The 144,179-nt window shown below is 30.2% G+C and overlaps 11 protein-coding genes and 1 non-coding gene across 17 annotated transcripts in view; 4 read left to right on the forward strand and 8 right to left on the reverse strand.

The window, feature by feature from the left end:
* Positions 1-5,353: 5,353 nt before the first annotated feature.
* Positions 5,354-9,144, forward strand: LOC114371943 (sulfite exporter TauE/SafE family protein 4-like). The gene is made up of 12 exons (XM_028329277.1): positions 5,354-5,630; positions 5,949-6,108; positions 6,459-6,659; positions 6,786-6,847; positions 6,973-7,030; positions 7,193-7,248; positions 7,357-7,443; positions 7,534-7,584; positions 7,759-7,998; positions 8,108-8,201; positions 8,349-8,489; positions 8,650-9,144. Exons 1-12 carry the CDS (start codon positions 5,469-5,471, stop codon positions 8,730-8,732), a joined length of 1,395 nt encoding a protein of 464 aa, XP_028185078.1. The 5' UTR covers positions 5,354-5,468; the 3' UTR covers positions 8,733-9,144.
* Positions 9,145-11,834: 2,690 nt separating this feature from the next.
* On the reverse strand, positions 11,835-18,539 carry LOC114371942 (serine/threonine-protein kinase spk-1-like). Its single transcript, XM_028329276.1, has 4 exons — positions 18,158-18,539; positions 16,587-17,549; positions 12,770-12,817; positions 11,835-12,684 (listed from the first exon to the last, which is right to left on the reverse strand). Exons 1-4 carry the CDS (start codon positions 18,359-18,361, stop codon positions 12,256-12,258), a joined length of 1,644 nt encoding a protein of 547 aa, XP_028185077.1. The 5' UTR covers positions 18,362-18,539; the 3' UTR covers positions 11,835-12,255.
* A 3,723-nt stretch (positions 18,540-22,262) lies between these two features.
* LOC114369578 (putative homeobox-leucine zipper protein ATHB-51) lies at positions 22,263-24,792 on the reverse strand. Its single transcript, XM_028326814.1, has 3 exons — positions 24,581-24,792; positions 23,700-24,019; positions 22,263-22,820 (listed from the first exon to the last, which is right to left on the reverse strand). The coding sequence occupies exons 1-3, from the start codon at positions 24,672-24,674 to the stop codon at positions 22,557-22,559; spliced, it is 678 nt and encodes a 225-aa protein (XP_028182615.1). The 5' UTR covers positions 24,675-24,792; the 3' UTR covers positions 22,263-22,556.
* Positions 24,793-43,474: 18,682 nt separating this feature from the next.
* LOC114372152 (F-box protein PP2-A15-like) lies at positions 43,475-48,231 on the reverse strand. Of its 2 annotated transcripts, none has more exons than XM_028329580.1 (3): positions 47,774-48,231; positions 47,517-47,635; positions 43,475-44,331 (listed from the first exon to the last, which is right to left on the reverse strand). In XM_028329580.1, the coding sequence occupies exons 1-3, from the start codon at positions 48,074-48,076 to the stop codon at positions 43,869-43,871; spliced, it is 885 nt and encodes a 294-aa protein (XP_028185381.1). In that variant the 5' UTR covers positions 48,077-48,231; the 3' UTR covers positions 43,475-43,868. The 2 variants fall into 2 exon arrangements, with proteins under 2 accessions (XP_028185381.1, XP_028185380.1); XM_028329579.1 differs by having other exon boundaries at positions 47,756-48,231.
* Positions 48,232-69,937: 21,706 nt separating this feature from the next.
* LOC114369383 (stress response protein NST1-like) lies at positions 69,938-71,949 on the forward strand. Of its 2 annotated transcripts, XM_028326611.1 has the most exons (2): positions 69,938-70,183; positions 70,276-71,949. In XM_028326611.1, the coding sequence occupies exon 2, from the start codon at positions 70,284-70,286 to the stop codon at positions 71,700-71,702; it is 1,419 nt and encodes a 472-aa protein (XP_028182412.1). In that variant the 5' UTR covers positions 69,938-70,183; positions 70,276-70,283; the 3' UTR covers positions 71,703-71,949. The 2 variants fall into 2 exon arrangements, with proteins under 2 accessions (XP_028182412.1, XP_028182411.1); XM_028326610.1 differs by having other exon boundaries at positions 69,938-71,949.
* A 1,324-nt stretch (positions 71,950-73,273) lies between these two features.
* Positions 73,274-73,346, reverse strand: TRNAR-UCU. The gene has a single exon. It is a non-coding gene; the product is annotated as a tRNA-Arg (tRNA).
* Positions 73,347-75,296: 1,950 nt separating this feature from the next.
* Positions 75,297-81,404, reverse strand: LOC114371248 (pyruvate kinase 1, cytosolic-like). Its single transcript, XM_028328707.1, has 15 exons — positions 81,139-81,404; positions 80,943-81,039; positions 80,683-80,780; positions 80,033-80,188; positions 79,538-79,615; positions 79,107-79,238; positions 78,924-79,004; positions 78,723-78,794; positions 78,554-78,643; positions 77,974-78,207; positions 77,137-77,232; positions 76,891-76,958; positions 76,661-76,760; positions 76,189-76,248; positions 75,297-75,766 (listed from the first exon to the last, which is right to left on the reverse strand). The coding sequence occupies exons 1-15, from the start codon at positions 81,205-81,207 to the stop codon at positions 75,614-75,616; spliced, it is 1,584 nt and encodes a 527-aa protein (XP_028184508.1). The 5' UTR covers positions 81,208-81,404; the 3' UTR covers positions 75,297-75,613.
* A 3,908-nt stretch (positions 81,405-85,312) lies between these two features.
* LOC114372534 lies at positions 85,313-90,455 on the forward strand. The gene is made up of 7 exons (XM_028330140.1): positions 85,313-86,296; positions 87,660-87,804; positions 87,941-87,994; positions 88,078-88,169; positions 89,094-89,329; positions 89,484-89,654; positions 89,991-90,455. Exons 1-7 carry the CDS (start codon positions 85,599-85,601, stop codon positions 90,086-90,088), a joined length of 1,494 nt encoding a protein of 497 aa, XP_028185941.1. The 5' UTR covers positions 85,313-85,598; the 3' UTR covers positions 90,089-90,455.
* Positions 90,456-90,883: 428 nt separating this feature from the next.
* Positions 90,884-94,392, reverse strand: LOC114370100 (leucine-rich repeat receptor-like protein kinase PXC1). The gene is made up of 2 exons (XM_028327382.1): positions 92,780-94,392; positions 90,884-91,907 (listed from the first exon to the last, which is right to left on the reverse strand). Exons 1-2 carry the CDS (start codon positions 94,302-94,304, stop codon positions 91,225-91,227), a joined length of 2,208 nt encoding a protein of 735 aa, XP_028183183.1. The 5' UTR covers positions 94,305-94,392; the 3' UTR covers positions 90,884-91,224.
* A 7,386-nt stretch (positions 94,393-101,778) lies between these two features.
* On the reverse strand, positions 101,779-107,221 carry LOC114369506 (probable 3-deoxy-D-manno-octulosonic acid transferase, mitochondrial). 2 transcript variants are annotated; one of them, XM_028326737.1, is made up of 11 exons: positions 106,875-107,220; positions 106,721-106,763; positions 105,695-105,817; positions 105,296-105,415; positions 105,136-105,214; positions 104,730-104,846; positions 104,091-104,188; positions 103,146-103,236; positions 102,642-102,761; positions 102,500-102,570; positions 101,779-102,416 (listed from the first exon to the last, which is right to left on the reverse strand). In XM_028326737.1, the coding sequence occupies exons 1-11, from the start codon at positions 107,162-107,164 to the stop codon at positions 102,219-102,221; spliced, it is 1,350 nt and encodes a 449-aa protein (XP_028182538.1). In that variant the 5' UTR covers positions 107,165-107,220; the 3' UTR covers positions 101,779-102,218. The 2 variants fall into 2 exon arrangements, with proteins under 2 accessions (XP_028182538.1, XP_028182539.1); XM_028326738.1 differs by lacking the exon at positions 105,296-105,415 and having other exon boundaries at positions 106,875-107,221.
* Positions 107,222-108,108: 887 nt separating this feature from the next.
* Positions 108,109-111,250, reverse strand: LOC114370379. 3 transcript variants are annotated; one of them, XM_028327701.1, is made up of 3 exons: positions 110,760-111,250; positions 110,566-110,642; positions 108,109-110,002 (listed from the first exon to the last, which is right to left on the reverse strand). In XM_028327701.1, the coding sequence occupies exon 3, from the start codon at positions 109,948-109,950 to the stop codon at positions 108,250-108,252; it is 1,701 nt and encodes a 566-aa protein (XP_028183502.1). In that variant the 5' UTR covers positions 109,951-110,002; positions 110,566-110,642; positions 110,760-111,250; the 3' UTR covers positions 108,109-108,249. The 3 variants fall into 3 exon arrangements, with proteins under 3 accessions (XP_028183502.1, XP_028183501.1, XP_028183503.1); XM_028327700.1 differs by having other exon boundaries at positions 110,566-111,250; XM_028327702.1 differs by lacking the exons at positions 110,566-110,642; positions 110,760-111,250 and adding an exon at positions 110,427-110,536.
* Positions 111,251-141,365: 30,115 nt separating this feature from the next.
* Positions 141,366-144,179, forward strand: part of LOC114369963 (AT-hook motif nuclear-localized protein 1-like) — a 4,759-nt gene continuing 1,945 nt past the window's right edge. Inside the window, exons 1-3 of the mRNA XM_028327241.1 lie at positions 141,366-142,126; positions 142,856-142,923; positions 143,084-143,215. Of these exons, the coding sequence (XP_028183042.1) occupies positions 141,655-142,126; positions 142,856-142,923; positions 143,084-143,215 (672 nt within the window). The 5' untranslated portion in view covers positions 141,366-141,654. The remainder of the gene's footprint in view (positions 142,127-142,855; positions 142,924-143,083; positions 143,216-144,179) is intronic.

A 144,179-nucleotide genomic window follows, 5' to 3' on the forward strand; every position in this document is an offset into this window, starting at 1 on the left:
TCAACAAAAATTTAATATATCAGCGATTTAATATAATAAATTTTTTATTAGAAATTCAAAATAAAAATTGATAAGTTTGAATGTCAAACCTATTTAAACCTGCAATAAAATATAACAAACTTTGCTGCATGGATGAGGTACACGACAATTTATACCTACAAATGGAGATTTTGGAGCAGTGGCCATTTTGATAATCACAACATGGTAATAGCCAATTTATACCTACAAAACTCTCAAATCTCAGTTGCGGAATTAATGATACACCTGGAGTCTGAAAATTAATTATATGTGGATTTTTATGTAAGAACTATAAATTTGAGTATATTTTTAATATATAATTTGATTAAATTTCGAAATTATGTAAAAACTATAGTTTCAGATTTTTTTTTTAAAAAAATCATAATTTCAGGAATTAAAGTGGTAGCACTTACTAATTTCAGGGACTAATTTAGAAGTTCATTTGAATTTTATTATTTCTTGAACGAGTTCCAATATTTGTAAGAGGGAAGAGCTCTGCAATACTTTAGATAAGCAGTGGGAAAGTTTTTGAATATTGAATGATATCATAATAAAATAAAAAATGTTTTGGTTGGCCACACCTTGTGGCTATGCCAAGTTTTTGTGAAACTAATATTGTTTGGCCTCTTTAAAAATTAAAAAAAATAAGAAGAGTAAATAATTTATATACTGATAATATAAAGATTTTTTGTATTATCATTTAATCACATGCCGTTATTTAATAAATTAATTGACTTTTAAAATAATTATTATAATAATTATTATAATAATTTCTAATTGATTGTGTAATAAATTTTACCATAACAATCCATAAAACTTAAAATTCTAAGGAAAACAAAAATAGTCTTATATGACGGATTTATACAATGTTAGAGATGATTAATTATATCTTTAACATAAATATTTCTATCCTAATTGATATCCTAAATACTCAATTAATACTTGACTTTAATTTTTTCAAATGAGACTCCTAATTTCAGGATTGTAAATTTTTCTCTTCATTTGCGTGACTCAAAATTGCAAGTGAAAGGGAATTCATTTTGGTCCTAAAAATTAATATACCTAAATTTGGGTATCATAATTATTTTGAATGAAATTAATTAATATATCCGTTTAAAAATTTAATTAATCTGAGGATTATTTTTTCTTTACGTTTATAGCATCAAATTATATCATTTATGTACCAAAAAAATTATATCATTTAATTAATTAATTAATTTATATTAAATTTGAATTCAAATTATATTTTACATAATATAGTTATTGTAATTTTACATAATTTATATTATCCCATGCAATACATGCTTTTATATAATTTTAAATACTTGTTGATTTTTTATGTTGTTACATGTAGATTTTTTCATATTTTATATATTATAAATATTTAATATAACTTTTTTACCATAGTTACCCCAAGTATTAAAACAAACTTTATTACTATAACATTGAATACAATTATTTAATTTTGCTTCCCAGAATAATCAAATAACAAAAACTTTAAGTAATTAATGGCTATTATTTGCTAATTTATTTTAATTAAACTAATTAATTATTCATAATTACCTTAATTGTGTAAAAGTTAAACCATCATATTATTCTTATTAATGAAATCAAAATATTTGTTGCAAACAAACATATTTCATTTTTAAATTTTTAATTATTCTTTAATTAAAATATCTTATGTTTTTCTAATTACGTTGTTGCTAAATAAGGTATTAAGATTTTTGTATTGATAATTAATCCAATCAAAGATTTTTTTATTTTGGAATATTTTTCTTTTTACTCATATTTTAGATAGGAAAATGTTTTCTTTACGGCAAGGCAATGCAATGCTTTTCATTTTTCTCCAACTTTTAGCCAAATCAAATATAATTTACACAAATGATTAAAAACATTAAAACGAGAAACTAAAAAAAAAAATACACAAAGGAGAAACTTGCTCTAAAGACAAAAGAAATAATAAAGATAAATATTTCACTAAAAAAGTAGTATGCAGTTTCTAATATAGAAAAATAAAAAAACTATCAAATTCATTACCCACTGTAATAACATGGGTTTTGGTCTTCACGTGTTTCTTGTTATCTTTTTGGGATATTCCTCCATTTTCACAATTGCTAGCTTCTAGCCTTTTTCTAAAAAAAATTACACATTTATAACATTACAACCACTTAAAACCTCATAAAAATTCTGTGAATAATATATGTTAGTCATTATAAATATATATGTTATATAAATTAATTAATTATATAAATCATCATTGAAGTACTCTAGTCATCCTAACAATTAGTGATGCTAATTGGCATCAATTAGTTATTAAATTTGCTTTAAAACAATTAATTATTATTTAAAATAACAATCAATATAATTATCATATTAAATATTTTAGAATGAGATATTTCTTTTTTAATATTGGATTGATATGATTATTTTTTTTACATTAAATCTTAATATCATATTAAAATTTTTTAGATCAATTTGATTTCATTTTCTTTAATACATGATTCATTTGATTTTTTGTTTGCATCAAATCTTAAACTAAAACTTAAATTAGGATACAAATTTTTAGAGCAATTTGATTTCATTTTTTTAATATCTGATTGATTTAATTTTTATTTAAATTAAATCTTAATATATCTGATACAAAATTTTAGAAATTTAAAAACTCATTTGTTGTTAAGAAGGCAAATATGTTAGTTCATTTTTGAAAATTAAAATTAACAAACAATTAAATTGTTAAGAATTTTGGAGAGAATGACATTTGTAAATTCTCCCTTTAGAAATATTTTTGTGTGTAAATTTCCTTTTTAAAAAATCTCCTATGTATATACTATAGATAGATTAACTTATTCAATAAATTTAATAATTATTTTATTTTATAATCACACTAATTATAATGGTTAAATATATTTTTAGATAATTAATTAAATAAATTACCATTGATTTATAAATCTATTATTTGTGCCAAATTATTTAAAAAAATGAATTAATAAATGAGAAATTGAACCAATTTCCATATTCTCTATGCTCCCTTAGTTACGTTCCCATGCCAATTACTAATAATGTATTATATTTTGAAGCATATCATAATGTGTTAAAAAAACATAATGTATAAATTTATTTAGATCCTTTATTAAGTGAATATTTTAATCAAATTCTTTTCATTCTATTATTAAAATGTCATTTGCAATTCCTTTTAAATTTAAAATCAATTTATTGCTTAAAACTCTTGAAAATAACACGTGTAAATATTACTTTTAGAAAATATTTTCATATGTATTATTATAGATAGATAGACGAAGTTTTCGGTTGAAAATTAATCTTTTAATGTTATTAGTGTTTCTAGAAAATAATAAAAATTTATGATATTATTAATTAAAACTAATCAATTTATGATATTGATCAATATATGTAAATTTGAGTTGAAGCTTTTAGAATGTTGGATTGAAACTTTAGCTTGACAATAATTCTTTATTATATTTAATTAAATAACTTTTACTTCATTCTTGAGTCATCAAGATTAAAACTTTAATTTCACAGTAATTCTTGATATGATTTAATGTGCATAAAAATAATGGAAGATAATTATTTTTTAAAGACAATGGTTTACTATTATTATAATTATAATATTTTATATATTTGTTAAATAGAAATAGAGAAATAAAATAAAATAATAAATAATACAGTATCAATTTAAAAATAAAAATATTTTAAAACCATTAGATTCTTTTATTAATTTGACAATGACCATTGATTTAATTCAATGTAATTTATTTTTAAAACAGTTACATTTTTTTTTTATAATCTTACAACTCCTGTTGATTTCATCTTATATTTTTTAAATAATGATAATAACAGTAATAATAATAGATATTATTATTATTTATAATATATTATTAATTAAGATATGAATATAATTAATTTTAAATATGGATTATACAAATATATATATAGAAATTCATAATAATTTATTATTTAATTTCTATACTAAAATCTTAATGCAAAACACAATTATATAATAAATAAAATGTTACTACTTAATATTAAAATTTTTAAAATTTATATTTAATTTAACATTTGAGATTTGAATAGATTTAAATTAAAATGTTATTAAATTGTATCCTTTATCATTAATGTTTAATGAAATTAAATATGACTATGTTTCTTTATATATTTATTAAATAGAATAAGTAAAAACTAATAAAGTAAAAATATAATGTAGTCAAATAAATTTATAATATTTTAAAATAAAAAACATGTATCCCTGCATATAATCACTTTATATATATATATATATATATATATATATATATATATATATAGATTATTTTCAAAATTATGTTTTTAGTTATTATATAATGATAATTAAAAGCTTATTATAACTTACAGTCTTTTAGTTTTTTTTTCCATCACAGTTTTAAAATCTAGTATGATATGATAATTAGAGATACTAGTATTTATTATTTATTTTGTATTTTTTATATATTTTCTTCATTTAAAGATTTACGATGAATTTTGTATTTTTTAAGTTTAAGAATTTAAAATAAAGAATAATAATACAAAATATCCTTAAATTTTAAATACTTTACCAACATCTCATTTTTTTTATATCTCTCTTAATGTCACGTATCACATCACATACCCTATTCTCAGTTATTTTCATCTCTCTCTCTCATTATAGTGTCTACTAGCTAGCATTTGAGTATCAAATATATATATATATATATATATATATATTTTTCTCTTATTTTATCTCTCTTTTTAGATGCTGAATATATTAACGGATGTCCATTAAACTTTTTTTTTTAAAAAAATAAATGCTTATAAAGAGCAATCAAAATCCACCGTGAACGTTGTAGTCCAATTATTTCTACAATTGATCATTTTAAAGTACAAAGTATCAAGTCATACTCAATTTTAATTTGGTCGATATATATTCTCCCCACTCAATAAATAAGGTCCACCAACCTTCAGCCTCATGCTGATTGCTTAGATCCATTAGGATTCTTCTTACTCTATAGAATATTCTGGTCTATAAGAAATCTCCATCTATAAGTCTTTTAAGGATTATCTTAATCCGTAAGTTTTTTATAGATTAAATTCATCCAAAAAAAAGAAAAAAGGTAGAGATATTTTTGCCATTTTAAAAAAATATTGGATGTACCAACAATAATCCTGGGTGCACCTAGCAACACTCAAAATAAAACAAAGTAAAAAAAAAAAAAGATAAAATAATAATAAGCAATCAATCAACGCCAGAAACAAAAGTGATATTCATGAACCACCGTCCAGTGAAACAGTGCCACGTGACTATACAAATAGTAGTTGCAGTTACATACAATTTGATATGCACCCTGTGGAACACAACAAAACACACATAATAAACATATTACAACTTCTTCTTCTTCTTCCATTGACCATTGTTGTTGTTGTTGCTTTTGTTCGTTCTCGCCATGCCAATGTTGTCTTCGAGAGGCTTCATCGCTTATCTCGTATCTGCTTTCTCTTGTGCTGTTCTGTCTGCGCTTTTTCTCACCAACCACATCCATCATGATGATAACAAGCCAATTACTTTGTTAGCCTCTCGTGTGTCTGAAACTCTTAAAGTTTGGCCAGTAAGTACTTTGCTTCTTCTCAACCATTTTTTTCAGGTGTTATTGTGAGCAAAAAAGGTTAATGCACACCAACATGGCAACATGGTATGGTATAGTTAGTTAGCAAATAATCATGTCTTTTAAGTATGTGTTCAGGACTCAAGAGTTCGATCTCCCAGTTTTATGTATGAAAAAATACCTTTCGAAAGGAGTAAGTAAATCCTTAAATAGATCTCGTTGGTTTCGAGAAATTAGTCTTTGGCTCACGACAAAGAATATTTGGGATAACCAAAATAAATAATAAAAAAAAAGGTTAATGCATGGTTGTTTTGTGTGCAGGACTTGGAGCCAAGTTGGAGACTTGTGTTGGCAACGGTTATTGGGTTTCTTGGATCAGCATGTGGAACCGTTGGTGGGGTTGGAGGTGGAGGCATTTTCGTTCCCATGCTCAATCTGCTTCTTGGCTTTGATACTAAGTCTGCTGCTGCTCTTTCTAAATGTAATAAGCACTTTTCTCTTAAGACTACTTTTCTGGACATGGTGTTAATTTCTTGATTATGGTTTCTCAAAAATTGGTTGAAATCTGTGGTCACATCTGTGTCTTTTTATTTTTTGTCTGTGTGTGGCACTGTTCATCAATAATTGATTGTTGTGGTTGGTGTTTTGAGTTATGAAAAGTATTTTGTGTTATTGACTTGTTTTGTTGTCCAATATTTTTTTTAACCACAAATATGTTAGTGGTTAGTATTATTAATTTTTTGTTAATGGAATGATTTGAACCCGTGATTTCTTCTTCTTATCATTCTCCCTTCACCACTAGATCAATCTTATATCTTTTTTATCGTCCAGGTATGATAATGGGGGCATCAGCATCATCGGTTTGGTATAATGTGAGAGTGCCGCATCCAACGAAAGAGGTGCCCATATTAGACTATGATCTGGCTCTTCTGTTCCAGCCTATGCTCATGCTTGGAATCACTGTTGGTGTTGCTCTCAGTGTTGTCTTCCCTTACTGGCTTATCACTGTTCTCATCATCATTCTCTTCATAGGTCAGTGTAATAACTAAAAAAAATACTTCCAATTTTGAATAGTCAATTTTTAGGCCACAGTCATAGAACAATGTTTTACTCTCATTTTTTGAAAAAAAGAAATTGGTATTTTTTATTGTTGTTCAGGGACTTCTTCAAGGTCATTCTTTAAAGGAATTGAGATGTGGAGGGAAGAGACTATTTTCAAGGTCAGAATTTCATGATTTGAGACGGTGAACATTAATTCTTTCAAAGCCATGAACCCAAGTTTTTACTTTTTGGGACAAGTCACTTATAAACTTTTTGTCTTTAATCTTTGTTTGCTATTTTACAGAGAGAAAAGACCAAGCAACGGGCGACGTTGGTTGATTCTCATGGTGAAGATAAGACAGGCATGTACACTTTCACAATAGTATCTCTGCATCATCCCAAAGAAAAAAAAATTAATAGTATAGAAAATTTTCTATTCATGAAGGATTTCGATGTTTTAAGCATATGATTGTTTCTTTGACTGCATATTGAGGGTTAATGACTTTGTTTCCTGAAATTTTCAGTTAGAATCGACACAAAATATGAACCGCTGATTCCTAAAGAAGAGAAGTCAACTATAGTATGAAAATTTCTCTTATACATTTGACAATTTTTTCATTTTGCTCATTTGAAATGAGTGTGTAAATTTTGCTGACTTAAACCTGTTTCTCACCTCAAAACTTTTCAGCAAATTTTATGTCTCAACCTTAGGTGGAAGAGGATTCTGGTACTGATTGTGGTGTGGGTTGCTTTCCTTCTAGTTCAAGTCATCAAGGCAAGTTCCCTCACCCCTCTTCCTTCTCTCTGTCACTCACAAGTCCATTCAATTGTGATAATGTGTGTAACATTTGTTTTTGGTCTGCAGAATGATGTAGAGGCATGCGGTCCATGGTATTGGGTGCTTTTTGGCTTGCAGGTTTGATACTAAGACCACCTACATAACCTCAACATCTTACTGAACTTCTTTTTTATCGGCAATGTTAGTTTGCTAGAATGTTAGTAGAGGGGATCAAACCTGCGACGTGTTATTAAACTTATTATGCTGAGGGGTTGGACTAATTTGTTTGAACTTGTTCTCTTTCTGTTTCAGTTTCCAATTGCACTTTTGGTGTTTGGGTATGAAGCAGTGAAGTTGTACAAGGAGCACAAAAGGAGAATGAGCACAGGGAACCTAGAATGCATCTGTGAGGCTTCTATAGAATGGACTGCTATGAACCTTGCATTTTGTTCATTGTGTGGCATTGTAGGGGGAATTGTTGGAGGCCTACTTGGTTCTGGAGGTGGATTTGTTTTGGGACCTCTTCTTCTAGAGATTGGTGTCATTCCTCAGGTAAAGTATAAAGTATATATGCTCTCTCTCAATTGAGCTAACATAGTTAAATTTGGAGCACAATTCTAGAAACTTAACTTTAAAAAAATATTTGATCATAATATTGTAGGTTGCTAGTGCTACAGCAACATTTGTGATGATGTTTTCATCATCTCTGTCAGTGGTTGAATTCTACCTTCTCAAGAGGTTCCCCATTCCTTATGGTAATTTACATCAACTCCTCAAGCTTTAGTCCTTTTCTTCAATTTACTTGGCCATTAATACTATCATTCTAGAGTCTCTTGATTTTCATGTGATCTTATGAATATAAGTATAATAACTCTTGCATACTTCATTGTATTTCTTTGCAGCATTATACCTCACCTCAGTGTCTGTTTTGGCTGGCTTCTGGGGACAATTCTTTGTAAGAAGATTGATTGCATGCCTTGGGAGGGCATCAATCATTGTATTCATCCTCTCAGGTGTCATTTTTGCTAGCGCCCTCACCATGGGTAAGGAAACCAGCCTCAATTGATATATAACAGTTTTCTGCATAAGTATTAATAAAGTACCTAAAATACTACATTGTTTTGAAGTCCAAAAAAAAAAGTACCTATATAATACTACATTTTGCATTGAAGTGTCTAATTGTAACATTTTTTTGTCTTTCAGGTGTGGTTGGCATTGAGAACAGCATTCAAATGATAAACAACCATGAGTTCATGGGATTCTTAGGCTTCTGTTCCAGTCAGTGATATATTTTATTCTAGAGTGCATTGCATTGGGCATAGCAAACAAAAAGGATAATACAAAGTTGGTGTGAAGAAGACTTGTAAAATTAAGTGTGTAGGACAATGGCACTACCAAATGTTGGTCAATGCCTAGTTGACCAACAAGGAAGATCAGTGCCAAATTATAAGGTTTTCTTGCCTTCCTATCAGTGAGAATAAATTTGTGAATGTGTGTTAGCTCCTCGCTAACACATATCTTATAGTGGTTTAATTTATATGGATGAGTGTTAGCTCCTCACTAACACATCTTGTAGTGGTTTAATAAATCTGTGGATGAGTGTTAGCTCCTCGCTAACACATCTTATAGTGGTTTCAGATGTATTGAATTTGTGTCAGAAAAAAAAGAATAATGGAAATGATATCAGATTGTTTTATATGTTTGGATGTTCAAAAAGATCAAGATACCTCTGCCCCCAAAAAGTTCAGATATTCTCATATAAAATGAGTGGAGCTCAAGAAGCTTAGATCTGAAAAGATTGCCATATATTCAATATGCTTTAAGACTTATTAGACCTCGTAAATGAACTAAGACGAATATTAATATATAAATTATATCCGTACAACAAACATGTGCAATAATTCATGAAAAATGATTACTTCAACAAAAAATTTCTTTCACATTTCATAAAGAATAGAGAAAAGTGATAGATGTAATAAATATTTGATGTGATAAAGAATAGAAAAATGAGACAAATATGAAAGGTATCAAATTTTGGATGTTCAAGTATCATTATTAAAAAAATCGTCAAAAATTATTCTTAGTTGGAAAAAAGAGACAAAAAGAAATATTGATGGAATGTTTGTAAATTTAGGGTGTTCAAATATAAGCACTTGTAATAATTCATATACAATAGTATCATATAAATCATAACTCATAGAGTTATTATAGTAATGTAAGATTGTGTATTTATAATGAGGGAATCATCTATTTTGTGGAAAAATAAGTGGTTGATTTTCTTGTGTTGTAAAAAAATTTTAAATCAATAATACACATTATAAATTGAATTAGTTTCTAAATCGATAAGTTAAAAAACACATGTGATCTTTAGAAAAAAATAATCATATTTTAACGCACACGAATAAACTAATTTATCTAACGTGACATTATGTTTTCTTTAACACTATACTAGAAAGTTACAAAAATATTCAAACTTATCTATCCTTCAAGGGTTACAGTGGACGAAATTTTAGGGGTTCATCATTCATGCTATATGTATATTCTTGCAGCGTTACGGTCTTCAGCCAAAAGTGAAGCATGAAATTAAATAAATAAAAAAATATCGCAGTCCTAATCACGGAATTGGGTCATAAATGGGTGTTTGGATTGTTTCAACAAATTGAATGAACAGAAATTTTGGTATCCAGAAATCGTCTTCAGTGTGTGGAAATTGAGGTATTGTATGCATCGTTAGATTCTTGTCGTGTACTATGTACAGAGTGGTCATCATCAATGTGACCACGTTGCCGGATCAATAGTATCTCATCATGCAGCCTATCTTTTTTCCTACAATACTACGAAATTTAACTTTGTCGTTTTACGTGAATTATTTACTATAAGGTAGTATTAAAGAACAAATAAAAATGATGTTCTTTTTGTCGACTAACGAATTGCTTTATTTGTAAAACATTTTAAAATCAATTGTCTCGATTTCTCTTCTCAATGAGATCTGATCAAATGCTTTGCAACTTAATTGTAGTGATTCAGCCTCATTTAAACAACATAATTTATTTTTGTAAGAGATATAAAAAAATATTAGTAAAAATAAAAAAGAATTTTTAAGGGATTTATAGAAATCCATATAACTTACTCAATCAGCTGAACTATATTCCATTGATGAAATATTAATTTATTTTAAAAAAATATTCGTAAAAAATAAAGATGATATCGAGATTTTTATAACAAGTGGTGCATTCTATTCATTCAACTAAACTACACGGTCTCTGTCAATTTATTTTAATTTGTACACAATAATGAATTTTACTTACCAATATATATATATATATATATATATATATATATATATATATATATATATATATATATATATATATATATATAGCCATATATTTATAAAATATCTTTTATAGCTAAAATGTCACTTGTCAAAAGGTCACTCGAAGGGTATACTTTTGATTTCTAATAATATGTAGCCTACTTCCTCTTCGTAACTGATAAGAGCCAATTCCAAACCCCAGTGACCATCATTGTCTCCATTGAATAATGTGTTTAAATTTAGAAAGAAACCAGAGGCATAAACAAATCATATTGTTCCTGACAATAATTGAATGTTGACTGTTGACAAATCTGGTGTTTAGCCATAGATTTAAGAATAAAGGAACGTTAATTAATTAAGAAAATAATTTCGGAGGAAACAAATAAAATAAAATAAAAGACGACTCTCTCAGCTTGTCATTGAAGATCAACAATTAGCTACACTTGGTTAATAATTATTAGTATTTGAATAAATAATGGTATATTAAATAATGCCTATAAAATATTTTTATCATTTTCTACTTTATTTTATTTTCTCTCTTTGTGTTACGTTACGTTACATCATTTATTATATCTTTCAAGTTTTCTCCCCTTTTATTTTTCTTTCTATCTCTTCCTTCTTCCTGCACCTAAGAAATAAAGTGTACAATAATTATTTTCCATTTAGCAGTTTTTAAAAGATAGGTATCGGAAGGGATGTTTTTCACTACGTCAGCGTGAGAATCAGATGCTTCTCGTGGGCAAATTAAAACACGAAAAATGCTTGCGAACATATTGGACATCTAAAAAGTGTCTTTTAATCTTCAGATGTATTTTTTTAATGTTTACATGAAAAAGATAGAAATTAGATGGAAAATAAAGATAAATTACATATAACAAAATGTAGGGTTTTAATTTTTTATATTTAAATAATGAAATTGTTCAAACATCACTTCAGAGTACTAATTTTCCCTACATTTGCTCAATATAAAAACAAAAGAAACGAAATACAAGAAACAAATCCACCATTCATTTCAACATTCCTGTTACTATAAAATTAAAAATGAAATTACCAAGAGAAGAAACAGAAAACAGAACCCAAAGAACAAAAATCGAATGACTTGAAACATGTTTATAATGTTTTCATATCAAGAATATCATTCAGCATAAGAGTACATGATAATGAACACTGTTCACAAACAAGTCAACGGTACCAATTGACAAAGGCATCTTTGACCTATCGTAAGCATGAGAAACAAGGCACAGAGTATATCATAACGGTATTCTTAGTAGTGAGAGCTCTCGGAGTATCCCAACTTCTTTTTGAAGATGCAATGTGGAAGACTTGAAAGGATTTAGCGAGCACCCGGCTTCAAACAAGTCCTACCCAATCCAAGGCTAAATGAACATGCCCCCAAAACAATTCCCATGGACATCAATGAATGAGGGAAATGATGCAGGGGCACGCTAAGAACATGGAAACAGTCGCACGGGAAAGAGCCCTTGCCAGATGAACTACTTCTGGCTTCTGCCTTGGAAGACTTTCTTTGATGGAGAATGCATTAGTGGTTTAAAATCTGAATTGATAACAATATTCCCCATTCCTGTCTCCATGGCCTCCCTCTCATCTTTGTCCTTTCTCTTCTGATCCGAAACGGAAGTTTCAGCAGCAGGGTTGTGATTAGAAGGCACAGATGGCTCCAAAAGGCGTGGACCAGCATTCATCCATGGATGGAGAAGGCACTGACCAGCTGTTGGCCGCTTCTCAGGAACAAAGTCAAGGATAGGAACCAAAAAGTCTGTCATATCATTTGCATCTTTCTCACTCAAGTCATACTTCTCCAAGAGGACTTTATTCAAGGGCCAGAATCGCAACCGTCGAATGTGCCTTAAGTCACCATATCTATTAAAGAAATCACGGGAATAACGGCCACCTAGTGCTATCTGAGAATTATAATCCGCAGCCTCAAGTTAATCATGAACAAATGAACCATAAAGACCCAAGAAATGGAAAGAACAGTACTGTTACCTTACGTGGCATCATTCCAAGAAGTTCCATCATTAATGCTAAGTGGTCCTGAGATATATTAAAAATGAACACACTTACATCAGACATTTTTTTTATAAGCACTTACATCAGACATTAACATCAAAACTGAAGCGCAAATACAAGTAAAATTATTTCAAAATGTCAGCACTGAAAATAAAGCTAACATAACAAAAAGAATGAAGAAGTCACTCCCAAGCAAAGCAAATTATTATGCAGGCCTTGGAATGAATAAGCAAATCCAGTAAGTTGCATATGTAAACAGCACACAAACCAAACCATTTCACAGACAGGAACACGATCTGCCTGAATCAACCAATTTGCCTAATAATCTTTTCTTTTTATGGAATTTTTGTATAATAATCATTAGGCAGGCTAAAACTCAAAATGGAATAAACTTCAGTCTGTCTTGATATAGTAGAAAAGGGATGTTGGTGGTTTACTTTGGACTATGGTGCCACAACCCACAAAGCTAAGCTCTATTCCTTGCTGGTGGTACAAAAGCCTATATCACAAGTTAGAGATGTAATATAAAATCATTCGTGTCATTCACCTAACAACTTAAGTTATTTCAATAGTATGTTCACAACATCGTACTCATGGCCTATGACCATAAGATCTAAAGTTTAATCCTTCTAACCCTCATTCTTCCAATAAAATGTTGAATTTCAGCACAAGTGTTCTCATGTATTGTCCATGCTTCAGGAACAAAGAGCTCTTGTGTGTGGGACATGTTATGTTAGAGATGTAATATAAAACCAATCATGAGTCTTTAAATAACCACTTAAGTTTGTGGAATAGTATGTTCATGACATGGTGTCAAAATCTCTATGACCAATGTAGTCTATAGTTCAATAATCCCTGTTATCCTCATTCTTTCAATAAAAAGTTGAATTTCAGCACAAGATAAGTATGTTCATGAATTGCCCATGCTTTGAGCACAAATATCTTTTACATTTGGGGTATGTTAGAGATTTAACATAAAAAATAAAATAAAATAAAAGCATTTATGTGTCTTCACCTAACAGCTTAAGCTTTCAAAATAGTTGGTTCATGACAGATTTTTCCTTCATCTAAAACCAATCACTAGGGTATCTAAAAAGACTGGCTCCCTCCATGTCCCAGATGCAGTCCGTCTTCATATAATTGGGAAGGGGACATCGGTGGTTAGTGGTTTACTATGTACAGGTTAAGATCACACAATGCTCGGGCCAAGCTCTCTTCTTTGAAAGGAGCTGAGTTTTGTATATTGCTTGTGTGCTCATCTGCAGGGGATTATTTCAATGCTTTGAAATTTCATAATGAAAAATTAATAGGTGATGAGGTAACTCCTACTATGAGGGGCTTCAATGCTTTTATAAAGGAATCTGACCTCCTAGATTTAAATTTACCTAATGCCCAAGTTCACGAGGTCAACTAGCAGAGCACACAATTTCCTGGTTTGGACAGATTATGACCAAGCATGATTGTGAAAAACTCACAATACACATCTTGAGGTTGATTTTCAAACATGTGGATCATAAGGTTCACGACTCAATGTTATCCATCATAGATTGATTTCCAAAATGCACCATTTTCATTCACTCTCTCAAAGGGTGACTTGCAAATCCAATTGAATTATGAAATTAATGGTTACACTGTTCACAAGAACTTGGGAAGATACATTTCGGCATCTTGTCTGAGACACTTCAGCTTAACATGTTTCTTATCAGTTCTTTCCACTTTAAGAATGTGTGGATAAATAACCTTGACTTTCTCCCTAAGCAGAGATTTCAAAGCTATCCCACATTCCACACCAGTTGAAGGAATCAGATGACAGCATACAAAACAAATAGCCATAAGACTTTAACCTTCTTGCTTCTGCCAAACATTCGAACTCAATAAAGAACTGCTCCAAATTATCCAAGCAAACCTAACCCAAAATTCATTAAACACACCATAGGCCAACTCCATTTGCAATTGCCTGCTGGACTAAGTTGCTGCACAACTAAACCAGCAGCTGTCTCTGAATTTGAACAACACTTTAAACATCTATCAAGAATCAAGAAATAAAATCTTGTTAGGTCTAGAACCCACAAAAAATTATGAGCCTTAATACTATTTAGTGCTACATTACAAGTGAATGTCACTTTAGAGGGAGCTCTGAAATTTGGATTTTCAGAGGGCCTCTTGTAACACCCATATCTCTAATACCGTAATTATGCATTAATTATTCTATTTATTTGTTTTATACTGCATATTAATCTATATAATTTCAAAATATGAAACAAATAAATAGAATAACTAATGCATAATTACAGTATTAGAGATGTGTTACACCTCTCAATAAGAAATATCTTTTATTGGGAATTTAGGAAATGGAAGGACTTACAAGTTAACACAGCTGAAGAAAATTTAACTTTCTGCAACACCAATTCAACCCATAATGCTAGCTAGGGTCCGGCCACATTATGCTTAAGAAATTATAAGAAACTAGGCATTAACTCTTTATTTTTCAATTTCATATAAGAAATTATATTATATTGTTCTACAAAGTACTTTTTTCTTGCTAATGTATCACCCTAATCTTTTACCTGGATAATTCTCCATCCCCCTTTTTATTTTTCAATTTCTCTCACCTCTCTCTCCATGTGTTTAATTGCATTCTGTTATGCATATAGTCTATAGTCTATATTAGATTTTTCTACTTTATCCCACCTTCAATTAAGATTATCCCCTACATTTCATCATACAACTGTTCATTCCATGTCACTAGATATCCACTTTAAATTCAGTTCATGGAAATATTATTTCTTAATGCCCATCCTAGTAGTACTTTTTTCTACAGAACATTAGAACCATAATATCACTATCAAGTATCAATAAAGTAATAGTATATCACAGGTGCATCAGATCACAAAAATTCACATTCATTTTACCTATCAACTTTCATCACCCTAATTCTATGGGAAAACCATATGTAACCAGAGTCAGTGCTGTTAAAAAGTGGCCATGGCAGATTGTGGTGGTGGATTTTTAACTACAACAACTAGCTTTTTGTGGTGTGGGTCTCCTAAGGTTCTTATCAACATTGGTCATGTCTAGTCAATGTGCAATCTCAACCCACTAAGAGCCAATGTTCTGATGGCTGCACACTGCAATGCTTAACTTAACCTTTCCAGTTAGCACCTTCATAGGTAGTCCTTTCCAAAAAAACTGGCAACTTACTTCGCTAACATAGTATGACTAAATGCATGTCACATCGCCACTAATTGGTGAAGAGGACCATTTTCAAATTTATGAGGATCAAATACAATAAAAATAAATGGAGGGCCAAAAACAAATTTAACCATATTTACATAGACCAAAAACATACTTAAGCCAAAAATAGAGTAGCCATGAAAATCATCTACTTGGATAGTGCACATTGTTCCTGCAGCCCATTTCATGATCAATGCCAGAATTCAAAGATCTGATTCAGCCTTCACCAAATGTACCTTACCATATGGGCTACAACATATCTTTTATCGAGTCAGTAGTTTTCAAACACCCTAAGTTTGAGTCTAAACATCACAATAAATCCTTTTTCTTACTTTTTTTGGGGGAAAGGGGGGATATGCTAACCAAAAAAACATAGGTTCATTTCCCATAACTGGTAAGGATGGACTCAAATATACTATTGAATATGTCATCATTTATATATTTAATTAAATTCCAACCTTCTCTTTGCAAAATCAAGGACCACAGAACCTAAAATTTTCACTTCAGGAATTAGAATGATCAGGTAGAACATATAAATAATTAAACAACATACACATACCTCATCCCTATCAAAGTTGTCACCACTGTGAGGATCAAATAATACATCTCCAGTTGCAAGCTCAAAACAAATGCAAGCAAAGGACCAAAGATCTGCAGATGTAGAATATTTTGACCCAAGGATCACCTCCGGGCACCGATACTGTCTTGTCTGGATATCATTTGTAAACTGTTTATATGTCCAGCAGGCATTACCAAAGTCCACCAACTTGCACTTGAGATCAACCGATGCCAGCAGCTTCTGTCTCATAGAGCGGCTTCCTCTTTTGTTACCCTGCTCTTTCAACTTTGTTCCATCAGCATCCGATAACTGACTAGTTCCTGCAGAACTAGAAGTCTGTTCTCTCGCAGAACTCGCATTGGGAGATGACTCCACAGCCCCAGAGGTTTCAGCATTACCCTCAACTCCTTCAGAAGCTTCCTTCTCAACACATCCATGGGCTGCTTGCTTAGCTTTTCTCTTAATCTTTTTCTTATGATTCTTAACCAAATCCCCATTCAACATTTTCATATCTTTCATCCCTGCTGACTCCATCGCCATCTTATCTTTACTATTAGGAAGAATAAGTGGCGCCCCAGACTTCTTAGGATCCTTAGACGGATCAATTGTCGACAAGAGCAAGATGTTTTCGGGCTTCAAGTCAGTATGTATGATAGAAAGCTGCTGGTGCAAGTAATCCAATCCAGCCAGAATATGAAAGCAAATCTCCTTAACCATGGCAATAGGCAACCCCCGATAATCCGAGTACTTAATAAGAGTCAAAAGATTGTCCCCAAGGTACTCAAACACCATGCAAACATGCTGTCCATTGGGACCAGAATGCTTGAAATGGTCCAAAAGCTTCACCACACACTTCTTATCATCAGGATCTCCCTCTGCAATCTGCTGCAAAATTGTTATCTCATCCATAGCTGCCTCAGTGTAGTGCTGAGCACTCTTCTGAACTTTCAAAGCCACGTATCTCTGCAGATCTCCACACACACACACACACACACACAAAAAAAAACGCAAACAAAATAAGTCAACAAAAATCGAAAATCAAAAACTGCTCCTAGTTTAGTATCAAGCCATCGCTAAATGCCAATAATCTCTTGTATTGTCTCTAGATTAGAAATTAAACAAACTAAAACAAGTCAACAAAATCAGAAAGAAAAAAAAATGCTCCTAGTTTAGTGTCAAACCATTGCTAAATGCCAATAATCTCTTGAATTGTCTCTAGATTACAAACTAATCAAACTGAAACAAAATCAGAAAAACAAAAACTGCTCCTAGTTTGGTGTCAAACCATTGTTAAATGCCAATAATCTCTTGAATTATCTCTAGATTATAAATTAATCAGACTAAAAGAAACAAAACAAGTCAACAAAATTCGAAAAACAAAAATTGTTCCTAAATTAGCGTGAACCGTTGCTAAATGCCAATAGTTTCCCGTACTCTGTCTAGATATTATTCAGACTAACACGTAACTGAACTCAAAAAAACATTTCAAGAATAAACCTAAAACAACGAATTAGGGGGGGGGAGAGAGATCGAAACAAAAAGGCTTAAGAGAGAGAGAGAGAAGAAGAGACAGAATGTTTGGTGTCCCAAGCGAGCCAGACAGTGGAGAAATGGCCCCAGCCGAGTTTACTCTGAACGACGTAGCGACCGGCGCTGAAGGCGTCGCCGATTCGGACGGCGTGGTAGCCGCCGCGGCGGTAATCTTCGGTGCCTTCGTCCTCGGAGGTGAAATCGCTGCTGTCGTCTTGGTGGTGCTGCTGGTGCTTGTCCCCCATTTTATACAATTAGGAGAAAGAAAACACGCACGCACTGTGTTTGATAGAAAGAAAGAAAGAAATGGGAAATGAGTTAGTTTCAGTTGGCTTGGCTTCCCGGTTAATTTAATTCAGTGAGGTGTCATCTTCATCCATTCCACAACAACATGATAGTACACTCCTTCCCTTCTCATGTGCCTACCACTCTCTAGTATAAAGATATATTTCAAATAAATTATTACTTTCCTCTTCACTTTTATTTATTGTCATTGCTTGGATTTTTATGTAAAGTCTTTATTGGGTGCTTTTCTTTTAAGATATGATATGATGATATGGTGATATTGCATTTTTAGAAGAAAAATATTTAGAAATATTGTTTTCATGCATAAATAAGTTTGGTTGATCAGTAATTTTAGGGAAAATTTTCAAATTTATTTAAAGTAAAAAAATTAAAATAAATAATTAGGGATAGGTAGTTTATTCTAGAAAATAATTTTTATTTTTATGAGAATGAAAGATATTTATTTTTCATTATAAGAACATGAAGTGAGACAAATATAAATTCTTTGTATTTTTTAGAATTAATAATATTTGAGATTTTTTTTCCTAAGCTTGTAATAAATTTTATAAATGTAATATTTTTAAGTTTATGTTTTTTGTTAACTAAGTTTTGATACCTTTAAATAAACACAACTTTAAGATTATACTATAAGTAATTTTTTGTGTATTATCGTATTGACTAATCAACTAAATAGAAATCATTTTACCAGTAAAAAAACCTAGAAATCATTTTAAATATAATTTTTAATGTAATTATTACAAAAATTAAGAGTCTCATATGATCATTTATTATTAGATGATCATGTAAAAAAGTTTTAAATCATAAATATATTTTTTAATTAAATTAATATCTAATTGAATAGAATTTAATCAATATAGATTAACAGTATAAAAAATCATTCTTTCATCTAATTATTTATAATAAAATTGTTACTTTTATAGTAATTACTTACAAAATGTTTTTAAGTTAATTTCTAATTAAGTAATAATATTAACAATACACAAAAAATAAACTCTATAAATATTATTATCAACTTTGCAAGTTTTTTCCCTAAAGATTTATTTTAACACACTTCCTGTATAGTCTACTGTTGCATTCAAATCACAGCCCTCCGTTTTCTCAAGAAAACTGCAAGGCGTTTTACACACTGTCAAACAATGGAAGACTTAATTTTTCTAAGGATTAGTCCAAAGATTAAACTTGAGTATATATATATATATATATATATATATATATATATATATATATATATATATATATATATATCCCTTGAATTTGTTCCGGTATTTCATGCATACAAGTTTTTTATATGTAGAATTCTATAAATAATCACTCACATAATTTCAGACATGATAATGCTTAAATATCCTTATTAGTGGTGATTTGAAGATTCAAAGCAAGAAATTCATACTTTTTAATTAAGTTTAATGTAAAATGAATGTTGGTATTTCTCTTATGCTTAACCAAATTAAATCGGTTGATGTCAAATTTTATCATGTAAAGACGAAGTCAAAAGACGTTAACGTCCTCTAAAGTAAACTTTGGTGCTGAAGTTACAAGTAAACATCGTCCGGTAATGATGAGTGTTTAAGTGGAGTACGTATCATAAGGTGTATGATATGATTTAGTATTATATATATATAAGAGATAAGAGATAATGGCACCAATGTTTTTTAGAATGGCATGAGGGGGGTTATCATTCACATGGAAAACTGAAAAATACTTTTGTGGAGATTTAATTGGGTACAAAGTGATTGGGCTAATGTCATTTATGTCTTAGTGATTGGGCTAATGTCATTTATTTTATACTGAAAAATACTTTTAGTTAGAATTGGTCCAGCCAGAAAAAGCATGACATTTAACTAATCACCTTTTTCTTTTGTTTGTTGTGATTTGATGTTAATGGTCTAATGTGATTTATGACTTAGTTGATTCATTTATTTTGAACAGTAAAAAATGAATATCAAATATTCAATCATGAAGCTAATAGTCCTCAGCAAATCTAATCAATCATTGATCCTGATTTGGTTTGGTAAAACTAGATCACCGGCCATCTCTTTATTATTACTTCTAAACAATGTCTTTGTTAATTGTAATAATTTCAGAATCTTGTTAATGAGTATACTAAGGATATTTTTGGTTTAAGAATTAAAAAAAATATTATAAAAATCATTAAAAAAAACTTAAAAAATATTACAGACAGTAAGGTACTAATTAGTATTTATCATAATTTTAATAACTTGGAAATTTTATCTTTTTTTAACTTACCTTTTTTGTGAGTGTATTGATTCTTCTTAATTTGTATTTAGCGATTAGTATTACTGTAATTATGAGACTTATTAATTTTTAAATTAAAATCTACATACATTGATTTTTTTTATTTTTAATAAAATAAGATGCTGACATTAAATATTAATTATTAAAAATATTAATATTCATGCAAAGCATAGATACCAATTAAAGAACCTTTTATAATCTATTATGAAATGCCAAAAAAAAAAACTGGATAACATATATATTTGATCATTTATACCTAGCTTAGATTTGAAAGAAAGATACTAGAAAGAAATTTAAAAGAAAAATGTTAAGCAACATATTCTAATACTCTTTTATTATTGTGCTGGGTAGTATAAAATAAGCTACAAATTTAGCTGAGGAAACACTACAACAAAATTGACTTCTAGTTACCAAAAAATTATGTCACTATAAATTAATAATTCGTGGGTAGAAGTATAATTGACATTTATATACCAACATTTTTCCTTATCTCAACTTTGAGGAGTCCTATTATAACGGTTGTCAATTTGTATGTAAAAATAGGTAAAAATCATTAACTTTATCTACAACATCCAAATTGTAAGTAAAAGTTATATTATAATAAAAATTGTTCAATTAAATTTATTTATTTTCTTATTATTAAATTTTATGGAAAAGTAATATAACTGAAAGGAAGGATTATTGAACAATCATATGTAAAAGCAATTCATATACATGAAACTTAATAATCTTGATGTTTTTAACCAAGCCAAGTAAATTCATAATCCAGTCACGCAGGGGCATTCTATTTTTGGGCTTGTTCTTTTTTTGGTCCTTTGTCCTTTTGCTTTTGTTTATGGACTTGGTCAATCTTTACGGAATCATTTTCTTTTTCATTAGGACCCGTGGGAGATAGAGAAAAAAAGTTTCAAGAGTTTTTCTTTTCTTTTCTTCTTCTCCTTGCTAAATCTGTAGCAGAGTGGAAAAAAAAAAAAGATAACTGCAAAAAAAATTAAGAGAGAAATGGGATCAAGCCTCAAGGGTTTGGAAAAATAGATCAAAAAATGATTCTTTTTTGTTATTCTTTTTGCCGAATCCGAGTAATACAGTTGTTGTTTATCTCAGACATAGGAAGGGAAGAACCTAGGATGCTTTTATTGTATCTTGATCTGCATCCTTTGGTTAATTGTGAAATTGTTCTCTCTAGTGAATCACAGTAACGACCGATGCACGTAATTTTGTATTTCGTAATTTCTTCCTTATCGATTTTGAACCAACATTATAGCTAGGTTTAATATATCCTAAAAAAATCAAACACAATCCTAAAGATATCTTCATTATTCAAATCAATTCTCAACTGTTTTAAATTTTTAATCACTTAATGTATAGTCTGGATCCATTGCGTACCAAAAAAAAAAAAAAAACAATAATAGAGTCCTATTCTCAGCCCAAAAAGCAAAAGAATTTCCTTGAATATACCTAGACACTTCACGACGTAAGGTCCATTAATTAAAAACGTTAAAATTATTGTATATACGAAGAGGAGAAGTTTTACTAATAAAGAAGGATTATATTATATTATATATATAATAACAGTACGTAACATTTAAAGACTTCATGCAATTTGGAAGCAACTAATAAAGTGATGTGATCTTTCTGGGACACAGCTATATAATTTTTAGCAATAATTACACTACCAACCAACATGCAGAGGTCTGCTCGATCGCTTTGATCCTAATATCAGTTCCTATGGAAATATTTTCCATTCATCTACTACTCTTCAGTTCATACGTTACCAATATCAAAATTAAGTTAATTAATTAACTCACAAACTAAGCTCACTCACATTAATTATTATTGTTCAAACACACTAACACAATAATAATATCCATTAATTCATTAGGGATGATAATAAGGGACCCCAGGCCAATAGGGTACTGGCACTGTGTTGTAATGATCTTCCAAAGTGAAGGAACAGTTTCCTTCTCCAATATTATTATTATTCTGCTGCTGCTGGTGCAGTGTTCCGCGTTTGGAGCAACGCAGTGCCTCTGACGTGCTTTCCACTGTTTCTTGATCCCCAGAGATTTCTGTGTATCCTGTTGACACTTGTTGTTGGGTTCTAGAAGCTTGCTCTCTCAGCATAGTCTTCAACTTCATTACCTACACATATATAGTTTGCAAGAATGAATGTCTACTTCATATATAGTTCACCAAAGCATCAATCATTAAGTCTACACAAGGAAAAATAAAACAGTGTTGTGGATTTTTAAACCAAAAACATACATATAAAAAAATTAAGGCAAATTAAGTGTGTTTATGTGTGTAACTTGCAAGACCTGGAGAGAGATAAGTGTGTGTAAATATACATACAAAAGTCCCATTTTTGGACATCAAGTGAACTACTCATTCCACTCATCACGTTCATCATTTCTTTTTATATTTCTTTCTTCTTGTCATATTATATCATCTACCTAGTATGTTTGGATTAATTTCATGGTGAGAAATAATCAATTAATAAAACAATAAATAATTGTTTCAACTTTTTTATAATATCACCTTGATTTTATGGGAGTAAAATTAGTTGTTGTGTGTTATACAAATACGTACATGCACTAATCATCCGTCAAATCTATCACTTCCCTGTTTGTGTGTAGACACCCCAATAGGTATCAACAAAACATTAATTAGTGTCTATATTGAGCAAGAAAGTAAAAATATATATACATATATATATTGATATAATTGATAATATGATATGAAAAAAAGATAATCGACAAAAGTGACAAATAGTGTTATACTCATTCGCATGTTCAAAATTGAGGATTGATATACATCTTGCATAAGAAAATCATCCATGGACAACACCAAATGACACTTAGAACAAAAAGTAAAAAGGAAAGAGAAGACAAAGAAATATAAATATTAGCCATATGATGTGATAAAAGAAAGATGGAGGACAATAATAGGTAATGATAGACAGTATGAGATACATGAGTGTCTATATATATAGTATGACACTATCGTATATATTTAACCTACCTCTTCCCCGAGCTTCTGTTTTTCCTTGGATATGACATCAAATTCCTGTTTAAGCGAATCGTACAAGTGCTCAAGTTGCTTGTTCTTCCACCTTGCACGCCTATTTTGGAACCAAACAGCAATTTGGCGAGGTTGAAGCCCTAACTCCTTGGAAAGCTTCATCTTCCTATCAGGATCTAACTTGATCTCCTTCTGAAAACTATTCTCCAACGAATCTAACTGGTCACTTGTTAATCGCTTCTTCTTCTCCTGGTTCCCGCAGTTCATTTTTTCCATGGATGAACTTGTGCCAGCCAGTGTTTGTTGCTTCACTTCCATTCCTTAATTAACACGTAGAGAGGGTTCAGTGAAGAGTTTTAATTTTCTTAAATGGACTATGCATTAATTTTAAATGTTGACCAAGCTAAAATGTCAGATGGGGTTTCCAAATTTGCTTGCTTTAACAAGAAAACCTACTTTGTATCACTTCTTCAAGAAAAAGCAATAATTATGGTGGGGCAATAGCTTGGGATTTGCAAAAATTTACAAAAATGGACTCTGAAAGCAGTCCAAACGTGAAGGAATTACTAAATTGCATTCTAGAAGTTAAGTGCATTTCAAACGGGTTAGTTTTTAGTTTTTAGTTTTGTTAAATATATTAATAAAAGAAATTTGAATTCAGCAACCTCTCTTTCTTCCTTTTCTCCTTCACTTTTAAGTTCCCTTCACAACCATCATCAAGTCAACCTTATATTTTCGGATAAACAATAAACTAAGAGGAATAAAGAAAACGAAAAAGAATAAGAAAAAATGTAACTAGATGACATTCTAGGAAAAGGATCAATGCTTAAGAACAAGAGTAGATAGTGTTTTGATAAAAATAAAATAAATAATAAAAATACCTGGATAAGGGGTGTAGTTGTAGTTGTAAAGGAAGCTCAAGGAAGAATCTGCTCGGGGAACATAACGTCTTGTGCTCCCATAATTCCCCTCCATGTCTGGCTTTGTTTTCTTGTCTCTCTTCCCAAGCCTTCAACTTCAGCTCTCCAATCTTTATCTGTGTTTATATGGGTCTCACTCGGTTGGGAAAATGCATGGACCACAAAGGCAGTAAGTGAAGAGAAGAAAGATAGAGAGAGGTCATAGGTGTCTGCAGCAAGTTTAAATAGAGCTTAAGGGATTCGATTCCTCTAAAAAAAAAAAAAAAAACAGATATACATACACTTTAAAGAAGAAGAAAAAAAGCAAAATTATAAAAACATTATTGAAATATTTATTGTAATAAAATAAAGATATAGAGAGAGAAGAGGAATAAGTTACTTCAAAAATCCTTTAAAGGAGTTATATAAATAATGATTTATGATGAATGGATAGTGTAAAATATAGTGAGATTGAATATGTAATTTTTTTTGTTGGTTTAAATTAAATATGTTTGAAATCTTTCATAAATAATTAATTTTTGTTACATTAAATTCTGATATATCAAAATTTTTATTTTTAGTCTTTATCATTAATTAAATGATAATATAATATCATATAAACTATTAATTATATTGAAAAGATTTATTCATAAAATATCACTTCATCATTTAACTTGCGATAAAAGTTTTGATATATCAAGATTTAATATAAAAAAATATTAAAAAATCAAACAAAAAATATTCATTTATAAAGGAATTAAAACATGTTTTAACATTTTCCATAGAAAGTTTAGATTAGGAAAAGACAAATCTCCTTACAAGATCAAGCAAAAATCGCATTATAATTTAATTTATAGCAAAAGTTACATTTTATTTACCAATAAAAAAATTTAAAAATGAACTTAAATAACAACTAATATGAGCAGAAGACTCAATTAGATGTGTGAACGTTAGAGCATGTCTACTAAACTGATATAATACAAATTTTGAAGATATTTGAATAGTTATAACTTTATATGACTTTATATTTAAAGTGCACTACTAGCTACACTCCTTTTAGAAGATTTAAATAAGGTAGCTAGGGAGGGAGAGGGGAGGCACTACTAGAGTTGTGAGAGGGGAAAGGTTCTTCTATTCCTTCCTGTCTTTTTGGATGGAAGGATGGGTAAGTGTTGTGAATTTGGTGAGTCAGCTTTTCTTTCTTGCTATCCTTCCATCCTACTTCAATTTTGGGGCGCAACAAAGTCTTGTGTTTAATGCAGAGGCCGTACACACTATGAAAGAGAGAGAGAGAGAGAGGAAGCAGCAAAGCAAAGGAAAGGAAGGTCAGTTGGCCCCCTAGGCAGCCTTCAACGGGGACCATATTTGATCATAGACCTATGAATCTACTCTCACAGTTTTTGCCTTTTCCATTGTGTGCCACAATCACCCAAAACTGATGGTTTTCTTCTCTCTCTCTCTTTCTCTTGTGGGCACATTTGCAAAGTGGGGTAAAATGGTTCCAAAATGGCAAATTAATACCAACATAGGAGAACTTCCTTTGGCCTCAAAAGAGGGTATGTACTGTGAAGCCTGGCACCACTGCTGCCCTCACATGAGACAAATAAAGGAAGGTAAATAAAACAGAAAACACTTAGGCTCACTTCTGTTTCTTTCATCTCTCCTCCTCTCCCTTTCAACTTAATTATAACTTTGCAGTGTCACAGAGAAGAAAGCTGAGACAATCTCACTTTCACCTCTCCTTTCTCTAGATCTATCTGTTGCTTGCATGAAATCGGGATCTGGGTTTGCCTTTTACATTATTTCTTTTTATATTTGGTTGCATATATATAGTTTGTATATGCAAACAAACACCACCAACTTCGATCAATCGGTCTGAGATTATTTCAGCCAAAATTTTAAAAACAGTGAGACCGTGATTTGGGCTGTAATGTTAAGGTTTTTTAATTGCCTACTACTACAATTGGGATGGTATGGATTGCATTTGTTTGTGATTTGTCATGATATCAAAAAATGCGACTGCGACTGATATTTAAAACCTTGTTTCCACCTTAATCTGTGATAATTTTGGTTCACCTAGTCCTAAATATGTAATTGCATTAAATATTTGGAGGAAAAAAATTTATTTTTCATGATGATTTTATCTGGAACAAGATTTACTCCGGCAAAAGATACTATGGTGTAGACCAAAAAATATATGCAAAGAAACATACAAAATATTGCAATGGCATTCATTCATTTTGTTGGTAGGGCTATCTAAATTGACAGATTGGACTGCGTGTTTGGGGTGTATCTTTGCTTTGCTAGCAGAGAGGTTGGAACTACAAGGAAGGCCCCAAAATGGTGACAGAGATAGGTGAGACAAAGGTCACTGTAGAATCCAAGTTCCACTTATGCGTCTTTCCATGTTGTTTCTCATGTCCCATGATAACAACATAACATACTTACTAGCGTGATGTCGGAAGAAACACTCACCATATGTGCAAAATATAAATCTTCTTCCCATCCTATCAGCTTATGCCGTGGGAACCAAACTAACAAGTAACTCAGTAAATCAAAGAATTTAATGCATGCATGTTATATATATACATATATATTACAACTTGTATAAAACATATAAATAATATATTAAAGGCACCAAAATATGGTAACGTTTCACTTTCACCGTTTTGTTTTAACAAAAGAGTCTTTCTACTCTCATCTACTAAATGCACGTCTAATAAGTTTCTTCCTACAAAAAACACGTCTAAATTTTTTTACAAAGTCACGATCAAAATAATCTAGAATTGAAGAGATAAAGATGTCCTTACAAAAAAGAAAAGGAAAAAGCTAAAATAAATGGAAAAAGCTCACAGTTTCTTTAAACAAATATTGATTGAAAATTTAGGGAAAATATAAAACGTGATTTAACAGAAATCACCACGTGACTATAAATTTCTTGTAATTTTAAAAAATTTCAAGCCAACAAATCTTTTGTTTAAGTTGAGTTGAATAATCGTCAGCAATGCACACTTTTAATAATATAGACCTACATTGTCTATATTAATATTTCGATTTTTGTTAGATAAACTCTATATTCACAAAGACAAGTCTAGCAAATAACCAACATTTTTCCCTTAGTGTATATATGATATGTTTCTTTTTGGTATAATGGGTGTCAGCAATTTTTATACAGTTCTACATGATTTTTTAGTTTCCCTTGCTTATATATGCTTATGGAAAATAAATGACATAGTTAATGAAGTGTGGAATTTTGATCAATAAATTAAGTAGTATTCTAATAATCATCAAGAGATCATATCAATAAATAATCCAAATAAAAAAAAATGAACATGGACTCCATATAAATTAGAGCTCAATTCAAGCACTAGAATGTCAATCAATTAAAAGATTAATTAACCATTTGGCTAAAAAGATATCAATTAACTTTTGAAAATTCTGATAGGAAGACTGAGTACTGAGTCGAATGAAGATAATTTAGGAATGACTACTCCATCAATATTCGAGTTGTAAGTAATTCTTCTATAGCTCCATGCCATTTTTATAAATGCTCTTTTATTTATTTTTTATATTCAAATAAAGAAATAATAAAAGAGTGAAAGATTCCATCCCATATACAAAGGTCAAGATAAAGAAAAAAAACTAGTCACTCTTATTTTTTAATAATGCTTAATTAGGGAAAGAAAAATGAGATATATAGTATTGGTGTGTAAAAATTTGATCCAGGCCATATAGTAAAAGTTCAAGGGGTTGTAGAGCTTAGGGTTAATGTACTAAAAATCAAATGCTGTCACGTATATAAGCCACAAGTAGAGTCAGAGTTCTGATAAAAACAAACAAATGCTCTGTCCTTTTACCCTGATCGATGTTCAAACGTTTCATAAAGGTCAATAGTCTTAAATTAAAGAATTCTGAGTGTTTGAGTATGCTCGGTGTGAAAATAAACGACCTTCAATTCTCCAATATAATTGTAGTCAAAGCACGCCTTTTAAGTGTTGACTGTTGAGAATATCTTAAAGTAGGGTTAAATGGCAATTAACTTAGATACGAGTGAGAGAAAAAAAGTGTAGTTAGCCAATGAAAAAAGGTGGGTACGTAGCTTTTATATATGGTGCAGGCGGTCCTTTAATATATATTATCTGTTTTTAAATATTTACAAGTTATGCTGTCAAAAAAAATATTTACAAGTTATACCAAAATAAACATAGTATATATATATATATATAACAAAAGTTAAAATAATAGAATCGATAATTTTCTATGATAATAAAATTAATCATGATATATAATACGATACATATAGTACTATTAACATAAACTCATAATGTTTAATAATTTAATTTTTGTTAGATAAAACTTACTCTAACAAAGACAAATATTTCAGCAACCATTTGATATATATATATATATATATATATATATATATATATATATATATATATATATATATAATTTTTTTATTCTTTTAGTACTAATGTAGTGTTATTTAAAGTTATGTTTCTGAAACTTCTGAAAAACTCCATCAACCATCATCAAAGATCAACTCCATATTAGCAGAAAATGTTACTAACTGCATCAACAACTTGTGAGGCATCAGAAATCTTCAGAGGAGAGGCAGTGTTTCAGCACTAGCTGGTACCACATCCCTGAAAAAACACTAAGCCAAGCAGCAATGGGGTAAAAAAGCTAAAGCCTTCATTCTAGCTAGGTTGCCTATAGTCACTAAATGATTTTGAATCTTTGATCCTAGTGCTCCCCCACCAAAACTAAGATTTGTAGAAATCGAGCAGCCAAAGCCATTACTAGAGTGTTTTGGTGGAGAAATAATCATTTTTTTTTCATAACGATGCTAAAATAATAAATAATTTTTATATTTTTTTTATGGTATAATCACCATGATTTTATAGAATACAATTATTTATTATTTGTTATTATCAGATTTGATAAGCCCTGCTCCCGATGATGTTTATTTGTAAGTTTATCCATAAATAATGAGAAATAGCGAGAAATAGCTCTAAAGATACTTTGACACTCAAATGAGTTGGAATTTGAATAATTAATTTACCTAAATTGTGATAATTCTTTATATAAAAAGGAGATTGAACTATCTAATATCAATCTTTCTCTTTGATATAATGTAAATGAAGAAAATATATGATCTTTTTTTATCTATTCTTTAATAATAGATATTTTTTTATTTTCGGGTTTTATCTTTATCTTTTGGCAAGAAGATAAAGTTTCTCTTACCATATTTAAATCTGTTAAAGACGAAATCTCAGTAGACTATTCGATCAAACGTCGAAAACGATGGCTCCCTAATCCGAACAATACATTATCCAAACACACTATACGTTCTCAACACTGACTTTTAATTAGATATACCATTTTTTACACAAACAGAATGAAATAAAATAGAATGAATCGAATTGAATAAATGAAATGAGCTAGATATCATTGTTTTAAGTATTAATTGTGATTAAAGGATGATGTAAGAAAAAATGGCAAGTGTTTTTAACGTGACATTTCCCATGATGAGTCCTTTCTCAACGCGTGACGTGTTGTGCGTGCGTGCAGGAATGGTTGGTAGCAAGAACAAGAATCAGACGCAACGTTCATATAATGGCGTAGGAAATTAATCAAACTCATTTATGTCGTCCATGGCCAGCGTTGAAGAAACAAGAAGAAAACAGAGAGCAATTAAATGAGTAACTCATCATATAATCTGCATCATTGATTATTTTGCCAACTTGAAGAGAAGATATTAATTCTTATAATCAAAATACGATCGAGTACATTTATTCCTCAACATAGTAATACAATTGGGCGTTGTGAAAATCGGACTGAACCGGCTGAATCGGAAATACAATTAACCTCAATCAATTCCATTTGATCCCATTGAGCTTTTCTTATTTAATAATTCCTAAAACATATTAAATTATTGATAACATCTTCATAACAATAATAGTTAATTATTATTAGGGTTAATTAATTTTTTAGTCCTTCAATTTTTTTATATTATAACTTTTAATCTCTTAAAAAAATGACAATTTTTAATTTTTCATTAATTTTCTGTCATAATTTTTAGTTCTTTTAAAAAAATTATTTATTTTTAGTCCCTCATTTATTCTTGTTATACCAAATTCATCTCAAATATAAAATAAACAAGAGACTAAAAATTGATAAAATAAGAACTAATTTTAAACTAAAAATAATTGAGGGACTAAAAATGGACAAAAACTTTTAAAAGGAATAAAAATTCTAACAAAAAATTAATGAAATATTAAAAGTTGTCCAAAATAAATTGAAAGACTAAAAATTGAAATCTAAAAAATTTAAAGGACTAAAAACTTACTTACTTACTTAATTATTATTATTATTATTATTATTATTATTATTATTATTATTATTATTATTATTATTATTATGATCATCTTGACCTTCATACAATTTAACATTTATATGTTTTATATAACTTCATCATACTTATTCAAGATATCTGACAACTTTTATACTTATCCAAAAAAAATGACAAGAGTTTCTTTAATAATTTAATGGTAATTATGTAATATTTTATACTGCTTTTGTCCCTAAAGATTTGGTGTACACACATTTATCAACTTCCTTTGAAGGAAAACCATCATCAAATAATGAAGATCAAATTTTGATGCCATTATTTTGGTACTTGTTTTAATACACATAAGAATTTTAAAAGTTTACACATTTTATTTATTTGACGAATAACTATGCACCCTTCACGTCAAGCATATACATATCTTCTTCTAAATCATCATTTAATAAGGCAATTTGATGAATCACTAACTTATGTATGGACTTTAAATCTATTAACACTTAGATAGAAGAAATTTCAGTAACAAGAGCAAAGGTATAAAAATAATCTACATTTAGTTTGAGTAATCCCTTTTGCTACTAATGTAATCTTATGCTTATCAATTCATCCATCAAGGTTGTACTTCCTCTTAAAGACTCACTTGTTGTTATCTATGAAGGTTATGGAATAATTTTTACCGCTTTTGTTCATAATTTGTTTTATATCTACTAAGTCTAAATGAATTAAGCTAAAAGGTTTAGATAGGGGTGAGTGCGAGTTTAAATTTCTGAAATCATCGATACTCGACCTGCCCAAGTAGTATGATGATATAGTAATAAAATTATATTACATTGTTGTTGTGTTGTGGTATTTTAGAGAGTAAACACTCAAGCTCAGTCCTTAATTGGCCCATACCATTAAGTGAATACTAGAAGCTGCTCCAATCTCACTGAAACCCTAATCCATTTATCTTCACTTCATTCACATGTCGCTCTCTAAAAACCCTAGTAAGAACTAAGAAGATGTGTCACTCTCTAAAATCATAATCGAAGAACAAAGATGGTGCGGTGTCATCAATGTTTCACCTGAGTCGCCTCTCTTTGTCTAAGACTAAGTCTCATTCTATGTCCCACTATCAATATGCCTCTCTTCTTTTTCATTTTTCTGACTTTCTATGTTTCGTGCTTAGTTTTCTTTCTGGGATGACCACAACCTTTAATGCAAAGTTAACAAATAAATGCGTAGATACACCCCAAAACAATTTTTGGATTGGAATTAGGATGAAAAAATTATCCTTTGACAATGTCTCGTATTACATATATTTTACATTGCTTACCAATGTAATATTGCATTGAATTACACTAATGCTCTTTCAAGGCTGACTTAGTTTACTTACAAGAGGTATATTATGTTATAATTAGTGTTCAAATGTATGATGGATGTACTGGATTAATTATTAATTATTTGCATTGTCAACTTATACTTTCTTCACAGGTTTAGTCTTATAATATATGTCATTCTGATTAAGTTTATCATATTTTTCCTTAAATGCATCTATTTTCATTAAAATTGATAAGTATTATTATAGTCACATAACTTGTCAATTGTATATAATAATAATAATACTTGTCATTAGTTAATTTATTGTTTAAATGTAAAGCCTTCAAGGTTTAAAGTTAAATCCTAATTCAACTCAAAAGATTCTTCGTGGTTAAAATTGACAAGATATATATATATATATAGCCTTTGGGCTATTATTATTATTAAGTTTGTTGTTTGGGCCATTAGAATTGACAAGGAGTAAATATTATTATTACTACTTTTTTATGGTAACCCACCCAACCCAAATCGTAACCTACAAAACCCGAAGCCCCAAACAATCAGATATGGGTCATGAAATGCTTTGGTTGATTTCATCCAGATTTACGGGTTTGAACCCGAACCCACCCAAACCTAACTCATGATCAGATATGGGACATGATTGTTTTAATTATTTTTGTTCAACACACACATCAAATTTAACATACAAATTAATTATTCTCGAACATTGCAATTTAATAACATACTAAAAATTTATACGTCATAATCTAACACACTACATATGATATGAATCAATCAAGTAGAAAAATGATGCAATTTCATTAATAATTTTATTAATTTCAAAAATGTTCAATACAAAAAGTCTTTGATTACAGTACAAAAACATTTTTATTGTCATTACAATTTTATTTGATGCAAATGACACTTTCATATCAACCTCCTCCAATAGTTTTTTTTTTTAAAGGCAAAAGTATTATAGTATGTATATTAAGCAATTTTGTACAAGGGGTATAACCATGTGTAATACCTCCACAAAAAGAGATAGTGTATCCACTATACATAGGATTGGCTTAAAGATCCCAAAAAATAAGTCTCTAATCAAATTCTAACTATCTAAATTAAAGCAAACCAAGGGGTTGGTACACCAAGAAGAGAAAAATGTCACAAATTTGATTCTTCTCTTATATAAGAACCATTGCCATGAGATGATCTTACTATCTTCCAATAGTTTAAACCTGTCAAAATGTTGATCCCGAAAAACTGTTATTCCTAGAATTTCATATGCACCAGCAAGTAGCATGCCATATAAGGTGCTTCCATCTTCAAAATTTCCCACCACTAATAAGAGAGCCAAACTGAACATAAAGCTAATTGATCTCCTGAGGAAGCACTATGTCAACTCCCAACCATCTGAACACTTTATACCAATGTTCCCTCTGTTATGTAAAATTTGACTAAGTTATGAAACTCATGTTTCGATGAACTTACCTTGAGAGAAACACGAGTTTATTCGAAAGTGATCAAAATATGGACTAAAATTCAAAAAGTTGGATGCGTCATCAAAGGAATTCATTTTGATCAAAAGCGGAAGGTTCCGATAACATCAGTAAAACACATAAGGTTAGAAAACGCTAAGAAGTAGGGTCTCTTCAAAGATAGAAATGTCAATTGAAGCGGTTACGAAGACATTTGATAGCATTAGATCAATATATTTATAAATATCATTGTACACGTGTCAAAATCATATGATTCGACCGTTAGTATTAGAAATATATAAATAAGATCTCTATCTGCCAATTTTGAGGGAGTTGAAACACTATCACTTAATTCCTCAAACACCGACAATGCCTACCATCAAAATTGGCTATAGGTTCAACAGGTCATCGTGTATGTATTTAATTCTCATCTTTTATGAATTCATGTCTCTTTACTTTATTGCATCTTTCTAAACTCTTTACTTTTTTCAATCTCCATTTCTTCTTGAAACTTTTACTTTTTCAATTTCTACTTCTAGTTCCTTATAAAATCACAATCGAAATTGAAATAATTATAAAAATAACCTTTAAATTAATCGAAAACACTATTATAAAATTTACTTACAAATCATCTTATAGACCATTATATGGTATTACTATAATTAAAAATGGATGTTTTTATCAAAATTACTATTACTATATGCATTAAGTATTAGACAATTCTCTAATAAGTTGAAAACTATGAACTTGTTTGTTTTATTAAAAAAACTCACAATCAAAAATGGATTCCATGTCTCATTTTTAAACATTTATTTGTTAATAGAATTATTTAGTGAAAATTACTTGGTTGTTTTGAAATATATTCCTTTTGAGAAGTAAGTACAATTTTTATGATTAATAACCAGATTTGTGTAGACTTAGGACATGATAGGAATAAGTGCTTAGTAGTTTCTTTACTTGAGTTACAAAAATAGCATGGAACTTCCAGATTTGGAATCATGCATGAACTACCCAGTAATAATCTCCAAGAAAAAACTAAGACCTTGGAAGTTACTTTGCTTTCCCAAAATTTGCTATGAATTGGTGTTTCTAGAAATTGATTGTAGAGGGAAATAAGATAATTATATATAGTAGCCACAAAGAAACCTTTTCTTTCTTCTAAACTAGATATCGTGACACTAAGTTGAGACAATAATTCCTTCTCCTATACAAATAATGGTCTACGCCAATTCCAATGCCACCTTGAAATGTTATCTTGATGATTAATCATTTATGAAATAAATGCTCCCTTTATCCCTTATTGTTAGTTATCTGATACAGTCTAGCAAAGCTTTCTTTGAATGGTAAGTCCCCGCACCACCTTTGCTCCCAGAATAGAGTATTTTATCCATCTCTAACCTTTCTTTGGATACAATTTTCAAACCATCCATTACTGCCAACAGGGAAGTCGTTGTTGCAATGAATATCCCCCCACCATTGAGAAGAATTTACCCAATCACGAGATGATAGCTCAAGACTATGAAGAGAGTCATACCTGAATTTCAGCATAGGTAACCAAAGTGAATCTTGTTCAGCTATGAACACTACTATAAAAAGTGTTTTCTACGTCGGCGATACAACGACGGTTCTCCAAGAACCATTTTAGTATATTAGGCGGTGGCAAATTCGTAAATATGAGGTTTCTCAACGACGACGGTTTCGTGAAAACCACCTTAGAATGATTGTTATTCTAAGACGGTTTTCTAAAAACCTTCTTAAAAATAAGTGCCTTTTATATCTCCCTTCTCACTCTCCCTCTGTCTCTCACTCTCATTTAATTAAGGCTATGTACCACCTCCGCCAGTGGCTTTACGACACCTTCTTCTCCTTTGACCCCCACATCCCCACCTGGTAGTCCTTGCCATCATCTACCTCTCCAGCATCCACTCCTTGGAGCCACCGTCCCTCGCGGGGTTCGAAGCCCCTCCGCAAACCCCAAAGCCTAGCCCTAACCCTCATCACGCCATATTTTTATCTCTTCTCCTTCTTATTATCTTAATTGGGTTACAAATTGAAGGCCCAACGATGATGGATTGATGGGAGCCCTTCATTGAGTCTCCGAGGAACCCTAGACTCCAAATTGGTAAATCTCTCTTTGCAAAATCTCCTGCCTAATTTCTTTGCTGGAATTTAAGGGCAGGGTTGCTGGTAATGCATTTGTTAGTGGGGTTATCTTTAGCTTAGCTTCTTACCAAAGTCTTTTCCAGGTAATTCAAAATTTTTTACATGCTCTATTTGTTGATTAAATTCTATTATCCTTACACTGCATTATTGATCAATCATTAAGTTGATTTACTTCCAGTGTATTACGGTTCATAGAAAGTTCTAAAATATTACATACTCTTTGCTTTCGTCTTATGCAACATATTTGGATGTTGACGCTAGTCTCATACATGGCCAGATAATTGGTCTTATTCTTCTATTATCTCAAACAATGCTATGTTTTAAGTTGTTTTCTGCTTTTTATTTGTAGCTGCAGAAAAAAATGATAGATCTTTTAATCACAACAAAGTTGCAAACTTTTATCTCTTGATGTTGATGGCTGTAATTTAGATATTGTTCTTAGGAAGAAATAATCTCGATTCATTTGTTGGATAGGTTGATTAGGTTCTGTTTTTGGTCCATTATAGTTTGCGGTGTTCCTCCAAGGTTTTGATCTCAATCCATTACAAACTAGACAACGTAATATTCGTTGTTTAAAAGATAATTTTAATATAATCCAATACGTATCGCTAAAACATCAAGATTGACTCTTATGGTGGTTGTCATAGGAACTCTGATGGAAGTACATTATAATAATTTTTATAAATCTATCTAACTATAATATTTGTTTGGAATCTTTAATCCCTATTAATATTATTATAGATGTTTTCTTGTCGAAATTGCAATTGCAGTATCCCCTTTGTGCTTGACCTTGTTAAGTGTTTCTCTGTTTAAATCACATTTCTTCTACCTTTTAGATTATACTCTATTTACTATAAGCAATTGCACTTTATATATTAATGCTTGTTTATTTTGTTTGGAAAAAGAGGTAAGAAAGTAATTAAATTGCCAATTTTAGACATTGAAAGATTGTAACATGGTTCCAATGTGCTTGCAAAGGCTTCCGAGTTTCTAGGGATAACTTTTCTTTATATCAAATACTTTTCTAATTTTTATTGGACCTGATAGCATGGACTGAGCACAAATTGACCAATGACCTTGGGTTGAAATACTGTCATCTATCACTATATATTCTTATGGATGTTGCACAAATTGACCAATATTATTATAGATGTTGCACTTAAGTTTTTTTGTTTTGAATCAACTGCTCCAGTCTTATGAATGAAATTAGAGTATAGAAGTATCTTAAGAATAACTTTAGTCTACACTCATCATTATTAACTTCTTTAAAAATGTTAAATTTAAATTCTTTTGAATTAATTATGTGTATCTTCTTTATAATTATAAATTTTCCCCTCCAATATATTTAAATTCTACCTGAATTAGTTATGCAAAAATCCCTTATAATTTTAAATTTTTATTATTTCAAATATATATGTATTTTTTTTTAATTTTACCTAAGCTTGAAATACTTGTGCAATGCGCAGGATACCTACTAGATATAAAAATATAAGTCCCATACCTTGCCTTATTGGTCACTAGGTGAAAGGCTCTAATGCCTTTTTTATGTTCACAACTCAACATTACGAGTCTCAATTATAATTTTTTTGTGTAAAATCCGACAATGGTTTGACTAATGTATGATTAAATTGATTTTTAGGTTTTTGGAAATTATTTCCCTGCTTATGTCAATGACTTCCAAAGTTCCAATGATAATGTGATATTGTTGTTATTTTCTAATGAGTATAATTATGATTATTATTTTATTCTATTACAGTGGACAAAGTGGAAGCCTTGAAGCACTACAAATTTAGCTTAGCATTTGAAAATTCTAATGAGGATGATTATGTAATTGAAAAATTATTTCAATCCCTTGTTGCTGGTATGGATATATATTTTATCTCCATTCTCTTGCTTGCATTTACTCTATACACAACATTATTAATGTAACACTAGATGTTCGTGGGCTTCAAGAACACTTGCATCCCATCTGATTTTTTTTACATCTAATTCCATAAATTGCCAAGATTTTTTGTTGCAGAAAGGCCATTGCCAAAATTTAGTTGGATTTGAATGCTTAATTTGGAATAACTTGATCGATATTAATGATGATAAGTTCTTCACAAATAAATTTAGGAAAGTATTTCTTGAATTCATGGTATCAATGTTTTGATGTTCAAATAAAGAAATTCTTAAATTTATTGATAAACTAGTCCTTTTTTATAGTTCTAGGATAGAGTAGATGTTGTTTAATTATAATTAATCGTTACAAAATGCTTTGAATTTTGCACACTTGAATATGATCTACTCTCAGTGTCTTGAGTTCATTCCTTCAAAGTAATTGACAATATACTATGCATTTGTGAATGAGCTTTGAAACGATAAATCAAACTTAAAATAGTGTGCAAGGTACATTTGGTAATGGGGTTGACATAAATTCAAGAAATTATACTATGAATGATGTGAATAGTTACAATAATTCAAAATATTTTTATTTTTTTAAAAAAAACACATTTCAGAAAATCGTCTTAGAATCCTCTATATATTTTTTATTTTTAAAAAAAAATGCATTCTTAAACGGTTATCTTAAAAACTGTATCCTTCTAAGACAGTTGTTAACTAAGAATCATCTTTAAAATGTATCATTCTAAGACAATTTTTAGCTAAGAACCGTCTTAGAATGATATCTTTTTTTAAGACGGTTGTCTATTGAACCATCGTAAAAAATGCAAATTTTTTACGACATCTCTTACAACGATAATTAATAACCGACGTAAAATGCATATTTTAATCGATGTAGAAAGTCTTTTTTGTAGTAGTGATCCAACCTCCACTTTCATTTAGATAGCAAACTTATATTAAACAACTCTAGGTTCTTGATACCTAGGCAAGCACACTTTGTCCCATTTGAGCCAATTGATTTTATGATTTTCGATACCCCATTCCACATTAAACTTCTCTGGATACCCGCTAGGAAGACTTGACAATACTGAATTAATGAACACCAACCTACCTCCAATAGACAGAAATTTTCCTTTCCAATTGGCAAGCCTTTTTCGAAAGTTATTGATACTATAGAAATTAAATTAACTCTAATAAAGAGCACACATAGCATGTCACTTAAAATTAAGGTTTTCTCAAATGTGAGTTGCAAAAGAATCATTCCTTTTTTCGAGAACTCAAGTAATATCAGAGTCACCATAATGGGTTTTAAAACTCAAGTTGCAAAAGAATCAACCTACCTCCAATATCTAAGTTTTTCTTTAAAAAAAACTTAATATATAATTTTTTAAGTATATCTTTTGATAAAAGTTTTTTACTAGCCCTGACTTAATTAAAAATATGTCTTTTAAATCACAATTTTTCAATTAAAAAAAATCCAATGGGCCTAATTTATTATTGGATTAGATTCAATTTTTCATAATTAAATCCAAATCCATATTGAAAGCCGAAGTAAGAAATAATTGTTTCTATTTTTAAAAATTTTCACCATAATTTAGGAGCTAAAATTAATTACAGTAGCTATCTAAACACACTATTAGAGGTGTGTTGAATTAAAATTCTCCCATTAATTAGTCCCTTGACCTTCTTTTTTTTCATTTTGGATTTAGCAACTTGTTTCTTGATTAGGGTGATTTAAATTCCCTCCTCCATATTTACATTGGTGTCCAGGCTTTGTTTTAACTTGTCAACATCCACGGGCCTTTTGGGCAAGGACATGGCAAAAGGTTCAGATAGTAGACCTTTCGTCATAGCATGCATAGAGCTAACTTTTTACTAATGTTCTTCCTCTACAGTGCTTTCCAATTCAAGCGTGTGACGTTCTCATTCCTTTTCTTGATTCATGCTAATTAATGCATGCCGCGGTGTAGAGAAGTGTGTCAAGAACATCCTTTTGATCTTAGACTGAATTCGTTAATTGGTTAGTGAAGCCTTGTAAATGTTTCCTTCAAATTTTTACTGTAATGGAAAGTTTTGGTCTAGAACTTAACCACGATAGTATATAGCATGGATGAAATGCATGTTTGGATTCAGGTTGAATTATTCAAAATCATATTTTAGGTATTTACTAATTGCTTTCATGTTGAGAAATTTATTTTAAGTTTATAATTAATTTTGAGTTAAAGTAACTTTAAATAAATTTGAGTCCTTAATTTTTATCGTAATTGTTTTATAACAATGGTCACTAGAGGTTGGGAGTCCATGACAATATAAAAAAATTGAGTTAAAAGTAACTTTAAATAATTATCGGAAAAAAATTTAAAAATCATTTTTAATTAAAACAATTTCATCTAAAGTTAATTTTATAAACATTTACCCAAATATTATTTCCTTATATCTTTTAATGTTTTAGCTTTCTACTTTCTTCCCAAAACATTTGATGTTTTAGAATTTCAAAATATAACTAATATTTTTTTTAAATATATCCTTATTTAATATTTACTACTAATGGTACAAATATTAAAAATTAAGATATTAAATAAGGTTATTTTAGTCTAAATATAATATTTTTAATTCCATTAAATTTTTTTAATTTATATGTAATAACCATAAACATCAAAAGATATGTGAAAGAGATAATACACATAAATGCATCTAGATAGATATTTGTGTTACCGCCCTTCATTCTTCAACTCAAAATGTTGGACAGTAGATTGAAGTTGCTTAGCTGGAACTGGAGTAGTTAACAGTCATCAATTAAAAATTTATGAGAAAAAATGTGATTATATGTATAAACCAAATTATTATAAAGTTGTTAAAATCATGTGAATAATATCATGGGCGTAGAGGTTCTTATATTATTGGTTTTACATTTTTTTTTTATCAGCTGGTTTTACATTAATTCTTACAATTTAAGAGAGATAAAAGAACAGATTAACAAAAGTGTTGTGAAGAATTATTTGAAGTATATATGACATTACCTAGCTCTCAGATGTGTGATAAATGTGCCTTCGGATTCAATAAATACGGTGCTTTGAATGAACTAGTACCATTGTGTAACAAGTCTGGGACTGGGTCATTAGATGCTATGTTTAGGGTTGGTAAGTAATCCAAAGTTACTGCTCTAGGTCGATTCCATTGAAGTTTTCTGTCAATATTTGCTCTTGCACTGTGTTCTTCTAGCTAGGACTGCTTGTGCTCGATCGTACATTTGAGCCATAGAATTTGGTTTAGGTTTAGCTAGGTTGAAATGAAACAGTGAAGAGTCTAAGTTTTTGCCACTTTGGTCAAAGATTCTTGGGCTTTGAGGGAAGTTTGGTCTATTTTGGGGTGACCACTTTACCAACTGTGCCAAGTGTTAGGATAAGGGAAACTTAGGTAAAAAAAAAAGCATCTCCCAATTGACTGGAAAAGTAAACGGATTGACACCAATGTTGTGTCTAGCATGGAATGTGGTCTCAAGTCTCTTGTTCTTGTGTGGGGTACTTGCAATGATGAGATGGGTGAGGATTATCTAACCCCACTACATGGCCTAGAAAGCTCAGATTTGGATCCTCTATGAAAAGCAGAAAAGAAAATATGTATAAAAAAGTCATTAAAAATAACATTAACTATACACATTTATAACCTCAATTTAACATTTTAAATTGTATAGATATGGTAAATTATTATCAAAAAAATTTCTTTATTATACCATATCATGTATGATATTTACCATTTTATTCTCTCGTCATTTTTATGTCTTTGTATCACTCAAAATAGGGGTGAAGAATGATGTTTTTCTTTAGGTTGTGTATGATATAAAAGAAGGAAATAGAGAGTGGAAATAGTTAGATGAAAAAAATATATCAGAGAAATAAATAAGAAATAGAGTGGAAATAGTGATTGTTTAATTTAAGAAAAATAGAGTCAAAATAAAATAAAATAAAAATTTATTTAGTTTGAAGAAAAAGAGAAAAAAGAAAGACATTTGATAATTATTAGAAATACCATTTTACCTTTACAAAGAAAATATCTTTTGGTTTTAAAATATTTTTGTTTGTTGATAAATGATTAGATTTTATTTTTGGTCTCTTGTAAAAAAAAAAATCTTTGTTAATCGCTGGTAAATTTAAAATCTTGTTTTTTATTCCTAAATTTGTTTAGATAGAACTTTAAATAGTGAAATAAAGTGATTTAGATAGTGCCTTAAGGATAAAAATAAAATTTTAAATTTATCAACAATAAAAAAAATAATAAGGTATCAAAAATAAAATTTATTCATTTATCAATTATCAAAAATATATTTAAGTTATTCTTTTAACCATTTACTCATATAATCAATTATGCTGAATAAGAATCAATCAATTATGTTGAAAAAGAACACATCAGCCGCCCGAAATCAAAAGTCGGGATGAAAAAGGAAGAAGACACGAAGAACGAAGAGTCCATCCTAGTCATTCATTTTATTTTATTATATTTAATTAATCTTTAAAATTAAAATTAAATTAATCTTTGATAGTTGGACTTGGAGTAGAACTGCGCATGGTGCAGTTTATTTTAAATTGAATGATGTTATTTTATTTATTTACACAAAAAACTTCACGTATATTCAGACAAATAAAGTCATCTTTCATATTTGCATCTTTTTTCTCGTATGTGAATGACTCAATGTGTCATATATTATTAGAAAAAAAATATTTTTTAGACTGTTAAAAATATCTATTAAAAAAACTATTTTATAAATTAACCAAGGTGTAGAAATTTTTTGGATTAGTTTTTTTTTTCTTAACCAAGAAAAAGTTACTATTACTAAACTGGGTTTCGGGATTAGTTACATTAGTCATTAGCCATAGAAAAAATTCAAACAAATTAACAGTCTCTTTCGATAAATTGAAGATGCCTGCTTATTTTATAGAGTAGTAGTTCAATTTGTGGGACTCTATACAATACCATCACATACAGTTTTATTTTTTTTATTGTTGCAGTTTAATTTTATAGTGTTTCGTAATTAACTTGCAATCTATAATCTACCGATATGGAACTTCAATAAAAATCAACTCAACAAAGCAGGAAGAGTTAGCACATTGTGGGACCGCCAGATATAGCTTTACATCAGTCTGTGTTTTATGCCCAATGTAAGACACTACACATTGGTGAAGGCAATTTATTTTATTCCCTTGATCCTAACACATTTTGGTGTCTCATTTTCCAGCTATTCGAGGAGTCATGTGGTATGTAATCATAAACTAGCATCTTTTTGTCACCTTCAAAGCATAATCCGTGGAGCCCAACAAGATTAACACGTATTGTCCTTTTTGTGACAACTTGAAGATAATTTAGTTGGTCAAGTATTGATGATGACATATACTGTACTATGTAGTCTCTAGAAACTTGTGAGTTTTCATTTTTCATGTTTTGTTGAATGTAATGGCATATAGCAAAATTATTTTTTAAGACTTATGTAACTTGGTTGGGGAAATAAGTCCAAAATTTAATTATAACTATTTAATATATTATACTAAAAAAATTATTATTTAATTACTACCGATTTAACCGCGGTTAAACCATTAAACTTTGAACTAGTACCTTCACCCATTTAATAACCGATCTAGCTTTATAAACATTGAAAATGATCACCATATCTGATCCGGCCTTGTATTTACTGATCTTTACTAGTGCATCAAATAATGCCTTAAACAAAATAACTGCATTGTACTATATAACACGGTTTCAACATTTATGACCGACTCAACCAAGTTTCGGAAGGCATAAAGAACAACCGAGGCAGGCAAGGGCAAAGTTCTTTTTTCCTCGAAACAAATAAATTTAACAGCCTAATGTGGAAACAACTAAAATACATTGAATAGAAATTATAATTACAAAGCTATAGAGAATACACACCTACAGGCAAAAAAAATTAAAAAAATTAAAAAATTAAAAAAAAAAAACAGAAAATTATGACATTCTCCAAATTGTAAACTTTTTTCAGTGTATAAGCTGCTGTGTGATAGATCCCCAATAGAGTGAGTATTCTAGGATGTCTGACACCACTAAAAAAATAAGCTTCCTATTCTGCACATGGCTATTTCAAAATGCCTCTTCTCTTTCGCTCTCTCAAATCACTAGGTACAATAAATACAGCATCTACACAAAGCCCACCTTTGGAATGTGTACAATCGATCTGTTTCATGGAAAATCTAACTTGAGTTGTAGGCTCCGATCCACTGACAATAAACTCGCCCACCTTGTAATCTACCCAGTATCCACGCTTATGATTGCCATATGTATCATCAATCTCAGTTTCATCCAGACAGCATTCACATGATGCTTGCTGACCATCTGAAGTAGAAAACTCAAATTTCACAGGTTTTATATCCCAACCATGGGTGTGATCATAATTGCAAACACGCCGCCCTAGCCTTTTGGAAAACCGTCCAAGGTGAAGTCGAAAGGAGAGAGTATAAATATCAGCAGGAAATGGAAACGAAACCTCCCCATCCACTTCAAACCACCATATTTGCTGCAAATATGCCACAGTGTGAAACCTGAAAATCATCTAAGGTATAACAGAATGCTGACAAATTACAAGAACAAATGGAGAACAAAACAGTTTCAACATCAAGATTTGCAGCAGTGCAACAATTTGCAAAAGATCATTTAAATATTTGTCTAAATTGTCATTAATACTTGAAAACATCATTCCAAGTTAGAAATATTTAAATATTTGTCCTTATCCATATTAAGGCCTCTATATACAAGTAGAAAAGTGTACAGTTCAAATTGTTTTTAGATGTTAATGGAAAATGAATCTAAAACGCCATGAAACGTTTTCTTTTGAACATTGATGTAGCTTTTATATATGTAATGTTGGTTTTCTTTATGATGGAAAAGAATGTTAAAATTTAGCTGAGGAAGTAATTTGTTTGTGAGAGAACAAAGTATTACAGCTGCCAAGTTTTCTATATAATTCAAATGAGTTTACATTAGATTCGGGTCAAATAATAGAACCGAAATCAAAGAACTACATCATTTGGTTTAGCTCTGAGAAGGAGATCAGCTTGATCCCTTTAGTAGTTTTATGAATTGTTCATAGTCATTTTGGTACTTGTTTTTGTCTAAAATCAGAATTAAACCAAGCATTACCCAACAATTTAACACCCCCATTATAAACAAGGTTTTGCTACTTTTAAAGGGGCATTAAAGATTTAACAGCAAAGGCCAGGAAGTAAACAAAGTCATGATCCATGCCCAATTAACAAAACAATCTTGAACTTAATGCATTTGTCATCAAAGAAACATTTTCCTATTTATTCAAGTTAAATAATCACTAATCATGAACAAGATAAATAAGTCAGGATACAATATAAAAGTAAATGTATACAATTCCCACTTTCTCAAAAAGACATCCATAAAACAATTAAAGCATACAAGACAAGCCATGCTGCACAATATAAGCAAATATGTGCATTTGGATCTTAAACTGAGAGATTATGGAATTTTCAACAAATAGGTAGCTTTACAGGTTAAACCGTCAAATATCAATCACACTAAGTGCTTAATTTGGGGGGGAAATGATTTTATTCAGTCATATATACAAAAAATCTCATCCAGGATAAATGAGTATGTTACAACTTACAATACATGATCAGAGGGTGGAGCTTGGTTGAAATGGCTAGGGGTCAAATTTAAAATTTGCAGTGAAAAATAAGAAATATAAAAATTTGAGGATCTTCCCCAAGGAATACTAGGTGCCACCCCTGCGAATAATGACATTACTCCAACTTAAATTCAGAATTACAAATTAATACAAGACAAGTTATTGTCAGAATAGCATGATCTGTTATAACATGCTATTAAGCTCTAGTCTCGAGATGATAAAAAGTAACTTTAATATAAGAAACAAACTTTAAGTTTGGTAAAGCAACAATCAGCAGCATCTTTGATTGTTTTACTTGAATTTTTATGCTTACATATTGGCCTCTATGACAATGATCTAGGATAACCAATCAATGTATAGATAAGATAAAATGATAGTCAGTTTATATGGAGAGAATGCCAAGAAAGGTCTAACATCTTATGATTTATCTTTACAACATTCAACAGTACTATTTAAGGAGTATGGCAATCAAAAGCTCATATCCTTCTATTAGTCAAAAATCATATCAAGAAAAGTCAAATATCTTACGATTTATCCACATTGAACAAAGTTTTGCTCCCTAGTGAAGTAGCAGGAAATCACAAAATTTCTAATTTTATACTCGAAGCACGAGTAGTTACTATTGCATTTCTTCACTTTATATTTATAAAACAGAGATGTTCTACACCCTACAGTCTCGCTGAAAAGGATAAACCTGCTGAGCATCCACTGACACCAAATTCAAGTACACTCGGAAAACTAACATAAAATTCCTAAACTTCAATCATTTATGATGCTAAGACCAGTTTATCATTTTGCACATTTGCTAATAGCCACAACTAAATCAATATACTAACATTGAATTAAAAAAACTTAGGTTGGTCCTAATATTCTTACTCACAATTCAAGTTCAGCACACCCACCAAATGCTCATTTACACCATACCAGATACTCTATCCTTTTTTCTAGGAATCTGGTCCAGTAAATCATGCACAAACTAAAAATCTCCCCTTTTTTATATATCATGATTTAAACCTTTTGTGAATATACAGCCTCCTTAAATACACAAAGAATAAGACTATTTCAATATTTACGGCTATTGTCTAAGAGAAGAGTCAAATAAGCACCAAAACAAATCATGCCCTTCCAATCCACAATAAATTTAACACCAAGTCCGCAACCAACTATATAATACTAGTATACTACATTAAACTATGCTTAATTGAAGAACCTAGGGGAGTGAGAGTGCGCGTAAACATATTAACTTCACATACCAGAAAAAATATAATTTCTTCAAAGTTTCAAGGTCTTGTGTTCTTACATAATTGGTATATAAAGATGAAACTTCCACTAGTTTGGGAGTTATTTTTACTTTTAATGTGTGAAAGTGAGAGGTAATCTCCAAAAGGTCTCCTCAGTTCAGAGGATTTAAACATCCAAGCAAAGGGAAAAAAACCAATTTACTTAAGGGTCTTGCTAATCAGTGCTCTTAGGACATTAGTTAAGAAACTCAAAGGAAAAAATATTTATTGTGCAGATCATAGGAGAGCGTAACAAAAGTAACGACCAGCACAATATTGCGCATCTCAATAAAAAAAGTTCTTCTTTTAGTTTCTTAACCAATGTCCTAAGAGCATTGGTTTGCATTTGCCTTTACTTAAACTATGTTTGATAGAGTGAAAAGAAAAGTTTAAAATTTAAATTAAAGAGAAAACAAAGAAAATAAACAAAAAGAGTTCAATTTTATACAACATTAATGTAAAAGCATTTATCCTGTCAACAAAACAACAAAATCATTGTTGGTTTGACTTTTAAGATAGGATATAGTAAAAGTCAACAAACTATACTGTACATGTGATGTGATATGCAATTCGATAACAACTTAAAAAAATGCTAGTCAAAGAAATTTTTGTTATCATCAGTATTTCCTTTCTTCTTTCTTCTCTTTTCTTTTCATTTTCCTTTCAATCAAACGGTAAACAATGCATTATTATCATCAGTATTTCCTTTCTTCTTTCTTTTTTGCGATACAGTTTTCACATCCATATCTAGCCTTAGAGAAAAACAACTAAAGCCAATTAAAGTAAATCTAACCTAGATTCTTCAGTAGGAATCCAATTCCAGTATCTCCGGTCATCAATGCCGGTAATCACCATCGCCTTCGCCGAAATGGACATGCAAACCTTCCCGGTGACTCTGTCCAGCCACACTTCCTGCAAAACCCTCGCCACAATCAAGAAAAACCCTAAAAAACCTAAAAAAACAAAATAATGATAATAATAATAATAATAATAATAATAATAATAATAATAATAATAATAATAATAACTGACCTGAAGTGCAACACCCACCTTATGGCCGTGGTCGAAGGGGAGGGGGCGGGAGAGGAGCGCGAATATGTCCTTTTTCGAGAGGCTGCGGTGATGGCGCTCCGGCGGCGGCACGAGATCTAGCAGATCCTGGTAGTTGCGCGGCAGCTTCGCCTCCCAGACGGAGTCCGACGAGGCGGCGCCGCGAAAGGCGCGGTTGAGGCGGGCGAGGTTGCAGATCTCCGGCGGCGTCAGGTGGAGGAACACACACGCCACGCAGCTCTCCGGTATGTCCCCGAGGCCCGGGCCGATGCTCGAACCGTTCGACGACAGCGACGCGCCCATGGCACGCGCCGAGGGGAAGGGAGGAAGTAAGCGCGCGTGGGAGTGAAAATATACTGAAAATTGAAAATGCGTTAGTGATGTTGGTGTTGCATGTAAGAAGAGTTGTTTGTTGTTGGTGGATAGCTTTTGCGTGGGATTTTTAGTTTGGAATTTCTGTTTGGGGTGAAATATTTAAAGGGAAATGTCACACACATTCAGACACTTTTTTTTTTTTAATACAGACAGACATATTCTTTCAAATATGCTATATTTTTATTTGAGATTTTTTAAAAAATAAAACCATGCTACCCATTGTCCCTACCGTTAAAAAATTTAAAAAAATCATATTTTTACTGTGAAAACTGAAAACCGTAAGGAGTAAAAAAAAATCATTGGCAACTTATCTCGAAAAAACTTTCTTGGTTGACCCAGCATTTTAATTGGTTTTCAATTTTTTATTAGAAAAAAACTTGTTTAATGATTTATTAAATGATTTTTTTTAATAATTTTTAATATTTTTTGAGATGTTATTTGGAGTAATATTTTTTAAAATGCTAGTTTTTAGTTTTTACTTTTTTATATTTATTCTTTTTTATCCTTGAACATTTATTAGATTTCTTTTTTAATCTTTTTTATTTAAGATAAAATTTTATTATTTATGTAATTTTATATTTTTTTAACTACTTCAAGAGATAATTTTACCAAATACTTATAATTTAATAAGATAGTTTTATACCTTTAAGCTACAAGTTAATTTTTATTTTACAATTGATTTTTTGAGTTAGTTTTGTCAAATATAGTCTTAGTCACTACTCTCAACTAGCATTTGTCTTAAAAATAATTTTTTCTTTCTTAAAATGCAAATTTCGTTCTCATATTTTCCCAAACTTTTTATTTTAGTCTTCATATTTTTTAATTGAGACATTTTATTTTTCACTTAAAAAAATCATGATTTTAATTCTCATATTTTTTAATTGTGATATTTCGTATCTCACTTTTAAAAAATCTATTATTTTAGTCTTTGTAACCAATTTCAAACATTAATTTGTACTTTTTTTATAAATTAATCTTATTAGTAATTAAATAAAAAAAATTCAATCAAGTGACTAATAAACAAACATATATCAATAAGTGTTAATAGAGTACACATATTAATGTTTAAAAAATTGATCATATGAACTAAAATCATGATTTTAATAATAAAAGTGAAACAAAATATCTTAATTAAAAATGAGGAATTAAAATTATAAATTTTTAAAAATAAATAATGAAATATCTCAATTAAAAAATAAAAATTTAAAATTATAAATTTAAAAAAATGAGGGACAAAAATTACATTTTAACCTAATTTTATGTGTCTTGTGTCTAATAAATTTGTTTCTTGATTTTATACTTTGTTCCTAATTATAAAATCCTCTTAAAAAATGTTTATCTCTTTTTATAAAATTATTTTTTTAATTTTTAAATGTATTAATTATTTTTCATAAACAATCTTATTAGTCTATTTCCATTATTTTTAAGAAATAATTAAGTATATATAAAATTAAAAAAATAACATAAATAATAAATATAAAAAATAAATAAATTAATTTTTTTAAGAGACATAAATGAGTTAAAAATGATAGTGTAATGAGTGTGTGTCAGTATAAAACTGTGTTATTACTCCTCTAGTCCTTATACAATTATACTAGTATTTAAATCGTGAACCGTGACAGAAGCTGGGGTGGGTCCGGGTTTTGAATGTTGTGTTGGACTGGACACAGGACAGCGGGGATACGGTGTGGGGAGGTCTACAGTAAAGGACTAGTGATTCGCGGTGGATTTCTTGCCACGTGGCGGCCTGTGGAGGAAAGCAAAAGGATAAGGCTGCTAGTCGGGCACGTGCTTGGTTTCCTGTTATGTGTTATCAACCTCACTTTATTCTTAACAAATAACTGTTGCAAGTGGTTTTTCTGTTAGAAGGTTGCAAGTGATGTAGATACTAATTTTGTATTAATTTATTTAGATTTTATAGTTTTTTCATTTTAAGTTTAAGTGTTTATAAGAAAAAGTGTTCCGGGTGATGCAGATATTATTTTTTTATTAATATTGATTTAAAATATTTAAATATATTTTGTAGAAAAACATTAAATATATTTTTTATTCTTAAATTTAGATAACCTTTTATTTTTGCTTTTATAATTTTAAATTTAATTTTTAGTCCATTAATTTTAAAAAATATTATATTTAGTCCTCTTTATAAAAAAAATTCTCAAATTAATTTTGGGATGAGTGTAACATTTTTTATGAGTATGGATTAAAAGGAATATTTTTTTTTACAAAAATTGACAGAAAGAGAATTATATCATTTCATTCACAATCAGAAAATAAATATAATTATGCAATAAAAAATCTGGTTCCTAGTAAAAAAATCTTGACACTCTAGCTCACCAATTTAAAAGACTAAAATTAAATTACTAAAAAAATAAATTTAAATTTGGGATACAAAATATAAAAGTGATCCAAATTTAAATGACAACAAACATATTTAACTAATTAAATTTTTCATTTAACTTTTATAATTATAGTTTCATTTTAAGTTAAGTATTTATACGAAAAAAGTTATGTATGGTTTTTGTTTATGCATTCTAAATCTCACTTTATTCCTAACTACCTTTTGCAAGTGGTCCTCAGGGTGACTAGACATTTTTTCCAAAATAAATACTCTTATAAATTAAATTATTTGTTTTAATTTTATCGTTGTTTTCATTTAAAATTTTAGTGCGTAAATTTTAGAGAATTTTAAAAAATGAAACTATATTTTGTTATTTATATTAGTCTAAAACTTGATCTTTGTTAGTTAATATTGTCAATAGTGTAGATGTCGCATGACAAATCTCACATAGTGTCTCAATTATCTTATCACGTCGATTCTATGTTAGCATATACTAAAATGAAGAATAATTTTATGAAAGTTGAAATCACATTAGTCATAACCATTTTCTTGTATTTTTCACTCAGCCTAAATTGACTTCTATTTTCTCACCTATTAAGTGTGAACCAAGCAACCATTGTGTCTCATTTTTGTTCCTAGCATATTGGACATTCATCATCAGCACTCATAGAAGATTATTTTGATTATGTTGGGTGTGGATTATAAGAGAAGGTGTTTTGTTTAGTTAGTCAATTATGTCATCTTGCTCTATTGATGTTGATATTGAAATTCATTTGGGTTACTTGGGAAATGGTGGTCCACTTATGATTATGTGTCATATGTTGTTTCCTTTTTCCATAGCTTCCCTTTTTGGCACATATGGTTTGCAATTTTATTTTTGTTGTTTGGTTTTCTTTTGTTTTGAGCTTATGGTTGTAGTTGTTATTTTTGTATGATTTTGAGTGTTTTTATGGTTGCTTGGGTTTAGCATTAAAATAAGATGATTTGGTTTCATCTTTTATACCTGATCTTGACATAGCTACCTGGTATTGCAAGTGCAAGATAGTTTTTTTAAATCACATTGGTTTTGCATCACAAAAAGAAAGAGGAATGAGAGGCGAAAGGTTAAATGTGATGGTGGTGAAATTTGTGTGTGAAACGAAATGGAGTTTAATTACAAAAACATATTCATCCTTGCAACTTGGTGGAAGGATGCAAAGGTTATTACAAGATTGATCACATATCCTTATTAGTGCATAAGAAATGGTTAGAGAATAGGATAAGAGCGGCATTGAGTGATGAAGATGTACTTGGCTAGTGCATATGTACTAGTCGCAATAATTATGAGATTCACATTTATTACGAACACCTAATAAAGTAAGAATTAGAAATTATTTGTAGAACTAGTGAATCTATGTCACTCGAGGAAGAAATAAACATAATAAAAGTGGAGAAAGGAGATCAAACATAGGTGACAAATAAAAACATTAATGATGCAAACAGAGACAAAACAATTGTTATGGAAATGAAGAGATTGGTAATGGAGAACAATATAGAGATGCATAAATAACAAATGATTATGGAGGCCAAGAAGAAGAATTAAAAGATTAAAAGAGTGCAAAAGAAAACATGCATAGGTAACATCTTATTGAGAATGAAGATGAGTCTAATGATGATGTTGAAATTGAAGAAAAGGATGATCATGGTAAGAGTGAGAAAAAGAGATGTAAGAGTACTAAAAAGACATTTAGTTATTTGTGCACATTGCTAACTTTAGAATGAAGAATGTTCCACAATCTTCTACACTTGGAAGGATGATTAAGATTACCAACAACAAGTTTTCAACCTTACAAAGGATGAGACTTCCTCAAATGATGACATGATCGGGGTTGTACCCGAATCAAATAAACATTAAAATGTAGTATCTAGGAAGTGATCCTAGGTCTTCTCCCAGTGAGCAATGATCAACAAACGTTCATAACATATAATAATAAAACAGTAACAAAATGAGAGGGGTTGTTTGTTTTTGTAAATTAAACAGCAAGCAAATTTGAATTAAGAAAGATAACAAAACTAAAACATGTTGTTTCCCCTTGATTCAAAAGCAAGTCTTTTATCCTAGGTTACAAGAATTTATCCCTAATCATTTCAACCACTTAATCCAACCCGAAATTAATTTACTAAGCGAAAATTAACACAAGGCTGTCATTATGTGATTAAGCAACACATACACCAATTAATCTCTCTCACATGTCCATTAAGCATGAACGTTAATTAAGCATAGAGACAATTAATCAAGCATTAAGCATGTATGGATTAATATCAGCAACAAATACATAATAATTGGTGAAGGGGAAAAACTGATCAGAATTTAATGTTAATAACAAAACCTCAAAGAAAGCTATGCTTAATCCTCAAGAGAAAACAACACTAGAGATTCAGCCTTCCATTAACAGTAGAAACAAAACTGGAAACTAATTGCAACACAGAAACGAAAGTGAATCTACAAACATAAACCAAAAATGAAATTGCAATTGGAAATGAAATGCAGAAACGAATAGGAAATCAAAGGCAGAAAACGAACTGAAATTAGAAGACAGAAATGAAAACGAAACTGGAATTTGAAGCAAAAAATGAAAATGGAGTTCTACGTTAACAGTACCATGCGTGAATAGTAACACGAACCAAAAAAACTAAAAATGAAACCCTAAAAATCTCTACCTCTCGTGAACAGTAACCAAACCCCTACTAAAACCCTAGCAGCTGGGCTCACTAAAGCTCACCAAGCCCCAAAGCCTACAAATCTGATTTTTGGGCCCAATAGAGTCTGGTGGCCCAATTACAAAAATACAGCCCAAAAACGAAATAAAATAAAACTGGACGACAAATAAAATTGTCTGCTCTCTTGAAGTCCAAGCCGATTCAACTCAATTCCGGATCCAAGTCCAATTGCTTATAATTCTCTTGAAATTAAATTAAAACACAGAATTAGTCAAGTAGGCCCAAATGATAAAACTGCATAATTAAATTGACAATTAAAGCTGATCAGTAATTAAAATGGTGACAGAAAAGGGTAAGAAATAGGAGAAAATAATGACACATCAAATTCCCTCATACTTAGCCTTTTGCACTCCTGGGCAAAATCAAAAGGCAGAGCAAGAAACAAATCCAGAGACATTAAAGAGAGACGAACAAACACAAAAACATTTACAAACTTCTCAATGAATCTCAAGGAATGAAAGGAATAGGCAACATCCAACACGTAAAGAGTTAAAGAATCAAGACAGTCATGAAAATCATCCAAGCACCTCAAACATGGCAAGGTAGTCAATCAGCTTAAGAATTGAATGAAAAGTGATAAAGCCTCACAAGATATGCACTCTATCTCTCAAGTGTCTAGGCTACTGTTTACTCTCAGAGCACCCATGAAAACAAACACCACATAGACTTGGCAAGACTCTAAAATTGACAACCAAACACCACAAACACATGCACATGAGGATCAAAAGGTCTTTTAAGGTTGTAATGGGGCTAGGGACAAGGTAGTGGAAAGTATGGGATAAGTAGCTAAAACCCAAAGGAATAGAGGAGCAATGGGGAATAAGTGGAAATTAAGCAAAAGTAGTAAACCCAAAACCAAAATTAAAAATTAAGCATAAAAAGTAAACCCAAAACCTCTAATATCAATAAAATCAACCAAGTCCTCAGACCAGTCTAAGTCCTCAAAACAAGACCTCATTTATTCAACTTCATTTTTTTTTCTGTTTTTATTAGACAAAAGCATTTGAAAGCATTTTGAATACTTGAAAAATAAAGCAACAATTAGGCAATATATATATACATCAAGCATGGCAAAAATACATCATCAAGCATGACAAAAAAAAAACATATCATCCAATGAAACATATCCCCCACACTTATTCCCAAAACAATTCCAAAGCTCCAAAATTCCTTAAGGGTAGGGTGAGATCATGGTTTTTCACTTAAGCTTGTAATGAGCTTCAAAACAAAGAAAGGGGAACATAGGCTCAAAAGGGCTATCAAAGGAATTAATTCAAGGTAGGCTCATTTGGCTAGAGGCTTATAAGAACAAAATGCCTAAATCATCTCCCAACATGCATGTGAACCAAGAAGTATCAACAAGAGTCAAGCCAAGGCTATTGTGCAAGCAATCAATGGGGCAAAACACACCGAATAAAATAGATGATAATGGCTCAAAATCTCACCAAGGGTAAATCTATCACTTTCAATTCAACCTTTCAAAACTAACTTGACATGTAGAGAAAAAACAAGGATTTCAATTCACAAAATGCCAAGAAACTCCTATTTCAAAAACAATTATCCATTACCTATACATAACCTAGAATTCAAAGAGAAACATGTTGGATTGAGTGGCCTCAGAATAATTAAGAATGGGGGTTGAATTAATTATTCTTAAACCTTTACTAATTAAAAAATTACTCTTTTAAGGATTTTACTAAATTGTTAAGAGAATGAGGAGTAGAAGAGAAACTTAACAGAAAGTAAAAGTGAAAATTAAAAGCACAGCAGAAAGTAAAAGAGTAGGGAAGAAGGAAACAAACACACAAGAGTTTTTATACTGGTTCGGTAACAACCCGTGCCTACATCCAGTCCCCAAGCGACCTACGGTCCTTGAGATTTCTTTCAACCTTGTATAAATCCTTTTACAAGCAAAGATCCACAAGGGATGTACCCTCCCTTGTTCTCTTTGAACCTAGTGGATGTACCCTCCACTAGAATTGATCCACAAGAGATGTACCCTCTCTTGTTCTCAGTCAAACCCAAGTAGATGTACTCTCTACTTGTACCACAAAGGATGTACCCTCCAATGTGTTGAGACAAAGATCTCAGGCTGTTAAACCTTTGATACTTTGTGAATGGGGATACAAAAGAATTCTCAGATGGTTAGTCCTTTGAACACTTTTGTATTAGGGAAAGGGAAGAATCAAAAGAATTCTCAGACTGTGTCGTTTTGAATTCTTTGACAAGGGAGAAGGCAGACACAAAAGAATTCAGGCGGTTAGTCATTTGTTCTTTTGGAAAAGGGAGAAGAGAGACACAAAAAGAATTCAGGCGGTTAGTCCTTGGCGAATTTTTTTTGGCAAAGGGAGAAGAGAATGAAAAGATGAATAGCACAAGTTTTCAAGGTTTGGAAAACCAGAAAACTTCAGAAAACTTTTGGTACAAAGAAGAAGAAGAAGTTCAAAGAGATTCAAGGCTTGTAAAGGATTGTATGAAATAAGTGTTCAAGATTCTTGAAATGTAAAACAAAGCCTTGCTTTTATAGACTCTCCATGTCTGGTCAAGAAGACCATTCAGAAGAGTTATAACTTTTAGAAAAACTTAAAACCCATTTGAAAAAGTCAAAACCTTTTTGAAGAGTTACATCTTTTGATTTTTCAGAAACAGTCACTGGTAATCGATTACCAAATAAGTGTAATCGATTACACAAAGCTTTTGAGTGAAAGGATGTGACTCTTCACATTTAAATTTGAGTTTCAACGTTCAAGGGCACTGGTAATCGATTACCAAAACATTGTAATCGATTACTGCCTTTTGAAAATAATTGGAACGTTGTAAATTCAGTTTGAAAACTTTTCCAAACTCATTTTGCTACTGATAATCGATTACAACAATATGGTAATCGATTACCAGAGAGTAAAAAATCTTTGGTAAAGGTTTTGTCAAAAACTCAAGTGCTATTCAAAGTTTTGAAAAAACTTTTTAATACTTATCTTGATTGAGTCTTTTCTTCACTCTTGAATCTTGAGTCTTGAATCTTGATCTTGATTCTTGAGATCTTGAATCTTGATTCTTGATTCTAGGCTTTCTTCTTGAGTCTTGAATTCTCCTTGATTCTTGAACTCTTGACTTGTTCTTGATTCACTTGAGATGTTCTTTGATCTTTGAGCTTTTTGTTCATCACCTTTGTCATCATCTTTTGTTGTCATCATTGTTATCATCAAAACACCTTTGAATCACATTCACCATGAAGCCTTGCTTCTACAAAACATGCAATGTTGTACACAAAACATAAAACCAAAATAACAAAACCTTTTTAATTACTTATTAGCCTTAATTGTCAATTTAATTATGCAATTTTATCATTTGGGCCTACTTGACTAATTCTATGTTTTAATTTAATTTTAGGAGAATTATAAGCAATTGGGCTTGGATCTGGAATTGGGCTGAACCGGCTTGGACTTGAAGAGAGCAAACAATTTTATTTGTCGTCCAATTTTATTTTATTTCGTTTTGGGCTGTATTTTTGTAATTGGGCCACCAGACCTTATTGGGCCCAAAAATCATATTTGTAAGCTTTGGGGCCTAGTGACCTTTAGTGAGCCCAGCTGCTAGGGTTTTAGTAGGGGTCTAGTTACTGTTCACGAGAGGTAGAGATTTTTAGGGTTTCATTTTCAGTTTTTTTTGTTTGTGTTACTATTCACGTAGAACTCCATTTTCATTTTCTGCTTCAAATTCCAGTTTCGTTTTCATTTCTGTCTTCTAATTTCAGTTTGTTTTCTACCTTTGATTTCCTATTCGTTTATGCATTTTGTTTCCAATTGCAATTTCATTTTCGATTTCTGTTTGTAAATTCACTTTCGTTTCTGTGTTGCAATTAGTTTCTAGTTTGTTTCTGCTATTAATGGAAGACTGAATCTCTAGTGTTGTTTTCTCTTGAGGATTAAGCATAGCTCTCTTTGAGGTTTTGTTATTAACATTAAATTCTGATCAGTTTTTCCCCTTCACCAATTATTCTGTATTTGTTGTTGATATTAATCCATGCATGCTTAATGCTTGATTAATTGTCTCTATGCTTAATTAACGTTCATGCTTAATGGACATGTGAGAGGGATTAATTGGTGTATGTGTTGCTTAATCATATAATGACAGCCTTGTGTTAATTTTCGCTTAGTAAATTAATTTCGGGTTGGATTAAGTGGTTGAACTTATTAGGGATAAATTCTTGTAACCTAGGATAAGAGACTTGCTTTTGAATCAAGAGGAAACAACATGTTTTAATTATGTTATTTTTCTTAATTCAAGTTTACTTGCTGTTTAATTTACAAAAACAAACAATCTCCCTCATTTCGTTACTGTTTTATTATTATATGTTATGAACGTTTGTTGATCATTGCTCACTAGGAGATGACCTAGGATCACTTCCTAGATACTGCATTTTAATGTTTATTTGATTCGGGTACGGCCCCGATCATGACATTATTAATGAATAATTTGTAAATCATGGAGTAAAACATAATGGTTGTAAGAATATGCATCATGCAAGCAATGGATAGTGAAGTTGAATTTCAAAATTACTTTTGGACGAGTTTATGACTCCTATTAGCACATATGAAGAAGACTGGGAAAGTGATAGACTTATTCTCTCATAATTCATTGACGATGCACAATTTAAGTGTCTAGATTTGGAGATAGATATTAAGTCTAAGACTTTGTCAACCTCAACTCAACCTTAAAGGACTAGACCACAATGTCTTACTAACATCACATCACATGAAATGAAAAACACAAAAATAATTTAATTTTAAGATAAGATTATTTAGGATATGTTGTTTTCCTTGTTTTTTGTTTCCATTTTCATTAAATAATTACTTAGTTGTATTTTAGAAAATATTTTGTATGAAAATATTTTCAGAATGCATCTTAAAATTGAAAGAGAAAAATAGTTGTTTTCAACATTTTCTTTTTAAAATGAATATGTTTAAAAATGAAAAGCCAAAAACGTAGTGACATTCATGCATTTCACAGTTTCTCAAGTTAGATTAATTTATTTTGATGCTTACAAAACATGGTATTATTGAATGTGATTGGTGAATGGGGGATTGCAGATATGTAATTCTCACTACATGTGTCTCTAAGTTATGTTGTTTGATTTTTCAAGTGTTTGTGTTATAGCTTGTGTATGAGGATTTGAGGAGTTGCTATTGAAAATGGCTAATTTGGAAGGTCTAACTAATACATGATGATCAAGATTGGAGCTTTAGGATTGGTTTATTGAGCCCTGAAGTGTCCAACTAACTTTGCACTTTGAGTTTATGCACATTGTTACTCCATCCAGGTGTTTATCCCTAAGTTATGAATTTAATTTTGACGGTATAGATCAATGAAAGTTGTCAACTTGTAAATTATTTGACAATGACTTGTTAAATACTCTAGCAAATTTGTTGGTAAACTTAATAGTAGAAAATTGTTTATACAAGTACAACAATAAGAATTCAACCTATGGTACATAATTGAATTCTGTGTGCACTATGTTAGTTAAATTGCATTGATTTTGTGATTAAAATTTTAAAATGTCTTTAATGTGAGTGCAGTAGCCAATAACACTTTATTTGTACATTAACATGTGTTTGTTTTAATATATAGGAAGTACTGAAATTGCATTTTGGAATCTTTAAGTAAGACTTTAAATATGGATGATGACATTGTTAAAACTCTTTTAATGTCTGAAAGTGTTGACACGACTAAGAAAGAAAATTATAATGTTTGAAAATTCTTTAATAAAATTGGTAAAGATAAAGATGGTGCATAGAAGGTTGTGTGCAAGTTTTGTAATCTTGACTTTGCAATGGGTAAGAATCTCAAAACCAAAAATAGTTATGAAACTTCCTATTTAAATTGTCATGATTGTAAAGATATTCCTAATACAAAAGAGAATGAAAAAGATGGAAGCATAAAAAATTTAATCAAAAGACTCATGAGAAATGTTTGCATAAGCACAAATTATGCATGATCTTCCCTTTAGTTTTGTTGAATATGAAAAAATTAGAGAATGTGTAAATTATTTGAATTATGATGCTAAAATGACTTCTAGGAATACTAGTGTGTCAAAACTGAGAAAGTATATAGTAAAGTTGATAACAAACTTAGGCAAATATTAATTAGGATTCCTATTATAATGTGTCTTAGTTTTGACGTTTGGATAACAATTATTAGTGAAGGATATATTTGTGTGACAATTGTTGATGAAAATTAAAGATTAAATAGTAAACTTCTTCACGTTTGTCTAATGAAGCCTTTACACAGGTAGAGTTTGTAGTTGTTTTGTTTAATTGTTTAAAGGAATGGATATTAGACCAAAAAAATATTTTTCATTACTTTAGATAATGTTTCTGGTAATACTAGCATGCAAGATAGAGAAAACATCTTTGTGTGGAAAGGAATTTGTTGTGTGATAGAGAGTTTTTGCATGTACATTTTATTTCCTACATACTTAATTTTTTAGGAGAAGTTGAAAGTGGTTGACAAAATACTCTCTAAAATTCAAGATAGAAAGTATGTAAGAGGCTCAGATGAAAAGATGACTAAATTTAAAGATTGTGTTAGTGATGTAGGTATAGACACAAACATTGGTTTAAGATTAGATATGTCTATTAGGTGGAATTTTACATATTTAATGTTTAAGAGTGCACTCAAATATGAAAAAGTTTTTGAATATTTCCAAACGACAGATTGAAGTCATGTATATTGTTCATCTTATAAGGAATGAAGGAGGGGAGAAAAAAATGAGAATTGTTTGAGTCATTTTATGAGATTACAAATCTGATATCCAATTCATCTTACCCTACTTCGAACTTATATTTCATGAATGTGTGGAAGATTAAATGCATCTTGAATGAAAATATGAATAATGATGATGATGCTATAAGAGAAATGTCTTTGAAGATGAAAAATGAGAAGTTTGATAAATATTGAAAGAAGTATAATGACTTACTAGCTTTTAGAGCTATCCTTGACCCATGGTTGAAGATTCATTTTGTAAATTATTGTTATGATGAACTTGACCCCTCAATTGTTAAATAAAAGGTAAGAAAATGTGAAGAAAAAACTTAAGCAACTTTATAGTATAAGTTTGTTATAATTCCTTGTTTAATATTTTATTTCATTTTTCTTATATTTGGATAATTGATATATTATATACTATAGGACTATAAAGTGTGTTAGATTGAAGCTAAATCCTCCACTAGTAAAAATGATTTAGATGTGTACTTGGATTAATCTCAAGTGAATGATGATGACTATGAGAATTTTGATGTGCTTCACCATTAGAAGGTTAATGAGAAAAAGTTTCCACAATGGCATCGACGTATGCTTTTAGCATTGATGGATGTGTTATGAGAAAATATAGAAGTTTTACTTTTCTTGGACATGTTCAAATGTTGTAATAGGAATCAGTTGCATGTTTTTCTCAAAATGCTATTAATAATCCTTTGTTTTTTTGTAATGTTATCTTTTTTAACTATTTTAGGATTAATGTCTTATTATATTCACTTGGTTGAGTTTTTAGATAAAGATGAGACTGGAGCAATAGTGGAGTCTCATATGCATAAGATATTTATATGAACTGATGCAAGGTACACCGCAATGCAATGTAGTATTTTATTACTATATTGTATGATTTCTATGGTAGAAAGGGATTAAGAAAAAAAATATGTTATCTAATGAAAATTGCTCCAAAAAAATTCACTTTGGATAAGACTTCTAATTACCCAATGACACCAAGCTCTAAATAAAATACGAAAATGACATTGTTTCTTTCTTTCCTTGAAAAATGTAATCTTCATGTTACATTGTTCAACATCCTCTATTTTCATAATTTCTTTAAGTCTCCTAAATTTACCTTTTTTTCTCTTTTTCACTTCCTTGTCATTTATAGCAACCAAATATTGGGTTGGTTGGACATATACATGTCCACCATTCATTTTCCTACAACATTTCCCCTTTTTAGTATTTTTTTTTCCTATTGTCTCCCTTTAATCTCCTTAAGCTCATTAGCATCTTGTGGCCCAAAAGCATATCCTAATGGTTTAGTGTTCTTCACTTCGTCAGCCTTTTGAGCATAAGAAATGCCAAAAAAAATCCATCCATTTACAACTTTGTCTTCCTTATTACCTTGTTCCCCACATGCAATATCCTTACACCCTCTGTACCAACATTTCCCAATCTATGAAAAGATTTTGAATTTTGAATTTTGAATATCATCACCCTCTAAGGCTTTGTTCCCCTTCCAAATGTGCCCCTGACTTTGCTTTATTGTATCCCCTTAATAAATGATTGATTTTGACTAGTCACAATGACAAAGATACCCTTATGAGGATCGTGAGTACTTGTTTTTCTATGCACTATTGCCGACAATGACTCACCACTATTTACCTCATCTTTGACTATGGCATGTTCAACAAAGCACTCTGAAAAGCGTGATTCAAAGCCCAATTCTAAGCCTTGTATGGACAAGTCACTATCTAGGCACCTCTTTCCTACATCTAAACACATGATTTTTCATTTCACAACAAACAATTTCCTCCACAGTCTTAATGGTGTATGCCCTCCCATTGATATTCAACCTTTTGTTGATGCTAACATTCTAAAGACTCAAGGTACAAACAAGAATCCGACCATAGTCAAATCTTGACAAGTTATGGTCTCCTCATCCACTGATAGAAGTGTTCCTATAATGTCAACAAATTGTTTGAAATAGGAAGCACTTCATACATGAAGGGAAACACCTATTAATCTTAGCCATAACACTTTATTTGCTGGGATTTGTTCTAGAGACCAAGGTTCAATAAATACAAAAACTTCACTGAGCCACTCTTTAACTATATCAAGGAGTTCCCTTAAATCCACATCAGTTAGGGCAGAAAAGAAGATTGTGTTGTCTTTTAAGTGTCTCACTATTACTAATTTGAGCCCTTCCATAAAGAAGAGTTCTTGTAACCTTGAACCATGTTTTGTATCAGACATTCTAGCCACAAAGCTTTTATCAAGTCAATCTTAGTTGCATTCTTCCATATTAATTACCTCACCATTCCACCTTCCCTCCTTAATAATCTCACCTTGAGTTTGTACTTTCTCCCATCTTAGTGTTATAGGTTTCTTATGTTCTACTGCAACTTGTGTATATGACTTCATAAAACTTAGACCGCCTTCCTTCATCACATTCTTCCTCTCCACACCACAGCTATCATGACTATCCATTACTCCTTGTTTGATCTTCACCTCCTTTGTTGTTGTCATCCCAAATCTAGGTAAGTAAACAAACAACTTTATGTCTCTTATATGAATGTTATCAAGTTGATATTCAAGCCTTTTGGGATTAGTCACCTCCAAGAACCAAACAAAATCGTATTTTTCATCGGACTTGTTCTTCCTTGGTGAGATATAGATATCCCACACTTTCTCCTACTTCATGAAAATGTTCCATAAGTTTTTTTATGTATGATATACTGGAAAATGCAAGAAGAAAAAGTTGGTTACCCCTTGTTTTCCAATATAATGACCTATGTTCAATTGATAATTCTTCTTTTTGTTCTCCCCTGTGCCTCCAACGTCCCACTCTCCCTCTCTACCTGCCACCTCCTCCATGTTGCGTGTTAGGCTCTAGCTAGGAGTATTAGACCTTATAACAAGATAATCTTTTTGATACCTCCAAGCTTGAATGATGTTCTTCACTGTACACCCATCAATGCTTTTAAATTCCCATGGATCAAGCATAAAGACATAGAGATAGATAGGAATAAAGAAGGTGTGTATGGCTAGTCAAGTGGCATTGCATTACATAGAGTATTGTGTTTGAAGCTTAAACCATTAACGGTGGAACTTATTCCCTAGGTTGGGCATGTTATGTACATCAGGTTTAATATTATGCTTAAACCTGCATGCTATACTCTTAATTTTTATATAATTATACATTTCCCTGACTCTTTATGTTTTGGGTATTGGCTTTTGGTGGTGCTTGATATTGGCTGCTAGGGATAAATTTGGAAGCAACACAAATTAGAACTAAATTGGCTATGCCATGACATTAATTAAAGGATGGTGTTTTATTTGTATATTTAACCTATGATTTGATTCAAACTTGATAGAGGGTGCCATCATTGTTATATATTCTGTCTATGATTTACTTCAAACTTGAGACATGGTTAAGATATAATTGAAGATAGAAAGGTAATTGCTAGTGATAATTTGTAGGTTTCCCTGAAAAGGAATTGAATATATGAAAGCAATACACATGCTTCTTCAACCACAAGATATGAGGACATTATGAATAAATATAAAGAAAATATTAAAAATATTTAACAACTATTAAACTTCTCTTGAAGGAGTATTTGAGAAAATAAATAAAAAATCAATAATGGCATTTCTAGATTATATAACTTTTCTTCTCTCGATTGCATGGCTTTATTTTTAATCTTAGGATATGTTTGGGTTATTAGTGGGAGGGCATAAAATTACATTTACAAAAGGATATCAATAGTTACTTATGCATTACAAGTGCATTGGAATAACTGTTACAACATTTTGCACAACAAACCAAACATGCACTTAACCATTCTTAAATTGATCCAATAGTCAGGATTTGTTATTTGTCTAACAATCTCATAATAAAAATCTATACTTTGCACTTTTTATCCTCAACTTTTTACATTTTAGCAAATTTACCACCAACAAATTAATTTGGCACATGTTACTCCCAACTTAAAAACTTGTAAATTGTACCTCCCATCATTTGTATGTTAATAAGCATAAAAGTTAGGGGTGAAATTTGTCAAAAAAGTAAAAATTTAGGGATAAAATTTGCTAAAAAGTAAAAAAAAGGCAAAATTTGCAAAAAAAAATAATAAAAAGTTAAGAGTAAAAAGTGTAATTCTTAAAAAAAGAGTAAAAAGTGTAATTATGTAAAACGATGAAAGGTAAAATTTGCAAGTTTCTTAAAGTATGAGGTAAAATATGTCAAATTAATTTGCTGGAGGTTAAATTTTCTAAGAAAAAGTTAAGAAAAAAAAATACAATTAAGCCAAAACTCTACTTATTTGATACGGGAAGAATTTTTTTTGAAGGAGGTATAGCAAAAAAATAAGACCATACAACTATACATGGGTAATTGATATTAAATCACAAAGTCATATAATTCTTTTAAGTGGTCATGTGATCATTTAATATTTTTTAATCCCAACTCTCATCCTACTTGATATCCCCTTATCCCACACCATGAAGATCACACTTTTTTAAATGGTCATGTGATCATTTAATATTTTTTAATCCCAACTCTCATCCTACTTGATACCCCCTTATCCCACACCATGAAGATCACACTTTTTTTAAATGGTCATGTGATTCCAATATGTTGGGTCAAAGTGTTATTGTATTCAAATTTTTTAAATAAGGTCTTAGGTTTGAATCTTGTAAATGAAAAAAAAAATTAACTAGAAGTCAAAAGTTTATCAAGGGTGATCAACTAAGTTTTCTAACAAAAATTAATCAATAACAAAGGTAAAATATACTTCACACGGATAACATAGTGACAAATGATTAGGTGATCACTAATTATCTTTTAATTTTAAATATTTATATACAATTATATGATATAAGTTACAAATTTTAATTTTTATAACAAAAATCATTTAATGTGGTGATATATATATATATATATATATATATATATATATATATATATATATATTACATTTTACATTGGTGCAACTTAATCAACTATTACATCATCTTATCACTTGATATAAAATATATTTTTTATCATTCTAACCGTTGAATTATATTTATATATTGTCAAGATTGTCTATGTCAACTCTTATCAAAATTAAACCATAATAAGAAGGTAATCAAATGATTTATATTTTAGTATATTTTAAAAAATTTATATTACGTTAATTTTAATATGTATGAATTAGGTAACAAATAATTTTGAATTAATATGAAATTTTATATATATGATCTATGTGAAAGAAACAGTCAATCCAACAATAAATTTTAAGAAAATATTATCCAATTGAAATTTATTGAACGGTGATTTGATCTCTTCTTTTATATATATATATATATATATATATATATATATAGTATTAAGTGATCATTTTTAGTTATTATGAAAAATAAAAATTATAAATCTAATTCATACAAAAATAAATGAATACTACCTCCGCTTTCAAGTATAAGAAACAAATAAAAGTAATTTGTTTTTAAATATAAGAAACATATAACCACTCATAAATGCATTAATTGTTAATTTTATTTTATACTTTTAATTTACTATAAAGTCTACTAATGAGATATTCACTCATTTTCAATTAAAGTGGATGTATAAGACATCTCCAATGGTGTTCTATATGAGTTGTTTAACTTTAAATAATGTTGTTTAAGTTTTTTTTCTATTAGGACATATGATGCGGAGTTATTTATATAATTATCGTTATTTAATAATATTAGACCGTAAGTAACATATTTTCAAGTGTCGTAAGACCTATAAAATTAATTTAAACACTCACTTTAACAATTTTGACATTGAAGTGAGTTTTTGTTTAAAATACTCAAATCTATATAGAATTGTAAGACCCATAAAATTATGATAAACAATTATGTATTATAGACGCTCTAGGTCATATTCATTGGTCCAAATAATTATCCCTTGAAAAGTAAGAAATACCATTAAATATAACTAACACTTAAATCATTTAATTTTATGGATATTTATGAAATAAAATTTAAATTTATGATATTATTAATTATAATTAATCAACTAAGAATCTATTTGAGCCATCTTATTTTTAAATTTTTTCTCCAAAAAAGGAAAAAAATGAAACAAACAATATTTACATAAAAATTCTTAAATTTTAAATTTTAAGGAACTTATTTTATAGTATATTTTTTGTTTTAAAAAGAGCTTTTAAAACAAGTCCCCTAGGAGGAGCTTTTTATTAGCTTTTGCGGAGCTTATTTTGCTAAGGCCGGTTCGATTCCGCACAAGTTTGTATTCTTTTTTTCTTTTTCTTTTTTAATTTTTTTTAATTTTCTAAAACAACTTTGGATTGGACTCTTGATCGCTTGTGTGTGCAGTAACAATATTTTTTTTTATCATACGCGATAACAATATTGCTTCAATATTGCTTCTTTGTAGATTCTTATTTATTCGACATTTTTAACGTGATTGGATATTATTGAATTACAACCAAATATTTTTTTTTACTTCTTTCAAAATATTATTGAACAATAAATAATTAATATATATATATATATATTATTTCAAATCATCATTAAAATAAATTAAAAATCCAAATACTTCTACTTTAATATTTTTATTTACTTTCATAATTATTAAAATAAATTTATGTAAATTAAATTAATTTTGTACAATATTTTTTATTTTATAAATATTTTTAATAGATAAGATAACTAATTTTAAATAAATTTATATTTTAAAAAATAACAAACGGCATTTAGCTTAAAAGAAACTTTTGAGTTAAAAATAATAAAATTTAAGAAACAACTGATACTTATTTTAAAGCTCTAATATTTAAGTTTTACTTAACAGTAACTTTTAAGTTAAAAATAAGTTGGATCAAACATACTGGTGCCTATTGTTAATTTATTATTAATCTTGATGAATTAAATATTTATTCAGTGTGATATTTACAAAATCACATTTTCTTTTTCATACATACAAACCCACATCTTTTAATGTAATATGTTGTATGACTTATGCACAATTTAGTCGGTTTGTTTAAAATTAAAAAAAGTTCTTAAAAATTGAAGAAAAAAACTTTTATTAAGGAAGAAAAGTAGTTTAAATTGTTTATTTTATTTAGAAAATGTATTTTAATAAATAAGTTTAACAAAAAAAGTTATATATAATTGATGTATCCAAAAGTAAAAGTTAAATATTGTTTAAAAGAAAGAAAGAAAAGACATAAATAGTAAATATAATGGGTATAATTCAATTAACAAATGCTAAATTTATGGGAATAATCTGAGCTTGATGATTCCTTGTCAAAAAGATCTGAATTTGATCTCGTAGAGAATACATTAAAAAAAAATAATGAGCTTTAAGTGTGATAAGTTTGTAAGAATACTTAAAATAAACCTAATAAGCAAATGATTATACTGGTTACCAAATAAATTAAGAAACATCTGAGATTTTCTATCGTGCCTCCTCCGTTAATTTGGGGTATTGATATATTTGATTTTTCCAACCAATAGGAATCAAGTTGTATTATTATATTTTATTTTAAGATTTAATGATAATTTGAAAATGATACTTTTTTTAAAAATTGTTAACAAAAGATTAATCTAGCAAAAACACAAGTAAAGATATGCCAATTAGCATAATAGCAAGCAAAACAATATGAGAACAAATAAAAAAAGTGATAAAAAAAATTCACAATTTTAAAATTTTGAATTCCATTATTATATTTTTTAAGTCATTATATTTTACGAATTTTATGTATTTTATATAATTCTCTTAAGTTATACTCCTATTTTGTGTTTTCTGAATTTTTACATATTTTTTATATGCAAAATGTATATATGATTCTCTTCAGGTATTTTTATATACCTTTTATTATCGTTCAGTGCTTTGTCAAATATTTTTACATATTAATTAAGTAAGAAATGTAAAATAAATTAAGAATTAAATATAAAAAAAACTTAAGAGAATTATATAAAATTCATAAATACAAATACTTAAAAAAAAAGAATGAAATTCAAAATTTTAAAATTCTATATTTTTTTGCTTTAAATTAATCTTTTGTTAACAATTTTAAAAAAAATTAAAGTTTATTTTTTCTCCATTATTATTAAATTTTAAAATAATAATATAACTTGATTCCTATTGATTGAAAAATCACGTATATCAATACCTCAAATTAACTATGAGAGGCAGCACATAGTAAGGTTTATGGTTTTAGTTTTAGTTAACGAAATATCCAGCTCGTATACAAAGAGCAGCATCCTTGTTGCCGTTTTGAAGCGCCACATAGTCGCCGTGGCTCCCCAGTTTTGAACAAAACCAGTGGATTGGTTGGTTTGTTTCTCGGCCTTTTTTTTTTTTTTATCAAATGGTGGTAATTTTAGTAGTATTTAGTTTTTATAATTTTGAAACTTATTCATTTTAATCTTTATAGTTAATAAATAGATTATTTTAATCCCTCAAATTTATATTTTAATTCCTAAAATGTTTTTGTCATTAAAATTTTTTAATTAATGGAGTTAAAAAATTTAATGATAAAGACCTTTTAAAAATTAAAATGTAAACGTCAGAAACTAAAAAAATTCACTTATTAAACTTACTAAAATATCTACCTATTAACTATAAGAACTAAAAGAGATAAATTTAAAAGTTAAAGAGACCAAATGATTAATTAATTATTCTTTTTTATGATTAAAGTTTTTTGTTTTAAGATTTTTTATAATGTTGTTTTTTCTTTTGTTTTGCTTTCAATTTTTTTAGAAATTGTAAATAATTTTATTTTTAATTTTACATGTGATTAGTCTTATTAATATTTTGTATATATTTTTTATAAGGTTTTATTTAATATATTATATATTTTTTATATTATTTATTTAAAATATTTTATATAATTTTTTATTTAATATATTTTGTATCTTTAAAATTTAGATAATTTTTTAATAATGTTATTGAATTTTATTTGTATTTAAAATCAAATAAATAATATAAAATACTTAAATTTTAAAAAACTAAAATTTAAAAAATCCAAGACATTTAAATAAAAATTATATGTTCTTTTAACATAATCATAATAATTATTTATAACGACTAATATAATTTTTATTTTTTGTGTTTTTGTTTAATGTGTGTTGTTCATTTATATTAATATATTATGTTATTTTTAATTTAATAATTATTTTATTATTAAATTACTAAATTATTAGATGTTGTTAATAGTAAATTCCTTTATACAAAATAAATAATATTATTTCATAAATTATAAGTTAATATTAGTAACAAAATATTTTAATATTTGATTTAAAATTTGATTTTTTTTAAATTTAAGTATTTAAAATAAAATAAATATTAAAAAATGCATTAAATAACATTATGTTAGTTTTTTTATTTCATTTATAAAATAAATCAAATTTAATAACATTATTAAAAAATTATCTAAATTTTAAATATAAAAAATATATTAAATAAAACAATATTAAAAAACTATATAAAATTTTTTAAATAAAAATTATTAAAAAAATATATAATAGAACCATAAAAAATATATACAAGATATCAAATAAAACTAATAACAAGTAAAATAAAAAATATTTATTTAATGATTAAATAAATAAAATTATTTATAATTTTAAAAAAATTGAAAGCAAAAGAAAATACAACTAAATAAAAAATCCTAAAATAAGAAACTTTAAATATAAAAAAATATAACTTTAAAGTAGTAAATTATTAAAAAAACAATTAAATTTATGATTTTAAAGTAGTAAATAAAAAAATCAAATTATATTCATAAAATTTTGTACGACTTTAATTATAAAAAAGTAAAAAAAAAAATTACTCATAACACATTATAATTTATTGCAAATAAAAAAAAATTACTCCTGTTGATAAAAAAAAAAAAAACCATTAATTCTCTTTATCCCATTTTCTCCCAAACCCTCTCACTCTAACCAAACACAAAACCATGGGCAGTTTCTGTCTGCTCCAACAAAACCAGTTGCTTCAAAAAACCAACACAACATAGTAACACACGCGCACCCTCTTTCTCTTTATCCTCTGTTATTATAACATTTACCCTTTTCTTTCCCCGACAACCCAATCCATCACCAACTCCTAAGTAATCCCATCTTTAACGCTATTACGATGCATTGATGTTCTTGTGCACCCTTTTGGCACTGTTCAACTATTCGATTAAAGGGTAAGCGTCTTTCATCCAAAGCTTGTTCCTTTTTTGCTTATTTTGAAAGAAAGAAAAATTGGTGTTTTTGTTGATGGAACCCATTGGACTAGGTTGTGGAATGTTCTCTGGGTTGGTAGGAGTGGAAAGCCCTTTACAACAGCAACAACAGGAACAAAACCCTCACCATTTGCAACACCATCCCCAAATGGTTCCCTATGCCACACACCATGACACTGAAAACCCTCATCATCCACACCTTCACCATTCAATCAAACAAGGGTACCCTCCTTTTTTATCCAAGACTAAACAACAACAGCAACAGCAACAGCAACAAAGCTCTTTCAGTGATGATGATGAGCCAGGGTCTGCTGATGATGACCCCAAGAAGAAGGTCTCACCATGGCAGAGAATGAAGTGGACTGATACCATGGTGAGGCTCTTGATAATGGCGGTTTATTACATTGGTGATGAAGCTGGCTCTGAAGGGACTGATAAGAAGAAAGCCTCTGGTTTGATGCAGAAGAAAGGGAAGTGGAAATCGGTTTCAAGGGCTATGATGGAGAAGGGGTTCTATGTTTCTCCTCAGCAGTGTGAGGACAAGTTCAGTGACTTGAACAAGAGGTATAAGAGGGTGAATGATATTCTTGGCAAGGGAACTGCTTGCAGGGTTGTGGAGAATCAGAACTTGTTGGATTCAATGGACTTGTCTCCAAAGATGAAAGAGGAGGTTAAGAAGTTGCTCAATTCCAGGCACTTGTTCTTCAGGGAAATGTGTGCTTACCATAATAGTTGTGGAAATGGGAATAACAATGCTCCACAGCAAGGAGAGTCTGGTGGTGAAGTGTCTCAGCCTCAGTCTCAGTCTCAGGCTCAACCTCATCATCAACAGCAGCAGCAACCGCAGCAACAACGATGTTTTCATTCATCAGAGGTGGCAAATTTGGGGGGTTCAGGTGTGGAGGGTTTGAGGGTGTTGAAAGTGGGAAATGGGGAAGAGGGTGATGATGATGAGGATGAGGATGATGATGAATCCGAGGATGATTCGGATGAGGATGAAGATGATTTGGGAGAAGGTGGTTCGAGGGGTCATGTGGGGCATGGACATGAAGACATTGAGGATGAGAATGATGGAAGGACAATGAGGAAGAGGGCAAGGAAAGTAGGAGGAGGGGTTTCCAATTCTCTGTCACCACAGACGATGCAGCAACTGAGTGCTGAAGTGACTGGCATGTTCCAAGACGTAGGTAAGAGTGCTTGGGACAAGAAACAATGGATGAGGAATAGGATGAAGCAGTTGGAGGAGCAGCGAATAAGCTACCATACACAAGCATTTGAGTTGGAGAAACAAAGGCTGAAATGGGCAAGGTTTAGCAGCAAGAAGGAGAGGGAAATGGAGAGAGCCAAACTTGAAAATGAAAGAAGGAAGCTTGAGAATGAGAGAATGGTTTTGCTCATTCGCCAGAAGGAGCTTGAATTGATGGGTCTTCAACCCCAACAACAGCAGCATCAGCAACAACAACAACATTCTTCCACCTAGGTCTAGGGGAGATGATTTTGCTGGGGTTAATTAATTGTATGATAGATGAAACCAAGGTATAGAAAAAGATGTAGATCGATTAGGCCTAATAGAGGAAAGTGGCTGTTCTCTTTTTGGGGTACTTGTTAAGTTGATTGTTATTGAAGAAAAGAAAAATAGAAAATGTCTGTATCTACCATCTTGATAGTTGATACCCTTTTTGTTTATTTAAACATGTTTTTGTTATTAGTACTATTTTTGTTTTGAACTATGCTTAGCTAAATCTGTCACTTCCTCCTTCAAGTTGGATAAAACTAAGTGAAGCCACTTTTGACCCGGGATCAACTTGCATTGCATTTGTGGAACAAAAACAAAATATAAACTGTAGAAACGTGTCTTTGTGCATGTTTTTTTGGCAACATTCAATTAAATTTGTATAAAATTTAGGAGGATTTTATATAATAATATATATAGATGACTAACTGCACAACTCAAATTTCAAATTCATTTCAAGCAAATGCAGAGTTCTAGGGGGGCTGCAAAATAGTATTTGTAACAAGTGTTATAATATATTACATCATAATAAGTGCCACCGCAGATTATTATATAATAACTGAGGATTTGGTTTCACTGCAGATTATTTAGAGCCACTTAATACTTGAATTTGTTATGTTTTCCTCTCCCCATCATTTCCAGCAAATATTTGGCGCCAAATTCACGTTGAAGCCACGGTTATGCCATTTTTTGCATGAACATAGCTCCCATTCCAGCATGTCCCTTTGCTATGACAGCTTTCTTTGCCAAGGTAAGTTAATTATGTAAAGTTGAATCCTGATATGAGTACTGAAATTAATATTGACTGAACTATTTTCAACTTTAGCTCGAAAGCTTCCCTATGTGATTGGTCATTTCCTAGTTTAGCTCTTCCAATGGATTCTAGATCCCAACTTGCTCGAGTAAATTGGCTTGGACAACCTATAGCAGCTGTGCATCAATGTACATTACTCCAATTAATTCCTAGTTTTTTTAATGTATATATAGAAAAAGAGATACTATTGTAAATTCCATCCTGAATATAAAATCCAAATGTTTACTTTCCATTGACCCTCCCACCTAATATCCACATTAGAAGTGATATTTTAGCAAAAATTGTCACATGGTATAGCCGTATAGGTGCTCAAAGATGGAACTGGTGAGTGAGTTGAAAAATATCAATACCCCTTCCGAGAAAAAGTACCTCCCACCTGCAGAATTGTGCAGCAGCCCCTAAACTCAATAAATACTTTCCATAATCCACTATTAGAGTATAAAAAACTGACCAAGAAAAAGCAGGAACTGAGCTAAATATTCTCTATAGATAATGGGGGTTATTGTCTTGAGTCAACTTCAACAGAGGAGATTAGTCAAAACTTAAGATCATCTCAACTGCAAAATATATCAAGTGGCTCTAAATACATCCTTGATTATGGGAAAGGTTGAGATATGAACTCACATCACATTACATTTTGTGGAATATAAACAGATTACATATTTACCGCAGAGACCACATAGGGGTCTGCCAAACTGAAGGTTAAAAATGTTGAAGAATCTCACACGCCCGGTGGGACTCGAACCCACAATCGCCTGATTAGAAGTCAGGCGCCTTATCCATTAGGCCACAGGCGCTTTCCATTCGATTCTTGGAAATGTTTCATAAAATAATTTCATTCCTTAGCCGCTAAACAATGTTAAAAATTATTGGTATTGTAAACAAGGTAAGCCAATGTAAACACAGCACATCCTGGTAAATAAAATTTTCTAGCCATTAGATGGAAATGGAATTAGGGGTGCCCATATCCAAGAAAGTACAGTAGCCTCTTCCAAAGATCAATATAATTCATGGCTGTACGTATTTACTTTACACAGGATATAAATATAATAATTATGATATGCAGAGCATACTTAAAATTAAATTCTGTATTATAACTAATATTATTTATAAAATACTCACTTCAGTAGTACTATATTATTAATTGCATTAGATGTGAACATGGACAGATCCAGCAAACAAGCAAACGGGGTTGAAATTTATTTTGTACTTAATTATTTTTATATCTAGCCTTTAATAAATAATGATTTTTATCAAATTATTTATTGATTCTACACGTAAAACTATTTTTTATTTCAAATGATACGAGAAACACATATATTAATAACTCACACTCATTTTTTTCAAGTTTTAAAAGATTTTTTTGGTACAATAACAATAAAAAAAACAATAATCTCATCATAAAAAAAAGGACCAAACTCAGTAGATATAATAATAATTAAAAACATTAAATTTTATAACACTTATATATAATAAAAATAAACATTTTATAATATAATGTTAATAATTAAAATATAGATAGATAAATAAAACTTGTGATAATACACAGAACATAATTTTTTTTGAGTCACAAAGCATAATTAACCTAGGCAATTAGTAACAATTGATAAAAATTCAGAGTGATATCATTCTTATTAGATCTATTAATTAGCATATCTGTTTGGGTGATTTTACAATAATATATATCTTTGGGTTAGATTTCAAATTTAGTGGTATAATTATTATTAAAAAGATTATTATATTATTAGATTTATTAGTAGTTTACATATCTTTTTTTTACTAGAAATAATATTTTTTGATACCAAAAGAAATATTATCATCCACCACGAAAATTGTTTTATGATAAAAATCTCTAAACATACTGCTCTTAGCACCTGGCTATCACCCACTTACGATTTGACTGTTTAATAGTATTAACAGAATTTTGAGGGAGGGGGGCTGAAGCCCCTGCTATCCCCCCTTACATCGGTCCCTGGATGTGAACCTTACCAAAATGAAGTTGGCATTAATCTCATAAATGACAAAATGAAACTACAGAAGAAAAATTGTTCTTTTGAAGTAAAAAGGAAAAAAAAACATTTAAAAAGCACAATTTATGTAGCATTTCTTAGCACCTAAGTCTTCATACTGAATACACAGTCAACCCAATCTCTCAGGGGGAATCACTAACAATTAACAGTCACAGATAGTTAACCGAAAATAAGCAAATCAAAATTTATAACTCAACCTCGAAAACTCCACTTTAGCTTATTTGATACGAAGGCATCTTAAAATTCAAATTAGAACCAGAAATGAATGGATTTTAACAATATACACAACCAATTATTGTTGAAACAGAGTGCTTGATAGGAACTGTGTACTGTGTACACGGAGTCCATCTTATTCATACTATGAGTGCACTAAGTGCCATAACAGATTTATATTATATAATAACTGAAGGTTAAAAATGTTTAACTCAAACCCACAAACAATCAATTTTGCTTTAAAAATCAACATTATGGAGATAAATAACTTTCACCTTTAATGGACCATGACCAGTTCTCGGATATTTGTTCTTGATTACAAGACACTCAATTTTATAGAATTGACCGAGTTATCAAGTCACGAATTTGTAATTGCTGCCATGCAACTTTAATCATGTAGTGTACTAAAATCAAATCAACTACGGCTTCATAAGTAAATCATTCTGATCCACACTCCATCCGTACATTAAACATATACTCGTTCATATGACCACACAATAAAAATATGCTTATAAACAACTGGTCTCTGAAATAACAAGCAATTAGCATCATTAGATTGGTAATCCGATTCAATAATCACATTTTTCGAACTGTGTTCTAGTATGAATCTTAAACTAAAAAAATTGGCATCAAGGGCACATTGCCTTGATTTTATGTTTGACAGCCAGTAATAATTTGCATCAAAATTCGTTTCATCAAAACCAAGTAGAGATAACTTCTACTTGTGGCAGAATGACCCGCATCTTCAAGAAAAATAACCAAAGTTGTAAAAATAAATAAATAACACTAAAACTGTAGTTGGTTGAGTGCTCTTTAATAGTTTAATCTTCAAGCTCAATAATCTTAACCACAGATGCATCACCAAGTTTCTGGCAAACAACTACCCGGTCATGTGACTTAATAACTCCCAATGATTTTCCATGATCAAGGGCAACCTTAAGAATAGACTCATTTGTTGCACTTGTTGACTCAGCCTGCAAGCATAGAGTATGAGATTGTCATATATAATGGGAAGCGTATTAAGAAGCATAACATAATTGGACATTTATACAGGCCACAACAGCATAAAGTATCAATAATATATGTCTTATGCCAAATGAAGACTAAGTGTTTCAACAATGTAAAACAAGAGGCGGTATCCAAAGTGCTAGCCACCCACGAGGCTTATTGTAATTGAAAATAAATAAATAGTGCTTGGATCCAAATTAATCCTGCCTCTAGAACTAACTAGAGAGACAAGAAACTCAATATGCCAAAAATATGCATTGAAGATGTCACTAACTAGATTGTTCTTTAGGCATCTAATTCTAACCCTAAAGAACAATCTCAACAGAACAATGTCCATCAACTCAAGAATGAATTATAACAAAGTAAAATTCCAAAAAGAAAAACTTACAGGATGTCGTGGATCTGCAAGCATAGGAAAGAGACCTCTCACGATAAGTGATTGTCTTGCCTGCATCACAAATTGAATTTCTTAGTAAGTAAGCAAGGTGTAAGCCAATGTAAACCTAACACATCCTGGTAAATAAATTTTTCTAATCACTAGATGGAATTAGGGGTATCCATATCCAATAAAGTACAGTAGCATCTTCCAAAGATCAATATGATTCATGGTTGTATGTATCTACTTTACACAGGATATAAATATCATAATTATGATACGCCGAGAATACTTAGTAAAATTAAAATGTATTATAATATTATTTATAAAATATTCATTACGGTTGTGTATTAATTGCATTAGATGTAAGCCTTCCCAAAAATGAAAGTAGGCAATCGGTCAATTCAACCCAATCTTAGGGGGAATCAATAACAGCCACAGATAGTGAACAGAAATAAGCAGCTAACTCAATTTAAAATTCAACCTCAAAAGCTCCACTAAAGCTCCACTTTAGCTGATTTGTCTTGAGTCGGGGGATCACAACAGATAGTACTGGCATTGTTGGCCTATACTTTGCGATCAATCTGGCAAGTAGACAAGTACATATAACATTTAGACAGAAAGATTTAAGGATAATGGTGAAATGAAGATGCAGGATAGAAGGAAATAATATGGATATTAATTGAAGGATATCTAATTACTCAAAGAAAATACCTTGCAGCCCTTCCTGATGAAGTGAAACAAATTATAATAGATGCTTTCACCTTAATTGCAGCCCGTACCTAACAAGTAAAGATTAGCATGTGAGAAGCACACTTTCAAAGATGAAATAGAATCAACCACACCATGCCAATAAAGCAAAAGCAATAGGCATAAACCTGACCCCCGTCTCTAAAAGAAAGAAAGGAAGGCATGCACAAGAAAATACTATTAAAAATGTAAGAGAAAAATGTAAATTACCGCAGAGGATGCAATAGATTCCAAGTGGGTCATGGGTTCTCCAACATACTTGACTGTCCTCTTAAAATAAAGGTCTTGATTGAAAACTTTCTCAGCCTACAAGGACATGAAATGGAAGGCAGAGACTTGAGCCAACATTTTGAGGGACATTTCAAATAGGAGAACAATTCATATGATTCAAAGGAATTCCCAACAAATGATTTGCAGAAGAAATGCCACACAGAGATAAACCACCATAAGGTAGAAAAAGGTAAAAATGGGAAAAAGGAAAGGGAAGTTAGGAACCCAGAATAGAAAGCAGAAAAGATAATGATTTTATTTCTTAATTGAAATTTGAAAATGAACAGAAGTAGAAAGATCACTCCTCCAAGGGCAGAATGTCCCTCCATTCTACCCCTCCTATTTAAGCTTTACCTGTCCTTCCACCCTCTCTAACTAACTATTGATATTTGGGAATCACATACTTTTCCTGTTTAATTCAAGATCTGACATGAAAGCATCTTTAAAATTCAAATTAGAACCAGAAATGAATGGATTTTAACAATATACACAACCAATTCTTGTTGAAACAGAATGCTTGATAGAAATGTGTATTGTGTACATGGAGTCCATCTTAATCATACTATGAGTGCACCTTTGACAGTTGCAGGAGTCAATCACTATCAGTTTACAAGAAAGCTATCAAACGCCAAAACTATAAGATTTCAGATTCATTTAGGCAACAGAGGTCCAACAAAAAGAGAAAACATTTTGGTCAGAAACCATAAAACCTGCATCAACACATCAGAACAAATCCAATTTATTGGACAAAATTAATGAGCTAAAAAATGAACTTACCTCAGAACAAATTCTGCCAACAGTAGAAATAGTCTCAATAGGGTACAACCCACGTAAAGTCTCAGCACCCAGAAGTATGGCATCACTTCCATCTAAAACAGCATTGGCAACATCTGTGGCTTCAGCACGAGTTGGTCTCAAGTTGTCAGTCATGCTATCCACAACACGTGTAAGCACAGCAGGTTTCCCAGCCATGTTACACTTGTAAAGGGCAGATTTTTGAAACAAAAACACCTACAGAAGCAAATGGAAAATGATTAATAGTAACATCTATGCAACAGTCAGTCTTAGAACTATTCAGCATTCACTTAACAGGGACAGTCACAAACATATAATTGTCACAAGGGGCAAAGACATAAGCAGCAATTCATTAAGCTGATTCAGCTTAAACATATTTTAATTTTTTTCTCACAGCATGCTCATATTAAATTTTCAAGACCCAACATAGACATCTGGATTCTGGAATAACTACACAACTTCAAACTACAAAGAATTAGTCAGACCAAAACTTATTTTGTTACGAGACTGCGCGACAACAAGAACTTCAAACTACAAAATAATTTTTAACAAGGAAATATACCTTCTCTGGTGGAAGATCAATACCCAAATTCCCACGGGAAAGGATAATACCGTCAGCTTCTTGAAGAATCTCATCAAAATGGGTCAATCCCTAAGAAAAAAGAAGTTGTCAGAGTACATTATGAAGAAATGAAGTTGTTGCAGTACATTATGAAGAAATGCAAACTCACCTCAACATTTTCAATCTTTGCAAAAATTTGAGTCTGGCTGAGATCACCTAACTTGGAAAGAAATTCGCGAGCCTGCATTACAAACATATAAAGGGTTGTTAGTAGAAAACCTGAAACATCGATAAGTATAAATATCAAATTACCAATTATGAATGAATCTGAGATCACAAATCAAAGTAAAGGATTTGGATCCCAAATTACCTGGCGAACGTCTTTAGCGTGCCGAGTATATGACAGTGACAGAAAATCAATTTTGTTTTTAACACCCCAGGTGCTTATAACCTGAAACAAATAAAGCAAAATAAACACAAAACTAAGGAAACGTATTTTCTAGTGCAATGAAAGGTAAATCATTCTAACATGCTAGCTAAAGGCAGAACTTACCTCCTTGTCTTTCTCAGTGAGAGTAGGCAAATCAATATGAATTTGAGAGGCATGCAAAGTGAACAATGACCCAGCCAATGTAGCTGTGTTCTTTATAATACAAACAACATCTTGCCCTTTGACTTCAGATACCTGCACAACTTCAGGGAGAACTCATCATGCAAGTAAAAGGTTGAATATTCCTTTTTATGTCTAGGGCCACACTTAGGTTTAGAGCATATCAATTCAATAAAATTAATTTCAACTACACGAAATCACAGTATTGATTAAAATAAATGGTTTGTGAATATTAAAGATATATAAATACAAACTCATAACCCAAATGAAAAGGACCAATATAAATCATTTGAAAAGATACTGAGGAACACTGAAACAATAGTAAAAAGGGACCTATTGCAGTAAACTTAACATTCAGGGTTCAATAATATTACCTCTAGCCATACAGAAGTAGTTTCACTTCCCGTGAACAAGTATTGACCAATAAAAATGGTGTCTCCCTTCTTCACTGCCTATAAACAATAAGAAAAAGATAAATATTGAGGTTCAAAACCAACAAATGATATTGCTTACATACAAAATTTTTACAAATTATGCAAGCGATAAATTACAATTCAAGCAGAAGATGTCTATAGATATTTTGGGTCATGAATAGAAAATTTCCATGTAGGAATCAAATAAAATCAATTAACAGCCACTAAGACCTAAGCAAGAGTTAAATCATAAACAAAGATAAAACTTGTAGCTAATTCAAGCCAAGCAACTTAGAAGGGAAAAAGCAATTGACTCCAAACATGCACTGCATAGGCAGTAAAGTGTAAAAAGTTAATCAGACAAAGTTGTTTGAGTTAATATTCCATGGAAACAATGTGCATGCAAGAAAGTGACCTCATATTATGGCAAGAACAAGATGAAAAATATCAACAAACCTTAGCCAGTCCATCAAAATTGATAGGCAATATCTCTGAAGAGGCTTCTTGTCCCTGATCAGGAGTTAGAACAACCAGACCATTTGCCTCGAGCGAGATTGCTCTCTCACTTTTGTTAACAACCTGCATCTCAGCGCCCACTGTGTCCAGCATAACCTATCAAAAATCAAATAACAAACTCTTAGCTCCTTTCCCATTGTCTACCTTCAACATAAAACCCAATACAAGTGTAAAAATACAATAACACAGAAACCCTAGATTCCTCAAGCAGTTGCTAAAAGAGCTTCACTTCACCTTGACAAAACAGACTGTAGGTTTCAATTTCTATTACTTCTAACCAAAGCAACCAACTTTCAAAAGAGAAAAAAATAAAAAATAAAAGAGGAAAACTGTTATCTTGGCATGGCCCTCTCTCAGCCATTTTGTCATTTTCCTCATTTAACAAACTAGACCCTCTATCTTCTATTTTTATCGGCAAATGTTAGTTTTTGTTAGCAGAAGGGATTGAACCATGACCTTTCTCCTTGTCCTTTTTCCTTAACCATCCAACCACCTTATATCTCCACTAGACCCTCTATCTACTCTCCAGCACCAAGGTAGCAAAAGATACCATTGGAAAAAAAAATAAAAATTGAAGAAAGAAAACTCACAGCACAGAGCTTCTTAGTACTCTTGATAGCAGCCTTCAAATTCTCCAAAGTCTCCTGGTGGTACTCAGGGTCATGCCATGAAAAGTCAAAACGAGCCACTACACACAACAACAAAAAACAAACAAAAAAAAATCAGAATATCCATAACAATACATCACATAAACATAACCCTCTTACCCATTCTTCACTAAAAACTGTGAAGTTTCAAAATTTACAGAAAAAAAAAAACTAAACAAAGAAAGCGAAAAACTGTAATATACCAGACATGCCAGCCTTGAGGCAACCAGAAATGGTTTCGACGGATCTAGATTTAGGTCCCAGGGTACCAACAATCTTTGTCATTGCAGAGAAAAAACTCTACAAAAATAAAACATAAATATCAAATCAAAATAATTATAATTATATAAACAAAAATAGATCCATAGATTGAAAAGTAAAAGGGAAAGAAAAACTAACAGGCTTGGATGGCTCAAGGATGGAGACCATCCTAATAGGTTCCTCGAGAAGCAAGTGACTGGAAGGCATGTTTGGCGATGGATCGATGAACAAAACCTAATAAAAAGACCAGAAAGCGAAGAAGACACAGTTCGAGGATTGAAACAGTGACGGTGGTGGCGTGCGGCGTCTAAGACCAAACACAAACGCAAACGCTGTTTTAGAAATAGAAAACCTTTAAAAGAATATGCTTTTTTGCCTTTTGCTTTGATATCTCTCTCACTCATTAAGTAAGTTTTTTTTTACTCTATTTTCAACTTTCCTATGTCACCGTGTGTTGTGTTGTGTTGTGGTGTTCTCTTTTTTGTTTCTTTTTTATGTTCTTACTGTGTGGGTGTGGTGGTGGTAAAAAACGAAAAAGGAAATTTGAAGAATAACACGTGGCGAGAAGCCAGCTGTTCGATGTGGGGGCCCCACCTTGTGTTGTGAACCGTACTTTTCTCGTGTGATTATGGCACTAAACCGAAAGAAAAGTAAGTACAGGACTATGGTCTTAGGTTGTTGTGTTTGATTTTGTGAAGGGGCAAAGTGTGGGGATGTGAAATTTTTGTTTCTAGAAGAAGGGATACTAGGTAGAGAGAGCAACGGTTACTTGGAAAGGAGTTAGGTGGCGTGGAACGCATGGTGCTGTGGCGTGCTAGGCAAGGTGGGTAATACCATTAGTTTAATCCTTTACATTTAAAATAAGTTTAACTCTTTTTTTTCATCCTAATCATTTTTTCCTCTTTAATTTATAAATAATTTTGTTCTATTTTTCTTCCTTGTATCACTATTGGTTTCATGAAAGATTACATCATCACTTGATGATGTCATCCTATCACATCAAACAAAATAAATATAATTAATGAAGAGTGAAAAAAATGACATATTTATCGTGATGAAAAATTATTTAAGTTACAAATTAAATATTAAAACAAAGGCTTAAATATTAAAATAGAATCTCAAATTAAATATTAAAATTCATACAATTAATATTATGATACGCTTAATACTATCAAGTTTTTATAAATTCTTACTTATCACAATCATTATTATATTGGTATTGTGTCACCATTATTTCTACATTTTTATTGTCACTATCATCGTTATTATTGTTGTTGTCACCACCCTAATTGTCTTTATTATCATTATTCTTGTTGCTTCCGACATAACTATTATCATTACTAACACAATTGCTTAAAGGTGATGAAGAATGTGAGAAAGGCATATAGTGATGGAGATTGAAGGAAGACAAGAAAGAAAAAAAGGGATAAAAAAGTTTGAAGGTAGAAGAAGCATATAGATTGAGATATAAATAAATTAATATTAAAATATTTATTTTATTTTAATATATTATATTTAAAAACTTAAATATTTTTTCCTCCCTGCAAAGGTTAATTAATGATTTTAAGAGGTAATGGACAATTTAAGTATAATTTAGGGTTTTGATTATAATATGAATGGGAGGAAAGAGGTACAAGTGAAATCACAATCATGGACTTGCTTTTTTGATAAGTTCTTTTACATTGATACTATTTACTTGTTTTATTCTATTTTTGCCAAGTAATTGATAACATATTTTCTCAAACTTTTGATTAAATCAAATTGTTTAGTGTATTGTAAAATTAGATTCATTTAGAATTTCTTTTAGTCATTTGGATGCGATGTCTAAATGTAGGTCTTCTGTAACTACGCATAAGGTGCATTTGCCTTTAGCAAACATATTTAACGCATCAATAACCCTTTTGTTTTAGCATATTGCATTCTTCTCTTTCCCATTTTGCTTGATAGTTGAATGAAACATGATTTCTAGATAATGCACCACTTTTTCACTCGATGAGACCTCCTTTAAACATTTTGTTTTGTTATGCGAAAAAATAGAGTCAACGGAAATAGAATAAAGATAATTAAAAAAGAGAGAAATAAAACTAAAATCAGGTAGAATGTTGGGTTGTTTGGTGTAAGATAAATAAGTAATACAGTAAAAACAAAATGACAAGTTTGTTTGGTTTGAATGAAATGAGAGGAGAGAATTTAATAAACTTATAAAAACACTAGTATAGCTTGAAATGTGTGAGGTTTCTTACCAAATATAGTTGATTAAAATTAATACATAATCAATTAAAAATTTAAAATATATGTATTTAATCATTCGTAACATTAAAATAATTGACTATAGTCAAGTGACAAAAGGTTTCAAATGAAAGGCATGATCTATTATTGAATTGTGAAAATCGATACTATTATGTCTTGTAACGTGGAAGGTTTCTTACCAATTATAGTTGGCTAAAATTAATATATAATCAATCAAAATATATGTATTTAGTTGTTTAAGACATAAAAATATTCGATTATAGTCAAGTGACAAAAGGTTTCAAATGAAAGGCATAATGTATCATTGAATTGTAAAAATTGATTACCTTGGAGTAACAAAAGGTTCCAAATGGGTAAAGTGACATCAAATGTGAAGGCTAAAATTTGCAAAACGAGATCTACTCATTCAACTTTATTTATCTCACAAACATACTCTACCAAATTACTATGCTTCATTTCTTTTTATGCCTGCCTCTCTCTCTCCATTGCACCAACCAAACCGGGCATAAATAATTTGCCATTTCAATGATAAAATGGCTTGTAGGGCTGGTTAGTTTGTATATGGACTGAGATTCAATATTAAAAAATTGTTTAATTTATAAAGTGGTGGACTGAGATTTTACCAAAACAAAACAAAAGTGCTTCTTTTAAATAGATTTTGTAGAGAGCATGCAACTCTAGAACAAACATTCTTATAATTTTGGAAAATGTCTATGTTAATTGAGAAAAAGGATCTTACAAATAAGAGGAGGGGACTTTAATACCTAAAATGAAAAGGAGTCTTAAAAATTGACAAAAGAGAACATAATTGATAATATTAAACACAACTTAGTTAAGTAATAAGATCTTGGAGTCAAAATTCATAAGCTTGAAAATTGAACTAATATAGGTAACTTATTGTTTGGCTCGAGATGGACTAACCAATGTGTTTATGATAAACTAAGTTAATGTAATGACCTCTTAAAAAAAATGTAATGATTTGTCTAAAATGGACTAAGTTGATGTTCTATTCGAAATAGATTAAGCTAATGTCTTGAGGGAAATTGACTAAGTTGATATCTTGGGAGAAATTTGAGCTTTTTTGGTGGCAAGGGTAAAACTATATGGAAAATGAGTACTTGTATAAGATATTTTGATACTCAAGTTAGTAAATATTTGTTCATAGTGATGATATGTAAAAAAAATGCATACCTTATTTAATACTTTATTATTTGTAATCACATATTGAAAATCTTATTCCTTGGTTATTTATTTTAGATTGGTTCAACATTTTGGGACGATAATGTAAAAAAATTAACAACAACTCATATAGTGTATTTAATCAACTGAACTAGACTCTCTTGTCATTTGAAATAAGATGATCATTTGTACGAATAATGTTACCTTTTATATATGTTGGGCTTGTAACAACTATTATCTATCACTACTTGATTATTAACATTTTAATCCAAATAAATTTAACACCATAAAAAATATGAAAGATGTGAAGTAATTTTAATCTTCAAGTAATAAGTTTTTTATTAAAAAATTACGAAGGGAATACACATGTATGTTTATTTATTTAAAAAATAGTATTTTTTTAATAAAATTAATTTTCGTCTTCTTATTTTCTCAAACTTGAGATTTTAGTCTCCTTATTTTTAATTAAGATATTTTATCCCATTTTTAAAAAGTTTATAATTTTAATCCTTCATTTTTTAATCAAGATATTTTATCTTTCACTTAAAAAAATCACACTTTTAATCATTATGACTAATTTCAAACATTAATCTATATAAACACTGAGTGACATATTTATTTATTATACACATAATAAATATTTATTTTCCAACAAACTTAATTTATTAAAAAAAATTAAAAAATATATAGTCAAATCTAAAATTGAAAAAAGATTAAAATTACAAAATTTTTTAAAAAATGAGGAATAAAATGTGTCCATTAATAAATAGGAAAACTAAAACTGCAGATTTTTTTTTTTAAATAAGAACAAAATATTTTAATTAAAAAATAAAAAAACCAATATTACAGATTAAAATAAAAAAAAGAGAAAAATTGCATTTTAATTTTATTTTATTTAATATCAAACTGAAGAAACGTTGGCCCATTGAGCATGGCCCGTCACCAGCATCAGGTCCGAATCTCCCCCACTCGAGAAGGACTAGCAAAAGCGCGTAGAACGCACTCGCTCTTGTCACTTAACGGGACCGTCACCACGCGTGACGGCAGATACGAGACCCACTCACGGAAGGCACGCTCCGTCAAACCCTCCCACACACATTTTCTCTCAATCTCAACGCCCCATTCTCTTTCCCTAACGTCCCCGACGACGCCGTAACGTCCTCCCCTTCATGGCCTCTTGCGACGACGACGATGACTTCTCTCTCCTCCGCGATGACACCCACCACCACCTCCACCAGCCCTACGCGCCGCACCACCATCACTTCTCCCCCTCCGCCGTCTCCGTCGCCTCCGCCTCCTCCGTGCCGCCTAAACCCGCCGCCGCCGCAGACGACGACGCCGAGGACTTCTCCAACCCCTTCGACGAAGACGACGACGGCGAGAAGCGCAAGGAGCGCGACGAGATCGGCGAGGGAGCCGCCTCGTACGGATTCAACAACAAGAGATCTAAGACGACGGCTCCGTCGAACGGCGTCGGCGCCGTATCCGGCGGCGCCGAGTACCGCAAGGACCGGGAGGAGTGGAGCGACACGGCGATTGTGTGCCTCCTCGAGGCGTACACGGAGAAGTTCACGCAGTTGAACCGGGGGAACCTGAGGGGAAGGGATTGGGAGGAGGTTGCGGCGGTGGTGAGCGAACGGTGCGAGAATCAATCAAAGAGCGTTGAACAGTGTAAAAACAAGGTCGATAACCTAAAGAAGAGGTACAAATTGGAGCGACACAGAATGAGCAGTGGCTGCATTTCCACCAGCCACTGGCCTTGGTTCAAGCAATTGGAACAGATCGTCGGAAATTCTCTCCCGGCGAAGTTCTCCGACGAGGATAAAGCGGTCATTTCAGCCGGAACTTCGCCCCGGCAATCGAAAAGGTATTCGGCACTCAGCACCGTGATAATGTTTGATAATTGTGTTGTTGCATTTGCATGCAAGTTCTAGTAGTTCACACTTGACATTTTGGTGATTTGTTTAATAATTATTGTGGTATTATATTTGCCTGAGGATTTGTTTATTTGTTTTCTGATTCTGGTTTGCTATATTTCTTGCCTAATCTACCACATCATAAATACTTTAATTCACTCGAGATGCTTGAAGATTGTGGAATATTGTAAAGCTTTATGACATTGCTTTGCAGTACAACTGTGCAGCATGTTATGGTTAGTAAAACGTTTGCTTTTTTTTTTTTATGTGATGGTTCATGGTAGGTTTTTGTGATGTTATTCGTGGGCAAGTTTATACTTTAGAATTGGTTATTGGAATAAATAATGGATCTTTGGTTTTGTCTGAATCTGAGAACTTGTTTTCTCCAGAGGTATTGCTTCATTTTAACAAGTGTCATGCTTTATTCACTGGCATTCTTCTAGTTTACAAGTCACATGGGAACTTAAAAGTTAAAACGGTTATGGCATTACGTTAATTGTTATCTGTAGTGTGTTATTATCTGGATCTAGCATTCATCGGTAAATTATTACATGTATTGTAACGTTACATTTCACTGTGCTTTATGTCAACAGAGGATTTGTCTATTTTGTTTGTGATCTGAGTACTTGCTTATCCTTGTCCTTAATTTTTACAAGTGTCATGCTGTCTTCACTGGCACACTTCTAGTTTACAAATCTCATGGGAACTTAAAACGGTTATGGCGTTACTTTAGTCATTTTCTTAGTGCCTTATTATCTCGATGTAGCATCCATTAGTAAATTAATTCATGTATTGTTACGTTACGTTTGAGTGTGCTTTATGTCAAGAGGATTTGTCCATTTTGTTTGCGATTTGAGTACCTTGCTTATCCTTGTACTTAATTTATGTAGATGGTTGCAACATGGAATGATGAAAAACTTAATAACTTTTTATTAGTACTGGTGTGCACGTTATAGTTTGTAGAATCTTAGTATTAAATGGTATTGGCTTTTTGTCATGGTATTTATGTATAAGTTTGGGTTTAGAATAGGATTTTGGAATAAATATAGATCTATGGGTTTTACTGGTGCTGAAAATTTGAAGTTCTCTTTAGTGTCGTTGCAAATAATCTAATGCTATCTTCACTGGTACACTTCTGGATCACAAATCACATGGATATTATAATGACAGGTGGTGTTACTAAGATGGTGTAGCAAATTGATTGTGTTGTCATTATTTGGAGTATTTTATGTTAAATCACATTAAATATTAAGTATTTATCTCTTTCCTTTACCTGTCATGTGAATATTGAGCATTCCCCTATTCTATGTATAGATATGGAGTGGCAACACCCAGCACTGGAGGTCCAGCAAATAGCATGAAGTCCAAAGCATTGTCAAACAGTAGATGGCGGAGGGTAGTCCTCAAAATTAGTGGGGCAGCTCTTACTGGATCTGATACCTGCAATATTGACCCTAAGGTTTGTGGTTTGGATACACATATGTGTGAAGTTTGATAAAATTGTTCGACTCATGACCTCTTTATACCAAGTTCCTAATTGTCATCTGGATGTTTTGACAACACTCATTCCATTTGTTTGTTTAATTAATTATCAGGTGGCAATGTTAGTTTCAAGAGAAGTTGCCATAGCTTCCCGCCTTGGTGTGGAGGTATCAGTTCTCTTGATTGTTTTCTGGAGTCTGTTATTCTGCTACCATTTTCAGTTTAACTGAAGCATCTTGTGATATTTCAGGTGGCAATTGTTGTTGGAGGTCGTAATTTCTTCTCTGGAGAGGCTTGGGTAAATGTGACAGGTTTAGAAAGATGTACTGCGTACCAAGTTGGGTAAGGTTAATCACTAGAATTTCTATGCAAGTTCTATCTACGCCATTCTAATTTTACTAGAGATCAATCGCAAAGAAAATAAATGGAAAAATAGATTTAGGTATCAGTGCAACCATCCACATCCTGATCACAAATGGATAGTCCAAAAGAAGAAGATATATTTAAGTTGTGAAGTGGGATAGAAAGTACCTAGGTTGTAGTGCTGGAGAAGGCCACAGCTGGGGAGTGAACTCTGATTTGACTTGTATCAGTTGTAAGGTATATTGGTAGTGGCATTGTAGAGCACTTACCTTGTCTGGGTCATAAGACTACAAAGAAGACAAAGATTCTCCTCACTTTAAAAAACTAAATTGGAAATGTGATATTTGAAGATCTGGGTGGAACTGTAAAATGGGGTGTGGATAGAATCACCAGGAGAATTTATCTGTCCTGTGTTTTGTCTATGCTAATTTTCTCTTTCAACTGTATGTGCCTCAGCCGATAATTTGCATTAACCCATTCTTCCCCTTTCTAGAGTTTCACTTCTGACATTTAGTTGCATATTCAAATTTTGGGAAGTTTTTGATCTATGATGAATAAATTTATATTGAAATATATATGACAGTTATTTCTTTCCTATCAGTTTAAGCTTTCAACTTATGTTACTTTTATATTTGATTTCTGTGTTTCTTTTTCTTGGAAAACATGAATGTCTTTTGATGCTTTAACTTTGAGACATCCTATTGTGCTCTGGCAAGTATCTTCTTGATACCTTCATGGCCATTACTTCATTGCTTATGTACTTATGTTACCATAAGATCTTTTTCATCTTGCTGGTTAATATATTATCTTTCAAAGTGATTTACTTTCGTTATCATTTCTACGTTTCTTTAAAACATTGACCTAAACAAATAACTACTGTTTTCTTGAACTTGAATATGCCAGCATGATGGCAACTGTGATGAATTCAATATTGCTCCAATCGACTCTAGAGAAGATGGGTGTTCAGACTCGTGTACAAACTTCAGTTGCCATGCAGGAGTTTGCTGAACCATACAATAGGCAGCGGGCCATCAGACATCTTGAGAAAGGAAGGGTTGTTATATTTGGTGGCATTGGTTTTGGTGCTGGCACTCCTCTTTTCTCAACCGACATAGCTGCAGCTCTTCGTGCTTCAGAGCGTATGCTGCTGTCCTATTTTGTTTTTTTTAAACAATTTCTAATTACCTTTTTTCCCCCACCTTATCTTTAGTTTATGCAAAGGGACAACACATGTATCTTTGTTTTGGGTTTTTGTTTTTGCAAGCATCAGCAATATCTCCTTGTATCTTGCAGTTAATGCTGAAGCAGTTCTAAAGGGTACTAATGTAGATGGTGTATACGACTGCAACTCACGAGACAACAATTTCACTTTTGAGCACATATCCTTCAGAGAGCTAGGTTCAAGAGGTGTCACCTCTATGGATATGTCAGCGCTGACATTCTGTGAGGAAAATGCTATTCCTGGTTAGTAAGTTGTTGCATTTGGTCCCTATTACGAGAGCGTGTTTTAGGTTTTAGTGCTGTAGGTATTCTTGCATAGACAATACAAATGCGCAGCCATTATGATGTGTGCCTTGCAGTGGATCCTAAACAGTCCTGATTGCATGCTTAAACCACTAGGCACTGTCTATGCAAGAAAATTCCTCGATGGTGCTTAGTCGTGGTTTTCCTAGAGTTATCATTTTTGCTTTTATGTTGAGGTTTATGAGTATTCAGCATTAGTTTTATAAACTGATATTGAAGTAACCGACAAAGAGGATATTTTATTTGATGAATTTCTTTGGCCATTTACTTGTACAGTTGTGGTTTTTAATCTACTGGAGCCTGGGAACATCTCAAAAGCTTTGTGTGGAGAACAAGTTGGCACACTAATTGACCAAACTGGAGCAATAAGCTAACAGTTAATTCATCCAATTCAATTATTATTAGTCGCACCGGAGCCATCAAGTTGAGTGGGATATTGGCCATGACTGAGATTCTTGAAGAATAAAATATAAAATCTTGACAGATTCAGCGTGTGGCCAAGTTAGTGGAAATTGTACTTTGGAACTGTAATCACAAATTCCCTATCACTAATTTTAGGTGGTTGTTGTACTTTTAATAAGTTTATGTAAAAAAGAAAAAAAATGCTTTTGTATATTATTCCTAGATGAATTGTAGCATAGTAATGTATTAGCAGTAGTCATCCTTTGTTAGTGAATGTAAACAGATAGAGTAATTCAACTTTATTTATTATTCCTTTTAAAAAAAAAACTTTATTTATCATTGCAACTGTACTAGTCATTTTCCCTTAGTTCAGTAGACGAAAAAAAGTAACTTTTATTTTGGTTCAAGGAGAACCTACTAAATCTCATGAAACAAGGAGGTGCATTGCAAAATTTGAATTCACGCACTTCCATAACATGTCTTTTAGCTCTACTAAGTGAGCTATTTCATTTTATAATTAAAATGAGATTTCCTAGAAATAGTTGAAGACTTTATCTTGCCTTAAATATTTCATCTCAACACGGAATGTGTGCTCTTTTGTCTAGAAAGTTATTCAGTAGTTGTGAGTTGCAAGCTATTTCTGGCATGCGGTTAAATTTATCATGAACTTCCATCGAAATCGTATGTCGCATGCCTAACTTTTGACAGCAGTTTTAAGCATATTGATGATACTAACACGATTCCATGATTTCAGGGTCGCACATGAATGACAATGTCATTGAAGTGTGTTACCCAATTCATAATTGCTGATTCAGTGTTCTTATCAAGACAGTCCACTGATGTAAACTCCAAATGTACATTATACAATTCAACTACACAGTAGTACTTATTCTATGCTCAGGTTCAAGGTCAAATCATTCAGATTTGTGCTACGTTCAACAATGAAATTCCACAAAAACTCAAATTTTATAAAGACCACTTAACAACGCCAATGAGTAATGTGCATTTAGACAATGCAAACTAGAAGAGGAGACAGGAGGTAACTACAAAACATGACATGAATTAATCTTATATATACCAGACACCAATATTCAACATTATATTACTCCTAAGCTAGACCATCTTCAGTGGTGGGAATGGAAGGCGAAAGTGAATGACGCGATTCGTCATAGTCCTCCCCAAGAGGTGATTGCTCCACCCTGATCTCCTCAATCATCTTCACAACTTCCTCCATGGTAGGCCTCTTCTCCGGTTGCGCTGCCACACAAGCCAACCCTACATGCAGCATGGACACAAGTTCTTCCTCAATGTTCTTGTAGCGCAACAGCTCCTGATCAAACACCTCTGCAGTCCACTCTTCCCTCACCACCGACCGAACCCATTTTGGAAGGTCCACCGTAGCCTGCTCCGGCTCTTCCTCCATTCGGGGACGAGCCGGTGAAGGGTATTGCAATGAAGGAGCTCTTCCTGTGAGAACCTCCAACAACAATACTCCAAAACTGTATACGTCAGCCTGCTGAGATAGCCTCTTGTTCTGTTCCTGTTCCGGGGCTCTATACCCTCCCAACCGTGTAATGGCGTGAACCGGGTTTAGGAGGAGTGATAACCCGAAGTCTGAGATGCATGCAACACCGTTCTTGTCTAGAAGAACGTTGGAGGATTTCACATTCCCGTGAGGCACTTTGGCTGCACTGTACTCTGCATGAATCTTGGCTAGACCTCTTGCTGCTCCTAACACCAAGCTTATTCTTGTAGTCCAATCCAATGGAATTCTTCCCGGACCACGGTTCCCTGTGATGATCAATATCCAACAAACACATAATGAAAGAGAAATTAAAAACTAAATCACTGAAGTTTATATTGTCAAACAATGGTTTGGGATGTGATCCAAACATGTAGTGCATAATATGTGTTTCAACTTCTTAAAGTTGGTTTTGAGTGAAATTAGTTTTAGTTAAAATCGATTTTAAGGTAAGCAAAATCCAGTATAAGTTTTTCTATGCAATGCAAAGGTCACTTAATTAACTCAAAGTGAGACCAAATATGCAGTGTGCGTGTTTGAACGCCTATTTTGGTATTAAAGTGGGACTAAATATTTAGTGTATTTTAGTCGCACGTTTTGGGACAAAATGTAAATGGAATTCCTTACTTTTTTTGGAGCTATTCTCTATAATCTTAACAGTAAATGATTGTATTGAAGATCGAGGCAAATTATTAAGATAAAACTCCAAATCTCCAATGAATGGTACTAAAAGTAGCCAAGAAAATATCTAAATTTTGTCCTTTTCATGTCAAATGCAGAAAAATGTTCTAGCTACATAGAGTGTGTGTTTGGAATGAATTTAATAAGGTAGATCATGCTAAGAGTAGCTTGTGACCAAATCCAGAGTGTTTGTTTCAAAATACAGAATGCAGAATGTTTGTTTCAACATACAGATCCAAACATTTAGCTAAAGTCTCACCTGAGTTGGTATTTTAACATGAACCTAAACACGGACTAAGGGTCCATTTGGTTGGTGAAGAAAGGAAGAGAAATGAGAGAAAACTTTCAAAAATTTAGTAGTCTCATACTTGCATAATTTAAATATTTCTTCTCAATTTCATTTCTTTTGACTCTGTGGAAGCGATACCAAGAGATTAATTAATTGAGAAGAGTGACTAACCATGAAGAAGAGCATGCAAGCATCCATTGGAGAGATAATCATAGACAAGAAGCTTTTCCTCCTTGGCATAGTAATAAGCCTTGAGTCTCACAACATTAGAATGCTTAAGCTTCCCAATCACATCCATATACTGCTCAAACTCATGCCTTGCACAAGGGTTCGCATCCTTGAGCCTCTTCACTGCCACAATGCACCCATCATTAAGCACCGCCCTATAAACTGTCCCCAAACTCCCCTTCCCAAGCATCTCCGCCGAAGCTCGAAGCAAATCCTCCAACTCAAACTCACTCCTCCGATCAAAAAACACAAGCCTACTCCTATTAGTTCCATTGGTTCCATCACTCTCACCACCACCATACACCTTCTTCTCACTCCCATTGTAGCTGCTCCCACTCTTCCTCTTCCCATAGCTCTCTCCACTCCCCACCAAGCTCGAACCCCTCCCTCTAGCACAGCAATGCGCCACCACAAACGACGTCACCACGAGCAGTGCCACGCAATTCGCGACCACCATGGCCACGATGGCGCCAGGACTCAAACCCCTGTGTCGTTGCTCTTTCCCTGGACGAGCTATCACACTTGTCTCAGGGAAGGAGCTAGGGTTTGAAGGAACCGTTGTCTGAGACGACGGTTCCTTTTCATTGTTGTTATTATTACCATTATCCTTAGGAGGGGTTGTGGTGAAAGAGCAACCTGGTAATGGTGTTGCACCGCACAACCCCTCGTTACCAGAGAACGTCGTGGAACTGAATTTCTTCAGCATGGGGGATGGTAAGTGACCGTAGAACTCGTTGTTTGTCATGTTGAGTTCTTTGAGGTTCTTCATGGAGGATGAAAGGTCGGGGATTTCGCCAGAGAGAAGGTTGTTCTGGAGTTTTAGTGTTATGAGTTGTGTTAAGTTTGATATCACATCAACCTTGCCGCGAAGGTTGTTGTCGGAGAGGTCAAGGCGGAGGAGGGATTTTAGGGAGGATATCTCCGGCGGGATCTCACCGGAGAAGTCGTTGCTGCTGAGGTAGAGGAGTTGGAGGTTGGTGCAATTGGAGAATAACAGCGAAATGGTGTCGTTTAAGCGGTTGTCGTGGAGGTTGAGGAGGCGGAGGTGGGTGAGGGGAGTGAGAGGGTCTAGGGCTCCACGGAGGTTGAGGGAAGGGAGGGAGAGGGCGGTGACACGGCCATTCGGAGAACAAAGAACGCCGCGCCAGGCGGCGATACAAGCATCGCCGCCTGTCCAATTTGAAAGAAGGTAGCCATGTAGGTCACTTTGGCGACGGAAAAGTGTAAGTGCATGAGTGTCATTGTGGTGGAGACTTAACGTGAAAATCGGTAAGAAAAATAAAAACATGAACAAGACATGGTAATGCTTCATCATCATGTGATGAAGATGATGAAGAGGAGCCAAGTTCATATTTTTCCTTTGTTGTCTATGAGGCGGGAAGTGCAAACAAATTGAAACAATATAAAGGTAGGGAATGGTTGTGTGAATGATTGCTGTTGTCCATTGCTCTAAAGAAAAAGATCTCATAAGCAAACCTGATCACTTTTATTTGCTTTTTCTTTTTCTTGGTCTGTTCTGAAAAAGGGGAAAAGAAGAGAAATATGTGTTGTGTTGGGCTTCTTGATCCTTGAGATCTGAAAATATTGTCCCTGCCGAATCTTTATAATACTATAGAATAGAAGAATGGCCCCAATGTTAATCTTCTTCAATGTTATAGGACGATTTTTTTTTTTATAAAGTGCTATAGGACGAATTTAGTAACAGAATGATGCCGCTTGAACAAATAATGATTTATACTATGAATGGATTTGTTGTATACTTTCTTCCTTTATTGATTGTTTTAATGTGCCACCGGTACTTTATTAACTTCAGTTAACAAAAATGATGTACTTTTTTGCTGTGTTATTGTGGCGTAATGTGGTGAGATTCCATAGCCTAGATCACGAACTTGGAGCCTTTCTGAACAAAATACCGATTTCCTCCTCAAACTATTACTCCCTTAAGTAACTCTTAAAAGTAATAAAGCTATTCAAATAATTCTTGAAATTTTGGATATCTATTGGTTTAGTTCCTAACTTCATGTATTTTAGTAAAATTCAGAAATTAATTTAAAAGTTTTTTTTTTCAATATTTAAAAGACTAATTAACATGATTTTTAATATTTCTAAAGTTACTTAAGTAAAGAGAATAATACTTCAAGATGAAATTGATGGTTTGCTCGAACACTTTTATGTGTCAATTTGAAAATAATTCAGGATATGCTGGTTTTCAGCAAAAGGGTGGCCACTGCTTTGTTCTATCCGACAGCACTACGTGTCTTCACTCTTCACTTGTGTTAAGAGATCTCAAACCGTATTTTCAATTTGACTTTTAAATGAAACAGTAACACGCGCAAGAATAAATTTAAAATATAAATAGGTAGGTATGAACGAATTATAGCTATAAAGAGTACAATGGCTGTACATTATATCAATTTGTCATGCAATACGATTATAATTCATATACATTAAGTAATTATTAATATACACAACTTGATGCTGCAGGACTTTTGAATTTGAACTCCACTATTGAAGAAGGTTATATAATAAAAAACAATTAAATGACAATCATGATAATTTATTTTCATTTCAGCAATAACTGCATCCTACTCACTTTTTAAGTAATATACCACCTCTAGTACTTATTATAAGCAACAAGTGTTACACTACTTATAATAAGGACTAGAGACCATATTATATAAGCAAAATTGTTAATTATAATCTCAACACTTTAGTTATACTTAATAATTATAGTTTAATTAATAATATATATTAAATTTGTAGATAAAATTTGAATTTGATTCTCACATAATACACACTTAATTTAATTTTCAGTTTTCTTATCCAAAAAATAGTTGCCTTATCAAAAAATTATATAACTGTACGTGGATACGTGTGGTCCTCGTGACTTAAGAGAACTGGTTCTGCATGCCTTTATTAATTAGGAAATTAATTTTACGAACAGGGGCGGCAATATTATGAACGTCTTGAGAAGAAAAATAAAAGGTAGAAAAAACAAAAGTCAACCTACAGTTATTTATGATGAATTGTTTCAAGGTGATTGTCAACAGTCAACGAAAATTTTGACATTTAGAGGGATAGCTAGCTAGACACCAAGAGTTGGTATATTCATATTTATTAGAATCTTATCAAAAGCATCATTGCAAGCATATATGTATATATACTACTAAGGACTAATTTGCACACACTATTTTGGGCCATAAGAAAAGATCTCATGCAACATTTTAGTGGTTATATATATTTTTTTAGGATAAATGTAAATTATTAAATTTTTTTGTTAGTAGAGATAAAATTCATGGATCTTTCCTTCCTTCCCTTTTTTCTTAAACACCTAACTCATTTTATATCTCTTGTAATCATCTTTAATTAATTGCAATAATTTGTTTGTTTTTTGAAATATTCTGGTGGAGAAAAGGAAAATTTTGAAGTCTAATGGTCCACAATTATCTGTGTTGTTGAGCTGTGAACCACTAAGGCATGGACTGTGTCGATTTAATTAATTTGTGCAACTTTCACTAATCACTGCTGATATATTTAACCCCCAAATGAAAATGATTTATTTTAGTTGGCAAACTTTTTGAGGCTTTCAACAAAGGAGAGTGGTTCATTATTTGATTTGCTTGCTGCTCTTGTTTTCTATGTCGTGGAAGGAAAAGAGTTCCCCACTTTATGTAATAAAAACAAGCAAAGTTTTTCTCACAACAACAACCCTTGAAGTGATCGAATTCAATACATTATACATGCATGCCAAATACAAACAAGGAACATGACTGAATTTTAAACGTAATGAGGAAAATTGTCATGGCTATTTAATTCAAACGCACCAAAGCCAAATACACTACAGGCAAACTAATAGTTGAAATTGCCCAACAAGAATTGATATAATATTTTATAGTGGTTTAGTATTTCCAAAAGAATATCGCCTTTTATTTTTGAATAAACGCACAATTCTTGAAAATAACCACCAGACCTAATTTGGCCTTTGAAGGAAAAAAAGTGACCAGATAGTTTCTTAAAATTATAAATTTGGGATACTTCAATCTTTTAGTCATTTTCCTCCATTTTCAAAAATAGAATTGACTATTTATTTAGTCATTTATTTTTCTTAAAAGAAATACTCTTATTTACTCAAAAGAAGAGAGTTAGAACAAAGTTATATATTAATAGTCAATAAAGTTGATCCACCATAAAGAATTGAACTCATATTGTACAAAAACTTATTAGTTTAAATTTCCATTACTTATGCGAGAATTTTGTTATTGAATAATCTCTAAAAACTTCCAATTCATCTCATTTTTAACAAAAAAAGAAATTTATACTGATGGGTGCTACAGATACACTACACTACTGCTCCATGGGAGCATCATCCACCAATGTGTAATTTTTAATGCACTAATGCATTCCCCCCAAAAGTGAGGGAAATGTTTCAGCTTTTTTTCATTGCTAGCATTACAATGACACCATGCTTTGGCCCATTGAACTTGCAAAAGCAAAAAGAAAGATAAAGCAGCAGAGATTGAAGGCTTGATTGGCGCTCCAAATCTAAAACATTTGCCCCAATCACTCACTGAGTCAGCAAAACTTGAAAAAGCACCACGGTACTGCATGCAGTGGCTGTAGGGAATCAAAATCTGTGTTTGTTTCCTTCAATTGCTTTTTATCATATTGGAAAATTGGCCAAGAACACAGTTTTAGATTAAGAACATTCTACTTAGGTGAAAGCAAAAGCTGTGGATTTTTAGTCTCTCCATAATTGCATGTCTATCTGGCTAACATAATATAGGGGTGTCAAGCCTGCGATCAATCACATGTGTCACAGTAACTTTTAGTTTTTCTTTTTATGGTACACTGTAACCTTAGTTGATGCAAGAAATCTTTTAGTTAGTTTTTAATTTTTTTATTATTTAAAAATTTGTTTGATGATTCGGTAAATATTTTTTTAAGTAGTTTTTAATTTTTTTTGAAATGTTATTTTAAGTAGTATTTTTTAAAGTGTTAACTTTTAATTTTTTTATATTTTATTTTTTTATTCTTAAAATATTTATTCAATTTTTTTATTATCTTTTTTTTAAATATGTTATTTTTGTTATTTTATATTTTTGAGTTATTTCAAAAGCTAGTTTTACACTTATGATTAATAAATTACTTTAAGCTTTTAACTATCAATTAATTTTTTAGTTTTTAACTAATTTTTTAATTTTCACCTAATTCTTCAATTAATTTTGTCGAACTTTATGTTTAAACAAAAAAAAGATATGCTAGTAACATATTTTTTTAATATATTTTCTCTAATTAATTAAAATTATTAAAAATTATAAAATTTTGAAAGTCTCATTTATTTAATGAATATTTGTTATAATTCTATACTTTCATCTTAAAAATGACAGGAGAATAAAAAGACTAAAAGACACATTATAAAGCAGTGTACAATACAAAAATTTATTTGTTGCCAAAATGGTCCCTCATGACCGTCTACTCAAGGAATATAATTGATTTTGCCAGTTACATAATCGATTATATATGTCTTTGTTGCAAACAAAATAAGTTAACGGGGCATATAAATGATTATGCAAATTGCACAATCAATTATATGTGTATGATTTATGAATATGATCAAGGCAAGTTGACTATATGTGTATGATCAAACCCACAAAAATAGAGGATATTTCTATTATGTTTAACAAATTATTTTAGTTATTTTTAGTTTTTTTAATTAGTTGAAAAATTTGTTGAATCATTCATTAAACAAATTTTTTAAAGTAGTCTCTAATATTTTTTTAGTAGTCATGAATTATATTCGATCAAACTAACTAAAGAATGAAAAGATGAAAAATTAGTTGAAAATTAAAAATTTATAGATATTTTACACAGAAAGTTTTGTATGTAAATGAGTTGAGAGTTATGAATTGCAGTATTTAATAATGTTTTTCTCTTGATATAGATCTATTATACTAGTATTGTATTGAGAAATTTATCAAATTGATTGTAAAATTGAGTTAATCCCCTTAAAGAATTATGTTTAAAAAAATTGTTGGGGGTGTTTCGTGGCCCCCTTTCATCCAACGTAGCTTCACACCTCTTAATTGTAAAAATATTTATCTTATACAATTCAGATATCAGAATACACTCTTTCGTTTTTTTGTAACACAGTTGTTTATATTTAGCTAATCATCATCAGTGAACCAAGTAGTTAGGATATGGTCATATTTCTAGCAACTTACATATCGTCATCTGTAAATTAAGGAGCTTAAAAAAACATTAAAAGGAATGCCAAGTCCACGTGAAATCTTCAAGTATTGCTTGGATTAAGAAGGAGAACAAACTAATGCTACCCCAAAGTTTTGTCACTAATATGTTGCTTTATTTGAAAGAGTAGATCTGATTATACTATATCAAAACTAGTAAATGTCATCAAGTCACACTATAATTTAATATATAGTTGAAGGTGTGGGGCTGTATAGGTAATGGGAAGGGGTACCATTGTGTCCATGATATATATATATATATATATATATATATGTATCCAATTTGATCAAGTTCTCCTATTTTAAAATTTTGATTTAATTATACTATTAATTGTATTGTAAATTTTTACCTATGGCCTACGTGTATAGTGAGAAATTTATTAAAAAATTGTGGGGGAGGGAGCGGGGGATCATATGCCCTTTTCATCCAACGTATATAAATATTTTATCTTATACAACTCACCTCTTAATTCATGGTCAATGGACCTAGAAGTTAGGATATGGTCATATTTGTTGCAATTGCAAGTTACATATATCATCATCTGGAAGAGTAATTAATATATCCAAAAAAAAAAATTTACCTCTCAGTTCAAATCCACCACATCCTCGATCTATCTCTTTTTTACGTCAAAACAAGTATGCAAAAATCTCATTTTGCATATAAAATCTAAAACAAAATCACATTTTTCTTTTGTTTTTTTTAAGTCGAAACAGACGATACACCACAAAATTTATGTTTTCCTCAAAAAAATTAAATTACAAGGTTAATAATAAAAAATTTATTATTAATGACATAAATCTTTGTCTTTTTCCAGTATTACAATTTACAAGTATTAGCATTGGAAGATAGCTGTTACTATGTCATGTTGTGCTGATTCATATTACAATTATTACAATTCAGCTGCATATTAGCATTCAAAAGGGTGGTGTGGTGCTGATATTAGTGATATACTTTTTTTTAGGTTAGATATTAGTGATATACTTACTATGCGGCGTGATTCATTTTTTGAAATGTGCCTCTGTATATATGCGTTGGTGTTTTGTTGTTAGTTATTCTATTTAAATTAGTCAATAGAATGATAGGTCAAGTGGGACTTATAAAAAAATCAGATTAGGCCTTTAAAATAGGTTTGTAACATGTATCAGGCCTAAGCTTGGGCTGCTAAATTATAAAACAGGTTAGCCTTAAGTAAGGTTTAATCCGACTTATTTCCACCTCTATTTGTGATCATTTGCATGCCCATAACTTATCCCTTAAAGTTGATTTTAATCATTTGAAATTAATAATAGGTTTTATAAGGAAAAAAAAAGCATTATTATATACTGTTAGTTGGGAATTTTGGTCTAAGGTTCGAAAAACACAAATCAACAAATAAGAGTTTAACCAAGATGGCTTTAAGGTTCTTTAATCAAACTAGCAACTAACTTGTTTTGAAATTGAAAAAATGTTTACTTAAATTTCGATTTTAACAATTACACAGGTTTTTTTTTTTATCAAAGTATTATTAATCCTAACAAAATGTCGAATTCTTAAGTTTTGATATAGTAAAAGAAGCATCTGGCGGTGACCGTGGGAGAAGCAAAGAGAAGGTTTGTGATAAGGGCTGGTTACCTTAACCATCCACTGCTTCAACAACTACTAGACCAATATGAAGGTCGTTATGGCTTCAACAAGAGTGGTCCTCTGGCTATACCTTGTGATGAGTTCCTTTTTGAAGATATTATTCAGACCCTGAGAGATGAGAGATGGAACTTCTTCCTCTAGCCATGTGCCTCTCAAGAAGCTAGACTTGGGCTTGTCCAAGGACTCTATGCCCTTAATTCAGGGCATTGAAAGCAAAAGGAGGAGCAGCAACTAAATGTAGTTATTTTTATTACTATATCAGTCTAAGGAGAATAAGTATAACTCTCTTTCATTTCCCTCAATTGCCAATTAGGTTCAAGATTGTCCAAGAGTAGTTCTCAACAACCATGTTAGATTCACAAATGATGTCATAACTTCTTCATATTCATCAATGCCTTATTGTTAGATGAGTTATTTATTTATTTTATCTAAGATTTCTTGGCACGTTATTTTTATCACAAAAAATTTAGATAAATTGAATCTCAGAAGCTCATTAAGACCGGAGTAAGTCTCAACTTAAAAAAAAAATACTTATAAAAGATATTTCTACATTGCTTACCAAGAAAGTCTTTATTGGATCCAATTTGATTTTATATCTGTGACATGAGTCTTAACTTTATCAATTAGATCAACTTTGGTTGGCAAATGTTAGTATTTAATGTTATGATGCATGTGTTTAAATTTCTTGTTTTAAACATGATCTTTGATGATGCATAAATACAACGTAATTATGGTTTGATATAGTAGAATTAATGAAGTCTTTAAGCTGAAATTGAAAAAAAAAAAAAAAGATAAGTATTTGAACAGTGAAAACCAGCAAGGGGCCCAAAGATGTTGTTATTGGAACCGAAATCATCAACAGTTGACTCCATACTCCGGAGGACATGTACAGTTGTAGCACAAATTGCTTGCCAGGCAATAATGAAATATGGGTATTTATTTTGAAAATTGGCGAAATTATTGTTATTTTCGTACTAAATACCTAAAAATTAATGAATCAACAATATTTAAGACTCGTGTTCTGTACATCAGTTTTGTTGTAATCCGCAATATTATTTAGATCGAACAATAAATATTTTAATGTACCCACCACGAAATAGATTATGAGATGCTATATGATTATGCAAATAGCAACTCTATAGTACGAATCACAATATTCAAAGCCACCTACAAGAGCCTATTGTATGGCCAGGAGATGATTGTTCATGAGCTACTCAACGATTTGAAACACATTTGCCAAAGTCCAAACCAAAGTAAAAGTTTGTAACAACACTTGAATAAAAGAAGCATCTGGCATCTACACTCTTCAAGCTTTTGATGTTAGGTAATATCCGAGAATATTAGAAAGCTAACGAGTAGATTGATGGCATGCTGTTAAAATAATAACATCAAACCATCATTACTGTGAAATGGGGTTATAAATATGGGTGTGCTTCTATCGCGGGGTAAATGAATCCAATAAATGGTTCGAGTCTGAACGAAAATTTGTTGTGACAATGTGAAACTTCATTTCTCATAGTCTAAAACTCTTGGATTCATCTGCAGACAACCTACAAAAAATATGAAAATTTAGCAAACTCCAAATATTTTCAACAATGCCACAGGACAACTGACAAAACGCTTCCTTAGCGGCTCTACGGCGTGCTTCCAGAAGTGTTGCATTGGTGAAGAGCTCAATGAGAGCTTTTTCGAGCTCCAGTTTTCCAGAAACCTATAAGTAAACGACCAGAGAACAGTATAAGAATATTCGTGCTGAAGAACAATGTTTGATAGGCAAATGAGTTGCCACCCCACCTGATGAACCGACAAAGGATTTGATCGTTGCATTTCCAGTACCATGTGGGAGAAATGCCCAATGTGACAACCTGAAATCAACTATGAGTTCCAACCTAAAATAACATGTTGAAATTTGAGAATTGCATTATTCAACATTCACCTGTCAAAACAGCACAGCCTGCTGCAGCAGCTTCTGAGATATTGTGGCCAGACAAACCAGGGAGTAGCGAACCCCCAATCACAGCTATTGGTGTTAATGTGTACAAGAGTCTTAATTCACCTACCAAAGAAGATGGATGATAGTAAATGTCATGGATGATATCCCTAATAAGCCTAATAATTCCATCCGCCTAGGTACCCTTTGCCTACTCTCTAATTAGTAATAGACTTGAAAGGATAGTTCCATATTTACATAAAAGTCAACATGAAATTGCAAATAAAAACTAAGGGCAGGATACTTCACCAATCCTCCCTTGAGTAAACCTAAATTAAAATGATCTTGACAATTATAAAAGAAAGACAAGTGGTGATGCAGATGGTGAATTATGGCAAAGAATGAGGAGCAAACTCAACAGCTCGAGAAATCCCATGGTCTCAATTCTCAGTAGAAGTGGATTTTCATGTATGAGAGCATATCATGTTGGTGAAAAGAAAGAATTTGTACCCAAAGTGTCCACCACATAAATATCAGTTCCAGGCTTAAACTTCTCATTTTGAGACCTCAAAACGACATTTTGTCCTTCTTTCTCCAATTTCTGCACTATATCAAGAATCACCATGAATTTCAGAGATGGTAGAAAGTGTTAAAAATAAGAAGAGTAATGTTTAAATGAGAATCATTTCTGTTGTATGCAAATGACCCTAAAGGAGATGTACAAACTGATTGTCATTTGAATATAAGCATATTCATACACAATGATTTAGGTAGCGTTTAACCTTGCTTTTTTTTAAGCTTCTCTTCTCTTTTAAAAGACAAGCCAAGGCAAACAAACCTAGAAAAGCTCTTGGAATAAAAGTAACATTTTTTAACAAAACCCCAATAAACACTAACAAGTGTTTGGTCTGGAGGAAGGGACTAATCACCCGCAAAGTAGCGAACTATGATTTGAGTTTCTACTAAGAATGGCACCAACATTTAGTATCTGCTAGAAACTGGATCAAAACACCCTCAACTGAGACAAATTTTCTGTATTATTCTTCAATTAATTCTGGTACCAATAGATGGCAGTACCAGAACAGCAGATGTACAGAAATGAAAGGTAACACAGGGTGTTTGAGAGATCCTGCTATTTTCTTTCCTTTTTTTAGTCTCCCTAATTCTGTTCTTTTAGCTATATGGGTTAACTTCCTCTCTTGGTTCCTTTTTATTCCATTACATAAATCACTCAATTATTTCCTTATATAAATCATTCATCTACCCTTGATTGCTGCACATGCAATCTGTTGCATTATTAATTCAATTCCCCCTCTGCCGCTTCCTAATATAAACCTTATTAAAGTGGTTTCCTAACAGTATCAGACTCTGTCTCAAGTAAGGATGGCCTCCTATGAAAGATACCTGTAGGAAACCAAAATCATGTTTTGAAAGGATATGTGAAGAAAAGCTTACTTTGGCAATCTCTCGTCCTTCCTGTGGATGCCGAGGGACAATAATAGTCATTGTATTAGGTTGTTGCTGCATAAGGGCATTGTGAACACCTAATATTACTGCAGAGAAAGCAATCAAATATAAACATATTATAGGATATAGAATATAATGAGTATCAAAACAAGGACAGTAGCAAACTAATTCCACCAATATAAAGTCTTGAAACTAATAGTAGAACAATCTGTAAAAGACAGAAGAAACATAGATTCTAACACTATAAAGTTTTTAAAAAATATCAATTCCATGAATTTAAAATCACACAAAAGGAGGCCAAAACAATAACATAGTATTTTCTTGTTAGTGCTAATTTATGGAGGAAAAAGGAAAACAGAATTTGCTACATCATGGGAAAAAAATTGTAACTCAAGGTCAGAGTTGATAAAAACATAACAAAACGTGTGCAAACAAAAAATGTTAATATCTTTACTGACTGCAAAGCAAATCTGAACAATCAAACCACCTATATTTTGTTAATTTTCCGATAGTACAGGCTTCAAACATTTTTTTATGTTAAGCAAACTGATCAGGTGTTCCAATAGATTCCGAGGAACAAATAAGTATTTGCAACATAATACCAGAGGTATAGAAGAAGGAACTGACTTTCTTCTTCTCCACTATGAATGGAAGAAGCCATCCAAACCTTCTTTTGTGTAAGCTCTAGTCTCAGATTGTCTATATCAATTCTACCTCTTTCATTGACTCCAAAATCTTCTATTACTGAATGAAAAGAGTGATGAGACAAGATTAGCACAGAGTACAGACCAGTTTATCACTTCAAAATCAGCTATCCAAGAGGAACCAAAAACAGCAATTTTCTCCTTCTATAATTGTAGCCATATCAGCAACAAAAGGTACATCAACTAGGCATCTAGTTTTGTTTAAAAGTCAATAAACCAAATCATAGAAAAAGAATACAATGATGGTGTATATCTGAACAGACTGTTATTAATTTTTCATGTTCAATTTCATTTTCTCTGAATAAAAAATAACGAAATTAATGACATACCATATTTTAAATCACCAGAAAAGTTTATGATATAAGGAGGGGCTTGTAGCAGCTGAAACCGGATACCCTGCTCTGTACTCTGTGACATTCAAAATGTTCAACGATGGCGTAATAAGAGACATTAATCAATGCGAAGGTAAAAAGATCTAGGTGCACATACCAATGGGACAATCAACGAAAACTTGGATAACATCAATGAAATTAATGGTAGAAGCACTGGTCTTGACCAAATTTTAAAGGACTTTTCAGACATCCGAGCATTTAAGAGTGCCAGTTTTATCTGATGAGAGCAAAATGAGTTATAACATGTAAGAATCGGTAAAACTAATTGATATGATGCGCATGCAATGCACACAAATGAAGCAGATGTATGAGCAAAGAAATTAATTGGTCTTCCATTTTAAACTAAAATTGTTAGCCTCAACTACTGTTCATTTAAGTAATTGGCTATCTAGTCCCAATTCAGATGTGTGGATTAAACATTCAACTATTTCTCTCTTCTGTATCTATACATGCTCTACAAATGTAGTCCACAAACTAATGAGAAAGAATGACTTACACCATTTCTGGAAGCATCCATGATGAGATTTGGCCAGAGTTCACTTTCCATCAGCACAATAGCATTTGGTTTCCAGTAATCAAGGAAAGAATGGATGGAAGTAGGGGTGTCAACTGGTGAAAACTGCCAAATTTGAAAGTTACAAAAATCAAAACAATTGTGTTAAGCCTAATCAGAAAATTCAAAAACTGTAGATCAAACAATAACTTCAAAAATATTTAAGAGCCTCCATTCAAGATGATAAATAAACGGTAAATAGTAAGCAAGCCAGAATACAAAAGTCAACCCAGGAATGTCATTTCAAGTGTCCATTAGATCGAATGTCCTGAAGCCAGATTTACATCCCTAAGATTCTAGAAACCAGTTAAAAAACAAAGATTGAAAACAAATATTGCACAAATAAATTTCCTTAAAAAAAACACATTTCTCTTTTTTCCACTTTTTATCAGAAATAAACTTATTCCGGAAAAATGCATGATTAGTGTTAATCCTTGTTTTCAAAATTAAGAAATGACAGTCCAGCATATGCATATCATCCTTTTATCAGCAAGTTAGTTTTACTTATATGAATGATCAGGTTCAGCACAGGCAAAAGCTTTGCTTATATGAATAATCAGGTTCAATATATCATTAACCCATAGGATTGGCACAATGGTGTAAGGCTTTGTTGCGTTCACATGTGGGAGCACCATCTATTTAGTGGGAAAATCCATGTTTGATTTCTACTGTGTGCAAAATTCCCTTGAGCGGCAATCAGGCAATCACACACCGCGAGCAATATTATTAGTCTCTGACCTAATGGGTTAAGGGACAATGGTGATCTCTAACCCAGGACCACCAAAAGAAGTTCAACATATCATCCTTTACAACAGCTTAATCGAGGAATGATAATAACACTCTCTAATACACAAATATATGGCCAGTTAACAAGTCTTGGTAAAATAGTGTATGAAATTGTATTCTAGGCCCTGCATGCGGATAAAGAAATTACTCAATCAATGTTAGTAGCTTTCCATAACAGCGTACCTGTAAAATGATTCCACTCGGAAGCGACTTGCTCAATACTTCACTGCATTACAAAAAAAAAAAAAAAAAAAACTTCAATCGTTTAAACTAAACTTTCTAGTGTTCCGAAATTCGGAGCGAGGAAATAGTGTGTGTGTGAGTGTGAGAGTCTTACAACGAGGACATGGTGGTGATGGTCATGAGCACGTTCAAGTGAGGCATTCGCCGAATGCAGTGTTTGATGACGGGAACGGCGATCATTCCTTCGCCTAAGGAAACGGCGTGGAACCAGAGGAGTGGACCCGCGTGCCGGGGCTGAGAGGGGAGGCCGAGGCGCTCCAGCCACCGGTGCGGGTGCTCCAGGCCGAGGAAGCGCCGCCAGCGCAGGTGGAGGCGGATTAACGGCGATAGGCCGTGGGTTAGGGCTCTGTATAACTTGTACACCACCAACCCCTTCTTCATCATCCTTCTCGTTCACGCCATTGTCTTCCTCTTTTCTTCTCTGCTGTTACTTCACTAGACCTGACTGCAAGCCCGAGCCCAAAACCCAAAGACCACCCCATCTATATGGGCCTCTCGCCCCAATTAGAAATCAAGTGGGCCATTTTCTGGTGGCCCGCTGAATGTATCTTTAGATTTGTTTTATAAGTAATAATAGAATAGACGACACATATAAGGAATTTATAACGAGTCACACACCTAAAGTTAGACCCCTTTATAATATATCTTCGGATTAGGTATGTATCAATAACTCTCTTTGAGGAACTCAAATTGTAATTTAGATTAAAAGTATCAGCATGTTTTAAATTAGTTTCAAAAAGTTAATTAATTTGTTTTGATGACTCTCTTTGGATTAGTTTGTTTTGATGACTAAAAAACTAATTAATTTTACATGATAAAAAATTGTTTTAATTCAGAGCTTAACTATTTACGTAATCTTTTAGTGTATCATCTTTTGAAAAACACAAGTTATTTTTTATTAATTTTAAATTATTTTCAAAAAGTCATTATTTGTATTTCTATAATATTTAATATTTTGTTATATTTTAAACTTGATGAAAATTATATTCTCATATTTTTATTTATAATTTAAACATTTTTCTATTTTCGTTCCATTCTTGTATAAGTTCTCTAAAATATGAACAGTTGAACTCTATTCTATTTATCTTTGTTAATAATTAGTTGTATTGAAGTCTCTAAAATATATTGAAGCTGCCCTCCACTTAAATTGTCTATGGTTGACTTCAGTCAACACACCAGCTTGTGGTTTAAGCTGATCAGTTTCTTTAGGCCAAGATGGTTTGTTGCAATAGATTTGGCCTTAAGAGCCCAGTCCAGAACAGTATTTATAAACAGCAATGTGCAGATCTTGAACAAAATCATCTAATATTTCTAATCTGCAATATCAATTAACCAAAATGTAACCAAAGCTCAGAATCAGCGTGATGTGATTCCCAGCGTATTTTTAACATTAAAAGCATTAAAGTACTATTAGGAAAAGGCTACATTAGAAAATGATAACTGTACATCATTGGTGACATTCATGTAGCCTATAAATATTTATTGTACAACACATTCTTTCTCAAACGAACACCATTAAGAGCTCTAGACCCTGCAAACTCCTGCGCCTCTCTATCAATCCTGCACACATAGTGAACACCAACAAGGAGCTCAACCATTGCAGCTTCAGCTTTTGCTTGGTCTGCAAAGTAAAGAGTGTGAACAAGCAAAACATTTTTGGCTTTGGAAGCACATTGCTCCCTCTCAAAATTCCTCTCAGAATGCCACTTTATCATGTTGTGTGCCAGTGGAGCCAACCATTCCAATATCTGTGCAACTACCATGCTCCATTCCACTGCAAGGCTAGCTTCGTGGACCGTGGCACGCTGGCTCTTGGCATACCACTTGAGCTTACCCCTCAGAGCGGTTCTTATAGTGGTTGGTAACATGTTGTACAAATCATCCCTTGTTTCATGATCAATGAGGTGAGGTGCTGACACCACCATCTTCTCTATTAGTACAATCACATTTGCATAATGTAGAGCTAAAGCTGCATCGCCAAGTGTAGATGGACCTGGCTTTAACCGACCCTTCATCGACAGTTTTAAATAAATTCTAGTTCTGCATATGAGAGATGATTTATCAACTGTTTTCATGTTGTCATTGTTCTTCACATGACAATCAACCAACCTCATAGAACCTCCTTTAGTTGGCACACAAGATTGTACAAAAGGAGATTTATTTCCAACTGACATGAATCCAGTGAATGGAACAATATGCTCGAACTGCTTGCTTTCTGAATGAAGCACTTGTTGCTCTTTCTTCTTTTTCTTGCTCTTGCTCTTGCTCTTGTCAACCTCAAAACCTGAGTTTAACACTGACTTGCTCTCAATAGGTTGTGAACAGAATCCATATGAATTGGTCTTAGAAGGATGAACTGAGGTGGTGTGCCTAAGAGTAGAGAAGGAATGACTGCGAGTAAGACGATTGTTATTGGTAGTCACGGGCGGAGAAAGAGAATCATTTTGTTGGTTTTCAATAGGTATATGACTATTTCCAAAGACAACAATGATTCTCTCAAGAATTGTGAACAATGATCTTGCCAATAACCTTACAACATAGTCATAACTTCTGTTCCATGGAGCCATGTCTCTCAGATTTTTCACTTGCTGGCGCTGCCACATGACCTTCTTTTGAAACTCGAGCAGCTTCACCCCATGAAGCTCGCGATTTGCCTTCATTCTCCTGAAAGTTTGTTCCCTATCAGCCAGTACCTCAAGCTCTTGGGACAATAGTGACATACAAGCAACAAATCTGTCCATTTTCTTCACCTTCCTCTCCATCTTTTTCCACGCATATTCCCACCCGGACCATTGAAGATAGTTTTGAGCAGGATTATCAACAAAATGTTCATAACCATGATAAACTGGATCCTTGCACTTCTTACTCAACCTGGCCACAGACCAAGCTAGAGACTCAAAGTTATTGAGTATCTCACTCAAGGCAAGGTCCATCAAGAAATAATCATCATCAGACACTAGCATTTTGACCCCAACCGACTTCATTATCCATGCCTTCGTATTCATTATTTCCCTGTCACTCAAAGAACGCCACAAATTAACCACCTTAGACATCAAACCCGCAACTTCAAATGCCAAAACTCCAATCACTTCCTTGCCATCTGATGCACTCTTACGTGACACTGACCACAAAGCACTGAGCCATGTCCCTTTCACTGTTTCACCCCCCATAGTTCAATAGGTACGTTATCCTAATTAGCACTCTTAGAAGATACCCACTATCCTGTATGTACATTATCAAATACAAAAACACAATTAGAGACTAAAAATCCCTTAAAGCCACCAAAGTTGCAGCATTATGAAAAGAGAACTGCTAGTAGCACACTCTTTTTTTTAATACATTTTTTAGTTTTTGTTAGTTAAAATTATTAAACATTATGAACGAGACTCAGTTAAATGAGAAGCAGGGCAACTCAGTGTTGTGATTTCTAACAAATTTCAACAAAAAATAAAAAATAAAAAGAATAAGAAGTGTGCTTAAAAAATATGTTACAAGAGTATATTGACATTTTTGTTTAAAACAAATGGCAGGCTTTGTATGAAGAAAAATCTTAACCCAAAAATGCTGTTTTGGAGTACTTTGGAATCTCAAGGACTCTAAAGTCTAAAGTCTAAACCGCTATTCAAAATTTAAAATTTCTTCTTACCCATTGTCATTGACCGATGTTTCTTACTAGACAAGCAGAGCAGCTCCTAAAAATGAACCTAAACTTCAAAAAAAAAACACACACACACACATACACACACATATATATATAGAGAGAGAGAGAGAGACTAGAAACATACCCTCCACAAATCTGAGGCAGCATTGAGCTGAGGGAGAAGAAACTGAACCTCTGCAAGGAGAAAAGTGGAAATACCAGCTGAAACCATAATGAACGGATGCTTACTGATATGAGCAAAGGATAAGGAAATAGACAAAGAACAAAGCGTGAGAGAAAGACAAAGACAAAAGACAGAGACAGAGAGAGAAATAGTACAAAACCGGTCAAACCGTGGGAAAAACAAGGTTCTCCATGTTGGGTTTTTAATGCTTTTGGGAAACGTGGATGTTACTGTGGACAGTTCAGTGGTTGATAGCCTCTGGTAATTGCTAGTTCAAAAAATAGTGTTTTCTGTGAGTGTGATGCCAAAGATGTCACTGCCTTCAGTGCCTCGTGACCCCTTCAGTTTGTGTTAGGATGTTTGAGTGTTTTGGATTGTAGTAAACGTTAAGAATTTTTATTCAAAGCGGCTACCAGTGTCGTCGTTTTTCATTGTAACCTGGGACAGTAGCGGAATTTTAAGGAGTATATGCTGTGTTGGATCAATCGGTTAATTGGTGTATGCTATGCCTCGGATTTGAAAGTATTTAATGTATGCAACTGCAAGAGATTGGCGTTGGTCACATAGCAATCCCCTTTGGTAACAATTTTTATAAGAAAAAAGATTGACATCTAATAGTTGTCTGCACCCAGATACATAACAAACAACTCAAAGGATTGGTGCAAACAACTCAAAAGGGATTGATGTACTATTGTAAAGATCCACCCTTAAGTTTATATGACTGTGTAAAAAAAAAAAAATTTGAAACAACGATTACACGTTACAAGCGGGATTAATCTTTGTATTAAAAAATGTGTTATTTAATCCAAGACAAATAAAAAAGATAGATAACAAAAGAAAGATAAGTAATTGAAATGATCAAAGTTTTTTTTTAAGGAAAAATGAAATATTTCATTAATGATCAAGTTGTGCTACTTGATTCACACTCTTCGGTGGTTAATGCGGTATTTGTGTAAGGAAAATGTTTAATGTAGTTCATAATCCATGATTTTTGTTTATTATTCAATCTCCTTTCTTTTGAAATTTACATATTAGCCAATTACATTATGACAGCTGCTTTGTAAAAAAAATTGCACCATGATCACTCGTACCATTTAGCACTACTCTTATATAAATAATAAACAAAATTATTTATAATATTGTATGTATTTAATGTTGTTAATGTAATATTTATATCAAAATTCAATGTTATATTTATTAAATGTAATATATCGTTATCCTTAAAAAATGCAATATATCATTAACTTTAATAGTATTATTAATTATAATATTTATAAAATATAATATATTTAATGATATTCATGCAGTGTTTGTATATACATTAAATTAAATTGTGTTGTTTATCGTATTCATTAAATATAATAAATAATGCAGTCAAAAAATATAATGAATAATAAAATTTCAAAATATTATTAAATATATGAATTTTTTATCTCTACAAATTAAAATTATATCATCAAAAATTAATTATTAAGTAACTTAATACAAAAATACATATACTAAAATATAGGTTACAACTTATTATTTTTATTATTTTTTTAAAAAATAATATGACTATATCTGTCGATTTATATTTATATTCATATCTATCTATATAAAAAAGTGTAATAATATATTTATTTAGTGTTATTATGCAGTATTTATATAAACATTAAATATAATTATTTATTTTCTTTATTAAATATAATATGTTTATTAAATTTAATAGATAAAATATATGGTTTATTAACAGATTTTCTCTCAATTAGTTGAGCAGTGAGTAATTATATATCATCTGATATCTAAATTTGTTTCATATGAATAAAAAATGATTCTATATAAATTAAAAATATATCAAATAAAATTAGTGATTACTAATACTAAAAACTACAGTAATAAATAAATACTAAAATATACATTAAAACTGTATTGCTGTGTCAGTGTCAGTGCTTTAAAAAGTTATCTAAATTCATTGAGATTGAGCCAGCAGTGAAAGGTTGGTTTGTGCAATTTGTATAAGGTCCTACACTCTAACCTTATTACCAATATCATAGACCAAAAAGTTATAATATTTTCGAAATGTAATATATTTAATAATGCATGTATTTAATTATATTAATGTCATGTTTATAAACAGTAATTAGTATTATAAATTGTAGTTATTGAATATAATAAATGATTAAATTTAATAATTTTAATAAATATTATACATATGAAATATGTATATGTATATATAATTACCAACAAGTGGTTGATTTTGATTTCTTAAAATAAGGTGTTAGGTTTAAGTATTAATGGATACTTCGTATCAACGTTATGGGTATAAAAAATATGTATATATAATTTAGTAAATGTACAATATGCTTATTAATATATGACTTCTCATGTATTAAAAATGACAATTAACAAATGTATCTGATAACTGCTAAATAATTGTAAATTAATAATAGAAAATCAAATAAATATTGACTTAAAAATAATTATTTAGTAATTATTTGTAATTAAAAGTTAAAGAATTGATAAAGTTTAAATTTTGGTTGCAGAATTGAAGGCTGAAGGTGTAACAAGCAAAAAGTAAGAAAAAAATTGAAGAAAATAAGAAAATTAGAAGCAAACCCAGTCCAGTACGCGCGTCACGCGCTAAGCGAACAAGGAAGCATAGGCGCTAAGTGAGACATTAAACACGAAAACGCAAAATCCGTTACTCACGCTAAGCGCGGAGCACACGCCAAGCGTGCGATCCAACAAAAGCACACGCCAAGCACGTGATTCAACAGAAGCACACGCTAAGCCTGCAACACGCACTAAGCGCATGATCTGAACGCGCTAAGCGCGGGGTGTCGCGCTAAGCGCGCCTACGAAAGCCCGAAGTCCATTTCAACAACTATAAATAGAGAGTCAATCCAGGGGGAACAACACACCTCGCCTCAAAGAACTTCTCTCAGCATTCTAAGCCTGAGCTCTCCCTTTCTCTCTATATTCTTTGTTTCCTATCCATTCTTTCTTTCACCCCTCAATTGTAAAGCCCTCAATGGTCATGAGTGGCTAATCCCCTAGTTAGGGCCTGACAGGCCTAAAAAGTCAACGATGTATGGTGTACTTCAAGAGTTATCAATGCAAAGAGAATTCCTTCCAGGTTGTATATTCTAATTTCTTTTCTTTTTATCTTGCATTTACATCTTAAATTTCTTTTGGGTTTTATTCGTTCGGGAGAGGGTAATTCCTAACAAGGATTTAAGAGGCAATGCATGCATCAGTTTTAGGGGTTATGCACTTGGAAAAGGGTAACACCTAATAGAACAAATAAAGAAAAGAATCATAGGGTCAACATTGCTAGGCATAGAATGATGGTCCAATGCCCATGCATTTAGCAAACACCTAGAATTCAGTCTTAATGCATTTTAATTATTGAGTCTTCACAAAGGCATTTGGGAGATAGGTAATTGAAATAGGCTTGTCATCGTGAGGCATCAGGAGCAAGTAAACTGACAGGTGTGGGTAGAACAGATTCAACTGCATTGATAATGAAACATAATCAATTCATGCATCGTAGGCCAGTTAGGTTTGTCTGGTCTTAATATTCTCATCTTACTTGATTTCTTAATTGTTTGATTTTGCAAATTACTCTTGCTTTTATTCTTGCTTTGAACTATTTACGTCTTACTTACAAATGAAAGAATATTCAATAAAAGTGCAATAAAATCTCTGTGGAAACGATACTCGGACTTTCGAGAATTACTGCTTAGAACGAATTGGTACACTTGCCAAAACCCTCAACAGTACCATTTTATAATTATGATTATAATGAATCATTTATAATAAACTATAAATGTATAAAAAAAAATCATTTTTTTCTCAACATGATAAATAATAGGCTTAATTGCATTTTTTTATCTCAAATTTTTAATTTTTGGTGAATTTTACCTCCAACAAATTAATTTGGTGTAATTTATTCTCTATTTTTAAGAAACTTGCATATTTACTCACTGTTATTTTACTCCTAACATAATTACACTTTTATCCCTAACTTACACCAAACTTTTTATTTTTCGTCAAATTTTACCCCTAACTTTTGAGCTTATTAAAGAAAAAATAATTGGGATAAAATTTGCAAGGTCTTAAAAGTTAGGGGTAAAATTCGCTAAAAAAATAGGGATAAAAATACAATTAAACCTAAATAATAACCAACAATGATTGACACAAGTGATAGTAGCTTGTGTCCCTTAATCAAATAGTTTAGGCCCAAGGTTTCAAATCACGTTTAGTCCTTGAAAATGAAATAGATTATGTTGAAAGAAAAATACTCATCTTTGTATGCGCCCATGGTTTCCAAAGATGAAAATTTGTCACTATTTTTGAAAAATAATTTTGTATCAATACTATGGTTAGAAACAAACATATAATAAAAGTATGATAATAAAATAGGCTTGATTTGAAAAATGTATTCAAATAAGAGTATGAAATATGTACTTTTATTATATTATTTTGAAAGGTCTTCTTTTAAAAATAATGAGACTTTTTTATTTAGAATTTTGTTTAAAGAATTATTTAGTTATCATAATTTTTTCAGATATATATTTTTTTAATTAATAAAACACATTTTTACTTTTAAAAAATACAAACAACCAGGCCGTATTTTTTCTCCTCCTAATCAACTAGGCCCTGTTTGAAAGTGTTTGCAAAACACTTCTCTACTCAACCAGGCCTTATGAGTAGTGACTAAAATGTGATTTTGTACTAAGGTTTAGGTCTTGCATATTAGAACCAAAAATAGCCCAATCCCACTATTAGCCATGCCCCTATAAAGGGGCGGCAACACCCAAGCAAGTAATCTAGCATTTCATTTTTATTCGCATCCCACACCTCCAAATAAATAAATAATATCATTCTATTATTAACCATTGGCCAAAGTTAAACAATGACACTTAGTCTGATATTAAACAATCTAATTCAATTGATTGAATAAAATATATAAATTATTATAAATTCTCTAATATTATCTTTAATTCCTAACAACAACAAAAAAGTGACACCCACTCTAAGTCTCCAAATGGATGATTACAGATACGTAGTGGCCAATCATTTACATATATACTGCTAGATAAATACTAAATAAAATAGGCTAGTGTGTATTTATCTTGCGATGCAGACATCTTCCAGCAAAATTGAGATAAGTAACAACCCAAAAAATATGTTAATCTTTCAAGTGAGTCATTCTCAAGTTCTATTGTGTACTTTAGGTGTGAGATTAAAGCTTGATTTGAGCGTCCAATGGCATATCTTTAATCACAAAAATGTTTCCAATAGTGCATGTACTATCTATCGTCCAATTTTCTTGAATGATAGTTCTAAAATTTCAATGGGTTCAGTTTGTGGGCTATAAAATATAATCATAAAACCTATCTATGTGTAAGATGTTATTCTAAATATACGAAAAAGTGGTGGGCCATGCCAGGCAAATGGTCAACAGGGACTGGTAAAATTTTCATATAACTTTGCTAATGGAATAATTAGGTTAAGTTTAATTACGGTATAATTTATAAACAACATCTAGAAGAATTTCACATGGAGTTGTAACTTTTTTCAGCTTTATTTGTATTCTTGATTTATAAACTAAGTTACATTTTTTCCTCTAACTTGTGGTCCCGAAATATTCACGCTTATCAAAATTAAGTCACGACAAGGTTGGCATTTTTAATTTCTCTAATTTTTCTCCTAGTTGGAAGGTATATATATATATAGTCATGCATTTGAGTTATCCTTCCGTTGAAGCCACCGATGGAGATCAATTGAACAAAGTTATAGATTTTCAAAATAATTTTTCGGTAACCCACTTTGATCTGTTCTATGAAAGAAAAGATTATACAATCACATAACAAATAATAAAATAATTAATAAAAAAGCTAACCTTGAAAGTTTGAAACTTCATAGCTCCCACATGATTATTACTTGGGAATCTCACTTTCATGAACTGCTTTTCCCCTATTTGTTTTATTAAAAAAAAACAGTTTGTGGTTAAAAGAGTTTCGTTTTCCATACGCGTGCTTGGGTAAAGAAAAAGATATACTACAAGAGAAGGGACGTTTCTTTTTATTTTGGTTCTTCTACTTGATTGCGGCAGAGAAATTCAATTCTTTTTCGGTCACTATATATTAAGAAGCTTATTTATGGAAATAAAGCTTGAATAGTAGAATTATGAGAGCAGCACATTATAGTTTTGTAATTTGATGATGGCAAGGCCACAGATGCCCCGCCCTGAGATATACTTGTACTTCTTATATATTATGGATAAATTATATTTTTGACTTTTTTATATGATATAAAAGTTAGATAAGTAAAAAATATAATAAAAATATGTTAAGTGTTTGTATTATTTAATTTATTTGATTTGTATTATTATTCATTATTATTTATTTATTTTCTTAAGATTTAATGGTTGCTTAAGAAAATAAATAATAAGGATGAGGAGTAACTTTAAAATAATTAATTTCGAAGTAAATGGATTTCATATATATATATATATATATATATATATATATATATATATAATGTTTAATTAAGGTATATTAGATAATGTTCATGCATGGTTATATTGTGTGTTGCAATGACGTTGTTGATCTTGCGGACCAGGCAAACGATAGTGGAATTAAGATGATGCCCTCGATGAAGATGAGGAGGCAGTCGTCGTACGAACAAGATGTGCACGTCGAGGTTGCGGTGCCTAGTGAACACTGGTTCAACAACAGCAATGAAGAAGGGAGAGTTGGAAGGGGAAAAAATGTTTTAATGAGAGAAGATCTATGATAGCATTATGTACCCTGGTGAATCTAATGATCATTGGTTATGGTACATGGTGGACCACTTAACAAAATGATTTACGCTATGTATATCAACTTACTTTAGGAATAGCTTTAAAATAGTTACTTTTCATCGTATTCATTTATTTTTTTTAAATCTAGTAGTTAAGATTAATTATTCATTACAACTATTAAATTACAAGAAAATAAATAATAAAAGCGAAGTTATTCTTTGAGTAAGTTTATTTATTCTCATACATATACACACATCATATTTTTCATAAAGCAATCATGTAAAAGCTACATATAGTTTAAATTTGACTTGTTTATTTAATTAGCTTAACTTTTAGCTCAACCAAGTTAAATGAGTCAATTATTTAACTGAATCTTGAAATATATTAAGATATAATATTATTATTTCAAATATTTGTATTGACTTTACTTCATTTGTTCTCTCTCCTCGTTAATATTGATAATTATTATGTTTACGTAATTTGAATATTTAAATCACATAGTAATTATTTAATTTTTCTCTCTTTTATTGCTTCTTTTATGTTAAAATACTAGGAATTTAGTTTCTTCTGAATTTTTGTCTACTATTTGTTAAAGTTAGTTAATTTATAGTATTTTGGGGTGTGTTTTTTGTTGTAGAATTACATAACAGAAGACCTCGAAGAGGATTGAAATAGTGTGTCTAACGCATCAACAAACGCTCAATGCAAGGAGCCAACTTAGAGGTCAGGTTCAGCGCGCATTTGACGGTTTAGCGAGCAATCACTTATGTCAGCTGAACTTTGCATGTGCGCTTAGCGAGCATATGCAGGCTTAACGCACCGTCGATATCGAAAAACATGACTGTGTTGTGTTTTAAAAGAGAAAAAAGAGAGAAAACATGAGAGTTCTTTTTGGGACCAAAATAAGGAGCTAGGGCACGAGAGAAGAGGGAGAACCCACTTACTTGGGATCATTTCCTCCATTTTCTTTCACACCTCTCGTTTCCTTTTTGTATTAGTAAGTCTCTCATGACAATGAGAGGCTAAATCAACTATTGTTGAGAACTCACCAACCAAACACTCTTGATGTAATGATTCTAACATGCTATTTTGATATTATTGTCTCTTTTATGTGCTTAATATCATGTTTATGGTTTGATCACCCATACTCATGTAGTGTTATAGGGTTTATGCATTGGAAAATATTTATCTCCTAAGAACTTGAAAAGAGCATCTAGGTAATCCATGTCTAGGAATAAAATGGTATTATTTATCCTTATTTATGCATCTTTATTCTTAAAGCAAATTATTTGATGTAGCTCTTAAGGAATTAGTAGTAAAATTAGGTAACTTAGACTATTTCACATGAGGAATTATGGTTAGGATTGATTAGTGAATAAAGGTAATAATTGAAATAATGTTAAATAGTGAAAAAGTTTTAATGTTGCATCAAGAGTATTTTCGATAGGTTAAGTCCCAACATGTTCCATAATTATGCTTCAACCGACAACTCACCTCCTAAGTGTTTGTGTTCTATCTCTTTAATGTGTTATGTTGAAATATCATTGTTTATATTGAGTTTTACATTTTGTATCACTATTCGACTAATATTGAATTCAATTCATTAATCACTGAAAATTGGACATATACAAACTCTGAGTATAGTTAAAGTTTTTGTAGACTTGACACTCAATTTTACCGTTTTAAATTACTACTTAAACGAATTGATGCACTTACTAATGAGTTAACAATTATATTTATCACTTTAATTTTATAGGTTGTACATCTAAAAAGGAAAAATAAGATTCCTAAAATGCCTAGAGACAAAGTTGACTCTTAAAAAACTTAAGATATTAATGTATTTCACTTAATATCTACATAAGCCAGTTAAATATTTCATAATTAAGGTTTTTTGTAAAAAATAAATAATATAAAAATATTTTAGATTATTTTTATAAAATAACCAAACACAATTTCTAATTTGGATCCTATAAAAAGAGTTGGAGGGAGTAATAAATTATGATTTTTTGTTCAAAATTATACCTAAGTTCTAATAACTTTTACATTTCATTATATTAGGAAGTATTGAATGAGATCCAGCAAAAACAAAAGAAGTATCGAATGAGAATAAAAAATAAAATATAATATATGTCATGTGTGGGTTTGTGATTAATGTAAAAACTATATTGAGTTTAGGGATTTTGTAAGATTTCTCAATGAAATAACAATCGTCTGACTATAATAAGCTTTTTTTTTTTGCTGAATATAATAATAAGCTTATGCTGTCATGCCGTATTAATTCATATAAAAATATTTTCTTTTATATATTTTTCAAGTTTCAGCTTTTTAAAATAATAAAAAAATTACTCTCCAACAAATAACTTATTCTGTACATCACATGAGAACATGCACTAGTAACACTTTGTTACTAAAGTTCGAACGACTAATTTGTTAAAATAAAATCTGTAGCAAAATAATGTGTTCATAGCTTAAAGTTGAAGCGTGTAATTCTTAATTTAGCTTACATTTTTCATATAGGTAAATGATTAAATATATTATTGGTGTCTAAAGAGTTGAACCAAAGTATTTGTTTTTCTCTCTGAAATTTAGGAATGTCTAAAGAGTTTATATAAATCTTCTTTAGACTTTATAAAAACAATGCTACTCATAAAAATTTTAAATTTATTTTAATATTTGTAATAAATATATTAAAATATTTTTTTTTTATTTTTTTAAAATAAATTTTATAACATACATTCTTATATAATAGAATTTTAATAAATAAGCGCTTAATTAAATTATATACTCAATTATAATTTTACTTTTAATTTTCATCCTTGTCTCAATTGCTTTTTGCATTATTGTTTGTTACAAAAAAAGTACTTTTAGTAAAGCGGGGTAAATTTATTATTTTTAATAATTAATCTCTAATTTCAGTAATTTTATAATTTTTAAAATGAAAGATATAGTACATAACATATTAATATAAATTTAATGTCTATTTTTTGTATTTAAAAATAAAAATTTCTCTCTTAACCCTTTTTCTTAAAAAAATCATTTCTAAATATAAGTTAAATATAGTAATTAGTTATTAGATTTCAGTGTAAAACTGTGCATGGACTATTTTCTCAGGGAAAAAAAGACCATTTTCTCTCATTTTAAACTGTTAAACGTCATTAAAATAGTGTTTAACTAAATATTAACTCGTTTAAAAAAAAATATTAACTATAAATTTAGTTTAAAACGTCTTTTTAGTTGGAAGTACAATAATTATTTAAGGCAAAACGACTAGGGACTTAATCTACTTGCTAATGATTACCTTGCTCCCCACATCCAACAACCATAATTGAAATTGTAGGACAGTATAGAAAATTATATCTGCCATGAACTAACTCGCACATTCTTAATCAAATTGTCAAGGAAGTGAAGGAACTCGCATCAAATCCTAACAAATAGCAATGACAACAATATCACACAATAACAAAAATACCAATACACAATAAACTATATAACCACCATCATGAAAATCCAAATGTTCAAACATTTATTTACTTTCACTAAAAAAAATATTCATCACATTCTAAATTAAATGGATCTAACTCAATTGGTTTAATAAGATATATAAATACTATAAATTTCTAATATTATATTCAATTTTTACGAAAAAAACCAACCAATACTATTAATCTGCATATAATTACTACTCCAATCATAACATAGTACGTCCGTGTGTTTTCAACTAACACTAGTTCTCCAACATTATAGCACCACACACCACCTTGCTAAGAACACTTTCTTGGACACGGTTATTGTTATGCAAAAGTAAATAACACAACATAACTAAATAATTCTTCCAAAAAAAACTTAATAATACGTATTTATAACTCAAATATAAGAAAAATATTGTATTAGATTAACCTTAATTAGATAAGTCATATAAATATTTTATCTAAGATAAAATTCATATAAAAAAAAGAAATATATGAACTTATTAAATAATATAAATATATCATCAAATCAGTAGTGTAGATTAGGAATCACACAAATAATAATCATAAGATTAATGTAATATTATTGCATTCACAAATATAAAATAATTTATTTAACGAAAAAATATGTTCTATTATTTTTGTATGTAAAATTTTCTTGAATCATCAATACTAAAAAATTATAAGTAATATTAATCTTTAACTTGATGGGTTGGTAGACACTGATAATATCCAATATTAAACAAAATAACATAAATAATTTTATTCTATGATGCATCACCATGTCTTTAGTGCTCCAAACTGTAACCAAAACATAGTTCTATCTAGTATAAACCAAGAGTCAACCTCTATTAAATGTGCATAGTACCCATTCGGCTAAACCAGTCAACCATGAATCTATCACATGTCTTCATAAGTCATAACCATTGCATAAAATATAGCTGCGGTGTGTAGTGAAGGTAAATCTTAAAGTACAAAGAAGAAGAAAGCTATTAGACATAAATATATTTTTAAATTTTAAATATATAATTTTATAATAATCTCTTATTTGAAAAACTTATTGTCATACTTTTTATGTATTTTATTTTTCTTGGTCATGCAATTTAGTAGCTAGTCTAATAAACTCGATACAAAATATTAATATATAGTTGCGTCACTTAAAAAATATTGATAATTTGATTCTTCACGTATAGTCACCCTCCAAAAAAAACTATGCTTATAGTCCAATAAAAAAATAATTTATTTAAATTTCCCTTTCAAAAAGAGTACTAGTGCTCTAGTAGTATACAATTCTGGACCATTCTTAATTTATATACACACAAAAAGAGAAGAAAAAAAAACTTATGTTGTATTAAAATTGTAAGTAAAGATTACTAAGAGAAGAAAAAAGCAAACGTGTAAAAGGGGAAAAATCCTATTGGTTAGCCTTTAATTAATAATTTTTGTCATGATTTGATTATTAATTTAAATTGATTTTAATGGATTGCGTGTTGTGTCAGGGAGGTCAACGGTCTTGCCGACAGCTTTTATTTCCCTGTTTGCTTTTTCAGACCTAAAAATGGATTTATCTGCATTCTTTTTCTTTTGTTTTACTATTTGTTAATTTATATATTAAAGCTAGTAATTGATTCGAGCACCCACTTTTATTTTTATTAATTAAAGAATCAACTTCCATCTGTTTCACTATCAAAACGTAATGCACGAAATCTGGCTAAAGTAGGAGTAGAGTGGCATGTTATGTTACACGCTTGTTATTATTATTATTTATTGGGGCTTTCCAACAAAAACGCTTATTCCGAAAACTGAAAATAAAAGAAAGGGTAAACCTAATTTAATCCTTGAAAACGATTCTTAAAGTACAAAATAATATTTAAATACCAAGTAGTAATTTCTTCAATAATTAAAAAATACTTTGTACTAAGTCTTTAAATTTTACTGAAACACTAGTACATAAATATACTATAGAGGAGTATTTGCATATTAGATTAGATCGATTTTAAGGAGAAAAAAATTATTCGATCTAATCATTTCAGGTTTATTGATTTAGTTTAAAATTGTAATCCCATGTGATTCCATCTAATTCAAAAACATTTTGGATTAAATTGATTTTTATTCTATTTTTACTTTTAACTTTTTCAGAAAATATTAAATTAGAAATAAGATATATAATAAAAAAACCATTTAAAATATCAAATACTTCATTTATATATGTCATTTTATAACTAATAATAATATATTTATCCGTCTTAACTCAAATAAATAATAAAAACAATCTTTAAATAAACCTATTTTCATAAATAGGTATAATTATATAATAATTTTACAAATATACTAGAAATAAAAAAAAATATTATAAATTTATGAATAAATATATTACATGTGTATAAGTTTGATTTGGATCGGATTGAATCTGTTTTTAAATTTAAATTCGATTTGGTCCAATAAAATTTTTTATTTTTCATCTTTTTTATCTGTTTGGTTATTAATTTTTTGATTGATTTTTTCGGTCTACATTGAATCAGATGGATTTATAAATACCTCCAGATATAAAAATTAAATGGAAAAATATTCAATATTTTAAAAATTATATAAATAATTTTACTATTTTGAAGACCGCTTAGAAGAGTCATAGTTTTAAGTTTCTTCCTTAATTGAGGACTACTTATATGAATTGAGGCCAAATTACAAGTAATATTTTTTTTACTGATAATTTTGGAACTGATGAGGATCTGGTAAGTGAAGTATTTAAACTTGATTATTGATATGTCTTTTAAAACAAATGTTTTCGTTTTTCATATATCAATTGTCTTCAAAATAAAAAAGATTATATTATCTAAATGATTTTGATAAAACCACAAATATCATTAATTTAAAGTCATTTCTTAAAATACACGTGTTTACTTCAAAGTGTGATAATTTACATATTTCTATTTTTTCTTCTAAAATATGAGCATAAATTGATGGAATTTCTTCAAAGAACGCTGGACAAAAATTTCCACATGTTTTATTATCAATTATTTCAATACCAGGTATGTAATACCAGATTTTATATGTATGAATAGTAATAACTAATGTTGTTACAATAAATCCAAATACACATTTATTGAGCCACATAAACTTGAAATTTTTTTTTTATCCATGGGATTAAAAATGGTGTTAGAAGTTTATAATAATTCACACACCACTACTCAATCAACTAAAAACTTAAAACATTTTAACTAAGGTAAATAAAATTTACAAAAAAAACAATTTTAAAGATATTGGACAAATTTTAAATAAAAGTGATTTTTCAGACTTCCTGCAACATACTGAGTAAGTGAGATCGGATAAGAAAGTGATTAACTTATTCTTATTGGCTACTTAGAGAAAATGATAAAATGAAGTTAACTTTTTTGTGTTAAATATATAAGGAGGAAAAGCCTCGTGAACAAAATTGTATACTGTGCAAGAAAACCTGGAATATTGTATACTATAACAAAACGTAAAGGTGCTAATATCATATCATCATTTACCAAACTTTTGGAATTATTATGGAAACAACAAATTATAATTTGGATTCCAAATTTATGTAAGTTCGGAAACGTAAGATAGGAGCACAGACTTTTTATTTTGCTCAGGTAAAATTAACCAAAAAGGCATTAATTTATGGCTAGAAGAGCACCAGTTTGACTGGATTATTAAAAAATGAGCAGGTTTCATGAAATTTTTACACAAACATACAACAAAAAATTAATATATACACAAACATATATATATCTTTCTATTATTTACATAAATGTACATTTTTACTATTTACAATGTGATTTAGCTTAAGAGAAATCAAATTTACACTGTAATTTTTAAAATTTTGTGCAAAACCAAGTTGAGAATTCAGGTCCCAATTCTCAATTGTGTTATTTTTAATTTTTTTAAAGATAATAAATAATGTAAATAAAAGAAATTAATTCAAAATAATAAAATTAGGAAATATAAATAAAGACAAATTATTTCTAAGTTGTATTTTAATATGTGAATTTGCACATAATAATAAAAAATGTTTTCTTTTTCTTTCATGTCATTTTTAAAGATTTTTATTAAAATGTATAATATAAAAATTATAATTTAATATGAATTAGTATTTATATTTGTTTAAGATATCATAATTTTTTATTGTCACAATGGTACTTAAATAACTTATAAAATTAACCAAATTGAACTTCTATTTAAGTGGTTAAAATATTTTTTTTGTTTTTCTATTACAATTATAAAGATATTGTGCATTTTCTTAAGTTTTGATTTTTGTTTCATTAGATTTCACAATAATCAGATTAAATTATGATATAATTTTTTAATTGTTATATAGGTATTTGAATATATTACAAATTTAATATACTTGAACATGTTGTGAATACTACTTAGAATTAATTTATTCTTATTTATATTCTCTAATTTTATTATTTTAAATTAATTTTCTTTATTTATATTATTTTATTATCTTTTAAAAAAATCAAAAATAAAACAGTTGAAAATTTGAATTGCGGGACTCAAATTCTCAATTAAAAAAAAACACAGTTTCAATATTATGTAAATAACATAGATATATGTATATTTGTGTATATATTAATTTTTTTTGTTGTATGTTTGTGTAAAATTTTCAGGTTTCATCTCCAAGAATTCCCGAAACTTTGAAACTCCTTACAGTTACTGCTTTATATATATATATATATATATATATATATATATATATATATATATATATATATATATATATATTAATCAAAGACAGCTGCATTCCCTTTCAATTACTATAATGCCCTTTAAAGTTTTCAGACCTGAATAAAAAAATACATTAAATAGTTTTAATTTTAAGAAACATTAATATTTAAAAAAACATTATTAAATTTAAAGAAATCACATAGTTAGGCTATTGCAAAACAAAAAAAATTATTTCTCATAATATATAGATATGAATTTTAAAATTATATGATTTACTGTAAATCTGTAATACAAATTTTATTTTAATTTTTGAAAAAAATAAATAAACTTATCTTATGTGCACAACTTTTTTTTATCATTAATTATTATGTGTAGTGGCCTCAGCGTAGTAGAGTTGATATATTACTTTTTCGAAGCGAAAAATGGAATTTTTAGGATATGTTTATTTATTATTTATTTAATTTAAAAAAAATTGATAATAATAGTTTTAATAAAATGTTTTTAAAAATTATGTTTCTTTTTAATTTTTTTAACATAAAAACATATTTAAGTTCTTTTGATATTTATTTTTAATTTTCTGTTTACTCATATTTTTTTACATTCACATCTTTTTATTTCACATTTATTCTCTATAACTATGTTGAAATTTATTTTATAAAATATTTTTCTTAAAACAAAACTACAATCAAATACAGCTCACTTTTTTATTTATAAAAAATGCATTTATTTTCCAATCATTAATTGAACAATCTCTACCTTTGAACCAACAAAAAATTATTAATTGTATAATATTAGAAAGATATTATTTTACATTACAAACGAGACAGTTTCTATTATCCCTTTTAATTTTAAAAATGTTTAAATATACATATATGAAAATATAAAAAAGAGATAAGAGTAGTTATATATAATATTAATTATTTAGTATTTAAATAATATATAAAACTATATAAAATATGTGTAAAAAGAATGTAAGGAAGAAAATACATGAGAATACGTTAATGCAGTTTCATTATTCTTGTCATCACGATATTAATTTGATGTCCTCGGTGATTTCACATCGATGGCATAAACAGCAAACATTTATACTCATTATCTATAAATGATGATATAAGTAAATTTAATATCATAGTTTAACCTAAAATTTTAATTTAAAACTTTAAAGTTCAAGGTTATTAATTTTTCTTCACTTACATAATATTTAAATTTTTTATTTTTACTTGTGATTTTATCTTACACTTCTATTCTTATAATTTTATAAAACTTTTTCTTTACAGTAAAAAGTTTAAAAGTTTAACGGTGATAATAGTATAAAAAAATTTACTCGTTCAATAAAAAACAGTTAGTGCTAATATTACTATTCAAATATTTATTTAAAAGTAAATAAATTTATTATTCATGATAATTTATAATTAAATGTTAACCAATAAATAATGTTTGAGGACAAAATCATAGATTTAGAAAGAGAAGATACATTATACTCATAAATGAGAAATATTGAAGGGGAATGATTGATTTTTTTGCTTGTAAGTATTCAGAAGGTTTTATTCTCAGGGGTGATAAATGCTCTCACATGATAATGTCTAATTTTATTATGATAATATACAATTATTTTAGATGATAAATGTATAACTTTTTTTTCTAACAAAATTTCTTAAAAAATTTTAATCTCATCGAACAGGAATTGTATACATAATCAATATAATATATCACACCTTTTATGGTGAAGAAGTTGTCAAATGCTCTATTATGGTTAGAGAGTTTTAAAATGTGAAATAACATGATATTATAAGTTAAAATACATCTAGCGGTTGTTTATATTTTATATGTAAAAAATAATTGTGTGAAAAATATATAAAAAATAAAATGACTACTTTGATCCCTCTTTGTAAAATAGCAAATGACATCTATGTTGTTTTTAAAAAAGAGTTTAATGTTTATATATAAAAAATACAAAATAATTTTATATTGTTATATAATTATAAATTATATCATTTGAATTATTTTAAGATAATTATTTTAAAAGTTAATAAATTTAATATATATGATGAGATTATAATTGAATAACTTTGTATAACTTTTTATACAAGCTTTTTTCTCATTAAGAAAACATGTTATCCTATTATCCATATTATTATAAAAACTGGTTAACTTCTACTTTTCCCACAAATCCTTTTTTCTTTATTTCTGTTTTTTTTTTCGAAAAAGGTTTTCTATTCTTCAACACCTTTACCGTTATCTTTTTCCTATTACGCTTCTTTGTTTTTATTTTTGTACTTTTTTCTTCCGTTTTTTCTTTCTTTTATATTTTAAGTTTTATTTTGTTTTTTTTTATCATTTTTGTAATTACATTTGATCTTACTACAATTTATATTATTATTATTATACTATGCTTATTAATAATTATAAATTTAACATTGATATTAATTGTTTTTACAAAATTATATTTATAAACGATTTACCAAATACATTTTATTATTCATAAACAAATTTATATAGAATCATTTTTGTTATATATTATTTTAAAATATATATTTTTATACCAATAAATATGTTTTTCTTATACAACCAAAAGTATTACACCACTTCATTTCTTGAAGAAGAAGACAAAATATTCCTCTCATTTTATTTTCTAAACAGCATGATATAATTTTGCAGAAATAATATAATATGTAATAATATATTTATATTTTATTATAATGTTATAATATTATATGTTATTCATTACTATAATTTGATAAAGAAGAGAAAAGCTTCCTCTCATTTTATTTGCTAAACAACAGGATATAATTTTGCAGAAATAATATAATATGTAATAATATATTTATATTTTATTATAATATTATAATATTATATGTTATTCATTACTATAATTTAATAAGATTAACGAACTTATTATACATGGCGAGTTATAATTAAATGATAATGTAAAATTATTTTACACTATCAATGTATGATCTATTTTCTGAAATAAAATTATCATTCTTTAATGTAATTAAATGAATATTATGATAAGAAAAAAATAATATAAAATGACCCTCATTCGTATGAAATTAACAATTTCACGTACAATAATTGATATTATAATAATATATTATTATATAACACTGAAATAATAAAATACAATATTGAAAAGGTGATAATAAAAAAGGTATAATTTTAAATGTTAAAAAAATAAAGTAAGTCATATTCACAAATTAATATTGTATATAAAATATTTTCACTTAAAACTAATACTATTAAGCAATATTTATTATATTTGTCTTATACTTTAACATCAACCATTTTGAACTAAAAATTTTAAAAATATATTGATTTACTCCGTCCCAATAATACTAATGGTCCATGTGAGGAATTAAAATCACATCATTTTTAAAGTTTAGCGACTAAATACACATGTTTATATAAACCAAATTTTAATGAAAGTATAGGGACCATAATGGTCAATTAAAAATACAGAACTAAAATCAAATTTTACTAAAGAGATAAAAATTATATTTTATCCAAAAATTAAATTCAGAATCAACAACACAAATTATATTACATTACAAAATAGAAAATTATTTCTTACACCTCTCATTTTCTTTGTGCGGGTCTTTCAATAATGAAATTTTACATAAAGATCTTTTTAGAATATAATTTACTGGAAAGATCTTTTTAAAATTTAATTTTTATATTTTAGAGAGACGTTTTAGGAATGTAATTTTACATTTCGAATTAGGTGATCTGGAAGCTTAAAAAATAATAATAATAATACAAACTTAAAAAAAAATATATAAATCATGTTATGAAATAATTTATTGTTAATGATTGTTTTAACTAATGTATTTAATTATATTCCTTATTAGTGATGATTTTAATATTTAAAAAATATCTTTTAATCTATAAATAAATAATATTTTGAACTTGAGTATATATATTATAGAACTTAATAATTAGTAAATTATTCAAAATATTGCTTTTAAATTATAATGTTATAAATTTAATATATTTTTTTGGAATTCAATTGTAAAATAATTGAGTAAGAGTTGAAGAAAGAAATATTGGTAGTGCAATTAGCAATTGGGTACAAAATATAACAGGGGTGCAGAAAGAAATGTTGATGGTACACTACTATAAGATTTTGTTGCATGTGGATAAAGATTTATTTAAGTGGAGAGTCTTATTTAATTTTCTTTTGTGTATGAAAGTCTTTTGACTCACTAAATCACACACTCCGAGCTTAATTAATTTTTGACATAATGAATTGAAAGATATTTTTAATTTTTGACCAAGATAAAAAAAATGATGAAAATAATAATATAATTTACTTTCTTTCCTTGCTCATTATCTGTCTTTTAATTTTAAATTTCTTTGCACTTCACGTAATTTATACTTATCTATTTTCTCTTGTTTATCCATTTTAAATAGAATGTTAAAAAAGATATGACAATACATTAAAAGATGACATTATTCATTGAATAATTAATATCAAAAAGAAAATTAATGATAATTTTTAAATATTTATACTATGTTTTAAATTAAATTAAAACTTAAGTTCAATAATTTATATTTTATTTTGGACATTTATCTCACCTGCTTTCGTATTGTCTCTGTTTGCCATATATTATATTTTCTCGCATCCTTAATTTTTTTTCTAATCAAATTAGAAGAAACAATATTAATTATTTTTTATTTAAATATTATAATTTAAATTTAGATTTTTTATTTTAAAAATATTTTATTTATTTTCTATGTTCACTGTATAATATATAAAAATGTTATTAATTTGATTCAAATGAATTTTATAATGATTAATCAAAATAGATATTACATTTTCAAGTAAATAAATTTGTGTTTTTCTTTTTGTCTCCTTTAGCTTTTACTTAACATTTAGAATACAAAGGAGAGTGAAAGGAAGTAAAAATAAATAAATAAAAAGTGTGTGAAATGAGATAATTTTATATATTGCTTAGTAAAAAAGAAAACAAAATGAAAAAGTGTGTTGCATCTACCCATTGTCAATTATGGACCAATGATTAATTTTTAATTCTTATTTAAAGTGAAATTAAATATATAAAATTTTATCTAAAATTAATTTTAAACTCATAATCAATTTTTCACTGCGAAACTAATCACATAGTTACTAATCTATCCTCGCTCAAGCTTTTCAATGTTAAATCTCTATTTATTATTATAAATGAATTTAAATATATTTTTTAAAACACTTACTTTTTTAAAAGAATTCATATAACAAGAGAAATGAATAACCCTCTGTGACTTCTTCAAGTATCCTCCTCCTTTCATGTATTTCATAATAAGGTTAAAGAAAGGTAAGAAAATATTATCCAAGTGGCTTCAATAAATTTAAGAGGGGAGTAAATTGATTTTATAAATATTTTCTTTGTTAATATAATTTAATTCATTTTTCTATGATAAATATAATAATATATTAAAACTTTGATTAAAAAGAGAAAAATATGCAATTAAGATCTCTACCAATATAAATGAATATAGTAAATTTACAAAAAAAAGTAAAGAGATAATGTAAGAGAGAATTGCAAATTCGATTTATACTGATTTGGTTATGTCTATGCAGGTTCAGTCCCCAAACAATCCGCTTAAGAGTTTCATTATCTTTCAAATCCTTTACAACAACAAAAAATAAAACATTCTTACACCTTGTGATCCTCACCCTTTATCTTTGAGTCTCTCAATAATTAAGAGGTACCACATTCTTGTTCTTACAATGTATGTCTCTCCCTATGTTTAAGTCTCTCAAGAGTCAAGAATCAAGATATATCATACTTTTGTTCTTACAAAGAATATCTCACCCTTTTTAAAAGTTTAGAAAAGAATATAAAAATTGATTCTTTGATCTAGAAGAAATGTTACACATTGAAGCATTAGAAGGTTTCTCAATAATAAGTGTATTTGGTTAAGTTTTTTTTTATTAAGAACTTGATGATTGAGAATAATTGTTAACAAGATATTTTCAAAAGTTTATCATATATATAAATGTGTTAAAATGATGAATATTTATAGACAAAATTTATGTACATCGTTAGGGGTCATTCCCAAGGAGATGTAGATCTTCAAAACATATTTTTTGATACAATTTCAAATTAAATTGATTTCAGAACTTGAAAAATAATTTTAACACTTTAAAACTTGAAAATTGGATTTAAATTAATCAAATGGTCAAATATGCTTATTGAAAAAATATTTTAACAATTTAACCTAAGTCTTGAATATTCTAATTGTTTGATTTGTATATATTCAAGATTTTTCATATTATTTTACTTTTTTTTATCATTTACTTTTTGGGATCATCAAAACCTATAACATTACATAGTCACTCTATAACTAATATAAAAAACAATGACATTTCAGTTTTTTTTAATGTTCACTTTTTTAAAGACTCCAAATGCCAAGATTAGGGATGGGAATAGGCCATTAAAAGGCCTGAGCCTAACCTACAATTAATTTTTGAGGCATGAGTCTGGCCTATAGTCTATCAAAAGTTTTTATTTTGGCTCGGCCTAACCTTTTTAAAAGCCTAACCTGGCCTGGTAGCCTATTTAAAAACCTATTTAAAAATCTTCTTCACATCAAATCTTTAATATTCCTAATTGTTTTTACCAAAAAAAAAATAACACACCTTCTATAATAGGCTAAACAAGGCCTTAATATATAATTTGCCTTAATTTTTAATCTAACGTTAATTTAGTAGGTAGTCCTAAAAATATATTAATAATATAAACAGAAATCACCAAATGATATAAAATAATCTAAAACAAAAGAAAACCTCATACTTGAGGTAGTATCATCCAAGTCTATCAAACCAACATATTAATTATTACAACCAAAAAATAAAGTCTACATCTTCATTTTATTTGAACAAAACTGGTATATAAAATATCTACCAATAAAATTAATAGTAATGTCATCTCATCATTAGCTCCTCTATATTCATCATAAAATAGGATATGATAGGATATGATTTTTGTATAGGAACGTAATAGAATATAATATGATATGATTTTTGTATAGGAACGTAATAAGATATTATAGAATATGATTTTTATTTGAAATAGGAAAACTAATAAAAATAATGAGAAATATAAAAGAACACATGACTCATACCTTGCAATTAGAATTTTACTTAATTATAGGAATGGAATCTGCTAATTTTTTTAAAAAATAATATTAATTATACCCAAAAAATAATATATATATATATATAGGCCGACCTATCAGACTTATAAGGTTTTTTAATAAGCCTAAGTCTGGCCTATTTAATTTAATAGGCTTTTAAAAAAGTCTGAGCCTAGCCTTTTAATTAAATAGGTCAGACCAGGCTTTATGTAGGCCAGGTTGTAGGCCCCTGTAGGCCGGCCTAACCTATTCCCACCCCTAGTTTAGATCAATGAATAACTCATTTTTGAAAGGTAAGAAAAATATTCAATGAATAATTTAATATTGAAAAAAAAGTAAATTTTAATTATATTTTTTAATCTCTTCAAGTTTTAGAAGATTCTAGGTAATAAGATAAATGAATAACTCACTTTCTTTGTGGCTTCTTTATTTGTCTTATATATTACATATTTTTGCTGATAAAAAACAACTTGTCTTCCTCTTCTCACGTGTTTTAAACATAACGTTAAAGAATTGAAAGAAAATATCTAATGAATAACTAATATTAAAAAAAAAATTAAGTATATTTATTAAAATTTTTTTACAAGAATCCGGATAATAAGAGAAGTATGACAATCATTTTTGTCACTTCCAAATTTCTGTTCCTTAATTTACTCTTTCAAAATGTACCATTAAAAGGATAAAAATTCAATATACATTTAATATTTAATATAAAAAATAAAATTTATGATTATTCTTTAAAATATTAACTTTTTATTTTTCTTTCTGTTTTCATGATTTTTGATGTAATGTAAAAAAATTATTTAATATATAACTAATATTAAAAAGAATATATTTAAGTTTATTTATTAAAATCTTCGTCTTTCTTATTTTACTTTTCACGCTTAAAATATAATGTTAAAAATGATTAAAAAAATAATATATATTTGATATTAAAAATAATAAAATTTACATAATACTTTTAAAACTCTTGACATTTTAGAAAACTTCAAATGACATGAAAAAGTAATAATTTACTTTTTTTTACTTCTTAATTTGTATCTTTTCTGGTTTCAGACCCCAACATTAAAGAGATGTGAAAAATTATTTAATGTATAACCAACACTGAAATTTTGAAAGAATAAATTTAATATACTTATTAAATTTTTCACACTTTTAAAAAGATTCTAGATAATAAGATAAAGGATGACTCTTGTTTTCAATGCTTCTTAATATGTGTTTCTTATTTCACACTCAAAAGATGTAACATTAAAAAATATTTAAAAAAGTCATTATATATTTAATATTAGGCTAAAATATAAGAATGGTCTCTTATCTTATTTTTTGGTTCTAAGTTGGTCCTCTCACTTTTAAAAAATCTAGAATGATCTCCTTACTTATTAATTCATGACAAATTGTTTCTTTCAAAAAATTGATTATTTTTTATTTTTGAACATGAATTTGAATCTTTTTCTTATGGATTCAAGATGTGAAACTTGTTTTCTAAGATTCACCTACATGAAAACTATAGGAATCAACTAATGTTTGAAACAAAAATATCATAGAAGTAGTGAGAAATGAGTCTCATGAATGAAAAGAAAATGATGTGACATTAGATTTTAGGGATTGCTATTGGCACTATCCACGTGGGTGCCTTTTTGGTTTATCCTGAAATTGCCCCTTGGATGTAAACATAATGAAGTTGTGATTCTATTGTGTAATTTGGGTGAAAAAAACAATAAAAATACCATTCTATTGTACACTTGTTTTCACCCTTAAATATCACAATGAAATCATGATTAATGCAACAAAAATACCACCAGTGTCCTTATAGAGTTTAATGCAATTTGAATCGTCTATTTTGGCGGTGTAATCTTAGTTGTTGTTGATAATTGTCTCATGAGAGAACAATACAAGATGCTAATAAATACAATTGGATGGTCTAAGGCAACTCAATGATTTGTGTTGATATTCACCAAATTGATTTGGAGATAGAGGGAGTCATTGTTGTTGTGTATTATGATGGTGGGAGTCATTGTTGTTGTGTACCAAATTTGGAAGGGGTAACGTTTGAATGTTCTAATGATCCTAAATTCATTAAAATTAGTGAGGAAATGTTGCTTGCTTCTTTTAGAAAAGCAGTTACAGATGGCATCAAAGGTGGAAAAAGCTTACTTTACATTTTTTACCATAAAGTTATATATGTAGGTGATGGTTGTGTTGAGTACAACAGTAAGGATCAAGCTTAAAGATGAAAATGATGTGTGAAAGATGTTTTTCATCTTTTCAGAGTTTAGTTCTAAAGAACCAATCAAGTTGTATGCAAAGGTTGACCGATCTCCAGAACAAATCATTGCCCTGTGGTGTGAACCAAGATTTGTCGGATATATTGTTTCTTTGATACATGGATCAACGGTGACAACAAGCTCTAATGAAGTTGATAACTCTATGTAGTCATGTTTTTAATTGACGAAATCTATGTTAGTTGTTGTTGTTTGTTTTATGAATTTAATCAAAATTTCATTACTAGGTGTGTGTTGTTTAAACATAAAAACAATGCAAGCATAAAAGTATTAAATATAAGTTCATAGAACATAAAAACAAAGTACAAGCAACATCATAAGTTGAGTACCTAACAACAACAACAACAACAATAATAATAATGTACCTGAACTTTCTCAAAACCCTTTCTGGTAGATATAGCGATATGTTTGTCCCAACTCTTATGTTTCCAGAGTAGTATGTTTGGTCTTTGAAAGGTCTGAGGTCTCTTTGTGATGCATATGGAGACCAAACAACACCAGTCAACTGCAATCGCTCCAACACCTCCTTAGTCGAATCCACCTTGTTGGTATCCCTCAACGGCCTCCACCTAGTCGCAAGAGGTTGCTCGTGATCATACTCCAACACCTCCTCACAAGCTAGAATGGTGATAGGGTCGGCTTAAGGCCCAAGCATCCCAAGCAAGGGTTTTAGGCCTAAGAAAAAAAGGCCCCAAATTTTTTTAATACTAATATACCACAAAAAAAATTATTGTAAAATTATATTTGAAAATAAATTTTAATTAAAATATTATAAGTAACTGTTAATCTTTTTATTGGTACCGTAAGTAACAATTAATGAGCAACAACTCTTCACCAATATCTTAGCTTTGTTTAAAAAAAAAAGAGATTTAATGGTTAATAGCTAAAGAAATCCAAAAGCTTTTCTTTTATTTCTATTCTCTTTATTCTCTTCCTATTCAATTCTAATTTTGTCTTCTTTTCTCAGTGTCTCTCATACTTCTTTGTCTGTCTTCTCTCCTGATTCTTCAATTTACTTGATTATTGTTTCACTTTGACATATTAGCTAATAGCTCCTCAATACTTATTTGTTTATTCTTATTTCTTATGTGCATGTGTCTCTATTTAGAGGGTAGAGAGAATAATTGACATTTCTTCCTTTTGAGTGTGTCAATATCAGGTAAAAGCCAAAAATAGAACTTACTGTCACTTATTTACTCAAATTTTCTTTTGTTGATAATTATTACATACTTAATTATATAAAAAGAATAAATTCTTTTCCAAATATGTATATAGCTTATAGAATAATGTTAACGATACCAATATCAGTTGCGCTGAAATGAGTTTTTCAAAGTTAAAAATAATAAAAATTTACTTAAAATCAACAATGTCTCAACAAAGATTGAATGAATTGACGTTATTATCTATTGAAAAGGAAATGTTAAATGAAATTAATTACGACAATTTAATTATCGATTAATTTTGCATCACAAAAAGTTCAATTTTTTTTAATAAAACAATGATAATTTTAATAAACTATTTTATGAGTAAATAAAAGGCCTCATTCTTAAATTTGCTTTAGGCCTCTTAAGTCCTTGAGCCGCCCCTGAATGGTGGGCATATGCTTAGACACCCATGCCTGTAAAACATAAAAACTATTAAAAACCATTAACAAAGAAACAATTAAGTTCACAAAAAAAAATACTTATCATGAGTGGCGCCACATGACCCGCCATTTGCTTGCTCTCATACAGGCTCGCATGTGACAACTGATCATAAAGATAAGGCAATGAAGCTACTTCACAAGTGTACTCATTGTAGTGATATAGATTATTGATGTATTGCAGGTAACTGATGTGTACATGCATCGAGCTCTTGTCTACAAATATGACATTGCCAAACAAATACAACAAATACGCCCTAGTAGCCTAGGCATAAGAGTGACTACGAAGATATGTGTGATACAACCCTTCTAACCAACTCAGTTACACCTTGTTGCCTACTGACATCACAACATTTGCCTCCTGGTTTGTCATAATACCAAGTTGTGATCTCAACAAACGTATAATTTTCTTCTTGGTGTAGCTTGTCATTGTGTGACCAAGGAGCTGGCCTATGATAGGCAGATGTAAAAGACAAGACACATCACCAAGGGTGATGGTCTTCTTTCCAACTAAAAGGTAGAAGGAGGAGGTCTCATTGTGCCATCTCTCAATAAAGGCGTTGATTACGCCATTACTCATGCCTGTGTACTGCGCATCATATAGGTCCAAGAGCCTTGACCTAACCACGTACTCCTTCACCGTCGGCTGGGTAGGGTAAGGAATAACACTGCTACCATGGTTGATCAACTTTAACTCTGCTCTGAGCTCACTGATCCATACACGCCCAACTACATGATCCTTATAAGATTGAAGCAATTTCAAATCCCTAGGGCCACCTCTAGACGGGGGTCTGATGATACGATCAACAGAGAGTATTTTGTGCCCGTATCTCAGGTTATGATTGTGCCTCTACCTTAGGTTGTCCCTTAGGCTCTATTGTCTGTTGTTGTTGTCATTGAGCCAAGTCTGTATCACGACGTGCTAATGCAATCACACGTTGCAACCTTTGTACCTTAGCATCTGAGACATAGACAATATGTTTCGTGCGAACCATATGTAAAATAAAGAATAAAATTTATAATTAGAAAAAAATTATTTAAACAAGAAATTAAATAATTTATAAAAAATCACAATGTAAATATGATTTCATTTGTTTCCCAACCCATAACAACATAATTGTACTTCCATTGTGTTTTTTTTTTTTTTTGCAAAACAACACAATAGGACACAACATAGTCGTACTTCTGTTGTGTATAAAAAAATAAAAAGAAAACCTTACCACCACAAAATGGGAAGAAAAAGGGAGAAATGAGATAGAGACTTGAACGAAGAAGGGATGGATGCGCAAAGAGGAGAAAGTTGGGTGCAATGGTTGGGGAAAAGGGAAAAGAGAAATGAGAGGAGAGGGAGAAAGAAAGGTAATAGAGGAAGGGGAAAAGGTGGGGGTGAGAAGAATGGGAGGATGGAGAAATATGTCTTAGAACAATTTGATCTTTTCTTACTATTTTTAAGTGGCACTACTTTACAAAAAGTAAATGACCTACTTTTCAAAAAGTGGTAGTAAAAATAACAATTGGGGTAGTGGGAATAATAGTTCCCTTATATTTTTTGGTTTTTGATTGATCATGATGAGACTTACTTTTCATGTTTTTTATTTTCACATTGTTTATGTCTATTTTTGGTTCAAACATTGGTTGATTTTCATTCTTTTCTTGTAGATGAATCTAATAAGACAAATTTCATATATTGAATCAATACAATAAATGTTCAAAATTGTGTTCAAAAAATAAAAAAATAATAATCAATTTTTCAAAAGAACTAACTAGTCAATTTGTTATGAATTAAATAAGGGGACCATTTTATAACTTTTAAAAAAGTTAGGGTTCTAATTTAGAACAAAAAATAAGTTAAGGTACCATTTGTTTAATTTAGCCTTAATATTAAAAAGAATAAAATTTACATATATTTTTAAAATCTTAATTTAGCAATAACTTACTCTTTACTTCTTTATTTGTCTTCCCCTTTTTATGGTTTGAGACGCAACACTATAGAGATGTGAAAAAAATTATTTTATGTATAATTAATATTAATTAAAAACAATAAATTTAAGTATAGTTATTAAAATCTCCACTTTTTAAAATATTTAGGATGATAAGAGAAGCTATAAGTAATGTTTTCACATCTTCTTAATTTGTCTTCCTTATTTCACACTTAAAAGATGTAATGTTAAAAAAGATAAAAATATATATATTATATATTTAATATTTAAAAGAATAAAAGTTACATATATTTGTTAAATCATGACTTGGTAGAAGATTCTAAATGACAACAGAAAACAATAATTTAATTTTTTTTTTACTTCTTCACTTGTCTTTCTCTTTTCACTATTTTAGACATAACATTAAAGAGATGTGAAAAAATTTGTTTAATTTATAACTAATATTAAAAAGAATAAATTTAAGGATATTTATTAAAATCTTTAATTTTTACAAGATTTCGCATAATGAGTTAAATGATAATTCAAATTTTTATCCTTTTTTATTTTTTCTTTTTATTTCACACTTAAAAAGGTAACAATAAAAAACATAAAAAATATTGTATATTTAATATAAAAAATAACAAAATCTATGAATATTCTTTAAAATCTTGACTTTTCATCAATCTTTAAGTTTTTATAATTTTAGACGTAACGTTAAAGAAATGTGAGAAAATTATTTAACATAAAATTAATATTAAGAAGAATAAATTTAACTATATTTATTAAAATCTCTACTTTTTAAAAGATTCCGGATAGTAAGAGAAATGATAACCCTAAGTTTCACCGCTTTTTAATTTGTATTCCTTATTTCATGCTTAAAAGATGTAACATTAAAATAGATCAAAAATAATATATATCTAATATTAAAAAGAATAAAATATAATATACTTTTTGAAATCTAAACTTTTGAGAAGACTCTAGATGACAAGAGAAAATAATATCTTACTTTTATTTTGTTACTTCTTTGTTTGTTTTCCTTTTTTTCATGATTTTAGATGCAACATATGAAAATATTATTTAATGTATAAATAGTATTAAAAAGTTAACTAGTATTAAAAAGAATAAACTTAAGTGTATTTATATAAAAGTAATAAAATTTACTGATATTTTTTAAAATCTTGACTTTTTATTTGTCTTCATCTTTTTATGATTTCAGATGTAATGTTAAAGAGATGTCAAAAAAATATTCAATGTATAATTAATATTAAAAAGAATAAATTTAACTATATTTATTAAAATCTCCACTTTTTAAAAGATTCTGAATAATAAGAGAAATGATAACCCTACGTTTCACCGCTTTTTAATTTGTATTCCTTATTTCACGCTTAAAAGATGTAGCATTAAAATAGATAAAAAATAATATATATCTAATATTAAAAAGAATAAAATATAATATACTTTTTGAAATCTAAACTTTTGAGAAGACTCTAGATGACAAGAGAAAATAATATCTTACTTTTATTTTGTTACTTCTTTGTTTGTTTTCCTTTTTTTCATGATTTTAGACGCAACATGTGAAAAAATTATTTAATGTATAATTAGTATTAAAAATTTAACTAGTATTAAAAAGAATATACTTAAGTGTATTTATATAAAAGTAATAAAATTTACTGATATTTTTTAAAATCTTGAATTTTTATTTGTCTTCATCTTTTTATGATTTCAGATGTAATGTTAAAGAGATGCCAGAAAAATATTCAATGTATAATTAATATTAAAAAGAATAAATTTAACTATATTTATTAAAATCTCCACTCTTGAAAAGGTTTCACCATTTCTTTAAGTTATGTTCTTTATTTCACACTTAAAAGATGTAACGTTAACAAAGAAAAAAAATTCAATGAATATTTAATATAAAAAATAAAATTTACGAATGTTCTTTAAAATCTTGACTTTTCTTTTGTCTTCTTCTTTTTATGATTTCAGACATAACGTAAAAGAGATGCGAAAAATATATTTAATGTATAAATAATATTAAAAATAATAAATTTATATATTAAAATCCCCACTTTTTAAAAGTTTCCGGATAATCAGAGAAACGATAACTTACGGTTTCATTCTTTTTTCATTCGTCTTCCTTGTTTCACATTTAAAAGATGTAACGTTGAAAAAAGAAAATAATATGTATTTAACATTAAAAAAAATAACATTTACATATACTTTTAAAGTCTTGACGTTTTAGATGATTCTAGATGACATCGGAAAATAATAACTTATTTTTTTTGTTATTTGTTTGGTTATATTTCTCTTTTCACGAGTTCAGATGTAACGCTAAAGAGATGTAAAAAATATTTAATGAATAATTAATATTAAAAAAATAAATTTAAGTCCATTTATTAAAAAATTGATTTTTTATGAGATTTTCGATGAGTAAGAGAAATGATAACTCAGGTCTTGTCGTTTCTTCATCTGTCTTTCTTATTTATCCTTTCAACATATGACCTTAAAAAGATAAATAAAATATAATTAATATTAAAAAGAATAAAATTTAATTTTAATTTTTACAACAAAAATCAACATTGTAAGATACACTACTACTTTCTGAAATAAGATTTTAATTATACAATAAAAAAAGTTTAAACATATGGACCTAAAAAATCTCTTGGGGGCGGTCATGGGGGACAATTTGGGTATAGGACACTAGTTATGTGGTGATTATCCTCATATTTTACAAGAGAGCCTTGACACAGTTTAATAATTTAAACCAAACTTTATGTAAACTAAATAATATAATGCAGAGTGGAGTCCGGACAAGTAAATAACAGTTTCCCATCCCAGCCTCATTTTCCATCCATTAATGCCAATGCACAGAGACACAGAGAGAGAAAGAAAGAGCAATAGAAGAGAAAGAGAAAGAGAGTAACTGAGTTTTATATATATATATATAAATATATATATTCAGTATTCACAATTTCTACCTCCAAAGATTAAAAAGAGAGGAAAAAAAAAGCCTACACCACCCTCTTCTTCCCTATTCCCTTCTACTTCTGGCGCCATTTGCAGCTTCAAAACTCCATCTTTATTTTTCTTCTCTCCTTCCATTATTAGAAACACCCTCATGGAATCAGCAGCAACAGCATTGAACAACATCATCAACAACAACAACACTGTTCCTGCAGTGTCGCCACCACCACCACCACCACCACCATCCTCAGTGCCTCAGCCAATGAACATGAATGTCAACATGAACATGAACGTGGTCAACACCACAGAAGGAACAACACCAACACCAACCCCAACAACAATGGTTGTTCCTGCAGTGCCAGCTCCAACAACGACAACATTAGCAGTAGCAACAACAACACCAGGGAGTTTGGATTTGTTTGGGAAGAAGAAGAGAGGGAGGCCTAGAAAGTATGATGCAGATGGGAACCTGAGAGTGAGTGCAAGACCAACACCAACACCACCATCGGGTTTTACTTTGTCCACACCTTCTGAGTACTCTTCTTCCAAAAGAGGGCGCGGCAAACACTACAACACAACTTTTGCCAACAACAGCTACCAACAACAACTCTATTCTTCTTCTTTGGGTGAGTAGTAGTAGTAGTAGTACGGTACAACGTTGTCTCTTGTTTTTTTTTTTTTGTTTCTCTTTCTCTTAGGTGTTGTTGCTGCTGATGACCTCACTCATATGTACTACCACTGTTTCCTTCCCAAGTTGACTTACCCGCCAAACCAAAAATCCCTGTTCCTAGTCCAACCCTTTTCTTTTTCTCTCTCCCTTCATTTCCTTACTCATGGAATCTCAAATCCTCGTACTTGTTGTCAATGGTTTTTTGTTGCTCCATTGTCTCCGGGGTTGTGTTTCAGATTTTTTTCTTTTAAGTTTTGGTTTTGGGTTCATGGGGTTGGTTGGGATCGAGATTTAAGCACCGTTTGTTAAAGGGTGCCTTGATTGATACAAAAGGATGAGTCTTTTTTTTTATTTGTTTCTTTCTGGTAATGGCCAAACAGCAAGTTAGGGATTGTGATCGGTTACAAAAAAAATGTGAACTTTACCCTTTTGTGGCTACTTATCTAAGGTTGTTGGTGTGTACATTCGTTTGATTTTTATGTCTAGAAAAAAAATGTTATTTTTCGCTTAGATCGACTGGCACGAGACTGTTTCAGCAAGATTATTGTCTCTCACACCCCAAAAAATTTTGTTCTTTGCTGGGTTTATTCATCAGAGGCTTCTAATTTTGGTGGTGAAAATTAGTTAAATTAAACCATATATGGCAAATGTGTTGATTGTGTTTTTCTGTCTGTGATGTTTTTAGGTGATGTGTTTGCAATCACAGCTGCTGGTGATTTTGTAGCGCATGTGTTGAATGCTTATACTGGAGAGGTAATAATGTAGAATAGAAGCCTTTGTGGATTGTCGTCCTTTTGCAGATTTATGTAACAGTGTAGCTTTTGGCTGCATTTTTCTTGAGCAATTTTGATAGATCTTTTTGTGTTTGGTGATTTTGGATAAGGATCTTGTTGCTTACTTTATTACTTTGTAGGATGTTGCTGGAAAGATCTTGTCATTTGCCCAGAAGGGTCCAAGAGGAATTTGCATTCTCTCTGCCAATGGAGCTATCTCGAATGTCACCATACGCCAACCTGGTTCTTCTGGTGGCATTTTGACTTATGAGGCATGGTCTCTTAGATCTAAATGCTTTTTGAGTAAAAAAAGAATATATTTCTATCTTTTTTTTTTCCTCTAAAGGTTTTGAATTTTGATTGTATTTCCAATTCCATGATATTGTGATTTCTTTGATTGAATTTGAATCATATCTGAAATAATTTCAAGGGCTAGCTTATTTATGTCTTCTGCCAATATAGAATATGGATGCCATATAGGACAGCATTGGGTGCATTTATGTGTCAGGTGATCTCTGTTTGTCTCTTCTTGTGGGGTTGGACAAAGTATCTATCTCTGCCTCATGTATTGGATATATGCTCAAAATTGGTGTATTGGGTGTATGTAAAAAAATTGGTTTATCTTTTCATTTCATCAGTTCCTGTGTCAGATCTAACACTGGAAATGGGAAATAAGGTAATTACTAGCTAGAGAAGATAGGCACACACTTTTAGCGGTGTCCTCTTTAGTAATTTGTTAAAATCATTTTAAATCTAGTGAAACCTTTCAACTAATATCAAAGTCATAATTTTGTTGGCTATCTTAATCCAGAAGCTGAGTATCAGTTATTGGAGGAGATATAGGGCCAAATTAGATAAACTTTTCAGCAAACACTTGTATGATAAAAAGATAGTAGGTAAAGTAAATAAAACTTCTCTTAGAAGTTAAAACCAACTTAATTACCTCAGTGTTTTGAAGAAGTTAAATGTGAGAATTTCTAAAAATGTTGTGCAAAAATCGATTTTAACCTATGATTCATTTCACCTTCGTTTTCTTCTTCTGTGGGTCCTTATTGAAAAGTATATCTAAACTAAGTCATAATTTTCTTGTCTTGTGTATAACAATATGATAAATGACTTAGGTTATAGACTTCAAGTTGAGCTTTCCTTGTCTTGTAATGTAGAAATGCATAAAGACAATGCATAGATTTAGTACACGATGATGATATGAATCATTTATTTAATGCATTATTTATC

Source organism: Glycine soja, chromosome 10 (genome assembly GCF_004193775.1).
Source record: "Glycine soja cultivar W05 chromosome 10, ASM419377v2, whole genome shotgun sequence".
In the NCBI taxonomy this organism is placed as follows: domain Eukaryota; kingdom Viridiplantae; phylum Streptophyta; class Magnoliopsida; order Fabales; family Fabaceae; genus Glycine; species Glycine soja.

Coding starts and splice junctions, on each gene's coding strand:
- LOC114371943 (XM_028329277.1), top strand. CDS start 5,469: ATGCCAATGTTGTCTTCGAGAGGCTTCATCGCTTATCTCGTATCTGCT. Junction 6,660..6,785: donor CATCATCATTCTCTTCATAG/GTCAGTGTAATA, acceptor ATTGTTGTTCAG/GGACTTCTTCAAGGTCATTC. Junction 8,490..8,649: donor TGCTAGCGCCCTCACCATGG/GTAAGGAAACCA, acceptor TTTGTCTTTCAG/GTGTGGTTGGCATTGAGAAC.
- LOC114371942 (XM_028329276.1), bottom strand. CDS start 18,361: ATGGGGGACAAGCACCAGCAGCACCACCAAGACGACAGCAGCGATTTC. Junction 17,550..18,157: donor CTTGGGACACCAAACATTCT/GTCTCTTCTTCT, acceptor GGAGATCTGCAG/AGATACGTGGCTTTGAAAGT. Junction 12,818..16,586: donor ACAACTTTGATAGGGATGAG/GTATGTGTATGT, acceptor AATATATCTCAG/GACCACTTAGCATTAATGAT.
- LOC114369578 (XM_028326814.1), bottom strand. CDS start 24,674: ATGGAGGGGAATTATGGGAGCACAAGACGTTATGTTCCCCGAGCAGAT. Junction 24,020..24,580: donor CAACTACACCCCTTATCCAG/GTATTTTTATTA, acceptor GTGTTAATTAAG/GAATGGAAGTGAAGCAACAA. Junction 22,821..23,699: donor AACAGAAGCTCGGGGAAGAG/GTAGGTTAAATA, acceptor ATATATGTGTAG/GTAATGAAGTTGAAGACTAT.
- LOC114372152 (XM_028329579.1), bottom strand. CDS start 48,076: ATGGGCGCGTCGCTGTCGTCGAACGGTTCGAGCATCGGCCCGGGCCTC. Junction 47,636..47,755: donor AGGTGGGTGTTGCACTTCAG/GTCAGTTATTAT, acceptor AGGGTTTTGCAG/GAAGTGTGGCTGGACAGAGT. Junction 44,332..47,516: donor ATTCCTACTGAAGAATCTAG/GTTAGATTTACT, acceptor GATGATTTTCAG/GTTTCACACTGTGGCATATT.
- LOC114369383 (XM_028326610.1), top strand. CDS start 70,257: ATGGAACCCATTGGACTAGGTTGTGGAATGTTCTCTGGGTTGGTAGGA.
- LOC114371248 (XM_028328707.1), bottom strand. CDS start 81,207: ATGCCTTCCAGTCACTTGCTTCTCGAGGAACCTATTAGGATGGTCTCC. Junction 81,040..81,138: donor TCCTTGAGCCATCCAAGCCT/GTTAGTTTTTCT, acceptor TTATTTTTGTAG/AGTTTTTTCTCTGCAATGAC. Junction 78,208..78,553: donor TTGATCTTCCACCAGAGAAG/GTATATTTCCTT, acceptor TTGCTTCTGTAG/GTGTTTTTGTTTCAAAAATC.
- LOC114372534 (XM_028330140.1), top strand. CDS start 85,599: ATGGCCTCTTGCGACGACGACGATGACTTCTCTCTCCTCCGCGATGAC. Junction 86,297..87,659: donor TCGCCCCGGCAATCGAAAAG/GTATTCGGCACT, acceptor TTCTATGTATAG/ATATGGAGTGGCAACACCCA. Junction 88,170..89,093: donor TGTACTGCGTACCAAGTTGG/GTAAGGTTAATC, acceptor TGAATATGCCAG/CATGATGGCAACTGTGATGA.
- LOC114370100 (XM_028327382.1), bottom strand. CDS start 94,304: ATGAGATCTTTTTCTTTAGAGCAATGGACAACAGCAATCATTCACACA. Junction 91,908..92,779: donor CTTGCATGCTCTTCTTCATG/GTTAGTCACTCT, acceptor TGATCATCACAG/GGAACCGTGGTCCGGGAAGA.
- LOC114369506 (XM_028326737.1), bottom strand. CDS start 107,164: ATGATGAAGAAGGGGTTGGTGGTGTACAAGTTATACAGAGCCCTAACC. Junction 105,818..106,720: donor CGAGTGGAATCATTTTACAG/GTACGCTGTTAT, acceptor CAAATTTGGCAG/TTTTCACCAGTTGACACCCC. Junction 104,189..104,729: donor TCATAGTGGAGAAGAAGAAA/GTCAGTTCCTTC, acceptor CTTTCTCTGCAG/TAATATTAGGTGTTCACAAT.
- LOC114370379 (XM_028327701.1), bottom strand. CDS start 109,950: ATGGGGGGTGAAACAGTGAAAGGGACATGGCTCAGTGCTTTGTGGTCA.